Here is a 144,179-nt window from a genome sequence, read left to right as displayed (position 1 = left end):
TCATTCACAACAAATAACTGCCTTGGTCCGATTTGAGAAAAACGCCATAAATGTGCTCTTTTATTCCCTCAAAGAGCTACAAGACAGGAAACACCACTGAAAGTCATTTTCTTTGGGAATCATCTATACACAGATTCAGGGAGCTATTTGGCAGAGACAGCTAGTTAGAATACGAATGTCGCTAGGCCGTCCTCTGAAGTGAGCGGGTGGAAAGCATGACAAGACAAATGCATTCTCCTCTTGACTTTGCATCAAGCTTACGTGGTTTCTCGATTTTTCGGACAGCACTTGGATTTCTGACTGTAGACAAAATAGATATAACAAAGCTGGGCATGAAATCTCAACAAAACTATAATGTAGAACGAACTTTCTCCCCACTTTTTTCTTCTTTCCTAAATCTATTTTTAATATTCCATCTTCTAAGTGATATTGGGCAAGAAAATGACAAAATTCTAAAAACTTATGGTACATTATTAGTCTCTCATATTCACCACAATTAAGCTTTATTACTAGGCATTTTGTTCATGTTTTTTTTTAATTAGGAAAGTAAAAGTTTCCCTAGAATCACTACTCAAAGAAGGACTCTTCGTATTTTAACCATATTTTCTAAACTGAAAATTGAACAAACAAGTAAGTGATGTGGTCTCTCTCTGCCTCTGTTTCATAGAGGAGGGGGGGGCAGGAAAGTGGGTCGCTTCTAAGGACTGACGGTTGTGGGAAGGATCCAGGTCATGGATAATCCATTTGGACTTCTGAGAATGCGAATGCGATCGTGTATTACATTTCTCATTACCTGGGTAGGCTGAGCCTATAAGCCCAGCCCATTTTCTAATCCTTTCAGACGGCTAAATTGCTGGGAGCTTTGCAAGGTAGCCTCATGCACCTGATACTTCTAGCAATAGGGAATGACTTATAGTGTTGGAAAAATCAGAAACTGGCAATAATTGCATCTGTCTAGGACAAGTTTCTCTCAATGTTATAATAAACAGAAAATGTAAAATATAAGTGTCCTGGTAATCATAATAATTTAATAAGTAAAACAAATTGCATCTTTGATGGAAAATCACTAGAATAGTAATGGAGTTCAAACTGTTAGCATTTAGACATTTTATCTAATCTCTTTAAGTTACTGATGTTCACGTTTTAAGTAAAGGTAATGCAACTCCATGGCAAAAACTTCTATAAAAATATTTAGAATTAGAGAAGTGACTTCTCTCTCCCATTTCAGGTGCAACTACTCCACCTGCAACCATCATGCATTAACTTTTATCCCTTACAATGTTAAAAAAAAAAAAACTATATACATGTAATATCTACATTAGGAGCCTTCTTGTGTTTTTAATAAAAGAATTAAACTTTGAAGAAAAGTGAAAGGAAAAGTTGTTCTTTTTAAAAAAAAAAATCACGGTATAGGTAAAACCTATGGGGATTCAACAGAACTTGAAAGACTACTTTTAAGTATTCTTGATCTAAATGATCTAAGGGGATTGTGAGAATTAATGAATAGTGGGTTGCAGACTAGGTCAACACAGAACTTCTCTACCCCATTACCCTGAAAAGTTTTTATTGTAGAAGCACATTCTTATCTCACTGTCTGATATTTGCATTTCAGTTGGATATTTGCATTTCAAATGGTCATTTAAATATAAGATAGTTTATGGAAATCTAATAAAATTACAGAAATACAGGCATTCATTTTTCAAAATATGCCAGAATTATTTCTATTAGAGAAATTAATTTGAAATTTGAAATGTAAGTTATGTAATTTCAACATATATTGAGTCCCTGTTTTGTGTAAAACAGTATTAGGCACTAGAGCAGTGGTTTTTAACCTTCTGGCCCTTTAAATGCAGTTCCTCATGTTGTGACCCAACCATAAAATTATTTTTGTTACTACTTCATAACTGTAATGTTGCTACTGTTATGAGTCATAATGTAAATATCTGATATGCAGGATGGTCTTAGGCGACCCCTATGAAAGGGTCGGTCGACCGCCAAAGGGGTCGCGACCCACAGGTTTAGAACCGCTGCGCTAGAGGGAAGGTGATAAAGTTTAAGGTCATTGCTAGTTCTTCATGTACACATCACACAATCAGCACAAAAGAAGAGCAGGAGTTAGTTTCATTAAAATCACAATCCTATATAATAAATAGCTAATATGGTAATTAGACCAGATGGTAGAACGACCTTCTGGAATGACCTTCCTGAACGACCAGTGGACAGGGCGTCGGGGTCATGAGGCAGCTGTATGAGGCAGCTGGGCTCTGAAGGTTGAGGCAGCTGGGGCTGGGAAGGCGGAGCCCCTTGCATGAATTTCATGAGTCAGGCCTCTAGTGAATTATAATAAGCCTATAATACTAATTGTATCTCAATCACTAACTGTGAAATAAAAAGAACCAGTAGTATTGTGAGGCCACATATTTTGAACAAATAGGATGAAATTATGTAGTACACAAAGACGCAATATTTTAGATGAAAAAAGCAAGCCAATCTTGACCCTTCAATTAGTCAGCAAATTTTCTTTGTAAAGGACCAAATTGCACATATTTTTGGCTTTATGGGTCATTCAGTTTATGTTGTAACTACTCAACATTATACCTGGAGTGCAAAAGCCACCATAGACAATACATAAATATTAATGAATGTAATGTGTTCTAATAAAACTGTATTTACATAGATAGGCAGTGGGGCTGGATTTGGCCCATTCGCAATAGTTAGCCAGTCCTCTCTACACAATGTTTAAATTAGTTAAATCACCTCTTGAAAAGTAAATTCCTGCATGACAGTATCTGTTGGTTGTAAGATTCCTGTACCTGATAAACAAACCACCTCAAAAACTAGAACTCTGCCGTGTGTGTATTTTGTGCTGAGTTGAGCATTGAAATTACTCAGTATGTATTGAACTAGGACCATTTAATGGCTTAATATGGGAAGATAAAACACTAGAGGATATATTTCATGTGACAATTTTATATAGACTCAGGGGATAAACTAGACAAGTTGCAGCATTTTTCCCATTTCCATTTCCTATATTTTCTGTACTTTTATGATTTATTCAAGATGAATTAATGAAACAGTTTTTTACTTAGATCTCAGGTATTGAAGTTTAATGTGCTACAACCACTAGTCAGAATAAACTATTTATTTAAAATGACAAAAAAACACATTGATTTTACATTTTCTTAAAAGAGATGTATTATAAACACATACATACAAAAAAATCGAACTAAAGGTACTATAACCCATTGCAAATACCAACAGGTTCCCTAAATTAAAAGATATATTTGGCATCTCTAATTTAATTCAGAGTTTACCACATAGAGAACTTTTTTTTTTTACTTCCTAGGAAACTCTAAGATTAAAATGCTATAGCTTTTATTTGAAGATGAATAACCAGGAAGGGGGAAAGAAAACTGTATGAAATACTTTCAATAAAGAACTCCATATATATCCTATAAGTATAGTAATAAAATTATGTTTTGCATTGCAAATGATATCCTCTGTGTTTCTTCCTAGTTTTCAAATGCTGAAAAGGCAACCTTCTCCTCTGAATCTTTAACATCTGATTAGAAAAAAATGTAATTTTTAAGTTGACAACTGTAAAGGTTTAGTACACATAAATTTTACAAATAAATAATACAAGCCTGTGATATATAGAGGGTAATTTATGAACAAATGAGATATATGTCTACTTAGTTTACTTCTTTTGATGCCTTATAATTTATAGACATAAGCAAATTTATAAGAGAATTAAAACCCTTCGTTGAAAGATCCCAGAGCTTTTAAAATAACTTTAAGCAAGAAATATTTTAAACTTATTCTTCTAAATAAGATATTGAATTTAACAAGTTTAGTAATGTGCATAAAAAAACTAAGAAAATATTTAGATTCTATGCCTCTACAAATGTTCATGAGTGATCTAGCCTTTGCAATTTTATATTACAACACAGTCTTGAATATTGGTCTACCTTACATTCTTAACATTCAAGGTCATATTGACTCCCTTGAGATCATGCTAGGTTTCATATTGGCAGGCTCCTGGTGATTTTCCATGATGAAACAAAGTAATAATATCTATCTCATAGACCTATTTCATACTTGCATTTACAAAACTACCATGGCCTGAGCTGATGTAGATAAAGAATATTGGTAAAAGGCAAATAAAAACAATATCTTATTTAGAATTCTTATAAAGAACTATTTTTCTGGCCCTAGCCAGATGGCTCAGTTGGTTGGAGTATTGTCTCGTGCACCAAAAAGTTGAGGGTTCAATTCCCAGTCAGGTCACATAACTAGGTTTTGGGTTTGATCACAGGTCTGGGCACATATGGGAAGCCAACGATTGAAGTTTCTCCCATCCATGTTTCTCTCTTTCTCTCTAAAATTAATAAGCATATACTCAGGTGAAGATTAAAATAACAAAAAAGGTGGAAAAAGAATTATTTTTCCAGAAGGTGTTCTGGGATAGTCTCTAATTAGAGACAGTTTGCTACATGGCTCTTTTTTTATTGATTGAATTTTCCCTCAAGTATCAGTCAACATCTCAGGGAATGCCAATTTTGAATATGATATTAACATCTTTTTTTATTAATTTAAGCTCTATAACAGTGATTTGGTTTCAAACTAGAAATAAACTGAATAGATTATTTTGTAAATAAACCTTATAAAAATGTGTATTTATTTCAAATGTATCTTTAGTATTGACGTTAATCCTGAATAAAAAGAGTAGAATATTTTAAAGTTATAACATTTCTACATTTTTCTCATGATTTCCTTTTCCATGACATATTTGCTTCGGAGTGTCCATGTGTTATGAAACCATCCAGTGGCCAAATGAGGTGAACATACGTAGAAAAATTGAATGTGTCATGTGCTGCTGTGAACAGTTTTTAGATTGAATTCTTTCAAATGGGTCTCGCAATGTCAAAATGCTCAGTTTGTGATGGATGTGTATTTATCAGGCAGAATTTTGTGACTTTTGGGTTCTCCTCAGCACTACCACTTCATGAGGTAAAACATAAAGTAAATTATAGAAATTTTACAGTTAATTATATTCAACAATGTTTAGAGTTTAAATCCAAATTCCACAGTTATCTTTGATTCTTAGATACATTTCTAATTGAAGATCTGTTTCTTCAGCTGAATGAATGGAGAAGTGAGCTGGATAAATTTTGGCAATCTCTGCTACAGTCTTAAAATAGTGCTTTTAAAACTAAGTATTATCAATTCAGTTTCTGGTTATTTATTGCTTCACACAAGGCACATAGGCATGCTTCATTTTCAGGGTTTTATGATTTAATTTTCTTGCCAATGACCTCCAAGTAAATCACAATGCACTTTTTATTAAGTAACTCCTAATAAAACTAATTATTCCTTAAGAAACCAATTATTCCCTATTGTATGGGGCCAGGCCATTAGTGAAATATCATAAGGGAAAAAATTAATATAAGATACAGCAAGAATAGACACCGGCTTATGTAGGCATGTATTTTGAGATATGGCAAAAACCTTTGCTTATCTAGATACTTGAATATTTAGTTTCAATTTAAATATATTATAAATAGTTCCAGAGTAAAGATAATTTACTGGATAAAATAATCATTTAAATACTGACATATTATATGCAATATGGGGAAAATGATTATACATAGAATGATTTGTCCTTATTTTAAAAAATGAACTACTTCTACTCTTATCTAATAAACTTCAGCTCACATAGTATTCTTGTAGAAGTCTTGTTTTAAACTTTTTCATTTATTTGTATCTCCATTAACATTAATTGCTAACTTACAAGAACACTCTGGCAGCTTATTTTGGTTAAACTTAAGAAAACTTTCTTCCTAGTTTATATATCTATATATCTATCTATCTATATCTATATCTATATCTATATCTATATCTATATCTATATCTATATCTATATCTATATCTATATATTATTTATTTTTTAGAGAGAAAGGCAGGGAGAAGAATAGAGAGAAACATCTGCCCACAACCCAGGCATGTGCCCTAACTGGGAATTGAACCAGTGAGTTCTTGGTTTCTGGGTGGACACTCAACCTCTGCGCCACACTGAGCCACTCTTCCTAGTTTATAAGCATGCTTTACTTTTATTATTATGTCCACAGCAATGGTTGGTATGCTTCTTGAAATGAATTGTCCAGAATAGATATATCACAATTATATAAAACTCATTCAGAATGGAAAACAATCATTAAAGAAAAAAATGCATATTACAAAGCCAGAGAAAATTAGTATCCAGAGCACAAGACCAATACAAATGTTTTATTTTCAACTAGGTGCCCAGTGCACAAATTCATGCACCTTGAAAAGAACTGTGGACAGTGAGGCTGTGGTAGGCACAGGGGTGGGTCTTGGCCCATCCCCCATGCCCCTGCCCAGCCCCACTCCCGCCGCCACCCCCATGCACTGACGGTGCCAGCCCTGCTCATACCCGCTGTTGGCGTGGAGTGATTGGGGCCTGATGGCCCTGAGTGACTGGGGCCGGTGAAAGCAGTGGGTGCGAGTGGGGCTGGTGCTGGCAGTGGGTGTGAGTGGTGGCTCCAGCACCTGCAGTCGGTGCAATTGCCAGGTGGGACTGCAGCATGGGAGCAAAGAATTTTCAGTAACCACCAGAGACTCGCCCCCATGACAGCAACCTACGCCCTGCCTTGGTCTGGCATCCTCACTCACCTGCTCCACCATCCCACCACAGCCGATGCCTGCCATGTACCGCACATGCTCCCTGGTGGTCCGCACACGTCAAAGCGACCAGTTGTGCAGTTGTTCAGTTGTTCGGTTGTTCTTCTGTTCGGTCTATTTGCTTATTAGGGTTTTATATATATACTAGAGGCCTGTTGCATGAAAAGATTCGTGCAATAGGCCTGCCCTTCCCCTGGCTGCCGGCACCGGTTTTCCTCTGGCACCCGGGACCCAGGCCTTCGCTCCGGCCGGAGCTGCCTTCAAGCCTTCGCTGCTCCGGGCTGGAGCCACCTTCAGTCTTTGCTCCACTGCTTCACGCCTATGTATGCAAATTAACCACCATCTTTGTTGGTGGTTAATTTGCATATCACTCTGATTAGCCAATGGTGGGTGTAGTGATGGTATGGTCAATTTGCATCTTTGTCTATTATTGGATAGGATATAGATAGTCATTAAATTTGGTGTGTGTTTGTACACCAGCAAGAAAGTAATTTGTTTTACAGTAGCAATGAGCAGCTTTAACTACAATTTTTCCCAATTTTTTTTCAAACTGGTAAATATTTTTTAAATTGGACTAAATGTGAATATGATTTAGCCAATGGGAAATATATTTATAAGAATTAAAAGAAAGCATGTGTCATATCATTGTTTCAATAGTTACCAAGATTTCAAAATTACTCTCCATCATCTCATGAGAGTATCTGTAGCTTCATGATGTAGAGCACCTATGCTATGGGGTATATTTCATATATTTTGCCAAATATTATTTCTTCAGATGTAAATTATTATATTTTAAACCCAGTTCAAGGAATATAATTTTCTTGAAATATAACATATAAAGTGTTCATCTTTTTACAATAAAATTGGGAATCATAAAATTCATTTATGAATGAATGATTAGAGAGAGGATAATCCCAATGACACCATAATTGGAAATGACTTCCACAGTCAAGCTGGCCTGCCATCCACCTCGTGGGAGAGATGTCCTAAAGACGCATGCCAAGAGTGTGAGGGCAGCACGCTCCAAAGGAAATTGGCAAGCGTTTGATTCACTCATATTGGAACTAAAAGTGGCATCTGGAAATAACTTAGAAGTAAGTTAGCTGTGCTTTTGATATGAGAAATGCTTTAATTCAAACTGAGTTAAAGTTGAAACAATTTAAATGGACAGAGAGAATGTAGTCTTTTTGTTATTATACCACTTCCTATTGATGATGACATTGTGTTAGGATGTAAGTTCAGAGTATAGAGGAAGTATTGTTTTAATAGAGAGTTTCCAATATGTTTACCATTTGTCACATGTAGCACATCTGCTACAGTCAAACTATGGCCAATTGATGCTCCCCACTTCATTAGGGACCAGGGCATGGGGAGGTGATGTGTGCATTGTCATGAATAGCAACAGCATTGTATACCATGGCTTCTAATCACCAAACAGAAAATATTTTAAGGATAACTCCTCACTCTACCTTGTCCCCATAACATTCAGAACTTGAGCAGATTACAAATCCTGATAGACATCCATGGATTGGCTTATACCATATGCAATTTCCACTTTATAAGTCAAATACTAGCAATTTCATGTGGCTCAAATTTTGGATGAATCGTGTTAAATTCTAAATGGGATCCTCTTTTTAAGAATCACTACTCAGAGGTCATACCTGAGAACAAGCAGCGCAAGGGACAACATAGTCCAAGTTCTGAGACTGACCAGCCCTTGCTGAGAGGGTAGCCAAGCCGAGGCACTAGCACTGCCCAAGCTCACCACCCTCCTGGGCAGCACAGGAGGGTGCCTGGGGAAGAGACTGATGAGCAAAATCACATTTTCAGTCAATTCAGGGTTTTTTTTAAAGAGAATATTCTCTTTCCTCACATCCCTGCTGAGTAAGGGAACAGTGGTGCATCTCCTCCCACAACAGAGTCAGGTATAGAGCCCATTAACAAGGGATTGCTCATCAAATTAGGCGGTAATTATGGCAAATGTTATTTACCTTTTGTTACCTGACTAGATATCACTCAGGTGCCCAAGTCTTTGCTGGAAGAGTGCTATGAACTAAATTGTGCCTGCCCCCAATATATATATATTGATGCCTTTATCCACAATGTGATGAAATTTGGAGATGGGGTCTTTGGAGGTGATTAAGTTTAGATGAGGTCATGAAGGTGGGGTTCTGGTGATGGCATCAATATCCTTATAAGTAGAGATATCAAAGAGCCCACCCCCCCTTCCTTGTGAAAACACAGAGAAGGTGGCCTTCTGCAATCCAAGATGAGAGCTTCCAAGAGAACCTAAGGAAACCTACCTAGCCATGCCAGCAGCTGGATCTCAGACATCCAGCCTCCAGAACTGTGAGAAAATATGTTTTTGTTGCTTACATCTATGGTATTTGTTATGGCAGCCCAATCAGACTAATATGCAGACCTTTAAAACGGATGATGAAATGGGGGTGGGGTCAAAATAGTTCCAAAACCACCACCTCAATTTTTCAGTTCCCAAGCGTTATGGAAGATAGGTCCAATGTTTGCCCATTGTACGTGAATTTGGGAATAATGGAAAGTGAGTAAGATTGGAAGCTACAGTCTTGCCTGGAATCATAGTCCTCTCAGGCCCCGGGTACTGTGCTTCCAGGTCAGTTTCAGTCACTGCAGTGGCCAAAGGGCCACCAGTGAGAGAAAACCCCTTGTCAAAAGCATCTACTATGTGAACACCACCCTGTTCAAGAACATTTCCATTACTCCAAAATGTCGTCTGTGCCCCTTTGCAGCCAATGCCCTTCACCCCAGCACTCCCTGTCTTGGCAATCAATGATCTAGCTTCTGTCACTACAGATTAGTGTTGGTTGTTCTAGAAGTTCACATAACGGAACCACACAGTGTGTCCTCTTTTTATCACTCAGCATGATCTTGTTGTGATTCATCCGTATTGTTGGCATGCATCAGGAAATTCATAATGTACACGACAACATAAACAGAGCCACGTTAAAATGGAGCCCAAGCTGCCATGCCAGAGGAATTACCTCGCAGGTCTTATGCCACAAAACTTTGGAATGTTAAAACAGGGCAAACTAATCTTTGAACTGGGTCTAAAGCAACCACATGCCTTGCAAAAGAACCGTTTGCAAAAGTAACAAGAAAGCAGATATTATGACTCCTGGACTGATGACTACTGGGCTGAGAATGAAAAACACTGTTTAGAATTGACACCAATACATTACGCGATCTGCACCAATATAAATGCCTTCCTTCTAGTCATGTACATGTTCCCCTTTCCTTTCAAATGAATACCTATTGCCTTTGTCTCCTAATTGGAACATTATTTGGGCTTGAATCAATGATTCCCAAATAGCTATTGTTATTGATCTCAAATAAATGCTTGTTTGCCTCCCAAAAAAATACATATTGGAAACAAGTAACAGTGATTCCAGATGATGCTAACACAGGGAAGGAGATATGGCTCAGGGTAAAAAAAGCTCCACACTAAAGCTATTAAACACAAGTCTGGTAGGATTCAAATGTTAGATTGATTATCTTAAAGTAACAGGAATAAGTTTTATAAATAGAATTATTCTGTTCTAGTAAACAAACAAAAAATGAAAAGTTAGGGAGTCAGACTGATATAGTCATTATCAATGAAGTCGGCTAAATGGAGTGAGAGGAGGTAACCACAAGCAGTTGGTGGAAATTATTGGGAAAAGTAAAATTGCTAATAGACCCACAATTTGAAGCTCTTTCTAAAGCATTTTTACTAATATTCTGGAGTATAATAACACACTGATATTATGGGTATTTGTAGAAGCATTCAATGTTTGTCATTCTTTTACCGTGTAGTGCTCTGAATTACCATAAAATTGCTTCTCTGGAGATTTACGGCAAATGAAAACATCTTTGAATTTTTGCAACAAAAGGTACCACTGAGTCTGTTTCTGTAACCAAAAAGCGTTAATTGAATAATGACTCTGAGTTATTATTTCAAAGAAGAAAAACCATGTAATCCCTGACATCAGTAAAGTCAAGGTATAGTAGGAGAGGCCAGTACTCTTTCAAACAATGAATTTTTAATAATTAAAGATTTATAATATACAATTTAAATTTTTTATGATTAAATACATTTTCTTTACCATCCTATTAATATTATACAAAAGAATGCACTCTTATTAAATTGTTTATACAACCATGGCAGTGATAACACATATATTCCAGAAGAGAAATTATATTCCAGTTAATTGATTATCTTAGAAAACCATGCTTTGCACACAAATAACAAATTTTGATTTAACATCTCACTGCAAATAGTTTCTAAACGAAATTACAAGAATCATTAGGCACAGAACCCGTGATCAAGATCATACTGACTCTCACTTCTATTTGATCTATTTTCTGTTTCATTACATAGCTTGGAAATAATTGATAACAAGTAAAAATTGTCGAGTGACAATTTGTGACATTTATTTATGAAGTTTATGTGCTTAAATTAGACCTAATAATTTCCTAAATGAATTCTATTGTCTGCACATAAAACTATTTTTATAAGTATCCCCAAATTTCCAAAGACTAGGCTTTTGAAATCACAAGCATTTGGTCAATATGTTTTACCAAATTCAGTTAACTTCATTAACACCTACCCAAACAACTGAGCAAGAGGTTATAGATGTTTTTGTTTGTTTGTTTCTCAGCTCTTCTGTATTCTATAAATCTATCAAACCAGCATATTTCACCAATACTCTCAAGCCATCCTAATGCTTCCTCTCCTATCTCCCTTCACATTCCTATTTCTTGGGTTACTGCCTACTGTAGGACCTTCTTCCTGCTCCAGTCTTTACCTGCCCCATGCCATCCTATATAAAATGCAGTAGACCCATTACCTGTATTCAGTACACATAGAGTAAATCTGGTGTATTTATGTTGCTTATAAGAAAAAAGTCCATATCTTTATAATGACATCATAGGTTCTTTATTGTCATTGACAGTCTCATTCCCAGATTTTTATTAATCTCTTTATCTTATATTCTAACCACATTTACCCCTCAAATATGGCATGAATGTCTAGTCTGTATCATTCAGGATTGAATAGGATACATTGTGGTAACAAACAACACCTTGATCTCAGTGACTTAAAACAACGAAGGTTTATCCCAATCATCACAGGTTGACTGAGGACTCTGCTTTATGTCCTCATTCAGGGATGCAGGCTGACAGCACCTGCAGAAAACAGCTGGGAGAAGGGAACATAGAACATATCGTACTGGCTATTGTGTGCTTCCATTCAGAAGTGATGCATGTAAGTTTTGCTTTCATTCTACTGGCAAAGCAAGCCATATGATCACACCTACAAAGGAAAGCCAAAGTATGTGCGAAGTCACATCTTCGTGGCTCTGCTTAATCTAATCTTTCCCTCAAACGTTACAGTTTTTTATATAATAAAATCCTTTTCATTCTATATGAATGAGGCCCCTTTATACTACTAATGGTATTATAATAATAGCATTGCTACCAATAGCATCACCCAAAGCATCATTTTTTGAACACGCACTGTGCTAGGTACTTCACAAATACTGTCTTATTCAATCCAGACAAAAAACCTTGCCGTTAGGTATATGTCTTTTTTTTGCAGAGACTCAAACTTTGGAGCAATGAAGGCTAAAGGGCTTAGCTGTATTTACACATTTGGTAAATGGACAACTCAAGATCTGAATCCTAGTCTGTCGGGTTACAGACACTAATTGCTCACGACATTCTATCAATTTCTAATATGTTTGTTTGTTTCTCATCCCTTCTGTGTCCTATAAATCTAACAAAAGAAGTGGAACAGTCATCATTTAAATAAATGGTTTGGTTCATATATATAGGGAAAAGATTCTATGAAGCCTGGATTCATATTTATAGCAGCAATCTTGTTATACTTTTCTTGCCCTTAAACCCTGGCTGAATCTATTGGCAAAGAAAGTAATACCACTGCCCCTGGACTCCAGCTGGCCAGTCCTGAAAGTGCAAAGGGACAATGGTAATTCAAAAGATTCCAAAACCTCTGTGGAGTGCCATTTTAGAGTTGCATCCACAATACAACTGTTTCTCTATGAGGGCAAGTTGGCTGCGATATTTGAAATATATCTAGTTTCACTGTGTTTTAGCAGCCCATTTACATGTTATGAACTCTGACTACATTAATTATAGCTGCCACTTTCTATAAATAAATATCAGTAGCAAATAAAACTAGTATTCAATATTGTTTTGTACTTCTCCTGGCATGCCTCTCAGTAAATGGGTTAGAGTCTTTGATAGTGATTTTACACTGAGCTTGGTTAGTGCCAGCATAATTGGCATGAAAGTAATGAAATTACATCATAATTTTAAAAGCAATATAGCTACCATATGCTTGCATTATACTATAACTTGATTTTGTTTGAGATGACACATACCCTAGGCATTCTTAGAGCAATTTCAATTTATTTAGAAAAACTTTTACATGCAATCCATTGGAATGATGCTCAGTTATTTTTTTAATTGCTTAATTTAAAAAAAAATATATCCATGTTTACTTTCACAATTAATGATCATGAAAAGCAAAGTCCCTTAACTTTTTCCAGTGAAATTATAGATCAGCAAAGAGAAAATTCTTAGTGTTGAGTACAGAGAATTAACCAAAACAGAAAACATTTATACTTTTTTCTATGGTGGCCATTTGTATGATAACATAAATAAATTTTAAAGTTGTAACAATTTAAAATATCAATAGAACATTTTTTGTATTTTTTTTTTACATGACATCAAGTTTCACATGGAAAAGAGTCAGATCAAGATTGGCTATGAAGACTAAAATAAAATAAGTGGAATTAAAAGTTGACATGACAATGGCAAAAATACAATAGTCCTATGGATTAAAATTTGGACAAGTGGTTTTCCTTTTGTCCCTGAACCTTTATAAATGGTTACCAAACGTTTAAAAGCATCATAGCAAATGTTATGGCATAAAAAGAGAGTGGGATTTTTCTGGTCAATTACTTGGTATTTAATTTTTTTAAGATAGCATTCTCAAAGATTCAGGATACACAGCCATAAACTTAAAATGCACTCAGCAGAGTTTATTAAATAGTCAATAATTCAGAATATAGCTCATTGCCTTCCGCTTCACAGTTAGCTCTATAGGAGTCACTTATCGAGGGCTCGGAGTTAAACATGGGCCATCTACTAATGTGATTTCAGAGGCGTACCTCCCGGGCTCACCTGGGCTGTTCAAAAATGTTTGAAATTATTTTACCATGGGACAAAAATCTTTAAACACATTAGTAGAGATAAGCCTTAAAATGTAAACATTCATGGGTGAGGGATACATTAGGTAAGATTTGTAATAAGGTACAGATGATGATTTTAGTTTTTTACCCCAAGTCCATTTTTATAACTGAAGAGAACAATGGTAGATTACAAACAAAGCCACTCTGCTACGATATATTTTTTGCTAACCTGGGCGGAGGCTGGAGAATGTCCAAGTGAAGCACTATGTAAAATAACATCAAGGAAGCAGACAGGAAGATGGACATTGAAATCTAAAGATAAATAGGCACATGGAAAGTTATCTACCTACTTGACTTCAATTATCACTTTCATTTGGGTCACTCCCAAATGTAGGTATCTGAACCGCACACAGCACAGCCGGGGCTGAACCTGAGGAGGGGCGGTGAAGGATTAAAGAACAGGCTATGAGGTCAAGATTACAACCATAGCCTTTTGGCTATCATCGTGCTGGGAGGGCTTTGCCCCCCAAGCTGGGACTTGTATGTGGCTTTGCCACAAGTCAGTCTGAGGCTTGAACCTGTCCAAACCTTGTAGCCTCTCATTTATTATTCCTTACTAGTTTTGTAGCTCTACTAGGTATATCTACTATCATCTCAAACTCAATAGACTTTAAAGGGCATTTTAGTCCTAAAATGATGATGAACAAATAGTATTTTTCCAGCTCTTTGAAAACCATTTTGATCCCAAGAGACAAATATTCATCCTCTCATTTCAAATCTGAATTCATATAATTTGTCCCTTCTATTCCTCAGTCACTTATATGTATAAACACAAGGTCTTCCTTTATTATTCTAAAATTTAGCTTTCTATTCTTCTTCTCCATATTTATAACCATCGTGTTATCTAGTCTTCATTCTGCATGTCCAAATCAGTGTATGGACTCCCATTTGCTCTTCCTGTTTTCAGATCCTGAAATTACACGTGTTTAAACTTGCTTAGGCAAACGTCCTTAAAGCATTCTTTTTAACTCGATCAGCTCCAAGCTCATGAATGTGTGACAGCTTATCATTGTCCATTCTCTCCCATAAATATTGTTTTTACTACTCCCCAATATACAGATTACACTCTTACTATGTGCTATATATAATGTACTTTACATATAATACACTTTATGTATATAAACCTATTCCATTCATTTGCCTATAAAAATTACTTTCTCTAGCTCATTTAGTGGTTAAAATTTCATAATCCTTAAAAATCCAGCTTGTTTTTCTTCTTCCATGATATTCTCTTCCATTTAGATTTTCTTTCTGAAGTCCTGTTCCATTTGCTGCCAGTGCTTACCCACTGTAAGCCAACTCTTTCCCTAATGGCTTCAAGGACCAGTTTCCTTTTGTTTTCTTTGAGGACAAGGGTCATATCCACATTACCCTATATGATAAAGAGGTAATATGCAAATTGGCTGTCATGCCCTTGCACAAGATGGTCACCCCCATGTGGGCACAAGATGGCCACCACAAAATGGCCGGCAGGGGAGGGAAGTTGTGGGCAATCAGGCCAGCAGGGGAGGACAGTTAGGGGTGACCAGGCCAACAGGGGAGGGCAGTTGGGGGGACCAGGCCAGCAAAGGAGGGCAGTTGGAGGGACCCTGGCTTGCAGGAGAGGGCATTTGGGGGGGGGAAGACCTGCAGGGGATGGCAGTTGTGGGTAGCTGAGCCTTCAGGGGAGGGAGGATAGTTGGGGGGGACCAGGCCTGCAGGGGAGGGCAGTTAGGGGTGACCAGGCTGGCAGGGGAAGGTAGTTGGGGGTAATTGGGCCGGCAGGGGACTAGTTAGGCGTAGATCAAGCTGGCAGGGGAGTGGTTAGGGGGTAATCAGGCTGGCAGGCAGAAGCAGTCAGGGGCAATCAGGCAGACAGGCAGGTGAGCAGTTTGGAGCCAGCAGTTCTGGATTGTGAGAGGGATGTCTGACTTCCGTCGGACATCTCCCAAGGGGTCCCAGATTGGAGAGGGTGCAGGATGGGCTGAGGGACACCACCACCACCCCAGTGCACAAATTTCATGCACCGGGCCTCTAGTTTTTTATATAATGTACAATAAATAGTCAATGATGGCTACATATCAAGTGCTAGTATTTATTATCTTACATACTGATTACTACTGAGTTTAAGGCTAACTTACTAGACTAGATAGAAATAAGTTGTCAAGTAGCTTAATAACTTTCTGACTTCCATGTAAATGTTAAATCCCAACAGGTAGTTATGTTTTGTCATTTACATAGGATTTATGCCCTCTCTTCTACCCCTCTTATCCCCAAAATAGGAGACCTAGATGACCATTAACTCCCTCCCCTTCCTGAGATTTTATGATTCTAAAACTATACGACTCACCTGGAAAGCAAAACTGAGGACAAATCAGCTTGTATAGGCTAAGGTGGTCCATATAGAAAAAATTCTGAGGCAGGTTGCTGGAAAGTGCGCAAAACAAACAAAAACATTAATAAATGTATACAATATATAAATATATATCATCTGAAATAAAAATAAAATGATATGTTGACAAAATTGATAAGAATGATGGTAATGAGCTAGATTTATGATGTATGTGAGCATTGGCCTAGTTACTAAAACCTGAAAGAAAAAGTTTAGTGAAAACATTTAAACATGTGATTCAAGGTTAAAGGTAAAGCACATTTACTGTAATTCCACATTTGTGTTCTGTCAGATAGTTAAAATCCTTTAAGTAAATGGTTATTTTCCTATGCAAAATTGATTCAAACCCATTTGAGGCCCATAGGAGATGAAAGCAAACTACATCTTTGTGTGTTTGCATTCTACACATGACTCCTAATGGCAACATTGGGATAATTAACATGGAAAATCCGTGTGTGCTCTAATCAATACTATTGCTTTAGAAGTTAAGGAGAGTATATTTTAGTAGGGGTTCACTTCAGCTGTAGAATATAAAAGATAAGTCAGGTAATGTATTAAAGCCTGGGTTACTTTAATCTAAAGAAAATTGTAAGATCACTTTTCTAGGAATCTTTGAGGTGGTGGTGATAACTGGTAAGACCCTAGTTATAGCTTTTAAGGCCAGGTGCTGAAGAAGGCATGCACTTTGAAAATTTATATCTGGCAGCTGCTCTCACTCTGCAACCAGAGAGCTGGCTGAAGAACAAAACAGGGTCTTTTCTCTCAGGTCAGGGGTTTTAGGAAATCATTCCTTACCCAGCTGCCCTCATTCTATACATGTACAAGTAAACTGGCTGGTAGAGACACCTGCACAATAGAATGCCAATGAATAGAAAACCAATCTGTTCCTTTTCTTCTTAATAGACAAAATTAGATGTCTGTTTTCTCCCTTTTATACTCTAACACTGGCTGGGCCATGCCTCTCTTTTCTTCCTCTCCTACCCCAGTCTCTTCTGAGTCTTCTTTCTTGTTTCCTACAAAGGAAACGATTTATGTAAAGCTATCTATGTAAATTTTAAATATGTGGGGGAGAGTTAAAATCTTTTAAATAAATGGTTATTTTCCTATGCAAAATTGATTCAAACCCATTTGAGATGAAATCAACCACATCTTTGTGTGTTTGCATTCTACACATGACTCCTACTGGCAACATTGGGATAATTAACATGGGAAATTCATTGTAGTGGCTTTATTATATATATTGTTGATTTCTGAGAGAAAGGGAAAGAGAGAGAGATAGAAAGATCAGTGATGAGAGAGAATCATTGATCTGATGCCTCCTGCATGTTCCCCACTGGGGATCAAGCCTGCAACCCAGGCATGCGCCCTGACCAGGAATTGAACCATGACCTCCTAGTTCATAGGCGTATGCAAAACCAACAAGCCAGGCTGGAGTGGTTTTAGAGATGTACATCCAAAGTAGGAATTCCTGGTTGTTAATAAAAGTGCTTAAAAACAAAATTACTGAATAAAATAGTCTACACAACATGCTGAGGACAATGTTACAGATAAAGTGTTATTAATATTTAAAGCCTTCTGACATTTTTATGTATTTGTTTTTTATTTAATTTTATTTTTCCATCACCATGTATCCCCTTATACATTTTTATAGTAATATTTTTATATTACTTCAAGAAGGAAGAAACAGACCAAATTATGAATGGGCAAGTCTCTAGGGCAATTTGGTTAACAAGCTTCTGTTTCAGAGAAAAACAGATCCATGCATATGGACATGAGATTACTTTCTTGGTGTCTTGATTGATCTTCCCCCAGTGATAGATATTAAAGAGACCCTCTGTTAATTAGACTGTAGGCTAGGATTGAGACTCAGATTTTGACTGATATATTCATGCATATATTATTTACATAGCTGATGACAGCCCATTTATGGGGGAAATCATTGTATTCAACTGCAAATGAATTCTTAGGGAGGTAGGGGGAAGGACATAATGAACAGCCAGATTTTAAAAAATTAAATTTGAGACTAGATTTAAAATGTTTAATAAACACATAAAATATCTAGCTTTGCCCAGCCAGTGTGGCTCAGTGGTTGAGCATTGACATGTGAACCAGAGGTCACAGTTCGATTCCTGGTCAGGGCATCTGCCCTGGGTTGTGGGCTCAGTCCCAATAAGGGACAAGTGGGAGGCAGCGTCTCTCTATCTCCCTTCCTCTCTGAAATGAATACAAATATATTTTTAATTAAAAAACAAAGATCTAACTTTTTATGGTGCTCTCTCTCTCTTTTCATCTCTTTCTTTAAGGTGACAGGTCTCCTTTGGTTGAAGTATGGAAAAACCTATTAAAAGGAGAATAGAATTGATTAGAATTGGTGGAAGATAGAGAATGATATCTCAGTGGGAAATAAAGTGTTAGCCTTTCTTCCTTATGTAAATTTGAACCAAAGCACACAGTTTTATTGAGTTTTTCATTATCTTGCTGTGTCCTTTTCTTTCTGATAAGGTAGTAATCATGATAAAAATTACTATCAAAAGTGTTTATTGTATAACATGTACTTTCTAGACATTATTTCATTTAATGTACATAATAACCCTAAAAGGTGGGCATGATTATGCCCATTAATAGATGAAGAAGTTGGGGTTTAGAGAGTTTGAGTTATACCCAAATTCAAACCTTGTTGTAGTCGCAAAGCTAGAGTCAAAGTCAGGTGTCCTAATCCCATGGCTGGAATCCCTACCTACTCTGCTCTGCTACCTCACAAAGCTGGAGTTTATTATTTCCTGATGAGAAACAAAGGGAAGGAACTCTATGTTCTGACAGTAATAGAAATGCAACGATTTGAAGGTGAAGATTTTAGTCTGTCCTCAGATTAATATAATTCAGGTTTCCCAAGATTTTCCACCATAACATATTTAGGATTTGATTTTAAAATTTCCCTCAGAACTTGTAATGTCTTTTGAAAGTTGTACATCTTAACTGAAAAGATGTTTAAGTCAAGCTTTTTATTTTTTTAACCAAGTCTTCCATATTAATGAACTGGCAAGAAGAAAGCATTTGTAATTTGTAGACCAGAGGACATACCATCTATACTAATAAAAGGGTAATATGCTAATTAGACTGGACATATTCCGAACATCCTTCCAGATGTCTTTCCAGAATAAGCCACAGTGGCGGGGCCCAAGGCAGAGGAAGTCAGGGGTGACCAGGCTGGCCGGGGAGGGCAGTTAGGGGCGACAAGGCAGGCAGTGGAGGGTGGTTAGGGGCAACCAGGCCGGCAGGCAGAGTGGTTAGAGGCAATCAGACAGGCAGGCAGGTGAGCTATTAGGAGTCAGCGGTCCCGAATTGCTAGAGGGCCTAAACTGGCCATTGGACATCTCCTGAGGGGTCTTGGAATGAAGAGGGTACAGGCCTGGCTAAGGGACCACCCTCCCCACTCGTGCACAAATTTCATGCCCTGGGCCTCTAGTTATAATATAATGCCTAGTTTTATTTTATAAACACATGAAGAACACTAAAGTATGATAATAATCTTTAAAGATATATATGTTTCCTTGTCATGTGGGCACTTATTACCAGAACTTGTTTACCCAGATATTATAAAGTGTTAGGTATTATTCTCAAATTCAAAGAACCATAGGGCAGAGGTTCTCAACCTTCCTAATGCTGTGACCCTTTAATACAGTTCCTCATGTTGTGGTGACCCCCAATTTCATTGTTACAAATTGAACATAATTAAAGCATAATGATTAATCACAAAAACAATACGTAATTATATATGTGTTTTCCGATGGTCCTAGGTGACCCTTGTGAAAGGGTTGTTTGACCCCCAAAGGGGTCGCGACCCACAGGTTGAGAACCGCTGCCATAGGGGCTTCCCACAGAAGTTAGAATTTGAATGGGTTCTAAAATGAAGACAACTTGGTTGAAAGTAGATGGGAGTCAGTTGCCACAAGTGCCAAGTGTGTTGTTTACGATCATTAGCAATGTCTGCTGGTCTGTAAGGCATGTTAAGAGGCTTTGTAGAAACAGCCATGTGGTGATGAACTGGAGTAGATATTAATGCATTCTGATATTAAATTATACTTGACAGTGTATCTGTAGAGTTGCATCTAATTCAACAATATAACATTCAATAAGCAAGAGTATTTTAATGTCTTTTCTAGGCAAGTAAATGGAAGAGTAAGTATACATGCTTCTCAAAAGGGAATTCAAGTATATTTTACTGCTGCTGAGAAATACTAAATAAAGAAAATCCTATTTGATATATCAATATTCCAGCACTAACCAGTGGTGAAAACACAATTCTGAAATAAGAAATTCATCACTGTTTTCAGGAATATGAACTTGCACAATTTAAGAGTCAAAATATCATGTTCTCTTTCATTTTTTAAAAAAAGTTACTGCACTAAAATGTTTAATTAAACAATGGCACATTTACCTATGGACAAAATAAGTGGACAGAAAGACGCTCTTGCCTCTAAGGACAAGAATTTTAGCCCTGACCGGTTTGGCTCAGTGGATAGAGTGCCGGCCTGCAGACTGAAGGGTCCCAGGTTCAATTCCAGTCAAGGGCATGTACCTTGATTGCAGGCACATCCTCAGTAGGGGGTGTGCGGGGGACAGCTGATTGATGTTTCTCTCTCATCGATGTTTCTAACTCTCTATCCTTCTCCCTTCCTCTCTGTAAAAAATCAATAAAATATATTAATAAAAAAGAATTTTAGGTAGGAGCTGGGAGGAGGCAGGGAAAGGGAGGGAAATGGGATGCTATCTGTAATGCTATCAACAATAAAAAATATTTAAAAAAATAATTTCATTATTGGAGCATTTATTATATATAAGATAAAAGAATAAGTATTTAACAGACATCATCTAATTAAAACCTCTCAACAGCCTTATAGAGGATGCTGTTTTGTTAGTATTTTACTGAAGACAATCGTTAACAGCCAGAGTTCCAACAGCTAATCTAATGCTACACAGCCAGGGAATTGTGGAGCTAGGAGTCAAGGCTCTGTCCCCACAGCTTTAGGGCAAATCAGTGCCCAAATCTAGATGCTATACTTACTTGCACCATAAAATTCTGTCCACCCTGTCTAGCACTCATTATGTAATACATATTTTATGATTAATAATATTCTAAGGTAAAATTTTAAATGATTCTGTGGTGCAAAAGTAAGTGCAGTAGCCAAAATACAGTGGTCTCCTAATTTAGGAAATTCCCTTAAATATTTTACTATTACTTAACAAATGTTTTGGTAACAATAAGACAAGGATAGGAGCATGAGGAAAAAATAGAAATATAGCTTTTTTCCATTTTACCTTTTAAGGTCACTAGTAATAGTGTAATATTTTCTTATGTAAACATGTGTACATATACACATTTTACCTGATGTTAATAAATAACTAAACTATACATTTTTATAATTACTTTCTTAGTTGAAAAGCTGCATATTGGAAAGGAGCATTTTAAATCAATATTATCTTTCAATTTCTGAAAAATCAGCTTAATTTTAGTTTTTCTATTAAACATCATACAGGTTACCTTGGGAAAGAGTAGGAAATGAACTTGCTACCTCTAGCTATTGATATTGCAAAATATTTAGCTGTCCTAGATAGGTAAGGACATTTAAAACTAGATAAATAATTTATTTCCTGGCAAATGAATGAAACCCAATTTACCAAAAACAAACAAGCCAAAAAATCCAACTCATGGGAGCAATCTCTGTAATAAGATTGCTAATTTCCTTTTCTTTCTTTCTTCTTTTCTTTCTTTCTTTCTTTCTTTCTTTCTTTCTTTCTTTCTTTCTTTCTTTTTTCTTTCTTTCTTTCTTTCTCTCTGAATGAATACAAAGTATCTTTATTATCTAAATATTAATTATCAGGAGCTCTACTAAAATATTGTGATATGGAAAAGCAAAAGTCACTGTATAATGAAAATATTCTCTAATATGCAGTCAAGTATATCTTCCCACGCTAATTTGTTTCTTTAATACCTTCATATCTCTTTCCAATTTCATAGGAAATCAAATGTAATCAGTTTGTATAAGTGCTGATCAAGAGACAACAGAAATAGAACTCACATGAATGTTTTATTGCAATTTCCCTCAGAGGCTATGTAGCATTGATGTCTGTACTATTAAGGTTTCAACTTAGCTATACCTTGTGGAGAACGCCATAAATGTTTTTCTCACCAATTTCTTACATAAAGCTGGACACTCAAGCTTAAGTCAGGAGGTTGATTTCTCCTACACAAAAACAGTATGATTCTTTTCACACCCCTGCCAGAGGCAATTCTGGCTGTATTTAATTCCTGAATGTACAGTTCTTTGAACTCCTATTCACAGTCTCCGAGGGGAAAATTAATGTGCTTTATGTCAAAATACAGTATCTTTTCTTTCTTATTAAGACTTTATTTTTTAGACCTGTTTTTTTTAGAGCACAATAAACTTTACAGGAAGGCACAGATATTATCCGTAACCTTCCACCCTATACATGCATAACCTCCCCCACTGTAAACAGCCCCTGTTAGTGTGGTATATTAATTCCAATTGATAACCTATGTAGACACATCATAATCACCCAAAGACTACAGTGTACACTATTTTTTTTACTCCTGATGGGGTTGGAAAAATGCATAAGGACATGTTTTCATCATTATGGTGTGATGAAACATTTTTCACTGCCCTAAAAGCGTCTGTGCTCTGTCTATTCACCCCTCCCTGCCCACCAACCTTTAGCAACCGCTGTTCTCTTTACTGTACCTGCAGTTTTGCTTTTAATGAATGTTATGTAGTCAGAATCATACCACTGGTAGTATTTTCTAAGTAACTTCTTTCACTTAGTAATATGCATTTAACTTTTCTTCATGTCTTTTCACTGCTTGGTAGCTCATTTCTTTTCAGTACTGCATGCTATTCCATGCTATTCTGGATGTACCACAGATTAGTTATGCATTCATCTACTGAAAGGCATCTTGATTGCTTCCGAGTGGTGTCAATTATGAATAAAGCTGATATAAACATCTGTGTCCAGGTTTTCAAGTGGATATTCATTTTCAACTCCTTTGGGTAAACACCAGGGAGTGTGACTGCTCGATCATACCATAAGAGTCTGTTTAGTTTTACAAAAAACTGACCAACGGCCTTCCAAAGTGACTGGGGCATGTGGGGTTCCCACCAGCAATAAGTGAGAGTGTCTGTTACTGCACATCCTTTCCAGTGTTTGGTGTTGTCAGTGTTCCACATTTGGACCATTCTAGTAAGTCGGTACTGGTATCTCATTGTTGCTTTCATTTTCATTTCCCACATATTACATGGAAAAAGGGACTTTGAAGATGTAATTAAATTGAGGATATTCATATCAGGAAGTTTTCATGGATTATCCATGTGGATCTGATGTAATTACTCACAAGAGTCCTCATAAGAGTCCAGTAAGGGGATGTGTTGAGAGAAGAAAAGAGAGAGAGAGACTTAAATATGCTACAATTGGCTTTGAAGCTGGGGAAGTAGTCATGAGCCATGGCAAAACATAATTTTGCCTACAGCCTCCATAAGGAACACAGTCTTTCTGACACATTAATTTGAATCCTTCTGGTCTTTAGATTCTTAAAATAATAAATTTAATTTATTACAGCTGCAATAGAATAAAAAAAACTGACATACTTGGTCATACAAGAAAACTAGTTTGGATGTACATACACACACACACTGTTAGTCTAAGACTATTGTGTCACTGAATAATGCCAGTTACCAATTATTTTTTAAGAAATAGCTAAGGCAATATTAGCTGTATATTCTCTGCACAGTGTTCTAATTGTGCAGAATATAATGAAAAATTCTTTTTTATTCCATCAACAAAGTGTTCTGTTCTATTTACTTTGAGCAAATCACTAGTTTGAAAAACCAACTAACAATAGCAAAAGCTATCATGTGTGTGTAATTCCTGAACAGCCAACCACGTTTCTAGTTTTCAAGTGTGCACTGGACTCGTAGGCTCTTTCTACCCCTAAACATAGAACAGATTAAGGGAGCAAATAAGGTCTCCTTTAAGGTGTTGTGCTCAACTGAGCTAACTAAACAGTGTTTCTTGAATAATTTTGTGTTCAATCTCTCTGAGCATGATACATGTTCTCTTATGTGTGTGCCTATATAAATGTGTGTGAATGTATGTGTGTGCATTTTATCAGATGATAATGTTTGTATTTATTCTTGTTCTGTAATAGTAGAGGATTTCTTGCTTTATGACAATATTTCATGTTTACTTGATGCCTGACCAAAAATATGAGGCCTTTGTTCATGAGTTACCAGAAAGAAAAACAATTGGTGTTCACCAGAATCTTGCTCACACAGCATCCAGCACAATGTAGTGATCTCAATGTTTATTATAAATTTAATGAGATTTATGATGATGGTGGTGGTGATGATACAATAAAGTTATTCCTCTTACTTTGTACTATAGTGTCTATGAACAAAAAGTCAAAGCCTAAATGTATATTTACAAGTGAAAAAACCTCATGAATTCAAAAAAGGATTGATTAAATCTGTTAATATTCAGCTAATATATATTCTAATCCACACTAAGCCCATAAACACAAACGCCCGGGTTATTAAAGACACATGGCGCTAAACTGTGTGCATGATTACTCTCTGGTAATCTAGCTTCCCAAAGAGCTCTAAAATGAAATGTAACAAATGAGATTAGCATCCTCATCTGAGTGCTAAATATCTCATTGCAACCCACAGCAGCCAAGGAAACCTCAAGGTCTGCTACTGCTGGGAGTTGAGAGGGGGTAGGCTAATTCCAAAGCATTTACAGTTTTAGTGCATCACTTCTCCCATACTAAGCACTGTGCAACTGTCTCATTTTCTTCATTAAAATCCCAGTTCTGGTCACTCTAGTCTGTCTTCAGCAATAAGCAAGTAATTAATCAAACTCCAAGGAATAGTTAAAAGAATTCCCTTTACAAGCCTATATCTGTAGTGTAATTTTAGACCCCTAGCCTGCCATTTTTCAAAGGCCCTATGAACTCACATATGTGCAGGGACAGTCTAACTGCCATCGTGAAGAAACTGGAACAGGTTTCTGAAAGGATTCCAAGACGTGCTGTCCTCCCAGACCTCTTCTAGCTCTGCTGTTCTCCTTGAAATCCTGCTATGTCCCTCCTTATCTTCTTTCTTCCTTTCCTTTTGAATACAGCATGATAAAACATCCTCTAAATGTCACCGCCTCTTCTGGGCCACAATATTCCGGCGCAAAAATTCTAAGGAAGGAAAGAATTGAAGCTGCTGTTGCAATTTTTTTGTTTGCTTTTAAGTCACTTTTACAATAAGGTATTATCCAAATAACTTGAATACAAATCTATAAGCCATTAAAAGTAGTGAAAAAATGAGGATAAAGCTTGTTTTCAAAGGGACCAAAATAAAGCACAACACAAATAAGAGAAGGCAGAACGATAACCAAACTTAAAAAAAATCGCATCTTGCCATTGTAACCTGAATTGACAATGTTTTAAACTAGCATATATGTAGGGGAGAGGAGAGGAGGGGATGGATGAGAGAGAGAGAGAGAGAGAGAGAGAGAGAGAGAGAGAGAGAGAGGAGAGAGAGAATAGTTTTAGTCTGAACACTGAAATGTGATTTGGTTGTTGCAATTTACCTACAGATCTGCAGTCACAGGCTGTAAGAATGAATTAACCTATATGGCAGGAAGCAACCAGATGGCTCTGATCATATGAGCCCCACCTCACACTCTGCTCACATATTTATGTGGCTGCCAATAGATCTTCCATCTTCCTTTATTTCTTCATCTAGTTAACCTACCTAGTTATTTCACCAAATCTTTTATGTACAGAAGCCGAAGCACATTTTATGCATCACTCCCTGAGAGCTAAAAAAATAAGTAAAAAAACTTTTGCTACTATTTCTGTGTTAAAATGACCACCAAGCATGTTTAGAGGAAAATACATTTTAAAAAATTCAATTAAAAAATGTTTCCATCTTGGAGAAAAGTACTTATTTCCTAGCACAGGTGTATATGCATGTGTAATACATCAGTGCCCCTTGATTGGCTGGACATATGTTCCAAAATCCTCAGTGGATGCCTGAAACTACAGTTGGTACCGAACCCTGTATACTGTTTTCCCCTACATATACCTACTTATGATAAAGTAGGTAATTTTAAATTAAGCACAGCAAGAAATTAACAATAAGAACTACTAATGAACTAGCACAGTTATAACAAATCCTGTAATGACAGTGATGTGAATGTGGTCTCTCTCTCTTTTTCTCAAAATATATTATTGTATTGTACACAGCCTCCTTCCTGTGAAGGTGTGAGATAGTAAAATGATAACCTTATATGAGTGAGGGTTACTTGAATACAAGCACTGCAATACAACATAAGGGGTGAGGAGATGCTATTGTATACAATTTACATATATTTAATACTTTTTAATGTTACATAAGAAATTAAATGCTAGGCCAGTTCTCAATCCACATCCCTCCTCATTATACTCCACAAGCATATGTTCCAGTATCAGAGGGAACACGTTGCCACTTTGAAAATGCATCTAATGTTTAAATTACCTAGTTTTCATAAAGCATGACCCCTACACACCACCTGGCTGCTTCTTTCTGTGCTTCAGCTAAAAATAAAAATAAAAATCAGTGATTGACTTTCTAAGAGGACTTTCCAAAGAATTGTCAAGAGGGTCAAGGTGGCTCCCAGCATAGCTCAGGCTGGTCACCCTGTCTCCCCTGAGACTCAGTGGACCCTGCTAACGAGGGTCCTGCACAAACTCCCTTCTTAGCCGTGCCCATGTGTCTCCATGTTCCCACAGAGCCACTGAAGACAATGTCTGGCAGAACTAAGGAACCCCTGGGCCAGAGCAGGTGCCGCGCCAGGGGCAAGTCCAACGGACTGCGGGTGGGCTGCAGCCGCTCCCCGTGGCATGCTGCAGTCTAAGCTGGGGCAGTTGTTGAGAAAGCCCCTCTCACGCTGCCAACAATGGACAGCAGTGCGACAGTGGTTAAAAGAGGCTTCTCCTCGACATCTTACTAGCTTTTCTTTGGAGCTGTTCCGTTTCCCTCTTTTCCCTCTGTTTATCAGGAAAAATATTCCGTGGATATGACATAATGAAACTTGTTCTAGTCCTCCAGTATTCTTTTTTTTTAATTTAAATATATTTTTATTTATTTCAGAGAGAGGGATGGAGAGGGAGAGATAGAAACATCAATGATGAGAGAGAATCATTGATCAGCTGCCCCTGCACACCCCCCACTGGGGATGGAGCCCAAAACCAGGGCATGTGCCCTTGACCAGAATCAAACCCAGGACCCTTCAGTCCGCAGGCCAACACTCTATCCACTATCCACTGAGCCAAACAGGCTGGGGCAGTGGTCGGCAAACTCATTAATCAACAGAGCCAAATATCAACAGTACAACGATTGAAATTTCTTTTGAGAGCCAATTTTTTTAAACTTAAATTATTTAGGTAGGTACATTGTTATTAACTTAATTAGGGTACTCCTAAGCTGGCCTTTGCTAAAATCGTCCTCAATCTGATTGAGGTACGTTCGCTGAGGTCGACCCCTTCCAACTCTCCCATCCACACTCGTCTTGGATACTTGTTTCAGATAGATGAGTGTGGATGGGAGAGTTGGAAGGGGTCCATCTCAGTGAACGTACCTCCAAACAATGTACCTCCCCTGTGCTGCATATCCCGTGGCCCACCTGCGCCGCTCTCCCGACCGACCGACACCCCCCACTTCTTCTAGCGCCACTTCTTCAAAATAGACTCGCCCAGGCCGAAAACCGACTTCTGCGCATGGGCCACGAAGCTTCAATTGCACTGTACGTGCGCGCCCGCACGTGGTATTTTTTGGAAGAGCCTTAGGAGTACCCTAACTAAGTTAATAACGATGTACCTACCTATATAGTTTAAGTTTAAAAAATTTGGCTCTCAAAAGAAATTTCAGTAGTTGTACTGTTGATATTTGGCTCTGTTGACTAATGAGTTTGCCGACCACTGGCTAGGGCATAGTCCTAGAGTATTCTTAAAAGAAACAAACAAACAAAAAAACTGCTTCAAGTCCTGATAAAAAAGCTGCATGGAACTCTTTTTTGTTTGCCAGCACAATCAGCCTAAGAATAAACATCTTCTCTATGAGGGTATTTCTCCAGGACAGCTGAAAGGCCATATGTATTCTACCATAAGACAAGCAATAGAAAAGCTGTTACGAATGTAAAGCATCATTGTGCGATGGTATGGACATTCTGTCCACATCTTTTCTGGGCAGGGTATAATGGGAAAATGCAAGGCTGGAATGTAATTAAACTTGTCTGAAAAATTCAAGTATGACTTCAATGCATTAACTTACAGTTTCACCTCTTTGAAAATCAGATCTGCCTAATATTCATAATGTCAGTCTTTCCCTTCAACACACTGGCCATCTTGGGCTGGATAAATCTTTGTTGTCGGGGGCTGTCCTGTGCACTGTGGGATGTTTAGCAGCATGCCTGGTATCTAACACTTAGATGCCAGCATCACCACCATCCCTATATAGACAGCCAAAAATGTCTCCAGACACTACATGATGTCCCTTGGGGCCAAATTCACCCCAGTTAAGAACCACTGTGTTAATCAGACTACCACACCCAAGCAACTTCGATCAATATTTGCCTTAACTTTTTCCATTTAAACACATTTCTTGGACTAAAAATGAGAAATAAGGAAAGGAAGACCGACTTCAATTTAAACAGTGTTTGCTGCAAAAAACAATTATAGAGAAATTTTAAGAAAATGCTAGATCCAAACTGTTCTAAGGAATAAGACTACAGATTGCATTAAATGCTCAGCATTGAATCTCTTTGAAAGGAAGAGTATGGATTGTATGTGGTCCAGGTCTGAATGGCTAGAGCAGATCTAGGGGAGGCATTTCAGACTATTGAGTTCACTACAGACCAGCTACCTGGTTCTTCAATGGTGAGGGCATCAGATGCATATACTACAAAGCAGAGGTAAACCCATTGGACCCCATAATTATGTCAATTTTTAATTACACCCATGTAGATTATCTAATGCATTTCAATAAACATACACAGAGCATTTATTAAGTGCCGATAATTACAATACGTTCTAGGAATACCAACTTAAATACAAAATATTTCTGACCTTTAAAGACTTCGCATTCTATTAGAGTAAGAACTTAGTTGAGACTGTAAATCTCTACTGTTGTGTAGTTTTAAAAATATGGAATATTAAAGTGATCAAAAAGAAATGAGGATTTAATCAAAGTTGTGGAAACTGGATTTAGTGATGATATTTACCTGGGAGATTAGATTGGCCTCTGATGGGAGGGATAAACTTTGCTGATCACCTGTTTGCTATGATGCAAACAGCAACTCATGTTGTCATTATAATATTGTGCAGTGACATGATTACCTTTGTTTGAAAGAACAGAACATTGGGACACAGAAAAGTGAAGTAGCTTACTTAAGATCATTCAGAATTTCAATCTTCATTTTTCTGATGTCAAACTTATATGAGTGTTTTTCATTTAGAAGTAAGTGCAAACATTCAGAAAGTGTCAGAAATAAAAAAGTTCGTGGAATACTTACATAGTTATAGAATAGTCACAGGGATGTAAGGTATAGCATAAAGAATATAGTCAATAATATTTTAATAACTCTATATGGTGTCATATGGGTATGAAATTTATTGGTATAATCACTTAGTGAGTTCAGTGATGTCTAATCATTGGGTTGTACACCCAAAACTAATATTATATCGTATGTCACCTAATTGAAAAGTAACAAATTATTTAAATTTTAAAAAAGAATACCCATTCTTTTTTTAGTATTAACAGTTTTACCTAATATTAACAGTTGTTCCCATTTGCTTTGCCATGCTCTTTCTCTCTCTCCCTTTATATGTATAAAGAAAGAAATATTAATAATATACAATACATTATGTAAGAATTAATAAAATATAACACATTATATGTATTATATTAATATATTATATACTGCATATCATAAATTAATATATATTATGCACATAATAATTTTCCTGAACCATTTGAGAGTGTGGAGATGAACAACAGTATGGTGATTGTGGGGAGGGTGGTGTGGAGATGGAAAAAGGCATAGAGGAGATAAATGGTGATGGAAAAAGTAAAATGAAAATAAAAAAGAGAGTGAGTTTCATACATAACAGCCATTTAAGCTAAATTCCTCAGTATGTTATTTCTTATAATAAGGATAGTCTCATGCATAACTACAATACAAATATCTGCGACAGTAAATTTTAATATTAATACAATGCTTTTATATAATTTCATAACTATATTACAAATTTTTCAATTAACCCAATAATGTTCTCTTAGTAAAATTTCCCTCCAGTACAGAATCCAGTTTAGAATTAGACATTGTATTTTGTCATCATGCCTATTGCTTCTCCTTTGATCTGGAAAAGTTCCACAATCTTCCTTTGTCTGTGTGTGACATTGGCATTTTTGAGGAATATCGCCTCCTTCCCTCTTCTTAGAATGTTTTTCATTTGAGCCTGGCCAATGTGGCTCAGTGGTTAAGTGTCAGACCTACGAACCTGGAGGTCACAGTTCAATTTCCAGTCAGGGCATATGCCCAGGTTGGGGGCTTGATCCCCAGTAGGGGGCATGCAGGAGGCAGCTGAGCAATGATCCTCACTCATCATTGATGTTTCTATCTCTCCCCTTCCCTTCCTTTCTAAAATCAATAAAAATAAAAATTTAAAAAGAATGTTTTTTGTTGAGGTTTGTCTGAAGTCTCTTCACAATTAGACTCAGATGTATCACTGGCGGGAGTGCTGGGTTCGTGAGGGCGTCCTTCCCAGGGCATACGTGGGAGGCATATGATGCCCTTCTGCCTTTTATTGAGGATGCTCGTTTTGTACGAAATTGTTAACATGTCATCCCATTTCTCCATAGTACAGTTGCTGTTTTTCCTCTTACAACTACTAAGCAGTCTCTGGGAAGACACTTCAGGGCAATACCAACATCCTTCCCTTCAAAGGTCTCTCTAGTTAGCACACATGGATGCTTTCCTGAACCAACTCCAGCAATCCTCCACGTTTACCAGTTGGCCCTTGGCACTCTACAGTAAGTAAAGCTGGCCCTCCTCTCTCATTTATTTGTCTATTTACTTTTGATTTAAAATTGGGAATGCTTATTTTTTGGAGATTACCCATGATTTATTGCCATCATTCATTATTTTGGGGCACAAATTGTTCTATATTTGACCAGGGGGAGATTTTTCAAGCTGGGCTAGTGTTTTTGTAAAGAGCTCCATCACTTTTTAAAACACATTCTAATTTTTTGGTATAACAAGATGTCCTTGCCTCATGTTGTACCTATCTTGCCCCAGTTTTTAGAATTACTGTTTCCTTTCAGTAGGAGATGGAGAGCAAGATGTGAGGCAGTTAGTACAGTCTCATTGCTGCTGGGTGTTGTTGCTTCTAGACCTAGCTGCTATTTAGAGCTATGCATTTGTGTATATAACTACATGTATACCTATACACTATATAACCTACCTATATGTCACATAAACATATACATTAGAAATATATGCACATATTTTAGAAATCATGAGCCTACATCAATACCTTCAATTATATTCCAACCCCCCCACACACAAGATTTTTATTGTCTTCCCCAGTCCTTATTTAAATATCTCTTCTACTATAGTGAGAACTCTAACTCCCACAATATCAACATATTTACTTATTTGCTTAATCCTATAATACTGTAATAATCCTATCATATAATCCTATAATAGCTTCAGGGTTACTGTGTCCATAGCATTAAAAAAAAAAAAGAAGTTAAGGATTTATTTGTAGTTTTCCCCACCAATGATACCACTAAAGATTGAAATATATATGAGATTGAATTAGGCAATTTTTCTTCCCCTCCAGTGTGGTTAAGATTTATTTGTGTCTGCTTCAGATATTTTTTAGTTCTAATTTAGTTCTAATTTTTTTTTTCAAAAAAACATTATTTAGTATAAAATTACTTTATTACAAATAACCCTTTGCAATATAAAAAAGTACACTGTTTTATTTTAAAACCAGTGGTTCCCCATTGTTTTAACAGTAGTAAAATAAAATAACCTCTCATATTAAAATTATACTTTTGGGTTTAGAAATGAGAAGTGACTTTCATTCTTGTCATTAAATGTTTCAACTGCATGGATTAGGAGACATGCAATTGACTAAATATTCTATTAAATAGTGTCTTCTGAGGCCATTTCTCTCTGAATGGAAGTATTTTACACAAAGTACACTTTTCAACCAGTACACATGGGAGTCTGACCCAGGAATGTCAGCTGACAGGTTCAGGGTCTCATCGGCCCCACAGATTCTCCAAATTATTAATAGTGTAAAGTTAATTAAACCGATGACATTATAAATCCAGCTGTTGTGATCTCTGGGTCTACCTAGGATGTCATATAGTGTGCTATGTTATAAAAATTTGCATATTTGGCATTTGACAGCCTTGGATTAAATTTATTTTTATCTGCACATCTTTAAGAAATATACATTTCCTAATCTATATATTTAGGATTATTGTAAATAGAAAAGAAAAATGTATATCTTTCTCTTATATTCTTACTAATGTGTATATGTTTCTATTAGACACTTATTGGTGCTAACTCCTTCCTTTTCAACATCATCCTTACAATAATCTTAATTATTCTTGGCTAAATTTGTAGGCCACACACAAAATCATACACTGTTAGGCCCAAACTAGGTAAATCTTTTTTCATGCATAAGTAGTTACCTCTGCTAAATCCTGGAATTGTACATTATGGACAGACCTTGAATGATCACTGCAATATTTACTTTCTAGAAATAACATAATTAGGACTAAGGAAATCTCACCTACTTTCCTCCTTGATCCTTCCAGGTCTCGTGATGATTAATTGTGGGGACATCATTTTCCCTCAGGGCCAAATGCAAGTTCTATCAAGAAAGATGTGGTTTAGTTCCCAGATGCCGTCTAAGATTAATACAACACATCTCAAAATGGTGTTATTTTATTTTCTGGCACTCAGTTGATAACCCTGAGTGGGGCACTCACCTGATAACCCTGCTGATACTGGCACCCAAAGAACCAACGAATCCATAGTCCCCAAATCTGCCTACGACCAACAATGGGCAAGGTATAAGTGATATGCACCCTGACTTCCACCTCCTTGAGTAATTTTCTTTCTCAGATTTCATCAATGGGATTGTGCTCCAATTTCCTTCCGAGGTCCCTGGCTCCCTCATGCACCCTCTTCCATGCTTCATGTCCTACTCTTTTACTGGTGCTTTCTCAGACGTGGCTTCCCTTGCCTTCCAAACCTTATCTCATGATCTGCTTCTGGGGGAAACTAAACTAAGGCAATTAGCTGTCTTTTCACCCGCTTTTCTAACGGATGAGATAAAAAGAAGGTCAGTCCTCACTAGCATGTCTTGTTTTAGCTTCCAATCTTTTTGACAACAGCTGACAAAAGTACACTCTAAGAATAATTAATAATCTTCAGGAATTGGGAAGCCAAAAACCATTCTATATGTTCAGACTCACCCAATTTACCTTACGAGAGTGATCACTTATTTTCCAGCATCTGCATCTGGGAAGTCCTTCAGGACAAATAAGTAGGTCTGTTCTCTCCAGCTGCTTGAAGAGAACAAGTTGGTTGGTACTGGAGAAAGAGCCCTGCCCAGAGGTAAATACCTACATCCACGCCCAGGGGCAGGAAATTGCTGAAGCTTTTAAACGGCTGTCCAGCAGCACCACACTTTCCTTTGAACACTACTTTTTAGTTGTGTTTACAAACAGGGATTCAAGCTTAGCCATCCTTATTCATCTAGCATCTTGCAGAGGCTGGTATGGTTAAGAAATAGTTATCTCAAATTCAATGGAAATGGCTCCTCTAGAAAGTCTGCAGTTATAATTTGCTACACTATCCAGTGCAACTCTGAGGCCCTTAGTTAAAATAACAGCTACATTTTTAAATTAATTTTGAAGCCAGTCAACAATTAATGAATGGATTTCAGATCACATAGATTTAAAATAAAATATAAAGATTAATAATCGAATTGAACACAAATCTAGTGATTTGTGGAACAATGTAAGTAAGGATTGTATATACTTTGAAAAATCAGATTCTGGAGGTGTGCAAAGGTGGTTTTACCAGACCTGATTTTAGTTGAACTAGTTGTCTAGTAGAATTAAATATGTAATGTTAAAAGTGATTTCTATAAATGGAAATGTGCTGAAGAGTTTTTAATAACTACAATTAATGCATATTTGCAAGTAATTATTAAATGTTATTGCTTTATTTATAAAATTGAAATAAATTTGTTATAAACACATCCTATGGAATATATAGAGACATATGGATATTTACATCTGTCTAAATATCTCAAACTAGTCTATTTTGGAGAAAGATATCTTGTGATATGATAAGTGCCTGAATATATTGTAAATATTAATGATAATGAGGTTTCTGGTTTATAGGGCATTAGTATGTGACACAACCATGCTATTTTAAACCATAAATGTATTTTACCTAATTATATGTTTTGCTTTAGCTACTCTACCAGAAACACATACTTTGTTCTTTATACCAAACTTACACAACATTTATATATTTTAACTCCATTACTTTCCAAGATAGAAGAATGTTTGGTTGCATGGTTATAATTTGTTGTTTTGTTACTGTGGTTATAATCTGGAATATTTATTTCACTTGCCATTACAAATGTCATTAATGTTAATAAATACTTTGAAGGATACACAGAAATTACAGACATTATGTTCTTATGAAAGCTGAAGAGCTACCTCGGTACAAGTCTAATTCACTCTTTAAAAAGCTGAATTAGACTCATCCTCTCAAACATTTTCAATAGTGTATTCAAAGAATATACACTGTTAAGAAAATAAGTATAAAGGAGAGGATATTATTGATTGAAAAGTATAAATCAGCATCAAATTAGAGTGAATTCACAGGAAACGTGTCAACATTGTAAGACTTAAATTGAAACATACTTTAATTGGAATTCTGTAAGGAATAGAATAGGCTTTCTAATGGAAAAGAAAAATATCACGAATCAGTTATAAACTCCAGGAAGATAAGAAATATTGGTATTGAAATGAAAATATTTTTATATACACGGTTACCTATTTGGTAGGAAGTTAATAAAGGGATAGAGCACATTGTGAAGACATTCAGAGCTGTGCTGTTGATAAAGACATTAATATACAAGTGTCCCTGCTTTTCCTCTGCTCCCCAGCACTGTGAGCATAGGTCTTGTGCAGCTCTCATCTCATTACTTGCTCTGGAGAAGATCCCTGGCACCAGCCTGGGAGCCCCAGGCGGATGGCAGTACCCAGGCTGGTGCCAGCACTGAAACACTTGTCTCAGGTTGTGTTCAGGATTTCTTGAACGCTTAGAGCAGGGTTGTGATTATTTTTCCCAGAACTTAAAGTTCATACTCTCATAATGTTCAGTGTGCACTCTAATCTTAGGATATCACAAAATAGCTGCACACTGTTATTCTATTAGCATAAGGAAAAAACTCACTTGAAATTAATTTTGAAAAGAAAACAATTCTATATTTGTCATCCACAATGAACTAAAATTCACTAAAAATAGTGTCTTAAAGTCTGTTTTTTTTCTTCTTGTAATTTCAGTCTAACATACAAAACTACTTCCTGCTATGCTCTTTACTTGCCATTCCTTTGAGACCTATTCAGTGGCACAAACAGAGACGAGGTGGGAAGAAAGGAGAACATGTATTGCCATGTACAAGCCAAATCATATGATTTGTATTGACAGGCTAACACTTAGTAAGTATATGTGGTTGCACCTTTGTATTTGCCATCTAAATGGGTCAGGGCCTAAGAACAATTCTTGCTTGGTTTCTATTAGATTCCATTGCCCATTTCTTTTTCTTAATTATCACTTTCAAGAATTTCTAATTTTATTACTTATTCAAGAACATGCAAGTAAAGCACTTTTTATAATGACTATAGCCTTCTTGAAATCCAGCTCTCCTTCAAAAGGAAGAAATACATATTTATTTACATTATAAGCTTGATTTCTTGACCTCTTTTAAAGTCACAGAATATAATACATATGAATTAATAATGATTTTAATTATCATTTCATCTTCTATCTTCAAGAGAATATATGCAAAGGGCAAGTTGGGAAAGTTGATATATCCAATAGATATTTTTTGCTCTCTGATGTATTAAAGAGAAAACCAGAAGCCTAAAATGGCTGAAGTCCATGTTACTAACCCTAGACTTGATACCTGATCTAACTGATGTTTTAACCTCACCAGAAACATTATCTTAACCTGTCTGGAATTTTATGGTCAACACCAATGAGGTAATCTGTCACTTGAGCCCTCTCCATCTACCCCCCCACTCCTTAGAAAGAAGATACAATCTGCAGGGTAAAAACCTTGCCATTTCTTCCCTGAAAAAGGTGTCCTTTCTTTTCTTTTGTGAATAGCTCCCTTGCCCCACACTTCTTCCTATAATACCTTCTATTTTGAACAACCCTTCAACACTCCCTTCTACTTGCTAGATGGGATGCTGCTCCATTCATGAATTTCTTAATAAAGCCAATTAGATCTTCAGAGTTACTTGGCTGAAATTTGTTCTTTATTAGATTCTATTTGCACATCCCATTGGATCATTTAGCTCTCGTGACTTAATACAAAAAATAGTTTTATAGATTTTGACTGGATTTCCCATTCTCATTACTGAAAGCCACATCAATCATGGCATTAATAAAAGGGGTGGGGGAGGGAGAGATTATATTTTAGAACATTACATTTGTGTTGAAGACATAGTAATGAGAATTGAGTGTATTGTTAAGTATTCTTTCTCCGATGTGTTGTAAGCGTAACGTGTTGACATGTGGAGAGAAGAGATGTCACACTGCAGCTCATTCTTGTTGGATGAAGCACTACTGAAGTATCACTTTCTAACAATTAAGAAATTAGTACTAACAATTATGTGTCATTTCTTCTGTAGAGCTCACAGCATGATTAGTTTATGCCTAATTAAGGGCCTAAATCAGCAAGGCTGTTTGGCTGCAGCCTGAGGGGGAATTCCTGTAGGCTACTTTCTAAGCTTTCTTTACTTAAATTAGAAAGTAATTCAATTTTAATGGTCTAAATGCCTCTTCAACTATTTCACAACTCTGATTTCAAACAAATCTTTGATTTCCATCTCCAATCTTTCTCCCATGTGGGCCTTTTTAACTTGTTAAAATAAAACAGAGAGAGAGAAGAGAAAGACAACGCAAGGTTGAAGAAATGGTCCGGTAAGTTTGTGTAGTAGGCTATGCTGGGGAGGCAAAAGGAGGCCAGGTAGACAGGCATGGGACCATGGGGTGAGGAAGTAGAGCCACGGAACCCAGCTGTGCGGAATTACTAAGGCAACCCAGCCGGGTGGGGAAAGAAGGGCTCATTTGGGAGACTTTATAATGTATAGATGATGCTAAGACAGTTTACAGATAACTAATCACAAAGCAGTGAGGCACATAACCAATCCCAAGAATGTTGTTAAGGCAGAATTCTTTGAAAGGACCAATAAAGAGCTAGCAAGGCTGTTTCTACCCCTAGACAAAAAAGCTCTCTCTCTCTCTCTCTCTCTCTCTCTCTCTCTCTCTCTCTCTCTCTCCCCCCCCCCCCTCTCTCTCTCTCTCTCTGTTCCTGATGTTCCTGTGGTGGGGGATGCGTTCCCCTGTGCCCACGTGGCTTGTGGCCATGTGGGACTCCACACATGAACTAATGGACTTCAATTCGCTTGGATGCTGAACTGCACTCACCTAGAACATGGAACGGAAGCTCTGGACACTGGCCTGCGTTTGGAACCCCAGCTGCACCTTTTCCAGGACTGGCTTCTCTCAATAAACTGCTTCTGCTAACCGTTTTTTGTCCGTGAATCCATTCTTTGGTTTTGTGAGACAACGAACTCAGACTCAGATACCAAATTTTGGTTTCAATACCATCTGGCTTTATGTAAGTACACTCTAGGATGTTCACAAAGGACAAAATGGACGTTCTCTGAACATATTTCTCAGAATATATACCTGTTGTTAGGAGGTGCATGACTAATTTCGAATTCCTCAGAAAATCTTTTAAAACTGGAATCTGCAACTGAGAACCAAAGCCACACCCTTTCACTCAATTAAACAAAAAAGTAAATGTTTGTTTTTATATATTTAATGTGTTTTATTGATTCCTTAATTTGATAAAAGGTTTTGTTTTTTTTCAAACACCTTATTTAAAAATAGCAATAGCCCAGCTGGTGTGGCTCCATGGTTGAGCGTGGACTTATGAACCAGGAGGTCACGGTTCAATTCCCAGTCAGGGTATATGCCCAGGTTGAGGACTCCATTCCTAGTGTGGGGCAAGCAGGAGGTAGCCAATCAATGATTCCCTCTCATCATTGATGTTTCTATCTCTTTCTCCCTCTCCCTTCCTCTCTGAAACCAATAAAAATAAATTTAAAAAAACATCAATATAAGGAAATGATCAGGCACAAGATTACCAGAAAAATAAAATTGATAAATGACATATATACACACACTATATATCTGTGCATGTATGCATATATATGTATATATACACACACACATACATGTATACACTACATATGTTTATATATACATACACACTGTATACATGTATATAAGGCTTTTGCACATACACATATGGAGTTTATTATGCTTTATATTCTACCATGCATTATATTATAATATTATCTCTATTTTACAGCTTAGGGAACTGGAAACTGAAGCATAGAGTGTTTATTAACTTTCATGCAGTCATACAGCTAGTAAAATGGCTAAAGCACAAAGTAAACAGGACATACTAATATAAAATAGAGGTCAAAAGAGTACAAATAAAATTCCTAATTTAATATTGCCTTTATGATTAGTTACACCATTTCAAAACTAATTTAACCCTTAAGGAACTTCTTATTAAAAAATGTAAAACAAATGGCTCTTACAGTTTATCAAAAATAAGAAAAAGGTTTCTAATGCAATTTTAATTTTTCTTTTGACATTTCTTTGCATGACAAATTTAGAAAATATGACTGAGAAACCAAGAAACCACCTACTGGTGGACATATAAACAGAAATGCCTGTGCATTAGAAGCTACCTATAAGAAATTTTCCATGTTTAACTAAAACTAGTTTTATCTTTCTCCAATTTCCAGAGTGGAAATCAATGACTTCTAAAGAATAAAAACAAAAGAAAACTAGAAAAGCAAACAAAAAACAAACAAACAAATTATATATTTTTTAATTAGAAGGCAGACTTGGAAGAGGAAAAATGTCTTTTTTATACCACATATTAATCCAAGACTTCCCTTCACTTGAAATTTATTTATTTGTTTTGCCAGAGTATACTTGGGTTAAATGCACCCCCCACCCCTGCCCATGTGGGTAACTAAGTAAGAAAGCACTTTGTTTTTTTTTCTCTGAGAAAACAAAATGAACCAGCTTAAATTCTGAAGATTTGCTTATCTCTTCCGGCCCCACAATTTACCTTCAAACAGCTTTTCAAAAACTACTGAAAGTCAGGCTACTTTTGCTGGAGGCAGGTCACAGAAACACAGCATTATTGTGTCAGCTGATTAATTATTTTGATTCTGCTTTGATTTATTATTGGGGGAACATTGTTAGAAATAGTTTTAAAATGTTTTTTAATTGATGTGTTAAAGAATACAAATGTATCTGTACATATACATGCAGAAGTATCTATAATAATGAAAGGGTAATATGCTAATTAGATCGGACGTCCTTCCTGACGAAGCCGGGGCAGGAGGGAAGCCAGGCCGGGTCCCGGGTGCTGGAAGCTGGGGGAAGGAAGGCCTACTCTTGCACGAATTTTTGTGCATCAGGCCTGCACCCTCTCGCAGTCCAGGACCCCTCGGACATCCTTCTCGCAATCAAGGACCACTGGCTCCTAACCGCTCTCCTGCCTACCTGCCCAATTGCCCCTAACCACCTTTGCCTGCCTGATCACCCCTAACTGCTCACCTGCATGCCTGATCGCCCCTAACTGCCTCTGCCTCAGCCCCCACGGCTGAGGCTTTGTCCAAAAGGACGTCTGGAATGATGTCTGGAAGGTCATTCGGCTGCCCGGTCTAATTAGCATATTATGCTTTTATTATTATAGATTTACATACACATATAGTCAGGTTTTATCATGGACAATGTTTTGATCCTGGGACCCCTGGTGAGCCAAATAGTACACAGTACAAAACATACCCATATAAAACCATTACCAAATATTCAATTAATTAAAGTAAAAAGTCAGAATTGATTTAAGAAAATCAGGAATTTGACCTGAAACAACTTCTAGATTGTTATATTTTATTTCTACCCCCTTGCAGATAAATTTTACCTGGAGAACATAAAATCTGGATTAGTTTTTATAGACATCACCACCATACTTGCAGAAAATACTAGCAGCAAAAGCTTATTGCAACATATATTTTATCAGCTTCAAACTATTTCCTGCCAAGGAAGAAATAGGTTCTCCTTTCCAACTTTATATATGTAACAGATCAACATAATAGAATATTTGTTGATCTATTATCATTTTAAAAATTTGTTTGATAATGATACTCATAAAAATGCTGATTTCTTGGTATTTATTTTAAAGGAGTTATAGGGCAATTTCCAGTTTATATTGATAACCATAAAATAAATGGATTCTTGTATCTGAGAAACAGACAAAAATACTGTATATCAGTTTATTTCATACTTACAAGTTATACGATTTGAAAATATTTCTACAAAGTTTTGCCATTTTTATATCTTCAGAAAACATCCCATAATTTTAAACCAGTTCAACAAAGCTTATCTTTGTTCTCTTCAAGGGCTGCATTTTACACCCCTTTGTTTTCCCTTTCACAATACCTGTATTTCCATCAAGTTTCTTAATAACGGGGGTAGAGGTGGGGGAAAACAATGGCTTATTTATTTTACCCAAAGCCTTTCACCTATTAAAAAGTCCCATGGAATTGACCCTGAGGATTAGGTTATGGCAAAATTCCAGTGGACTTTTTTTTTTTTTCGAATCAAGAACTTTGCAATACAAATGATTGTTAAAACTATTATATGTGTTTTAACTGAAATATATACTTCAGGTCACCATCCAAGAAAGAAATAAGAAAGAAGAAAAGAAAGAAAGAAAGAAAGAAAGAAAGAAAGAAAGAAAGAAAGAAAGAAAGAAAGAAAGAAAGAAAGGAAAGTTTATATTGAGAATATGGGATTAAAATGCATTGTAAATAACTACCTTTATTGGCATTTTTAATGTTACTTTTGTCCTACCTTTTTGCAGTCTGATTCAGAAAGCAGTTTATAATAAGGCATTGTCCATTGCAGACATCCAAATAGAAGGTCTTTTAATGACAAGTTTCTACTATACAGTAGTATTCAATATGCATTTGATTTAAGAGCATTATCCAGTGAATACAACTACTTTATAATGGCCAAATCAATGATTTATGTTGGACCAAAATATTCATCAATTAATAATAAAGAATACTGTCTGTTCTTTCAGAAACAGAATCAACAACAAGTAAACACGCGCAGACACACACAAAAAATAAACCATCAAAATCTGGTCCTTTTAGTCTCTCTCTGACAGTGGGAAACTTCTAAGATATTAAAGAGAAATATTAATTCTTAATTAGGAGAATGCTATGTTTGTTAAATATAAAAATAAAGGAAATAGTCCTTGGCCTGAGCTACTTATTTGGTTATGCTATTGGAAAAAAATGGTTGCATCTTCCAATAGTATCCCAATTAACATTATAGTTGTCCAAATAAATGGGCAATCACTTTTCTCAACCTGCTTGTTAATAATTTATAGAAGAACAAATGTTAATAAAAACAAAATACAAAATTTTCCATAGTCACTGCCAATTGTTAGAATTTGAGAAAAATATTTGGGTGAATTTTTTTTTTTAAATTAAATCTTTATTGTTCAGATTATTACATTAGTTACTCTTTTTTCCCACCATAACTCCCCTCCACCCAGTTCCCACCCCACCCTCCACCCTCACTCCCCACCCACTGTCCTCACCCATAAGTGCATGATTATTGTCCAATCTCTTCCCTCACCCCCACACCCCTCTCCCCCCCCCCAAGAATAGTCAGTCCATTCCCTTTCTATGTCCCTGATTCTATTATAATCACCAGTTCATACTGTTCATCAGATTATTTATTCACTTGATTTTTAGATTCACTTGTTGATAGATGTGTATTTGTTGTTCATAATTTGTATCTTTACCTTTTTCTTCTTCTTCCTCTTCCTCTTCTTAAAGGATACCTTTCAGCATTTCATATAATACTGGTTTGGTGGTGATGAACTCCTTTAGCTTTTTCTTATCTGTGAAGCTGGCCTTCACTTCTGAATGATAGCTTTGCTGGATAAAGTAGTCTTGGTTGTAGGTTCTTGGTATTCATCAATTTGAATATTTCTTGCCACTCCCTTCTGGCCTGCAAAGTTTCCGTTGAGAAATCAGCTGACAGTCGTATGGGTACTCCCTTGTAGGTAACTGATTGCCTTTCTCTTGCTGCTTTTAGGATTCTCTCTTTGTCTTTAGCCCTTGGCATTTTAATTATGATGTGTCTTGGTGTGGTCCTCTTTGGATTCCTTTTGTTTGGGGTTCTCTGTGCTTCCTGGACTTGGAAGTCTATTTCTTTCACCATGTAGGGGAAGTTTTCTGTCATTATTTCTTCAAATAGGTTTTCAATATCTTGCTCTCTCTCTTCTTCTGGCACCCTTATAATTCGGATGTTGGTACGCTTGAAGCTGTACCAAAGGCTCCTTACACTATCTTTGTATTTTTGGATTCTTTTTTCATTTTGCTTTTCTGGTTGGGTGTTTTTTGCTTCTTCATATTTCAAATCTTTGACTTGATTCTTGCGACCCTCTGGTCTGCTGTTGGGAGTCTGTATAATATTATTTATTTCAGTCAGTGTATGCTTAATTTCTAGTTGGTTATTTATGACAACATCGAGGGTTTCACCAGCCTTCTTGAAGATCTCACTACATTTATCGGCGGTCTCACCAGTCTTTTCGAGGGCCTTATTAAATTTATCGGCGGCTTCTAGACAGTTCTTTAAAGACCTTAAAAGTGTAGTTTTGAACTCTATATCCAACAGTTTGCTTTCCTCCAATTCTGTCATTTGTGTCCTGTTTCTTTGTCTCGGCATTTTTTATGCTTCTCTGTGTTGATAGAGTGCCTTTCTGTGCTAAGTGTCCCAATTACCTGAGGTAGACACTCTTGGTGCACCCCCTCGTGGGCTTTGTGCACAGTCTTGTTGTAATTAAATCTTGATTGTTGTAGTTATCACTTTGAGGAATTGACCTCCAGGCCAATTGGCTGTGAGAATTAGCTGTGTCTGCAGTGGGAGAACTTCGGTGCTGGAGACACCCCTCTGGGGCTAGACTTGCTTCGATGGGGCTTTGGTGCTCACTGAGTCTGCCCCCTGAGTGTGTCTTTTATGGTTCCAAGGAGCTGCAAACTGGATGGTCCCACTCTGACCTCTGGGCTTCCTGGCTCCTGGATCTCTAGGGAGGTGCTAATCTAGCCTTTGCCTGAGGCTATCCAGCAAAAGTCTCCCTGCAGGGCTTCGACGGGGCTGGTCTCAAGGATCAACAGGGTGGGGTTAGCAATTATGGCTGCTCTTGGTCTTGCCCTCAGAGGCTCTGCTTCTCAGTGTCCCAGTAATCGCTGCAAGCCCCATGGAGAGAAAGCTGCCCTAGGGTTCTGAGCGATGCCAGACAGTACCGACTCTCCCGTATGAGTCTGGGTCCCTAGAGACTCGCCTGGAACTGGAGCTCAGAGCCTGAGACTCCCTCCCTATTGAAAACGACAACCATGGCCTCAGCCGCCAGCCCACTCCACATGCACTCCGCACCTTAGTATTTTACTTCAGCACTGCGCCTCCTCTGAGTCTCGGTATGCTTTTCTCTTTCCTCCTAGTTGTAGAATTTCCACTCAGACAGCCTTCCAGTGGTTCTGGATGATGTCTGTTCCGTCTTTTAGTTGTATTTTTGAAGTGGTTGTTCGAGGCAGCAAACTCCGGTGTTTACCTATGCCGCCATCTTGGTTTCTCCTGGGTGAATTTTTTATTTTATGAACTATGTACCTTTAAGAAAAATGACTTGGAAAACTTAGATGAATTTACATGAAATACACAATAATATAATGTAGTTAACTTCCAATAAATAACAACTTCTATAAAGTGAGTCATGACTGCTTTAAGGACCACATTCTAGGACCCAGCACTATGCCACAGGTCTGTAAGTGAGCATAAAAGTAACACAAGCATTTGCCTGTCTGACTTTGGCCCTGCTGGTAGAAGAAATTGAGTTGAATACAGGTAGAATGACCTTTACTTGAATCATAAATTGAAGCTCTGTGAGATCAGGAAACTTATTCTTTTTTTTTTTTTTGCATGTATTGTTTCCCCAGTACCTAGCACAGCGTCTAGCACATACTCAATGGACTCAAAGTTCTATATGGTCAATTATAAGGCCTTGAATTAAAAATTACACATCCCAAGACAAATTAGAATGTGTAGGGTAAGAGTTCCAACATTGACATAAAGGAGGTTTGAGCGGGGAATTTCACAGAGTCTCAGAGCTTCCCTAAATGCCTCCTAGTTCTGGAGCATAGCAATTTGCCATGTCAAAATGATAGTAAAGTTCAATAACTCCTGTTTAGACATGGCTGGATATCAGTGTGTAGATAATGAAAATAAATGTTACCTCTTAAATCATGGAGTCATACAATAATTCCCAACAAATAATTGTGTCTTTTTTTTTTTCAGCAAGTCCTGGGGTATATTGTTAATAGTGTGAGTAGTTCCATCTGAGGGAAAATATCAAACTTTGTGTATTTGGGAAGTTTAGTTAACTTATGTGAACCTCATTTCCTCATCAGTAAAATGTACAAGTACAGAGCTTATGGGTAGTATTGTGAGAATTAATGCATTAATAAACTTACAGCCACATTTGAGAACAATGACTACCATATATTAAGTGTTAGGTATTAGCTAGAGTTAGCGACATAAGACTAGAACTCTAGAGGTAGCTCAGTAGTGGGCAAACAGGCTTAAGATCCCAAGATTTAAAATCTGATGACAGTTGGTAAAGCCATGAGAATAAATGGGTTATGTAAGAAAAACAACACAGTGAGAGAAGCACACAAGCCAAATCTAAACACTCAGATATATGTACACTTATTAAGGAATAAGAAAGCTATGTGGAGAAGTAGGAGTGTGGTAATGGGTAGAATACTGGCAATGAAGTTTAATGGAATCAGAATTCAAATTTTACCTCCTATTTTCTAGCATAATGCTGGCCTGATTTTATTATCTCTGATGCTCATTTTTCTAAGCTATAAACTGGGAATAATATCAAAATGTCAGACTTGCTGAGATGATAAAGATTGCATTAATTAATTAGAGCATGTAATGCAAAAATATTATTAATATATGGTAGTTTTTATATTCAGTTAGTAGGCAAAGAATGAGACAAAATAGACAAGAAAGAAGGAAGGAGTAAAGAGAGAAAGAGGAAGAAAAAAGGAGAAAAGAGAGGGATAGAGAAGGAATAAAGAAAAGGCAGAAGGAAAGAGGAAAAAACACAAACAAAAAAGAACAAAAAGCCCTGTACGATTTGGCTCAGTGGATATAGTCAGCCAGCAGACCAAAGGGTCCCGGATTCAATCCTGGACAAGGACATGTACCTCAACTGCAGGCTTGATCCCTGAATGCATGTGGGAGGCAACTAATCAATGTGTCTCTCTCATGTCAATGTTTCTGTGTGTCTTTCCTCCTCCCTTCCACTCTCTCTAAAAATCAATGGAAAAATATCCTCAGGTGATGATTAACAAAAAAAGAAGAAGAAAGAGCCCTGGATGGGTGGCTTAGTTGGTTTGAGTGTCATCATGTACACCAAAAGGTTGCAGGTTCGATTCCAGGTCAGAGTATATACATAGGTGCTGGTTGGATCCCCAGTTGGGTTGGGGAATGTATGGAAGGCAACCAATCAATGTTTCTCTCTCTCTCTCTCTCTCTCTCTCTCTCTCTCTCTCTCTCTCTCTCTCTCTCTTTCAAATGAATAAAAGCATATCATTGGGTGAAGATAAAAAAGAAAGTAAAGAGAGAAAAATGCAAGAAGGAAATAAAAGTAAAGAAAAAAGGTATATTGCCAGGAAATTTTAATTTTGAGGAAAACATGGCAGTGTTTCAAAATGTGTTCAATATTCCAGGGGGTGGAGGGAGAGGTGAGGGGAAACAGAATCATAAAAGAAATTTTACTACAATAACTCCTGTGTCCTCTGATATTTTCATTATACTTTGAAAAATGTGTTTTGAAAGAAAGTTTGCTATATGTTTATATAAACACACACACATACATATAGACAGGAAAGTAGCAAGTTTTTGTGACATTTACTGTTGTTTTGTTGTTTGTTGTTTGTTGATCAAAATGATGTTTTTCATTACAAAAAAGTAAAAGATTGCATGGAATATAATACCCCAGACATTTAAAATTATTATTTTTTATATAGCTTTCCATATTTTCTAAGCATATAGGTGCATGTGTTTTTGTATGGCTTCATATTTTATGTGCACTTTTTTCATTTAGCAATACAATGACTGGTATGTTTCTACAAGTCATTCTAAATGATTGGATAGGATGCACTATGCTTTCTAAACTAAGTTCTTATTGTTGAATAATTAGGTTGTTTTCCTTATTTTACTACTGAAAACAAAATTGCACTGAGAAGCCCAGTACATAAATCATGTCCAGAGAATGTTTTTAGAAATAAAATATTTTTCAAAGCATTTTAAAAGTTCTTGTAAATCAAAGGCAGTCATTTAAATGGAATCAATTTAAAGAGAAAAGTAAGGAAAATTAACACTAATCAAGTAATACATGTTAATATATAACATACTACAAATTAGGAGGGGGGGACTTTGAAGAGTGCCAGTAAGTGGCACACTTTATACAGACAATGATCGAGGAGGGTTTGATCTCACATTCTTCAGTAGAATCTCAGGACAGCAAGAAAACAGGCAACAAAAAGTTGTTGGTTAATTTTGTTTCTAATTGTTTTACCGTATCCCGTCTGGGCGCAAGCGGAGAAGAAAAAATGTAATTGGCTCCAGATGGTGATGTCTGCATCCCCCTTGCTTTCCTCTGCTGTGAGGTCTGGCTTTGGAGCCAAGTGGGGAGAACTGGAATTGTGAAGGGGAGAAGGAGAAGAAATGTGACAGATGGGCAAACAAGAGGAGAATCCAGTAAGAGGGCAGGAAAGGAGGCTGTGAGAGGACTTCTGAGTGGTGTGCACCTGCTTGGAAGTGGAAGAGCAGCGTTAAGGCTGCTAAGAGCTCCATTGCTAAAGTTCTGACAGGAGTCTCTCAAAAGGTTAGGCCCGTTTCCTCCCCTACACACTTTGTTCCTTCTCGATTAGAGAGAAATATATTTACCTATTTGAGAAGTCTTTTTAGAAAATTTGGAATCCTGTTGAGATATCAGCACTCTAATTTCCAGGAGGCAAATAGCTTCTTTGCTGGCTATTAAAAATGGTGTTAAAAATAAAATAAAAAAAGATAGTTTCAATGAATTTTATAAATTTTTCTAAATGTTATTTATACAAAGTTTAATTCTAAATGTTAAATAAAAGATAAAGTTGGAGTACAATAAACACATTTAATATTTACTAGGTATTCAATAGGGAAGCTCCAGAAAGTGGCTACTCTGGCAGCTTGGTCCCAGCACAATGACTAAGACAAGAAAGAATAGAGCCCCAGTCAACCCGTCAGACATACAGAAGGAACAAAAAAAAACCACACACACAAAAAAAACAAAATAAAAACCTTTGTCATGAAAGCTACTGTAGCAAAACCAAGGTTAGCCCCAAATAATGCACACCCCAAGAGAAAAGTAAAGGGAAGAATCAAGAAATTCACATAAGATGAAGCATAAGTGAAATAGAGATGAAATATGTACAGATAAAAGAGCATACTCCTCACCAGTCATAAAAATGTTAAAACAATAATTGTGTATGTGTGTGTATTATGCATATATTATAAAATAGGAATCAACAGAAGGCGAATAAGGATGACAAGCTAATGACATAACTGTTTGATAAATAATCAGGAGCCTTAAAGAAATAATCAGAGCTGCCTTCAACTTCTTATACATGGTAGTTTTTCATAATGCTATTTATTACTATGAGGAATTTTTAAAAAACACAAAAAGTCTTTGTTTTACTATACCCAAGAATAAGACAATGGTTAAATATATTTTTGTATGTTCCTATTGTGATTATTATATAGACATTAAAAGTATATGTTTGTAGGTGAGGATGTAGAAATCTAGATTTTTATATAAATCATACACATCTGTATAATTTCCCACACTTTGTGAGCCTCTGGTATGTAGACCAAATGTGTGTGTGTGTGTGTGTGTGTGTGTGTGTATGCAAATATGTGGCGATGGTTTGTGACTTTAGGTGTTAGATGTCAAGACAAAATCGGGTAATGAGAGAGGGGAGAAGCAACTCTGAAAGAGGGCATCTACTGAGAATGTACTCAGCAAAATGCTATGCCCTGTGCCCTGGGATCCACCCCTGCAAGGCCATCAATCTTCAGTCATGTTAAAAAAATTCTTAAGGAGCGTTTTATGCACATTCCCTAAAAAAATTTATTGTAAACATATGCTCCTTAGGTTTGGGATTTGGGGTTATGTTTTAGAAAGTACTGAATTTGCGTCGGAATTAGAGATAATCTGAGCAGCCAAGAAGTTAATGGACATGATTTAGAAAGAAAAATGGCAGGAAGTGAAAATTTCAAAATATTAACAGTAATATCTCTGGGTGGTATAATTTTAGGGAATTAAGTTTCTTTCTTATTTTCTATTATAGTTTTCAGATATTATATAGGATGTATTCTGTAGGCTGTACACCTACACTAGTTTATAATAAAAATGAATGTAACTTTTTAAAGCAAGTTTTAAAAAAATCATTTCTATTGAGAACTTCTTAGCACGCTCTAAAAGTTTATATTGTATATATTAACCATTATTTTAAACAACTACAAATAAGGATTCATGCCATAAATCCTTATTTGAATTTAGTATTAGTGAAAAGCTAAACTTGTGCCTTAGCCGGTTTGGCTCATTGGATAGAGCATCAGCCTGCAGACTGAAGGGTGTCAGGTTTGATTCCTGTCAAGGGCACATGCTTGGGTTGTGGGATGGATTCCCAGTAGTCAGCCAATCAATGATTCTCATTACTGATGTTTCTATCTGTATCTCTCTCTCCCTCTCTTTCTCTCTGAAATCAATATTTTTTTAAAGCTAAACTCGCTTAATGAATTAATTGTATTATGGTAAAGAAACATCATCTTGTGTCCCTCCTTTAAAATATTTTTATTTTGTTTGCTTTTTTTTTTTTTTTTGTTAATCCACCCAAGGATATTTTTCCATTGACTTTTAGAGAGAGTGGAAGGGAGGGAGAGAGACACACAGAGAGGAACATTCAAGTAAGAGAGACACATCGATTGGCTGCCTCCCACACCTGCCAGGGATGGAGTCTGCACTGAGATATGTGCCCTTGACCATACTTGAGCCTGAGACCCTTCATTCCGTGGGCTGACACTCTATCCACTGAGTCAAACCATCTACGACAAAAATATTTTTATTTTTCTGCCAAAAACAACAATGAAAAACAAACAAAGGAACAAACAAACAACTCAGCGCTGCTTTATGCTTATTAGCAGCAAATTTCTTTTTCCTGGATTTCTGTACATCTCTTATTTAAATTACATTTTAACATTATTTATTATTATTATGGTGGTTTCATTGTGCATTTATCATGTTGTAAGCTGCCTCCACTTATTTTGAAAGGTTTACTCCTGTCATGCTCCTCTTCACATGTAACTAGAATTCATCCCTAGGAACGGAACGCACCTCCATGCCTATGCATATATTGTTTTCTCTGCCTAAAGTCTACTTTTCTTTATGGCAGAACTGGTGAAATCCTTCTGATTCTATGAGGTTCAAATTCATTATTAGTTCCTCTGAGTCCAACAACAATTTGTATATTACTTCCACAGAAGTTGTTATATTAAATTGTAATGATTTTTTTACTCTTTTACCAGGCTGAGTTTCTTGGTGACTATAGTTACCTTATTCATTTTCTCAGCATCACTGCATACTGCCACAGAGTGGATGCTCAATAAATATTTAAATAGTTAATGTTAAAATATGAGACAAATATGTAAAACTAATGAACTCAATCAGTAACTCAAACCATTGCATATAGTTCAGGAATTTCTGTGCAATTTTTTTGAAATAGTTATCAAAAGCATGCTGCCTTTTGAAAAAAATCTGGTTTCTATTTATGCGGATTCATAGCCACTTCCTGTCCCATTTATATTTGTCTATTTGCCAAATCTACACTAATAAAAGACAAACATGCAAATTGACTGTACCTTTGCTATGCTTTAAGCCATGCCCACCAGCCAATCAGAGCAATTATATGCAAAGTAACCGAACCAAGATGGCAGCCAGCAGCCACGGAGCTGGAGCAAACAGAAGGCTTGGTTGCCCCAATAATGGAGGAAGTGAAGCTTCCTGCCTGCCACTGTGGGCTCTGAGCTCCACTCAAAGCAACAAAGTTTCAATTATAGAAAATAAATAAACCCCAGATACCTGCTTTCAGCTGGCGTGGCCATGGAACTGGAGCCTTGGGTTGCCCCTAGCGATGGAGGAAGCCAAGCTTCCTTCCTGGGTGGCTCTGAGCTCCACTTCAGGCTACAAAGTTTCAATTATAGAAGGTAAATAAATCCCAGAATAATAAAAACAAAAAAAGGAGAGGCTGGGAGCTTCCATCGCCGGGGGGGCTTGGCCAGTCTGTAAACAGCCCTCAGCCCCTCACTCAGACTAGCCAGGCACCCCAGTGAGGGCCCCCCACCCTAAAGGGGGTCTGGCCAGCCTGAAAACAGCCATCATCCCCTCACCCAGACTGGCCAAACCTCCATGGGGTAAGGGTCCCCACTGGGGGGGGCTTAACCAGCCTGAAAACAGGCATCAGCCCCTCACCCAGGCTGGCCAGGCACCCCAGTAGGGACCCCCACCCTGAAGGGGGTGTGACCAGCTGCAAACAACCATCAGCCCTTCACCCAGGCTGGCCAGGCACCCCAGTGGGGACCCCCACTCTGAAGGGGGTGTGACCAGCCTGCAAACACCCATCAGCCCCTCACCCAGGCTGGCCAGGCACCCCAGAGAAACCCCCACCCTGATCTGGGATACCCTTCAGGGCAAACCAGCTGGCCCCACCCGTGCACCAGGCCTCTATCCTATATAATAAAAGGGTAATGTGCAAATTGACCCTAACAACAGAACGACTGGGAATGACTGGTCACTATGACACACACTGACTACCTGGGGGCAGACGCTCAATGCAGGAGCTTCCCCCTGGTGACCAGTGCGCTCCCACAGGGGGAGCTCTGCACAGCCAGAAGCCAGACTGATGGCTGCCAGTACAGTGGTGGTGGTGGGAGCCTCTCCTGCCTCCTCAGCAGCACTAAAGATGTCTGACTGCAGCTTAGGCCTACTCCCCGCTGGCAAGTGGACATCCCCTGAGGGCTCCCGGGCTGCAAGAGGCATGTCTGACTGCCAGCTTAGGCCCAATCCCCAGGGGAGCGGGCCTAAGCCAGCAGGTAATCATTCCCCAAGGGGTCTCAGACTGCGAGAGGGCATGGGTCTGGCTGAGGGACCCCCCAGAGTGCACAAATTTTTCTGCACCGGGCCTCTAGTCTATATAATAAAAGCCTAAGCGACCATTATGGCAGAACAACCAGAAGGACAAGTTGCTATGATGTGCACTGACCACCAGGAGGCAGACACTCAATGCAGGAGCTGCCCCCTGGTGGTCAGTGTGCTTACACAGGGGGAAAGCCACTTTGCCAGAAGCTGGGCTCACAGTTGGCGAGCCTGGCAGTGGTGGTGGGCGCCTCTCCCCTCTGTGTCACCGTTCAGAAGTAGAGAGCCGAAAGGTAAGGAGCAGTGAGCAGGTGGGTGGTAAGGAGCGAGGGGTCTCGGACTGTGAGAAGGATGTCCAACTGCCGGCTTAGGCCAGGCCCCTAAGCCAGCATCCGGACAACCCCTGAGGGGTCCAGGACCCCTTACTGCCCACCTGCTCGCTCCTTACCGCTTGGCTCGCTGCTCCAATCAGACCTAAGCTGGCAGGCTAACATCCCCTGAGGGCTCCTGGACTGCAAGAGGGAGCAGGCCAAATTTTGTGCACCAGGCCTCTACTATTTAATAGAACTTACTTTGTGCCTAGTATTGAGCTAGACCCAGGTAATCAACAGAAAATAACATATGCATGATTAATGTCCTCATGAAGTTTCAATAGAGTAACAGAGGCAAATATTAAACAATTTAGTACAATTTTTTTTTAATTCATGGTTATGAAAAATACCAGCAGAAAATGTGGCATGCTCTAGGAGTTCATAATGGAGGTTGACAATGTTGCATTCTACATAGCAAGTTGGAAATTAATTTATAAAGATAATGAAGGTTGAAGGGTGGGGAGGTAGGGGCCATGGGAAGTCAGTGTGACTCTCCATCTCTTTCAGTCTTGAAATAGAGTAGTGGCCAAGTGATAAATAATACATTTTTAATTCATCTGACTATAAAAGCAAGTAAATCTAATACCTGTGATGTATAGAAAAATTACTTTCAAATAAAATTCCTCACTAATGGACACCTGAAAATTCTCACAAGGAGAATTTTTCTTTTTATTGTATCTATAGGAGAAGATGGATGTATCTGAACCTATTGTAATTGTTTCACAATACATGTAAATCAAATCATCATGCTGCACACATTAAACTTATACAATAATGTATGTCAATTATTTCTCAATAAAAACAAAAAATGTGCAGAAACACATATATTTAAGGAATAAAAGGCAAAATCATATAATGAAACATGAGAAGAAAACTAAGTTTTGATACAGCATGCAATTCGTTTCTAATAGACAATCTATTATATTTGTATATAATTTTTAATCAAAGCTCTTTAGCATAAATGATCTTTTTGTAGAGTAATCCTTCTTCTAAATACTTTTAAGTTCTTATAAACTCCTAGTAGAATATGATTTACATTAAATCAAGTTTGTCACCACTGAGCTAGGAATACCTATATTTTATTGCATTACTGCCTGATTATTTTTAGTACTTTCTATTTTGTCTCCAGTTCTAGAAACTGTACCTAACAGTGACTAACAACACTCCTTTACACAGAAGTGTCAACCATTTGCTGATTGATTTATTATTCTTGGTTATATTTTATTTCTGCTATCATCTTGATCTTATGCAATTCTTAATATATTTCAAATCTTAAATTTGTTTTGACAATTTATTTTATTTTCAATGTCTTTCCACAAGCATATATAAGCCATTGACTAGTAGTTTTAATAAACTTATTAATATGTCCCAGGTTAACCAGAATTAAAGCATATTGCTAACTACTTAGGTCTAAGTGATTTTGCATATTATGCCCATTTTTAAATGCATTAATTATCCAGTAGACCATAACAACTTCTTCAAAGTCCCCTTGTTCTATCAATACATAAGTTCATATTAGAACTAATTTTGACAACAGATTACTTATCCATGAGCCTAAAAGAGCTCAACTGCAGCTGTTACTTTCTAATTATGGACTCCCATATTTTGGCATTTTTAAATAAAAAGGCCTTTGACCCAAAATATGGCAATGGCTTTTTTTGTAATTAAGAAAAGGAAATATTAACATAATTCTTCTATGAGTAGTGTGAAGGCTTACAATATGTTAACTAACAACAACAATAAGCAATCTGCTTTCTGTTTCAGTGGGGTGAAAACCTCTAGAGAAATAAAAGACTGATCCAATAGAAAATAATATTTCAGGAGGTAAATTTTTCCTGTAACTCTATCAGATTTAGTTGCAAAAAATTATAAAAATGGTAAGTTTTGTGTATATATATACACAATTCTTACTTAGAAGTTTATAAATGAACAAACAAATTTGAAGACTGTTATGCATAACTTCATTAAAAATTATTTGGTGTTATGGAAAATTGAATTTGCACTATCAGTCAATCTATTTATTCTAAAATTTATGTTGCAATTAACACTAATTAAATATTTTGCATCTCAATCAAGGCATTTGTGATCCAATGCCTTCTGCATGATATGAGAATTTTTTAGTTGATTGTTCACATCATCTCACAGCATTTATTATTAATAATATAATGATAAAAATGTTAACAGTCACTTAGTAGAGGAGAAGAGCATAAACCAGACTGTGTACTAATCTCAGTTTCAGTGAGCCATGGCATCACATGGAAATTATTCAGTCATTCATCAACTATCTCCATTACCACTCAGATAGCCTCACACTTGTTAAACCCCTCCAGGCTGCATTGTAGGTGGTTTTTCCAAGATACAAACACTATTCTGTCCGTTCCCTATTAAACTCCATCATCTTCTAATATCCTCAGGACAAATTACAAAATGTTTACCTCTTGCCTTTTGCTTGCCTAATTTTTCTTTCTAAAATGTTCTCACTCCTCCCAATCTTTTTACCTATTAATATGTCAGTTCAAACATCCCTTCCTGTGTATCCTGCAACTGGCACCTTTGGGTCCTGTTAGTTGCCTATATCACAAGGCATCTTTTCTTCATTACACCTATCACCTTTATTCTTTATTTTGATTTTACTCTCTACCTCCCTTACTGGATTCATGAAGGTAAAAATAGAGTCTGGCTTTGCTTAGGATTATACCCTGTTTCCTAGCAAAGTTCATAGCATGTAGTTATTGCTCATCAACCCATTTGAATGAGGATTGAATCAGGAATTGAAATCCCTGTTCTCAATTTTTATCTGACTACTTAAGAGCAGCGTGAATTTGGATTAGTGTATGTGTGTCTTATCCTGAGATCACAGAAGGGACATTTCTATAGATTCTCAGCCTCATGGATAATTGTGCCTCATTATCCCTTGTACATTCCCCACATTCATTGGCCAATCTAAAGGTCACAGGTTTTCTTACCGTAATTAGAAAAAAGGGCTTTACTCAAATAATAGTAGGCTATAGTCATATGAAGTCCATCAAACCTAGTTTGGAACCATGGCAAGGCAAATATACCAGGAAGCCAAAGTCATTGAGTAATGCAACCAAAATAAAGCAGAGAGTTGTTCACCCTAACTGGTTTGGCTCAGTGGATAGAGCATCAGCCTGTGGACTCAAGGGCCCCAGGTTCAATTCCGGTCAAGGGCATGTACCCTGGTTGTGGGCACATCCCCAGTGTGGGGGGGTGTGCAAGAGGCAGCTGATCAATGTTTCCCTCTCATTGATGTTTCTAACTCTCTATCCCTCTCCCTTCCTCTCGGTAAAAAAACAAAAAAAAAATCAATAAAATATATTTAAAAAAATAAAAATAAAGCAAAGAGTTGTTCTAGAAGAAATAAAGAAATAGAATAAGAGAACTAGTGATAAGGGAGCATGTAGCTGGGGAGAGGAAGAGAAGGGAAGAGGAAGGGACATCCAGATGAACAGAGTGTGCAATAGTTACCTTGTGACTTTCCAATTACCTGTGTCCTGCTCTATGCACATTTTTTCGCTGATATTTTCTTGTGTCCTTGGAAAAACTCCCATTTTTGTCTGAATTAGACTGAATTTCTGTTCATTTTAACCAACTATTCCTGAATAAGATATTGAGTTTCTTAAACTGACTCTATACATTGTCTCATTGCTAAAAGGGATTAACAACAGGTCTGGTACCTATCTCATAATGTTATTGTTAGAATAAAATACAATAATGTATGTGAAAGCACATGCCTTTATACAATTTTAATTGATTTCTTCAGATAGCCATTCAATAAAAATTAATTATATGCCAACAATGGGTCAGATATTGAGCTTTTTTCAGAGATTCAATGCTGAGTACGTCTGTACAATATCTGGGAAATTCATCATCTAATAAAAAGCACTACACACAATTATTTATTATTGTGATATGAAACTATAAAAATATTTTTATTTCTACTTTTTCTTCAGCTCCTAAAACTTCTTGTGTCATGTACTATCTAGTCAGTCAAGGACAAGATATGAATTACTTCATTAAAATCTCTTTTTCCACACTGCAAAGCTTATTGTCATTGTTATGTAGAATTTTGTATGTAACTTAATATAAATAAGTAGTTAATTATTCAGAAAGATCTAATAATTACTAATGCAAGGAGCTGGTTATTTTTTTTAACATAAAGCACATATGTTAAATATTATCTTTACACAGAAACAATATAGACTTCACCCTTCAGAAAGGACTATAGTTACACTCACTGTCTGAGTATTTTAATATAGCACAAACTTTGAGATTCAATTCAGTGTTGCTAAAATTCTGCTACAAAGACCCTAGTATTCTGCAAGGTTCTTGTAAGTATTACGTAAACAATTTTTGAGGTAAACAAACAACTAGACTTCATTCTCTTCTCTTCTCTTTCATATATATATATATATATATATATATATATATATATATATATATATTTATATTCTCAGAATATTATATCCCTGGGGGAAAAAGAATTTGGAAAATGTTAGTCTAGAAGTCATCTTGTGTTTTTTTTTATTTGTTCTTACCATTATGGGGTGCCAGCAATTAGGAATGTTAGGGTAATCATTCTCCCAATCTTTTAAACCTTGCACAAGGCACTAGGACAAATATGCTTTCAAACAAAACAGACATTGCTCTTGCCCTGTTCCTCAAAAGACAAGTAAATAGAGAGTAAGTGAGAAATATAAATATACTAGAGGCCCAATGAATGAAATTTGTGCAAGGGGTTCAGTCCTCGCAGACCCAGCTGCCTTGGCCCTCGCAGCCCAGGCTTTGTCCTGAAAGGTCGTCTGGATGGTCATCCAGAAGATCGTCCGGATGGTCCTTCTGCTGTTCGGTCTAATTAGCATATTAGTTCTTTACTTTCTACCTCCCTTACTGGATAATAACAAAGTGTGATAAGAACTATAAATAGCAAAAATAGAGAGTACCATGTGAGAACTTTTCTGTGGGCAGGGGCAGGAGTTGGCATGAGAAGGGACAAATAGGGAAGGGCTACATAGGAAGTAACACTTCAGCTGAGATCTGAAAAATAAGGTTAAGCCAGTATCACAGATTGCATTCGCTGGAAAGCAGACTTTGAGATAGAGATTAGCCTCTAAAAAGTGAACATCTGTACAGGGGAAGGAGAGGTGCTGGATTAGCAGAGTGAGAAATTGGGTTTATATTGTCTCAGTGAATGCCTTCATTGTCCTGACAGAAACCTCTGAAGCTGGAGTGGCCCTATGGAGATTTCCACTATGGGAGGGAAAGGGAAGATCAGTTAGGTGGTTAGGGAAAATGTTTATTGGATTTAGTGACATGAAGGTCATGAAGATGTTCAGAAGAGAAATGAAAAGTAGGACTGCCAACTAGAGTGTTGAGGTCCTTTTGAGGTTAGAGAGATTAGAGTTCATGAAATGATATGTGTTATTTTCTCTAGTAGTGTTAACTGTACTCATAGAAGATAGATGTCGAAAAGGTACAACGCTAGAATACTTTGCCAAGTTAACAGAAGAAAATGGGGATAAGGATGTATTTTACATGGGTTAATTATAAAGATAAACTATGGAATTTTAGAGTAATGAGGAGAGAATTAAAGACAGGAGGAGCCTGAATAACAGAAAGGAAATAGTGTGGTTAATTGATTAAAAGACTAAAAAAATGAGGTCTAAGAATTTAATAATCAGCATTTGAACTGAAGAGATAGGAACTTATGGTCAGAGAGCCAAATATTTAGAAAGATGATATTACCTCTTGCTGAATATAAACCTGGTTTGTGCCTGCTGTTCTAACATATGATTGGTGAAATGATTAATAGCATATCCTTTCATTCTCAAAATTTTCCCAGTTTGAATAAGCTATATGACTACTCTGAGAATACTTAAATACATGAATTCTAAGGTAGAGTATATTATGGTGTAGACAATCTGCTGTACAGGTAGTTAGGCAGACGTGAGCAGAGCAAGGACGATGGGCCAGGTACAGAAACTCACCAGGACAGAAAGCCCTGAAGGACTAGCAAAGGGCAAAACTGAGAAAACAAGAACCTTGCCCTCAAGGTAACCTTTCCTCCCCTCACATATCCTTGGTCATGCGGTTTGGGCACCCTGACTTTTCCTGTTTAAAGATAATGTCTAGGCCTCCATTGTATTTCAGCTACAGGCCCAGAAAAGCAGCAAAACCAGGCAAGTGATGCCATGGCTGCCTCAGAACCAGCTTCATTGACTAATGCCCACTGACTTGACACCAACCAATCAGTGGAGACCATGACCCTGAAAGAGAACACCTGGAAAGCTGATGAATATTCTCTTGAGGCCCTCCCCTGAGACCTCCCCTAAGTTCCCACCTGCAAGAAACAGAAAAGTACCCAGGATGAGCTCTCCCCCAGGGGAGCAGCCCTTGCCATTCCCTTCCCCTTCTTCCCTCTAAGGCAGCAGTTCTCAACCTGTGGGTTGTGACCCCTTTGGGAGTTGAACAACCCTTTCACAGGGGTCGCCTAAGACCATCAGAAAACACATATATAATTACATATTGTTTTTGTGATTAATCACTATGCTTTAATTATGTTCAATTTGTAACAATGAAATTGGGGGTCACCACATGAAGAACTGTATTAAAGGGTCACGGCATTAGGAAGGTTGAGAACCACTGCTCTAAGGGATCCCACAAGACTTGCAACCAGGGGAGTTGCAACCAGGGGAGCAAGGGACAGCAATAACTTGTCCTGGGCTAACTTCAAGGCCCCTTTTCAATGACTTCTCAGTGAGCCAAAGCAGCCCAGCCTAGGCTCCCCTATTGCTTCTTGTATGACCTTCCTTGTTTCACTGGCCTAAGTGTATTTTTGCTACAGCCAATAAATTCTTTCTTCCTTTGCTACACTTTGTCTCTTGATTGAGACCTTGCCTTCAAAAACAGAAGAACTGAGGTCTCTTCATCTCCCTGGTAACATTTGGTGCCACAACCTGGATTTTTTGCCGGGGTCCAACCCCAGCGGGTCCAGGGGTCCCCAAAGGTGTGGACGGAGTCGGCGAAGACTATCCACCTTCTTCCTACGGTGGAGTCTGATCCGTCCCGAGTGTGGAGGTTCTCAATGGGGCGGCTTACCTAAGGGAATCCTGTTCCAGGGGTTCCCAAAGGTGTGGACGGAGTCGGCGAAGACTATCCACCCTCTTCCTACGGTGGAGTCCGATCCGTCCCGAGTGTGGGGCGCTTACCTAGGGGTCCCTGTTCGGGCGCCAGATGCTGGGGTCCAGCCCCAGCGGGTCCAGGGGTCCCCAAAGGTGTGGACGGAGTCGGCGAAGACTATCCACCTTCTTCCTACGGTGGAGTCTGATCCGTCCCGAGTGTGGAGGTTCTCAATGGGGCGGCTTACCTAAGGGAATCCTGTTCCAGGGGTCCCCAAAGGTGTGGACGGAGTCGGCGAAGAAGGAATGACACGGAGACAGAGTTCAGTTGATCAGCAGCCTAGCCAGGATCTCTAGCCAAGTTCTGGTCTTGATCTCCAGAGAGGCTCTGCTTCGGATCTCCAGCGAGGTTCTGTAGCCATGTTCCCTCGCTAGGTTCTCCAGCCAGGTTCTGTCCAGGCTCTCCAGTCAGGTTCAGTGTCCAGGTTCCAGTCAGGTTCTCCTGCCAATCTCTGTAGTCAGGTTCAGTCCAGGATCCCTTGCCATGTTCTCCTGCTAGGCTCTGTCTCTAGGCTCCGAGGCCAGTCCCTCTCCAGGATCCTCCGGCATGCTCTCTCCAGCGAAGTTCTTCTGTCTCTAGGCTCCGTGTAGGCTCTGTCTTCTTGATTCTGTTCTAAGTTCTGAGTTCTGAATTCTGTCTCATGATTTCTGTGTTCTGAGTTCTGAGTGTTTCTGTCTTGTTACAACTGTATTTATACCAGTTGATTCAATCCTATCAATCTCTATTACAAAGGTTAGGGCGTTTCTTATCTCCATTCCAGGGAGAAAAGATTATGTAGTTTAAGCATGATTGCTCGTAGTTAAAGGGATTAATTACCCGCCTGGCACTTAGTTGAGGGGTTTTATTCCCTCCCTAACTTCAGGGGAAAATCCCTACCTGGGGATTCAACCTTTCTCGGAGAGGTGACTTTGGTTAAAACACAGCGCCAAGAAGGTGAGCAAACATATTAAGAAAAGTATGCCATATATGCCAGGTCCCTTGAAACAGCAAGGATGGACCGGCTCCCGGCAATTTTTCTTACTGCGACTCAGATTGTTTCATCACCACCTTGGCTGGAAGGACATGACTAACTATGTTCTCTCTCTCTCTCTCTCTCTCTCTCTCTCTCTCTCTCTCTCTCTCAATTGCCTCATGGTGAGGGCATGGGACAGACTTTAAAAGGTGTTAGGGCACTCCCTGCTAGAAGACTCCTGTGACAGGTTGAGTGAGCAGGTCATGGACGAGGGAAGTTTGCGCTAGGCACCTCGCCGGCTGCCAGACAACATCCATGAACCCAGAAACACTGTAAATCGCAAGAGGTCCTTCCGTCCCTGAGATCTCTCAGGTCAGGTTCCAATGGAGAAAGAGAGCCTTGCCCTTTGGCTGGAAGGATGTTCTTTTCTTCCCTTTTTCTTCCTTCCTTTGTGTCTGGAGTTCAATGAATTGTTGAGAAGAACCTAGGTTCTAGAGAAGGGCCAAGATAACTAAGGACAGGAAAGACATGGATGGCTGCTTTTTAACTTTAGTTTCTCAACTGGAATTGCTTTTGGAGGACCATAAATGAAAGCTGCTTAAAATCACCTCAAACCTTTAGTCCACCCATTTACCACTACTACCTTACTTACATTAAGAACCTTTTAGCAAAATTCCATCCATAAAACCCCTTTACTCTGTTATCATCTCTGGATGCTCCAGCTCTATTTTCCTTTTCTGCTCCTTTGTCCTGGTCGAACAGACTTGCCTGCTCCCGGGTTCCGAGGCATATCCCACCCCAACCAGGTCTGCAGAGACACCCAGCACCCAGTAAGGTTTCACTTCCCCTCCTCTGAGATGATGGAGAGATTATGTGGCACCCTCTGTCTCTCATCCCTGCTAGATGGCGGAGACATCAAACGCTAGCTGGTCCTTGAGCAATGGGGTGCCAGGCTCCAGAATTGACTCCAGGACACTGGGATCTCTTAGTTCCTAACCTTGTCTTCCTTCCAGAGGGGAATCAACAATCTATACTGGAAGAGATTCCCCTGGCTTGTATCCTGGCTACCCGGGCATACTTACCCAGACCTTTAAAAAAGAAAAGACTGATTTTCCATTGTAATTCAGTATACAAGCTCCCTGATGGGGAGTATGGCCTCAAAACAGGAGCATAAATTATAACACCATTCTCCACTAGATCTTTTCTGCCACCAGCAGGGCAAATGATCTGAAGTCATGTATGTCCAAGCCTTTATGGCCTTAAGGGAAGACCCAGGCCTTTGTAAGACGTGCAGTTTTGTAGACCTGTTTTGCTGGTCCCAGGGAAATGGACAGAGGCTCCATATACCCAAGTCTTTATGGCTCTCAGGGATGACCCTAAGCTATGTGCTACCTGTAAACTACATCTCTTTGTAATTGCTACAGGGCCGGAAAGAAAAATATACCCCCGAAGCATTCCAAAAAATGGGTGAATGAATTTGTCCTTTGTTTGCCAACACTTAGGTGGCAACCCAATTCTTGAAATATTAAGAACTTCCGTCCTTATTTATAAATGAAGTCTTTACAGGGCCAGAGTTATGGCTCCACAAACAATTCAAAGTCCACCAAATCTTATCTTGACCATCTTTTAAAATGCAAGTTTCTAAAAGGTAATCCTAATTAAAAGAGAAAAACCTTAGCCATCTAAGCAAATCAAACTGACTTATTTTGACTGGTAAGCATTAATTGCTAAACAAGTCTTAAGTTCACCTTTTGGCCTTTTATTACAAAAAAGCTAGAAAATATATTTGGAACTGTTAATACTTGCCTTATACTTTGCTAGGTATGTCTCTTAACGGTAGAGTGTATTTGCAAGTAAAAGAACCTATATTTCCAGAAGCCATAAAATGTATTTGCCAATCTAAACAATGCTAGTCACTTCTCCAGCCTTCTTAAAAGTTGTCAAAAGTAAATGAAAAAGATCGTGTGCCCTCTGTACAAAAATTAGTATTATTTATCAAGAATTGTCATCTCTGATGCATTTGCAAATATGTTACGTCTTTGGAAAGGTTCATAAAAAGTACTGAGCTTACTCTAAATTACAGGTTTCTAAGCAGGTCATCATAATGTTGCTAATTTTAAAACCTTTTGCTTTCTAGATATAAGGAAACTTGTTTTGTTCCCTAGAGCAATTTGGCAAATTATACCCTCATAAGCAATATTGAAACATTTATATTTTCCTTCAGAATTTGGCAACTCTTAATGAGTATTATTTTCATGGCTATACATTTCTTTGCATGAATTCAATAAGACCAATTTCAATTGTGGTTTTACTAACCAAAACTTTGACTGGAACATCATGTCTGAGAGAGAAGTGCCTGGACTTTGGGTGTAACCAGCAAACCTTAAGTAATTAAGATTGACTCCCAAAACTAATTGAAGCTAATCAAAAGCCACTTGCAAGAAATGTCCTGGAGCCTTGCTTGGTCAGTGGTCCATGGAAGTCTTTTCAGGTGAGGCTGCTTTCCTGAAAGATGCCAAGCTGATGAATATTCTATTGAGACCCTCCCCCTGAGACCTTGCCTAAGATTTCCACCTTCAAGAGAAAGAAAGATATGCTCAGGATGAAAGACACGGTGCATTCTCTCTCTCCCAGCGGGACATGCCATGTCATTCCTTATCCTCCCCACCCCCACCCCAACGCTTCTTCCCTCTAGTGGACCCCACCAGACTTTCAACCAGAAGGGCAATGGGCAGCAGTAGCTCATCCCAGGAGAACCCCCTGAACCTGTCTCTAAGGCCCCCTTTACTCAGACTTCTCAGTGAGCCAAAGCAGCCCAGCCTAGGCTCTTGTGTCACTTCTTCTATGCCCTTCCTTGTTTCACTGTCCTGACTATATTTTTGCTGGAGCCAATAAATTCTTACTTACTTCACTACACTTTGTCTCTTGATTAAAGTTTTTCTTTCAAGAAGACAAAAAACAAGGTCTCATTATCTCCTTGGTAACAAGTATCATATGAGGTATATTGGAAATGCCTGCTTTCCTAAAATATCCCATATTATATGTAGATATCCACTAAATAGTATTTACATTTTATAAAGAACTAGTGGCCTGGTTGCATGAGTTCGTGCACATTAAAAGGAAATCAGGAGCCCGTGCCCGCGTGCCCAGGAAGTTTCCACATTCCCGTGAACCACGGGGAAGTTGAGTGGCGAGTCTGTCCTCCTCCCCACAGCTTCCTGAAAAAATATTTCCATATGTCCCCTCTGCAGTTAGGTTGTGCCTTGCCAGCCTGGAGGTCCCCATTGGACACCTGGGGCCATGCTGGAGGCTTTCCACCACTCGGAGCCAGATAAGAGATGCTCCGAAGTGAACAATATAAAGTTGGGGATCTTGGAGGGCAGAGGTGCTCTCTCGCCCACGCCTCCACCCTTCATATCCATCTCTCTGACTTTTACCCTGATTGTCAGTTGCCACCTTATGGCCACTTTTGTATTGCTGCCTTCCTCTGTAGCTCTGGGGCAATCAGTAAGGGAGGAGAATTGATCTTGATGCCTGAGGCAGACTTCCAGGAGCCTGGCTATGATATCAGGCTCATCCTGGTTACTCCCAGTATTCATGCTTCATCCATTCCTCAGAGATTGTACCTGTAGGCTTATGGGGTATGTGTCTTGTGGAAAGTTCTGGCTGAGCAGTGGCATCCTGGGGGCCAGGGACCAGCACTCCTGGGGGAGCCCTGTCCTTAGGCCCACCCACCTGCAGGAGCTCCCCAGGATCCAGGGGGAATGTAGGATCCTGGATGACGGCCAGGCCCAGGAAGGCCAGGCCTGGGAAGGGTGCGATGGGCTCTGTCTTGGACATGCTTGGGAGACCTGCTCCTTGGATTGGGATTTTCTTACTTTTTCCGGGGCTCTCTTCAGAGGTGGGGACCAGTTCAGCTTGGAAGTGGCAGCTGGGGGTGGTAGGAAGGAAGGAGGGAGAAGCTGATCGTGGTCCCCGGGTAAGGCGGGTAAGGCGCGTTCTTAGTATTTCAGTTCCGCATCAGAAGGAGCACGGTAATAGCTAAGGGGTGGAATGTGGCCCGAATGCCCAAGGGGGAGTCCCAGGGGGCCGGCGTCAGTATCAAGGTCATCCCGTCACCCATGAATGTTCCATGCAGCATTTGTTCACAGTAAATTGTGCCTGCAGGGTATAGGGGGTGATTTTTCCCCGCAATTCCCTGCCCAAGTGTGGAGCTGCCAGAACTGAACAGGTCAGGCCACACCTGCTGGTGCCCCTCTGCCCACCAGAGCTGACCAGTGCTCTGCAGGGATCCAGGAGCACATATTTGGTGCCAGAATGCCTCGCTCTCAAGATGGGGGCTGGCTCAGGCAGTATGTGTGTGAAGTGCCTCTGTGGGTTTCTCCCAGGTCCACATCTGAAGACCCAGAGGATAATAGGTAAGGTGGGCAGTGTAGCCACAGGGTCCGAAGAAAGCGTTCCGGTGGCTGATCTATGGTCATTCTGGCGACACCCCCACCACCTGGGTGTCAGGACTGCAGTCTGTTCGCTGGTGATTGTGCCTGCCAGAGGCGGGAGAGGCTCATGCACCACAGCTTCACTTGCCAGACGTGAGCCCGGCTTTTGGCTGAGCAGTGCTCCCACTGTGGGAGCACACTGACCAACAGGGGGCAGCTCCTGTGTTGAGCGTCTGCCCCTGGTGGTCAGTGTGTGTCATAGTGACCAATCATTCTGGTCTTTCTGCCATAACGGTTGCTGGGCTTTTATACATATAGACTAGAGGCCTGATGCACAAAATTCATTCAAGAGTAGGCCTTCCTTCCCCTGGCTGCCAGAACGGCTTCCCTCTGGCACCTGGGACACGGGCTTCCCTCCCAGCCCCAACTTCATCCGGGAGGTCATCTGGAAGGAGGTTTGGTCTAATTAGCATATTACACTTTTATTAATACAGATAGTTAAGCTCATACTATTGTATTAAGTCTAAGTCTTCCCAATGCACACTCATAGCATTTTTTATAAAATGTAAACATTTAGTGAAATTCTGAGGCATTCAGTAAATCACAGGTTAATGCTAATTGATTTGCCATTTAACTATCTTTCTCTATGTCAATAGAGACCTAGGGAAGTTGGAAGGCACTGAAATTAAAAAAAAAAAAAAAAGAGTTGAAAATTTGTAATGAAATGAACCAAGGAGATATAACATGGACCCATGATGTAAGACTGTATTGAATACAGACTTTAGTGAATTCATACTGCCCTTTTGAGTCCTTTTGGACGCTGAGTCCATATAGGGCCAATTTATGAGCCTCATTCCAAACATGGCCCTAATTTCCTTGTTCTTGTCTGACCTCTGAGGGGTTAAGAAGTCCCATCCTGATATCTGACCTTTTATCCCCTTCCAAAGCATGTGGATTTGTTTACCTCTTTAGAGTTTGCCAAAAGAAACTGCCCCCATTCCTTGCCCTAAAATAAGAGATTTATTAGATTTATTAGAAAGGATACCTTGTAGCAGAGATAAAATATCTGATTAACTGCAGGCTAAGAGATACCAGAAGCTGTCCTATTGGCCATTTGGCCTCCATAAAGGGTCAGTCATCGTTTTCTGTCACAGCTGGCCTGGCCCTGCCACTACTCCATGACATTTCTGGGAAGGGCAGTCAGTGGGCTCAGCAGACAGGTCATGTGCCGATTTAGTTCCTGATTTTGGTTAAGTCCCACGAGGGCCTCTGTGGGGCCTACAGATCAGAATTATTTTGCCTTTCCTCTTCTATTCTTACCACTGTCATTTGCTTTTCTAGGTATGAACCACAATCATTCTTCAAATAAGTAGTATGTGAGAATTGGAGCAAAAAGACCATTATTTTCTGGATTTTAGTAATACAAGGTGTCTATGCTCAGTTTCTCCCAGCCAAGCAGTGGCTTCTCAAGTAAGCATGAATATAAGGGGTTGCTAGGAAGCTCTACCTGCACAAGTTATCTGAGGAACTCAAGGTCCAGGAGAACAATAAATCATTGTTCCCATAATCTCTTCAGAGTAAAACTAGGGCATTCCTCTGTTGACAAAGGCAGAGTTATTTGGTAAAGGTCAGGAGGGTGTAGCTTAATGAGTGATTTGAAAAAAAAGAAGTTAGAGTGTATGTTTGATAAAATATTTTTAAAAAGCCTCTTGGACTGCTTCAGTGTGTGCTCCACCAACTCTCCTTACCCAGAAGAAAGGGTGTATCAAGGACTTCCCTTGTTAAAAAGGAGTGGTGTTAAGGACACAGGGGTAGACATCTGTTAGCCCAACGTACTTAAAGACACTTCTTTCACATAGGTTATAGTTTTGGTTTGAAAGTTCTAAAATATGCCATATGTCATATTAATTACTTCTCTTTACTGGGATTTACATTTACACAAACTGAAGATTTGTGGCAACCCTGTGCTCAACAAATCTGTTGGAACATTTTGCTAGCATAGTTTGCTCCCTCCATGTCTCTGCCATTTTTTTTTGTAAATCTCCCAATATTTGAAGCTTTCTAAATTGTTATTGTATTTGTTTTGGTGATCTGTGATCAGTGATATTTGATGTTATTATTGTAATTGTTTCCCACCCCATGAATCACACCATGTAAGATGGCAAACTTTTTAAAAATAAATTGTTAGACCACTTTATTTTATTTTTTATTGATTTCAGAGAGGAAGGGAGAGGTAGAGAGAGATAGAAACATCAATGATGAAAGAGAATCATTGATCAGCTGCCTCCTGCATGTCCCACACTGGGGATCGAGTCCACAACCCAGGCATGTGCCCTTGACTGGAATTGAACCCGGGCTAATGCTCTATCCACTGAGCCAAACCAGCTAGGGCAAGATGGAAAACTTAAGTAACAACTGTATGTGTTCTGACTGCTCCACTGACTGGTTATTCCCTAGTCTTTCTCCTTCTTTTCTGTCTCCCTCCCTCTCCTTGGGCCTCCCTATTCCCTGAGACACGACAGTTTTGGAATTGGGCCCATTAATAACCCTACAATGATCTCTACATGTTCAAGTGAAAGCGAGAGCCACCAATGTGGCAAACTTTCTTTTTGTCTTATTTGAAGATATTACTACAACCACCCCAAACTTCAGCAACTGCCACTAGCATCAAGGCAAAACCCTCCACCAGCAAAAAGATTATGACTCACAAAGGCTCAGATGATGCTAATGTTTTTCACAGTAAAGTATTTTTTTAATTAAGCAATATACAGTGTTTGTGTTTCTTCTGTTTTATTTATTTAGACACAATGCTATTGCACACTTAAATTACAGTCTAGTGTAAATATATCTTTATATGTACTGAAAAACCAAAAAATTTGTGTGATTCATTTTATTGTGATATTTGGAAACCAAAAAATTCATGATATTCACTTTATTGTGACAGTCTGGAACTAAACCCACCATATCTCTGAGGTATTCCTGCATTTAAAGTAACTACTTATGGGAATCATGGTGACTCACTTTTCTTGTTTGCTATATTTATTTTTTTTCACGTAAAAATATTGTTCACTTGTTATATGAGTCACAGTAGACTACATTATGCTGCATAACTGAAATCAGAATAAATTAACACACAAGAGCTCATGTATACTGCTATATACCCAAAGGCGCCCAGGATAGCTCCCAAGTGATGACTCAGGGATCCATTACCTCCACTTATGGCTCTATGATTTCAGCATGTGGCTTTCAGGTCACCATCACAGGAGGAAAGACTGAGTATGGTACTCATGTGTTCTTCTTAAATGCCTTGACTCATAAATGATACATTATTTATGTACATGGAAAAGATCACAGAAACTCCACCTAACTAAAAGGGGCAGGGAAATGTTGGGCAGTATATATATATGACATTTGGTAAGTAGTAAATGCCTCTATTTTACTTGGGCAAGATATTTCTCTCTCCTTTGCTCCTCAATATTAACTGTATTTTTAAAATTATTATTCCATGTTAGGCTTCTTATTATTTAAATAGGAAAGGATAATCAGTAGTAAACTTACTCATTCTATTTAAAGAATCATTACAACTGATAATTAGTAATGGAAAATTTTAGAAAAATCTTTTCTATGTGATTATGTTATATAAGATTTAATATATGCTTTCAAATAATAGGGATAAAGGATGACCACAAAGAGCATGTAGAATTTTTTTTTTGAAGATTGAGGTTTAGAAGGATAGCCCCCAGAGAATACATCTCCATTGTTCTCTTAAAAAAAAAAATCCAAACCAAATTTGTCCAGCTATAAAATTATGAAATCTGAACAACTTCCTTTTACCCATCATTCTTGATGTTTCAGCACTCACATAAATGATAGCTTGGCTCCCCAGTTCCTTGCCATCTCATTGACAATCACTCTTTGCTCTAAACCACATTATTAACACACCTCCATGGTCTCATTCAATGGATTTGTTGTATAGGTTAGTTAGGTAAACATGAGCAGAGCAAGGACAATGGGCCAAGTACAAAAATCACCAGGGCAGAAAGCCCTGGGTGCCTAGCAAGGGGAAAAACTGAGAAAACAAGAACCTAATCTCCAGGGTGACCCTTCCTCCCCTAGCATATTGTCAGTCATGCAGTTTGGACACCCTGATTCTTCCTCCCTCAAGATAACATCTAGGCCTCAGTTGTATTTCAGCTTAAGGCCCAGAAAAGCAATAAAACCAGACAAGTGACACCTTGGCTGCCTCAGGACCAACTATATTGATTAATGATCCCCTGCTTTGGCACTGACCAATCAGTGGAGACCACACCCTGGAAAGCTGATGAATATTCTCTTGAGACCCTCCCCTGAGATCCCACCTACAGGAGAGAGATAAATAGGCTCAGGATAAAGGACACAGTGCACACTCTGTGAGAGTGCACTCAGGAGAGCATGACCATGCCATTCCCTTCTCCCTTCTTCCCCTTAAGGGACCCATGAGACTTAAAACCAGGGAAGCAACGGGCAGCAGCAGCTCATCTCAGGCTAGCCCCCTGAACCTGTCTCTAAAGCCCCTTTCTCTCTGTCTTCTCGGTGATCTAAAGCAGCCCAGTCTAGGCTCTTGTGTTACTTCTTCTATGCCCTACCTTGTTTCACTGTCTTACCGAAGTATATTTTTGCTGTGGTCAATAAATTCTTACTTACTTTGCTACACTTTGTCTCTTGATTGAAATCTTGCCTTCAAAAGGAGGAGAAGGGAGGTTTCATGATTTCCCTGGTAACAATACTAGATAGCTGATCACATACTATCATAGGAATAATGGCAGAGATCTAGGTTGTAACTGCTGACTTTATAACTGAGCTAGAGGCCCAGTGCAAGAAATTTGTGAAGGGGGTGTGTCCCTCAGCCCAGCCTGTACCATCTCCAATCTGGGACCCCTCAGGGGATGTCCAACTGCCAGTTTAGGCCTGATCCATCAGTTGGACATCCCTCTCACAATCTGGACTGCTGGCTCCTAACCACTCACCTGCCTGTCTGCCTGATCAGCCCTAACCGCTTCTGCCTGCCAGTCTGATTGATACCTAACTGCTCCCCTGTTGGCCTAATTGACACCTAACTGCTCCCCTGCCAGCCTGATCACCCCCAACTGCCCTCCCCTGCCAGCCATCTTGTGACAATGTGGGGGTGGCCATCTTGTGATGGGAGGGTGTGAGGGTCAATTTGCATATCACCTCTTTATTATATAGGCTTTGTTATAAAGGGCAATTAAAGAAATTAAAAGAAAACTCATTGATAATGATGAAAGAAATGTTTTTATCCTATATAATAAAAGGCTAATATGCAAATAGATTGGATGATGGAACAACCGGAATAACCAAACACAGTCCCTATGATGTGTTCTGACCCCCAGGGGGCATGTGTGGAACCTGGCGGGCATTGGTCATGGTGGGATGGTGGAGCAATTGAGCAAGGGCGCCAGACCAAGGCAAGGTGCCAACCGCTGCCATTGGGGGGAGCCTCTGGTGGTTACTGAAAATTCTTTGCTCCCCTATGCCGTGATCCCGCCCAGTGCTCACACCTGCTGCCAGTGCTAGAGCCACCACTTGCACCCACTGCCAGCACGAGCCCTGCTTGCACCTGCTGCCAGTGCCTAGTGCTGGTCCCAATCACTCGGCACCATCAGCGGGTACGAGTGGTGGCTGTCAGCCCTGATCACACCTGAAGGCTTCGCCACCTCTCCCTGCTCCTGAGGGGTGATCAGGGCAGCAGCCACTGCTCGCACCCACTGCTGGTGCCGGCCCCACTCGCACCCACTACTGGTGCTGGCCCCAACTGCTCTGCACCGTCAGCAGGTGTGAGTGGGGCCGGCACCATCAGCGTGTGGGAGCAGCAACAGTGGAAGCGAGGCTGCCAGCAGACAGGGGACCTGGGGCCGTGGTGGGAGGGGCCAGGTGGGGGCTCGGAGGATGGGCCAAGACCCGCCTCTGTGCCTACTGCAGCCTCATGGCTCACAGTTCCTTTCAAGGTGCACAAATTCGTGCACTAGGCCCCTAGTATCTACATAACAACACTACAGTATTAAGACAACTGAAAATCATTTCTAAGAAGCCATAATTCCTTTATCTTGAAGTGATTCTTTTTGCTGACCCTAGGGGTGTGAGAAATCTATAGAATTCTAAGAGATTGAAATGCAGTCTAGGAAAATAGCTTAACTGTTATGATAATGAAGTAGCACTATACTCATAAAAGGCCGAAGCAGTTGCTATATTGTTGTCCATCTCTCTGCATGCTTAAGCTTTACATATTTTTACCTGAAGGCAAAACTTATTAAATGTTTAGTTTGTTATCCTCAAGCTTCTTAATCTTTAATCTCATCTAGATCGTCTTTAGCCCAGTTTTGTAATTGTAAGGATTCTGGAGATAGAACTAAAGATTATAAGGTGGAAAAAGAAATTATATCTAAAAGAAAAACCTCATAAGAATTGAAACTCTGCAATTAAAAAATAAAGAAGGTAGCAACTGTAGACCACCAAGAAAAGGTAATGAGATTAAATTGTTAGCATATTTAGAGGTAAAATAGCCTTGTGAATAAAGGCATGGACTGTGGTAGCAGATCTATATTTCTTGGCTTCTCTTACATGCCAACTAGTTGTGCGACATTGCTCATTTTATGTAACCTCCCGGAGACAAAGTTTTTATTTTCTATAGAGAAGGATAAATAAGACTCACCTCAAATGTTTCTGGGAATTTTTAATGACACCTGGTTTCTACTGATGATAAGTAATGTAGGCAATGAATATAAGGACTCCCCCGCCCCATACACTGCACACAGTGAAATATGTGTCACAATGGATCAGAACAGATAAAATTTTTAAAACTTATCTTTGATTCAAAACCAAAATGTTTTGTGTCTTTGTGAGATGACAAACCTAAATCAAAATTAACTGTATACACTTAGCATAGACATTTAGCTTAAATTATGTATGTTGAATTGTATTATTAAAAAGAATCATTTTTAAGAGTATAAAGCATTTAGTGGTATCCATAATACATTATAAGCTGAATTTTTCATGCAAACTATTAGTGTGCATATGACGAGCAAATGCATTTTTAAGAAAGAATGAAACATGTGAAGTTTAATTTTTAATCCAAGCCCCAGTCTCCCAACAAATTTGGTTACGGAACAAATAAGACGGATCTCAGCTTGCCTGTGTCATGCTGGTTTTGCCTGATTTTGTTCTATTTCCTTTATGATAATCTTAGAAAACTTTGTTTTGTATAAGCATTTCTTTTCCAGGAGATGTTCTTGTATAATCATTTTACATAGTTATGTCTTTGTGAACAGATCTTTTGCAGACTAGTCAAGACAATTGTCTTTGATTTATTCTAGAAAAGAGACTGTGAATGTATAAACTGTCTCAGACTGCACTCTAAGCTTTTCTCTGACTTAAAAAAAAAAAATCACATCCATGAGATAGAATTCATGGAATCTTAACCTTCATGGAGCAAGAAGAAATAGCACTGAGATTTTTATTTATTGGGGGGGAGGGACACTGAATATTTATGCTTTTATCAAAAGAGGCTATACACTCTCTGCAGTAACATAGGCAAATAAAAACTTTATTTTAATCGAGAAAATAACATCACAGGTAGTGCAAGAAGTCTCAGCTGTGACCATAGCACATTAATTTTATTGGTAATAATATTCAAAAGCCAGCATGGTTTAGGGATTCAATATCCCCTGCTTTGGATTCAGACAAACCTGGGTTTGAATCCCGGTTCTTCAATCATCACATTTGTGACTACAGGCTATTTAACCTTTTGAAGCCTCAGACATCTCATTTGGGAGGAAGAACTGCAATAATTTGTGATATGATGAAAGCTGAAGATGCTGTCCGGAACGTGATCAGAACTCCATAAACATGAGCTAATAGTCATACAATGTGTGTGGTGGGAAAGGAATATGGGGGGAGGGGGCCGGGGAGCAGCAGGGGGGGATCCAAAAAATCCCATTAAAGTCTTTGCTTTTAGTCTTATTTTGAAAAGCTAAACTAGGGAATCAACTTCTTTAAAATATCTCTTTTTCATATATTGGAAAGAAAGCTATTAAATGAAACATAATCAGAGGAATCCACCCAACTTTTCTTGTAGCTAATAATTTTTCCATTTTTGAAAAACCAATTGCTAAGTAGTATTCTTCTCTTTTTCTTAGATATATTTCTAAACTTGGCATTGATCCACTTCATAGATTTGACAGGAAAAAAAAGCACTTATTAATGTCAAACCTAAGAAACAGGTTTTCTGCCTCAGCTCTGTTACTGAATGTACCTGCAAGATTGGTGACATCGTCAATCTGACATACATAGTGTTGAAGGTGCCCCAATAGTAATCCTCCCGTTCTTCACCTGGGCTCAGAAAATAAGGAAGATGAGTAAAAAGCCTCTGTTGCTACTAAAGCTGAGATTAGAGAATGTGACATCCATGCGGCATCACTGAGCCTGCTAATGCCGAACAGCTGTTAGGCTAGCTTCCCCAGTCCTCCCTGGCCCCGGACCCTCCCCACCCCCTTCACTGCCTGCTCTGTGGGCAGCTCACTCCCAAAGAAAGGGAAGAGAGGAAGAACCTGGCCACTTTTTCCCTTTGGCAGTTACATCTAGATTTCTCCTCCTCCCCAGGGAAGGGTGGAGGCAGACCAGGAGTGCTATGCAAATACAGGTTTCTAATAAGGATCTGTTAGAAAGGGGAAATTAATGAATCCCTCACTAGGATTCTGCAATATAACCCACTGTTTAGGCTATAGTCTCATTTATCCTACTATCTCCCAGGGAGGGCTTATTGCACTGGGGGATCTAGTGGAGACCAACAGGCTGTCAGACAGGCTTACTGGTACCTTCCTAGGTCTATGCCAACCACTACTGCCAACCACTACTTTTCTGGGTGTTCTCTTAAGGAACATTTAGTAGAAAACAAAGAGTTTTGCCACCAAAGAGCTCCAAATAGTTTTAAACACTACATTAAAATCAATGGCAAGTTCTGATCCTAAGACTAAAATACATTCTTCTATTTCTTATCCTAAAGTATGCCTTTTCACATTTTCCATTATATTTCTTCAGAGAGTCTGCAATATGAATAGATATATTCCAATAATTATATGAATAAGCACATTCTAATAATATAATGTCAGAAACAGAAACTCCACATTTGAATAAAATATTTCTCTTTCTCACTTTCTAAGAGCAACCAAGTTTAAAATTTACTTGTAAGACTTACGTTTAAAGACCAAAGGGAACTAAAATACAGAATCAAATTTTTTTTTTTTTTTTTACTTATGAGCTGAAAGTACAAGGTATTATACATCTTTATGGTTTAAAATTAATAAATTCTCTCTCTGGCCGGGTAGCTCAGTTAGAGCATCATCCAGATACACCATGATTGCAAGTTCGATCTCCAGGCAGGACACATACAAGAAGCAACCAATGAATGCATAAATGGAACAACAAATTGATGTATTCCTCTCCTTCTCCCCCTTCCTCTCTCTCTTTAAAAATCAATGAATAAAAAGTACTTTTAATTAATAAATCTGTACCACCTATCAATGCATAAAGATCTATAGAGAAAGGGGCCCTTTCTATGCTAGATCTTTTCCTCTCGATTTATTGGGGTTGCTGAAGCATATTTGGTCTGCAAAGGTTCCTGAAGAGCTTGAGCACATGATAAAGTGCTCATCATGGAACTATCTATCTTGCTGTGACTAGTGTTGCTCACACTTCCTGAGTCCCACAGTACTCTGCCAACCTCTTGTAGGTAAGTGAGGGAAAGGAGCAGGGAGGTAAGACACCATGTGTGTCTACTAATGGATGTCCCTCTTTGTGGAAGAAATGATCAGAACCAGGAAAGAATCATTTCCTTACCTTTCCTGATAATGCATACTAGTACATTTTTTAAAATAGACTTATAGAATTACTTTAGTTGCAAATTGCCCAATAAAGTGTACTTACATACTCAAACACTTCATTTAGAAGTAAAATTAGTTAATAGCATTATTATCATTAAAAATAAATTTATATTAAAATTCAGTACCAGAATTGTGAGTTTAAAAACTCAGTTAAGTTTACTGAAATAAACAACCATTTTTAAAAATTTAAGTCATTAATTTAAGAGTTTTATTGACTTACTTTTATTTTAACTTGCATATTTGAACTTAATTATAATAGATTTTTCTTTTAATACATGCAATTAATGTTTAAATCCTGTAACAGTCTTACAATGGACATAATCTTACCAGTGATAAATTAGTAATAATCATAAAGGCTAATCCTACAGTGGAAGCTTTTATGGATGGCTAAAATTAATAAATGATTGGAAACATCATTTTAAATTATTTTATTGTATTTATAAATTTATGATTTAATTGCAGTTTATATTCAATACTATTTTGCATTAGTTACAGTTGTATACCATAGTAGTTAAACAATCATGCTTTATAAAGCATTTCCCTGGACATTACCAGTACTCACCTTACCGGTACCATACATAGTTATTACAAAATTTTAACTATATTCACTATGCTGTACTTTATAACCCCACGACTGGGTTGTAACTACCAATTTGTATAAATTATTTTAAATTATAAATCACATGCGAGTCATAAAGAAATCCACGTTCTGCCATAACAATCATAAAATATTCCTATAGGCAAAATATGGCAAATGTTTCCCTCATTCTTTGAAATTTCGGTGACTTGGGTAGAACTTTGGCTGCTGTGTTTACCTTTGACTCAGTGCTGGCCTTGCTTATCTTGCTTCTTTGAAGCTGAACATTAAGGGTCCTTGAGACTTTGGCTTGGGTACCTATGAATGATTTAAGCACATCTAAATTTTCTTCTTCAGCCAATGTGCCACTTAAAAAAAAAAAATCAAAACCCCTTTATCCCACAACCCAAAAATGTGGAGGAGGTGCTTACCATGTTAAAGAGCGTGTTATTGTGGTTATCATCGTCATTACCAACACTCACTAGGGCTTTTCATCTTCAAAGTGCTCTGTATGCACCAGAAAGTCCCTCCTTCTCACCTCCTGTCCACCTTTCCTCTCAAAGGACTGTGATGGATCTCTAACTTCACATGACCTTTGAATTTTTATAAAGTGCCGTCATTGATGATGACTACCCTTTCGAGGTCAGTCTTATCTGGTGGCAAGAAGGAACATGTGCTTTCGGGGTCAAAATTAATAAGAAATAAAATGCCTTCCAAGTGGAATTCAAGAACTCCTTTGAAACACATCTTGCTTTGCTCACCCCTCTCGCCATCCGCCCCCACTTCATGTCTTTAAAGGGATGCAAACATGCCGCACGGCTCCAGCACGTGGGCCTGTACACAGAGATAAGGGCGCTGCCAAGCCTGGGCCCAAACTTGCACTGCCAGGCGCTAACTGAAAAGCCAATGAATGTTTTGAAGACTAAAAAGAGAAGAATTCCACCAAACATTCAACAGGGTGTAGAATAGGTTAATACCCAAAAATATAATTTGTGAAGATGAGGTGTTTAAAAGAAATGAGGCATAAACTCAATCTGCTGAAGGACTGTCTGCTGTTCTTCATCAATGTCTTCCTCTGGCGGATGATTCATGAAGGAGAATTAATGACCAGTGGCCCCGAAGGAAAGATCAGCCTTGGGCCTATAAACTCTCATCAACTAACTAGCTGATCATGTAGAAGCCAAAAACAGGCGTGGATATTAAAAAATGTGCTGAGGAGGCATTCCTGAAATACAAGCCAATTTCGTTTTTGTCACAATTACAGATTCTCACCTGTTAGGCGCTAACGCAGGGATTACAGCCTTGTCAGCAACGTACAGCCTCCTTCCAGAGGACAACGGAGAGGACAAGGAGAAAGGGAAGGGACGACGGTGTTTGTAGTTGGGATGCTTTCACATAAATGCCAGCTCCGGAGTGAGCCTGGGAAGGTTCTGCTACTCACAGGGGTGCCTGGGCTTTTTCAATCTTTGGAGCCATAACTCTGATTGCAAGGGGCTAAAGGAAAGGCAATTCCCAAGGGGCCATATGAAGTCACCCGTGTTTGCATCTTCTCTGCCTTCTCCCCTTCACTCTGAGAGGATCACTCTGTAGCAGTGAAAGAATGTGTTTCTCCTTTTTGAAAAAGAGGGATGGGCCTGTGTTGTTGTTGTTTTTAACTGTTTTAATCTGGGGTAGGTTGGTAAGGGTTGTAAAGTGTTTGCCTTGGGCAAAAATGCACACACACACACAGAACCCCACATTGTTTGTAAAACTCTTCAGCAATGCATTAATGTTTAGCAAATGTCAGTCCTAACAAAAGTTAACCTTTGATAAAGTATTACAGTGCTTCAAAGAACACTCACAATTATAGATTTTGTATGCTTTGTTTGGTTTCCAGTGTCCTTAAGAAATTTTTTTTTCCATCCCAGAGAAAGTATTCAGCCTTTGTTAAAGTCACTTTGATAAAAACCAATTGTGAGTTAATCAGTTCCACATTTCTAATTGTTTTCTCAAAGAAGCTAAGGATTATTAATTTGGTGAAAGTTGTAAATGTTTGGCACTGGAGTTTCTGGGGAATACTTCAGTAAGATTTGTTGGAACCATGTCTTATAAACTATGCTCTACACTCTGCATTGATAGAATAATAGGACCCCATGTTTTTAAGCCTAATTGCTCTGTAGGGATCAAAGACATGGTACTTACTCATCTTACCCTAGGTTTTGGGATCAGAAGGAAAAGTAGCTTGATTCCCCAAAAAGTTGTTATGAGGCACAATGGAGTGTAATAACCCATTTTTGCGCCAGGAAAAATGGGGAACATAGATTCCTAGTCATTTTTATACAATGGCTGATATAGAAAAGATGTGATCAGTAGGGGAATAAATGATTGTAACACATAGTTAACTTGGCAATTATGATCAGTGGGTTTACAAGGACACATTGGAAAGTATTTTTTAAAAGATACTTTTCAAATGACATGTATTAGCTGAGTTTTAGATTAACCTTCCCAAAATTAATCCTTAAAGGGAAAAAAAAGGAAGGGGGGTCATCTGGATTAGAGTTTTGCACAGATCTAGACTTCTAAAATCCCTCACTTATTCATTTGCTTGTATTAAAAAAAGAGTTAAAAAAAACAGCACCTAATTAAAAATAAATGATGTGTAAACCATTTTTGAGCTACTAAGAGAAGTGGAATCATTTGTTTCCTAAAACTTAACAAATTAACAGAGTTTCTTAATAGCTAAGAAATATATAGATAATAGCTACTATCTCCATATCCTATATAATAAAAGCCTAATATGCAAATCGACCCACCAGCGGACGACCTGTGGAATGAATGGTCGCTATGATGCACACTGACCACCAGGGGGCAGACACTCAACTCTGGAGCATCCCCCTGGTCAGTGTGCTCCCACAGGGGGAGTGCCACTCAGCCAGAAGCCTGGCTTATGGCTGGGTGAGTGCAGAGGCAGTGGCAGGAGCCTCTCCCACCTCCTCAGCAGCACTAAGGAGCAGCCAGCCAAGTGGTAAGGAGCAGCGAGCAGGCAGGTGGTAAGGAGAAAGGAGTCCCAGACATCCCCCAAGGGGTTCCGGACTGTGAGAGGGCGCAGGTCAGGCTGAGAGACGCCCCCCATCCAGTGCACGAATTTCATGCATGGGCCTCTAGTAGTTAATAAAGACTCCCAGAACTTTCCACTGAATCCTCTCAAATAACTCCTCCCACTCTTTCAATACATGTTCTGTGGAGTCATAATTTTCAACCTTAAAATGAGAAAAATCACATGGAGTATTTAAGAAAATCTACATTAAAATAACAGCTGACATTTATCGAGCTTTACTGATAACTTGTGACACTGACTTAAGAACTTCATGTTCATAATTTCCTTCTAAACTCAGAACAGGTCTAAGAAGTAGAGTTATAATTACCCTCACATTACAGATGAGGAAACCAAGTCACAAAGGGTTTTAATGACTTGCTCAGTATGTGGCAAGATGGCTGACTTCAGAATCCTTGCTCTGTAACCCATGACTGTAATCGCCAGTTTTATAAAATCAGAGGCACCATTTCTTTTATTTGTGCTAATTATGAATCACATGTGGGTCTCATTTCACCTAAATTGTTTTTCCTTTCACTTCGACCTTCCTCCTTGGCTCTACCTTTACAGTTATGCGGCATCATTTAATATCTTGATATCCTCATGGAATACAAAATATTTTCTTGCTCAAATCATACAGTGTATGTATGTGAAAATTATACTGATAATCACTGTAAAAATTACTCCTTTCTAAAGAGTCACCAAGTAATATAATATACAGATGATGTATTGTAGAATTATATACCTGAAACCTATGTAATTTTATTAACCAATGTCACCCACCCCAATAATTCAATTTAAAAACCAAATCTCTGATATTACAGATAACAGATTTTTTTAAAAGCCTTTTTTAACAAGTAAGAGCTTGTTCTTATATTTCCATTCAAAAATGCAACTTTCATGATTCTTTCTTTCTCTGTCCACTGAATTTATTTGCTAGCTCCCCATTATCAAAAGCAGTCATTGTCCACTTTATTATAATATAGAAATGAACTGAGCTGACCTATACACCACTTAACTGAAATAATCACTTAGGAAATCATTAATATTAACAGAATTTCTGTAAAAAAAAAAAAGCTTAACATACTAAAACAAATGTCTGTCTACTACACACAACTACACATAAACGTATTGGCAATCATAGCCTAATTTAAAAGTAAAGCAGGTTCCAACAGACTATTGCCATAGCTTTAGCAGGGTTTTAAGGTTTTTATTTATATTTGAAATAAGACCCATTTCTGTGAAAAATTTAAAATCTTAATTAATTCCAACTGGCAATGTGACCCCTTTTCATTAGACCGCATTGGTTGTGTTCCACTATCCTGTGAGTAATTCTCTGTAGTAATTTTCCATTTCTGTTCATGCCCCTGATATATTTAGTGAATCAACTTAACATCTGTTAAACTGTAAATATTCAAAATGGGCTTTCCTTTTTACTCGTTAGACTAGGTTCAGGTAGGCTCGAAAGCTTAATAAAATGCTTGATATGATGATTAGGAGAATGATAAAAATGACAAAGATCATCTAAGTTTGAGGTTATAAATCTCTGAGCTTCTTTTACGAAACTAAAGCAGTAAATGCAGAACAGAATGTAAAAAGCACAAAACAAAGCAAAAAAGCCCAAACATGCTCAACCCTGTCACTTTTGCCTTTCCAATTGAGTAATTACTCATTTTTGGAGTAATCTGATTATAGATGTAGTTCTTTATCTCCTCTCCCCTAGATGTGTTTTTGTTTGTTTGTTTGTTTGTTTTTTAACTTAAAATCACTGACTTTCCATGGCTTACCATGGAGGACATATTTTGCAAGCCTCCTTCAGAAGGGATGCACTCCAGCACCGGGGTATGACCACTGGAACTGCCCCTATCCAAGCCTCAAGATCTCTAAAACAATACCTACCCAGCATCCCTAGCGTTTCCAATAGGCAGCACGTATTTGGAAAGCACTATTGATTTTAAATGGCTCTGGCGCTTAGAATTTTTCTTCTTAAGATCCTTGGCATTTTTCTTTTCAAAGGGCTTCAATGTGGGGACCTGGTAAAGAAGGATTAATGTAGTTTAACAAAGTGAAAAACTAATTGAATCATTAACTCACTATTCAGATTCAAATATCTTCATTCCAAACTGCATTCACTATTTACACTTCTGCTTTGCTCCTCTGCCTGACTCTTTTCTCCCCTCTTATTGGTAAAACTTCTTAGTCTTAGTTCTAACCCTGGAGAGGTCATGTGAAAACGCACATCAAGCCTGTCAGGGGAAGTCAGGGCTGCCCAAGTGAAGGCTCAGGAGGATTTTGCTCTAGAAGTTTGAAAGCTAACATTTCAGTTTCTTTGAATATTTTAGAAACCTGTTAATTCACTTCAGTTGACACAAAAACATAACTGGGCATCACTTCTTTTAAAAATTAGTATTTGGGAAGTTTTGAGTTGCTTTGTATGCCGTATTGAACCTATTCTTACTTAAAACAGAATTTGAATTCAAAGCTACAATTCAATTTCTCTGAAATTTTGCATTTGACAGTAGCTTCTTCTCATAATAACACTTCCGCACATTTACTATCACTTTTTTTATTTATTTAAACTGAGGAGAATAGTTTAATATGTGTATACAGTGTGGACAGGCGATCAGCTCATACCTAGAGAAACCTGGGGTGGGGGAGCGGCGGTACATTTGCAGAAGGCTATTTAACAAGTGACCACTAATGAGACCTTCCCAGTAGTCACTTTCTGTATTTCCCCTCTCAAATTTTATCAGACCATTGGCAAATTTTAATCTTAGATACTAAGCCAGTGATAATAACATCTTAGGTGGTGTGTTCAAAATGTTATACAAAATCATTACATTCCTGTTAGTTTGATCTATTGCAGGCTCAATGATTTCTTCTAGACATGCACATGCTAGCTTATACTGATAACACAATATAACATTTAGTTGACTAGAAATAATTTATTAACTAAGAGAACAACCCATGGACTTTTACAAATAAGCAGTTTTCTCCTGGAGCACACTGGTAGATTCAAGTCCATTTTAGTTCATTCATCTTCACAATAATAGTCATAAAACAAACATTATGAGCAATTACTCAGATTTGTTTTAATCCCCTAAATGGAAATAGTTGGTTCTGAACCTAGATTTAAAGCAAAACTCACTCTCAGTAATGTTTAATCATTTGAAGAAAAAGAAAAATCACTGCTTTCTTCAATAAGCTCATGGCAGGTAAAAATTAAGTCCTAATTAAATGCAATTCCATTTGTGGAAGCACCGAATGCAGGGCCTTGCATATGGCAGGTGCTCATTTGGTGATAATTATAGTCATTAGCGGCATTGGAACTAGACCAAAGGCTCCAGGACTCCTAGTGCCTTCTCACCACATCCTATTTCCCCCTGAAACCTCCCGCACCTCATCCTATGAAATGTATCATCCTCGCACTAATCCCACTCAAACTGCAGTTTCCAAGAGCAGGAGAGAGAGAAACAAATCAGGAAGGCTTGTGTGCAGTATTACCATCGTCTAGACTCTAGACTCTCCTGAAAAGGCCCTGCTTTCAAATTATTTAGCATTTCAACCACAAATAGTCATTATTTTTCTATTTTATTGACATTGCCAGAGGCCAAATTTATACCCAAATATCAGCACCAAAATAACAATTTAAAAAGTTAAAATATTTTGTATTTAATGAAGAAAAACTCCAAAGGAGCCTACTCAGATTTTGATAATGATTCACAATCAAAGATAATGAAATATATTTTTGCATAATGGAGCAAAAGAGCAAAAGTCTAGACCTTCAGTTCCCTTCTAGACACACCTGGAATTCAGTGAGGAGAGAGAATAGAGACAAGGATCAAATGAAAAAACAAGGATCAAATGGGAGTTTTCTTTGATGTTTTTAAAATAACACAGAGCCCTAACCGGTTTGGCTCAGTGGATAGAGCGTCAGCCTGAGGACTGAAGGGTCCCAGGTTTGATTCCAGTCAAGGGCATGTACCTTGGTTGTGGGCACATCCCCAATAGGGAGTGTGCAGGAGGCAGCTGATCAATGTTTCTCTCTCATCAATGTTTCTAACTCTCTATCCCTCTCCTTTCCTCTCTGTAAAAAATCAATAAATTTTTAAAAAAATAACACAACTGGGGGATAGGGGAGGCTAGGGGACTGTCTAGGGCGGGAGGAAAAAATGGACACATATGTAATACCCTTTGTAATACTTTAAGCAATAAAAAAATAAAAATTAAAAAAAGAACACAAATTTGGAGGACACATCTGTACTTAGTAATGCTATATAAAAAACTGGAAAATACATATTTTTTTCCAAATTTTAAATAAAAAATAAATAAATAAAAAATAACACAGAATCTTTTTTTTCTTTTTTTAATACCCCCCTTTTGTAATTTGGTAGCCTTCACTAAGCTAAAACAAACCAAAGAAACCTCACACAGGAGCAAGCCCTCTGGGCAGGCTCTGCTGCTTTCCCACACTGCCTTGGGCTGCTCCCTGGTGCTGAATTCAAGGCCAGGAGGCCAGGAGAGTTGAGATGATTCCTTCCAAGGGTGGGCATCTGAGGCCTATGCTTCGTACTGATGCTACATGAAGAAAATGAAATCAATGGCTCCCTGCACTTCCTTAGGTTTGGTTGCCTCGTTTAAACAAAAGAAGAACATAATTTGGATTTACCTCATTCTCTCCCTCCTTGCCCAGGCAGATGTCTTAAGCACTCTATTTTAAGGATTCAAAGACCATAATATTACTAATAACTCCACATACTTGTTTGCATTTCCCATGTTACCTATAAATGTCAAAAGCAATGACTTGCAGTCCCCTTTAATCTCGTGACAGCTTTATTATCATTGGTTGGCAGAACTTCAAGAAAAGTTATGACAGTGGCAAAGTTCTGCAAACTGCAGCACATATTTCGGTAATTAGGTAAAGGAGGGAGAGCTGCATTTCGAATGCACAACTGAAATTATTTGCTAAACATTTAAGATGCTGAGGTATATCACATTCCTCCCAGGACAGCTTTTGAAGGATGATTTACAAAGCATTTCTTTTACCGACCCCCTCTCCCCCAAGTTAGGCTGCTCAAGCAAGAGCTCTTATTTGAAAAGGGATATTCTTGTTGTAACAGGCTGCGGGAATGGCACCAGGTGTTAGACCCATGGGGTCACACAGGACCCTGGGTTGAGCAACCTCAGTACTTGAGTTCTGGCTAGGAAAGAATTCAGAGCTAAGACTCAAACTATACGAGAACATCTATCTATCTATACTAATAAAAGAGAAAAATGGTAATTGGCATACGACGATACCCTTTTCATTGGCTAATCAGGGCTATATGCAAATTAACTGCCAACTAAGATTGGCAGTTAACTGACAACAAGATAGCGGTTAATTTGCATATGTAGGCACAATGCAGGGAGGTGAAAGGGAAAGCAGGAAGAAGCCCCCTGCCACTGACAGTGATCGGAAACCCAGGGGGGAGCTAAGAGCTGGGGGGCAGGGCAAAGGCTGCCCAGGTGCCTTTTCCGCCCTGGCCAGTGATAGCAGGAAGTAGGGGTGGAGCTAGCGATGGGAGCTGGGCACGGTGGAAGCTGGCAGTCCCAGGAGCTAGGGGTCCCTTGCCTGGGCCTAAAGCGAAGCCCATGATCGCGGGGCCGCTGCCACGGCAGGTCCCCGCTGCCCGGGCGGATGCCTAGGCCAGAGGCATCAGGCCTGGGCAAGGGGCCGATCCTGCGATTGGAGGGTGATGGGGGTCAACACCTGAGGGCTTCCCAGTATGTGAGAGGGGGCAGGCTGGGCTGAGGGACACTCCCCCCTGCCCCCCCCCCCCCACACCCAGTGCACGAATTTCGTGCACCGGGCCCCTAGTATATATATAAAAGCCTAAGCGACCATCGCAACCGAATGGATGACCATATAGGCTGCGTGGGGGCGACCAGGCAGGCAGGGGGGTTAGTGAGGGGCAACCAAACGACTGAGCAGCAGGCTGCGTGGAGTGACCAGGCCAGCAGGGGGGAGGGGGCAGTGAGGGGAAACCAGGCTGGCAGAAGGGGGCAGTGAGGGGCGACTGGGCTGGCAAGGGGGCAGTTAGGGATGACCAGGTTGGTGGGGGGGGAAGTTGGGGGCAACCAGGCCGGTGGGGGCAGGGCAGTAAGGGGTGACCAGGCCTGCGAGGGGGCAGTTAGAGGTGACCAGGGCAGTGGGGGGGGGCAGTTAGGGGCGATCAGGCAGGCAGGCAGGTGAGCAGTTAGGAGCCAGTGGTCCCAGATTGTGATAGGGTATAGGCTGGGCTGAGGGGACCCCCCCGCCAGGCACAAATTTCATGCACCAGGCCTCTAGTATATCTATAAAAGCCTAAGCAACTGTTACAACCAGACGACCAGATGACCAGACAACTGGCTGGTAGCTATGACATGCACTGACCTCCAGGGGGCAGACAGTCAACATAGGAGCTTCCCCTGGTAGTCAGTGCTCTCCCACAGCCAACCTCCCATGGCCGGCCAACCTCTCTTGGTCCCTCCCCCCAGCCAGCCTGCCCCAATTGGGACTGTGTGAGATGGCCCCAATCAGCCCCAATCACCAGCCAGGCCAAGGGACCCCACCCATGCACAAATTCGTGCACTGGGCCTCTAGTTTATTTATAAAATCATATAATGGTAATGTGTCTGAGGAAAAGGGGAGGGGAAAGGCAAAGAGAAAGGGAAAGGTGTGGGCATGGTCCCAGGGGGAGAGCACCCTGGGTCTTCTGTCCTAAGGGTTTTAAGGGTGGAGATTTTAGGGGAGGTCTGAGGGGAAGATCTTAGTAAAATATTCAGCAGCTTTCCAGGTGTGTCCTTACAGGGTCAGGGTCGCCACTGATTGATTGGTCGGTGACAGTGAAACCAAAATGTGGTGTTTGAGTCTGAGTTTGTTGTCTCACAAAAACCTAAGAATGGATTAGTGGGCAAAATAAGGGTTAGCAGAAGCAAAGTTTATTGAGAGAAGCCAGTCCTAGAAAAGGTGCACCTGGGGTTCCGAGCGCAGGCCAGTGTCCAGAGCTTCCATTCCATGTTCTAGGTGGGTGTAGTTCAGTATCCAAGCTAATTAAAGTCCATTCGTCCATGTGTGGAGTCCTACATGGCCATAAGCCACGTGAGCACAAGGCAATGCATCCCCCCACAGGAGCCAGTGCCAGAGAGAAAGAGAGAGAGAGACAGCACCCACTTTTTTGTCTAGGGGTAGACACAAGCCTTGCTAGCTTCTGATTGGTCCTTTCAAAGAATTCTGCCTTAACATTTTTGGGAGTGGCTATTCAATTCACTGTCTTGTGATTGGTTATCTGCAAGCTGCCTGTTTTAGCAACATCAATACATTTTATAGGTCATGTCTCCCACCATGCTCCTCATTCCCGGCTTAGCTGGGTTGCCTTAGCAATTCCACCTAGTTGGGCTTAATTCTAGATCCTCTAGTTTGTTTCAGTGATGCAGTCAGCAAGTTGTATTCTGCCCACATCTGCAAGGCTCCACTTCCCCATCCTTCCCCCTCTCCCATGCCCCTGACTGCCTAGCTTCCTTCTATCTCCTCACCAGGGCAGAGAGGCATTATCCAATGCAGCTGGTCCTGAGGTCTGCCATGGGGTCACTTGTCTGGTTTTGCTGCTTTAATGGTCCTGGAACTAAAATACAATTGAGGCCTAGATGTTATCTCTAGGGAGGAAAGGTCAAGGGGTCTAAACCAAAGGATCAGTGAGATGCCAGGGGAGGAAAGGTCACCATGGGGGCAAGTTCCCAGCCTACAATTGCCCATTGCTAGGCACCCAGGGCTTTCTAATATGGCCCATTGCCCTTGCTTTGCTCATGTCTGTTTAACTGCCTACCTCAGAATTACCCTGATTTTCAACTGGTGTTCTGCAAGAATTGTTAAAACATACCTGATTTTCACTCAGAGGCACTGACCTCTTTTCCCTTACATTGTCAAATAAAAAATGAGAACAGCCAACACAACTATAGCTGTCAGGTAGAAATACCTTGTTTTGAACCATAAGTATATAGGTCTTATAATAAAGTTATATTTTGCTGGTCATATTGTATAAGAACGTTGTGTCTGATTATTTAATTCTTGTACCAGAAATCCTTATATACAAGTATAGGCACCTGATTTTTTAAAAGTCACTTTGGAGCAAAGGGTAGGTATTTTCTATTACTATTATTTTTTGTAAATTAATCAAATTATTCCTATTTTTTGTCTGATTAGCAAAAATATAATATTTTTTGCTGTGCTGCAGAATTTCAGTAATTAGTTTATGTGTGCCATGGGATGAAAAAGGTTGAAAATGGCTGGCTTAGGCTAATTAACATTCCACTTTTGAAATTGGGGAAGGGGCTATGAAACAGACAGCTGCCCAATATCTGTACAAAATCGGAGTGCTTAGTAAGAAACAACGCAGTGATAAGTCTGGAGTGTTTTCCAACAACACCAAACAATTCTCCAGTTCTCAGCAGACACCAACTGGGTGTCTTACAAATTTAACTCAATTCTGACACAATGGACCTTGAAGATAGCATCAGATACCACAAGTCCCACAAGCTGGCCCCCACTTCAGTCACCAAACACAAATGCAGACTGTCGCTTGTACTTTTGACTGACTTCCTAATCCGGTTCCATGCTTTGCTAGAATGGCACACAAAGCTTATGAACCATTTACTGTGTTTACCAGTTTATTATAAAAAATATTGTAAAGGATACAAAAAAAAAAAAAAGCCAGGTGAAGAGGAAGGTAAGGCAAGGTCTGGAATGGTCACCCAAGCACAAGAGCTTCTGTCCCTGTGGAACTGAGGTGCAGTAGGTATAAGCATGTGGTTGCATTTACTAGCCAGGAAGCTCATCAAATCTCATTGTTCAAGAGTTTTCTAGAGCTTAATCTCCACCCTACCCTCACCCCCCAAGCCCCTTCCCTTTCTCAGAGGTTGATGAGTGGGGCTGAAAGTTCCAACCCTCTAATCACTTGGTCTTTTTGACAAATGGGCACATTCAGTGGCTACTTAGGTGCTCCACCCTAAGTCACCTTATTAGCATAAACTCAAGGTGCTCAAAAGAGGCCTCTTATGAATAATAAAAGACATACCTGTCACTAAGGAAATGCCAAGAGTTTCTGGAGCTGTGTGACAGAAACTGGGGACAAAGACCAATAATACTGCTTATTATACCACAGTAAGACACAATGACTAGAGAACACACAACCAACAATTTTTATTTTATTTACTTCACTAAAGCTGCTTTGTTTGAATGAGTGTCCTCCTACTAAGTTGAAATCCCTGGGTTTCAATCTAGTGTTGGGTTTGTGCTTTTTCGCATCCCTTGCATTTAGCATATCGAAACAGGAAAATTGGACTGGAACGCATGGTGTTCCTCGGGGCAGGATGGTTCCCGGGCTCTTGTCCGTGGAGTCCAAGAATGAAACCACGGACGGAAGGTGGTAGAGCAAGGGTGGAAATTTATTGAGAAACAAGCACAGACTCCCATCTGGGGAGGGGGAAAGAGTCCCACTGAGTCCTTTTTCCCCGATGGTTTATAAAGGCTGCAATTTTTTTGTGCCTCAATATCCCCCATGATTGGTCACTATTCCCCTTTGATTTGGTCACTATAGCAACTCCTGAGCTCAAATCTCCTGTGAAGTACTGAAGTTCCCTCCTTCTCCCTTATTGTTCTCCCTCTGGGCTTTTCCTCCTCTCTCTATTTTGTAAATGTGTACCTTTTGCTGCTCCCAACTTCCCTTATCTTATGGAAATGTACCTTCTGCTACTCCCAGCTCCTGTATCTGATGGAAATGCTCCCTTGTCTTATGGAAATGTAACATTTGTAGCTCTGTAGCCCTATGCTTTTTCCATGGACCCCTTAATTCCTCAAATTTCCTAGTCCTGCCTATTTCACCCTAAAAACTCCTATTTATTCCCTAATAACTCCTTTCAATTTAAAGTGTGGTCGGCAGAGCAAGGACAATGGGCCAGGTACAGAAGGTCACCAGGGCATAAAGCTATTGTTGTGTTGGCTGGCCTCATTTTTTATTTGACAATGTAAGGGAAAAGAGGTCAGTGCCACTGACTAGTAATCAGGTATTGTGTGTTTTAACATTTCTTGTAGCATACCCGTTGAAAATCGCTGGCCTAAGGCAATCAAGATATTCTCTGGCAGGCAATTAGATGTGAGCAGAGCAAGGACAATGGGCCAGGTACAGAAGGTCACCAGGGTGGAAAGCCCCAGGTGCCTAGCAGTGGGCAATTATAGGGTGGAAACTTGCCCCCTTGGTGACCTTCCCTCCCCTGGCATATCACTGGGTCCTTCAGTTTAGACCCCCTGACCTTTCCTCCCTGGAGATAACATCTAGCCTCAGTTGTATTTCAGCTCTAGGCCCAGAAAAGCAGCAAAAACAGACTCCTTGACTGACCTCAAGACCAGTTGCATTAGATAGTGACCCCCTGCCCTGTCACTGACCAAACAGTCAGTGAAGACCCCCGATCCTGAAAGGACATACCTGGAAAGCTGCTGCATATTCTATTAAGATCTTCCCCTGAAACCTCCCCTAAAATCTCCCACTTAAAACACTTAAGATGGAGGACCCAGTGCCCTCTCCCTCCCAGAGGCATGTCCACACCTGTCCCTTTCCCTTCCCTTCCCCTTTCCCTACCCGCCAAGCACATTACATTACCTTCCTCATTCCAGAGCTCCAAGCCTCCTTCCTTGACCTCTATAACTTATTTCCTAAGCCCATTTTCCTAAGCACATTTCTTTCTCTTTTTTTAAAAAAAAAAAATTTATTTTAATTGATTTCAGAGAGGAAGGGAGAAGGAGAGAGAGAGAGAGATAGAAACATCAATGATGAGAGAGAAACATTGATCGGCTGCCTCCTGTATGCCCCCACTGGGGATTGAGCCCACAACCTAGGCATGTGCTCTAACTGCGAATCAAACCCTGACCTCCTGGTTCATAGGTTGATGCTCAACCACTGAGCCACATGGGCCAGGCAGCACATTTCTTCCACAAATTACTTCTACCTATGTGATTATATAAATAAATGTTCTCTTATAGATTGAGTCTTGGTTTTGAATTCTTTCATAGCCAGAACTCAAGTACCAAAGTTGCTGAACCCAAGTCTTGTCCAAACCCACCAGTCTAACACCTGTGCTTGCCAGTGTCTAGCAAAGCTCAACTTAAAGAAATATTAGTGTGAGATCATTTAAAAGATATATAGTGCATTTATTTTATTTTATTTAATCCTCCCCTAAGGATATTTTTTCCATTGATTTTTAGAGAGTGTGGGAAGGAGTGAGGAGGAGGAGAGAGAGACACATGGATTTGTTGCCTCTAGTTCACATCCCTACTGGGGCTGGGGAACCTGCAACAGAGGTATATGCCTTTGAGTAGGTATCAAACCTGAGTTTCTTTGGTCCAAGGGCCAATGCTCTAACCACTAGGCAAGCAGCCCAGGACATTTATTGGTTTAAATAGTAAATAACATACTCCTGAAGTAAGCCAGGCCATTAGAAAGCATTCTAGCCTACACATAAGAAAGGATTTACTGAATTGAGTCTCAGTAGAAAGGCACGGGACTAAAGTATGATAAAAATCTATGAAGTTCTTAGTGTTGCTTACTTTGTGCTAAATGACCCTGTTTGTTGCATAATTGTATAAAGTGTCATTATAAGTATTGAAGGGGTTCAAAACAGACCTGGACCTGTGCTTCTTTGACATGTGGATTATTTTGCACTGAAAGCAATCAAGACCCCTGCAGGTTCACAAGAAACTTTTACCTCTCTAATAAAGAATTTAAATTTGGATCTTGCCCCTAATAAGAGTTATCACCTATCAATAAGGAAGAGCAAACTTATAATTACTGAATATCTGCTCTTCTTATCTTTCTGGGAAATTACCCTCTTCTTCTCCAAGCCTAAGGGCACCTCGCCTCATTCCTTGGCTCAGGATGTATATATGCAATTAAATCTGGTTATATTCTCTTATTAATTTGTCTCATGTCAATTAATTATTAGACCAGACAAAGGAACCTAGAAGTGTTATAGGCAGTTAGACAGATGTGAGCAGAGCAAGGATGATAGACCAGATACAGAAGGTCACCAATGCAGAAAGCCCTGGATACCTGGCCAGGGACAAAACTGGAAAACAAGAACCTCTGTCCCAGGGTAACATTTCCTCCCCCAGCATATTGCTCCTCATGGGATTTGGTTTTCATACCCTTAGTAATTTGGTTTAGACACCCCTGACCTTAAGATAACATCTCCCTAAAGATAACACCTAGGTCTCAGTTGTATTTTAGCTCCAGGCCCAAGAAGCCCCCAAACCAGACAAGTGACCCCTTGGCTGCCTCAGGACCAGTGCATTGACTAAAGACCCCCTACTCGGGCTCCAATCAATCAGTGGAGACCACGACCCTGAAAGAGCACACCTGGAAAGCTGATGGATATTCTATTGAGACCCTCCCCTGAGACCTCTCCGAAGATTTCCACCTGCAAGAGAGAGATAAATATGCTCAGGATGAAGGACCCAGGGCAGGCTCCCCCCAGGGGAGCACACGCGTGTCATTCCCTTTCCACTTCTTCCCTCTAAGGGACCCCACAAGCCTTGCAACCAGGGGAGCAATAGGCAGCAGCAGCTTGTCCCAGGCTAACTCCCTGAACCTGTCTCCAAGGCCCCCTTTTCTCTGACTTCTCGGTGAGTCAAAGTAGCCCAGCCTAGGCTCTTGTGTTACTTTGTCTATGCCCTCCTTGTTTCACTGTCCTAACTATATTTTTGCTTCAGCTAATAAATTCTTACTTACTTTGCTACACTTTGTTTCTTGAATGAGATTTTTTCTTCAAGAAGACTAGAACCTAGATCTTGTCATCTCACTGGTAGCAGAAGGGTAGAGTAAAATGTCTTCCTCCCCCACAGGATCCTTGAAAGAAATGTTTTGTTCATTTTATGATTAGAGTTGCTTATGTTTTCCCAGTGTTGGATTTGCTCTTTCTTAAAAACATTGAGGACCCAATCACATAACCAGTGAAACTCTTCATCCTGCTTAAGGTCAGCTTGCAGCCAACTTTTAACAATTGCATTGGATAATGGCGTACATTTTATGAGATTCTTGTTTCTACCTTTGGTTCTTTTCCTTGGCTTCATCTCTTTATGTATTTGTAAATCTTTTTAAATTTTGCTTTATCTTGTATATATTTAGTTTCTTGAAATCTATTTTGACTCGAGATTCAAAATATATAGTTTGGAAGAGAAAAGGAGAGGAGTGAAGAAAAGAGGAGGATGAGAATGAGAGAATTTTGCTCTGTGAAGCAGAGTACTATGTAACAGAGAGAATATTAGAAATAGAATAGGTAGCTACTCCTTCATTCACAATAAGTACATACCTTCCAGTGGAAATTTAAAGAATTTCTAACCATTTATTAAGTGATACCCAGGTTAACTTTTGAGAAATCTATGAAATTAATGAAGATAGTTTGAATATCAGATCAAAACAAAAATTAAAGGCTTTAGCAGTTGACAAATATATTTTCTTAGCGATGAGTGGAGGCAACTTTAGGAATTAAACTTGGGTATTAACTAGACTAAATTTATGCACTTAAGCAAAATCTACATTATTTTCAGTCACAGATTTTACACTCTCTTTCTGTCCACAAATTCAGTTATAAAGGAAACTGAATGAAGGGGTTTTTCATTGAATCCCATTACTATGCTATGGGGATAAAAAAAAAAAATCCCTTAAAAAAACTGTTGAAATATATGATCTTTAACAAATTATAAAAACTAGCAACTTTAATAGGTAATTGTTAGCATGGACTTTACTGATAAATAATTTTGAAAAAAGACAAATGGTTTGATTTGTGTGGGATTGAAATGTATCTTAAGCAATTTATATTACTTTTTCCCAAGATTGGAAAAGCTTGGCCTGACTCCAGAACCAGGAAAAAAATTAGGTTCCATGTTCAAAGCTAAAGCATTCATAAGAGAGATGCAGTCATTTGAGAAAGCCAAGTTCAAAAAAAAAAACAAGAAAAAAAAAACATCACAGCCTCTCAGACCACACCTTCCTTCCACCTTCTCACATTGCAAATGTGTCCTCTCCATTACCAAGGAGCTGAACCCAGGTTTGGTCTCACCCCACCAGTCTAACAGCTGGTGCTGTTCCCGCCGCCTACAATTTCTTTTTACTTGATAATTGTAGTTCAGCGTTAGTTATGATACAAACCAGGCCAATGAGATGTTAGGAATACTAGTATGTGCTGGAATTTATGCTGATTGAATGGCCCTTTATTCTGAATGTTTCCATGTGAGTGAGATGCCTGGATGCGCTCCAGACATTGTGCTTTCAACACTGACCTCCCAGGAACACCTCATGTCTGAGATATTCCAAGTGTCACTTACCTCACATGACAAATTAATTAGATAAAAATAAGTTGGTCTTAATGACATTATTCAAAGATAGATTTGCATCTATAAACTCACAACATCATTTTTCTTATAGTAGAAAACTAAGAAATTATGAAGGAGGAGATATTTAAGTGATTCTATAATACCAGCATACATATGGCTTTCTCATAGAGTTGACCCTAAGTATCTTTTGTTTGTTTTTATTTTTTAATATTTTTTTTCTTAAGTTCACTTAATTTCCTTCCTTGAAGGACCTTTTTCTATACCTTGGATTGTATCCTTCCATATCTTTCTCCATGCTTATACACTAACATTATTTGCACATAGAACGATATTATAAATGTAAGGATTTTTAAAAAAATCATTGTAATTATCCGGGATCATATATTTAATATGTGCACCTTTCCTTTCTAAATTAACAACTTGTACATACCTATATGCTGTTATATTTATAACTAGTGGCCCAGTGCATGAAATTCATGCATGGGGTGTGGGGGGGGTCCCTCAGCCCGGCCTACACCCTCTTCAATCTGGGACCCCTCAGGGGATGTCTGACTGCCAGTAGTCGGACATCCTTCTCGCAATCTGGGACTGCTGGCTCCTAACCGCTCACCTGCCTGCCTGCCTGATCACCCCTAACCACTCTGCCTGTAGGCCTGCTAGCCCCCAATTGCCCTCCCCCACTGGCCTTCTCGCCCCCAACTGTCCCCCCTTGCTGGCCTGATCTCCCCCAACTGCCCGCCCCCCGCCGGCCTGCTCATCCCCAGCTGCCCCCCTTGTCAACCTGATTTCCCCCAACTGCCTCCCCTCCTTGCCTGATCGCCCCTAACCGACTCTGTCTCAGCCCTGCCACCATGGCTTTGTCCGGAAGGACATTCGGAAGGTCTCCCGGTCTAAGTAGCATATTACCCTTTTATTAGTATAGATAATAAAAGTGTAGTATGCTAATTAGACCAGACAGCTGAACGACCTTATGGATGTCATTCTCGAAGTACTTCCAGGTGACCTTCTGGATGAAGCTGCGGTGCCGGGGGCAGAGGCAGTTAGGGGCGATGAGGCAGGCAAGCAGAGTGGTTAGGGCGATGAGGCAGGCAAGCAGAGTGGTTAGGGCAATCAGGCAGGCAAGCAGAGTGGTTAGGGCAATCAGGCAGGCAAGCAGAGTGGTTAGGGCGATTAGGCAGGCAAGCAGAGAGGTTAGGGGCGATTAGGCAGGCTGGTGAGTGGTTAGGACCCAGCGGTCCCGGATTGTGAGAGGGATGTCTGACTGCCATTTTAGGCCCAATTCTGCAGTTAGACATCCCCTGAGGGGTCCTGATTGCCAGAGGGTGCAGGCCGGGCTGAGGGACCTCCTCACCCCCATGCATGAATTTCCTGCACCGGGCCTCTAGTATCTATATAAAGAGCTGTAAAGTAGGCTCTAGAGCAGCGGTTCTCAACCTGTGGGTCGCCACATTAGTGCTGGAGGCAGGGACTAGCAGGCACATAATTGCAGTTGGCATTTGCCAAGATACCCCTGGCAAAGGGGCTGCGATGGAGCATCTTCCCTTTCCTTCCAGAAGCAGCCATGTTGGCAGGTACCACCCAGAATGTTGCCTGCCTCTTCTATCCATGCCTGTGGCAAAGAGATCAGTCATCTGTCAGTCTGGCACCTTTCACAAGCACAAAATCCACCTGAGAAGCAGAGTGGAGGAGGATCTTCAGTAGAAAGTGATGGTGTGTAGCAGACATCTGGGGAGACGAGACTTCTAGAAGTACAGGACGTAGCACAATGTGGAAAATGGAAGTGGCATGGCTGTTGAAAATGCTCATTATAAATGCTGAAGTGACTTATGATACATTAAAATGAAATACAAGACCAAGGGTTGTATAGGAACCAAGTTGCAAAAAATAAAATGAACACTTTATCCTAACACCGTGCCATCCAGCCTGTGGTTGTCTTTACAGCTGATACATCTTAATGAAATGATGGCCGAAAGGGAGTCTGCCTGAGAACAGCATATTTTGGAGTATGAAAGTAGCATCATTTACTACATATTGCCCAGTTGAGGATCACAGGCAAAGAAATATTAAGCTTAATATTTTTAATATTGACATAACTGTCAGAGAGCCCTGAATTACAGGAGAAACTTCACATATATCTGCTCAAAACCCAGGGAACTGACACCTTTTATCCTTTTTTTTTTTTAATCTGTGAAATTCAAATACTACCTCAAATGACAAAGATAAAAAAAATGACTATTCAAATAATCTCTAATAGGTATTTATAGGTGATCTGAATTCATTCTGATATTTCTGTGCAATGCATTACATGTTTTTAGCAGGCAATCAAGGTCAAGGGAAAATAGTATGTCTTACATAGGGAAAAGTACAGGGTAAGAGTTTCATATCAGATCTGAGAGTGAGTCAATCTCAGTTAAAATCTCACTTTCATTATTTACTTTCTCTGGAGCTTTAAGTGAGTAAAATTTCTGTGCCCTGGTTTCCTCATCTGCAGAATGTGGTCGAAAATAATTATAACACCTACAATAGAGATTGTCATAAAGCTAAAGATTTAACTAGTGTTAAAACTTAGAACAAGGTTTGGGACATATCAGGTGTTTAATAAATATTAGCAAATGTTGTTTGACCATTTATCTTCACCAGGCTCAGTCTCTCTCTCTCATCTTCCATTCCCAATTGCTTAAATACTTAGTCATCCTGTATCACCATCAACATCTATAAGAAAGAAAGGTTGAGAAAGATTCTATTCTCCTAAAATTTAAATCAATGTATTACCTCTCTCGGTGATATTTAACTCTTAAAAAATTTTCCCCCTCTAATTGTGCAATTAAAAGTTTGCTGTCTGTCATAGGTCACAGCAACAGCTCTGAATGAGTATGAAGGTATTTCAGTTCCAAAGGTGTTATTTCATATTGAATAATAGTCCTACTTTCCTAATTCTACCTGCATCCAGGGCCTGTCTTTTCTAAACACTCACAGGAATGTAAAGCAGATGTCAAAGTATTAAAATCAGAATTTTTATGTGTTTCTCAAAGAGAAACTTTTAAAATGTTTCACAATAGATTTTTAGTTAGTGCTTTATTTAAATTTTCAAATCATTTTTATTCCATATAAAGGTTTCATATAAATTCTATCTCCCTTTTTTCTCCAACTTTCTAAGAGACTTGGAGAAAATAGAACCCAAAAAGTTAGTTTCCTGAAATATCACAAAAAGTAACAACTTTCTTCCAAAATACAATTAACCTACTTAAAACCCCAGTAAATAAAATAACAGGAGATAGGATTAGTGAACTCTAAAATAAGTCAGTGAAAAATAAGTCAAGCTTACTTAAGAGAGCAGAAATGAAGGAAAATATGCATTAAAAAAGATGAAGAGACATATGGGTCTCAATGAAATGTTCCAATAAGAAGTATGATTGGAGTCCTGGAAGAGGAAGAGAAAGACAACAGGCAGTAATCATATTTGAATAGTCACTGGCTGAGAATTTTCCAAAACTGTCAAAAGATATCAGACCTCAGAGTCAAGAAGCCGTACAGCCCCGACTAGGCTAAATATAGTGAAAATCACATTAGGTACATCATAGTGAGATTTTGGAAAAACAAAGACCAAAGGATAATCTTAAAAGCATGGGGGTTCAGGGTTGCAGGGCAAGAGCTAATAGACTACTCACTTGCTACAAGAAGAAAAGGATATAACTTGGCAAATTGTGAGGCTGGATGAAATTAGGCATCAAAAGACTTCTGTGAAGCTCATAACTCAACATCCTTGGAAAGTCTGATGCAGATTAACTTGCCACACGTGCAACCCTCAAACTAACCCAAATAGCAAAATGGTCAGTTAGTTGTAATGAATTATAACAATTGCATGGTGCGCATGATGGTTCTCTGTTAACTATGGGGATAATATCTATCAGAATAAAAGAGCAATAATAAATGGAATTAAAGAAACAATTTTCAAAACCTTTCTTTAGGCTTTAAAATGGCCATAATTTTGGCATATGTTACCAATGAATAATGTTGGGAACTTATTTTTGAGAGTTGTAGGTGTAGAAGAACTTTTGAAATGATATGACCTTCCTTCCTGTTTAAAGAAGGACCAGAGACTGGTTAGATCAGCCTGAAACAAACAAACAAACAAACTAAAAAACCAAAAAAACATTATAACCTAAGTCCTTTACAAACTGCAAAATTGTTACCAAATTTATTTCTCCCAATCATAATTGTTCACATCCTCTTCCAACAATAAATATGTGTGCCTATTTGCTGTGGTAAAGCTATAAGTGGAAACAAAACAGACCAAAGCAGAAAATTTCTCCAAATATGGAGAAACACCAATGGGCATGCTATATGTGTATATGCCTATCACTGTACACTGTAAGTATATAACTTCCATCACTGTCTCATGTGCTCCTCCTGAGGCGAATTTACTGTTCTAGTGGTCTGGACTCTTCTGATTTAATGATATTCAATACCTCTCCTTCAGCCATTTATTAATTTCCCCCCATTTATTTTGTAGATATTTATTGAACACCCACTGTGCGGTAGGCACTGCTTTAGATAGGGTGCCTAAATGGAGGAAACAAGGTAATTAAGTAAAACACATGGATTGTTAGATATTGATTAATGCTATGGAGAGAAATTAGGTAAGAAAGAGGTCAGAAATTGATGGAATGATGCAACTGTAGATAGGATAGCCAAGGAAGATATAGTTAGGAAGGTAAAGTTAAAGACTTGATAGAGGGGCCAGGAGTGGGAGCCGGGAGACCAGTGAAGAGACTATTGCAGCGATTCTCAACCTGTGGGTCACGACCCCTTTGGGGGTCGAACGACCCTTTCACTGGGGTTGCCTAAGACCATAGGAAAACACATATTGAATATATAATTACATATTGTTTTTGTGATTAATCACTATGCTTTAATTATGTTCAATTTGTAACAATAAAAATACATCCTGCATATCAGATATTTACATTACGATTCATAATAGTAGCAACATTACAGTTATGAAGTAGCAACAAAAATAATTTTATGGTTGGGGGTCACCACAACATGAGGAACTGTATTAAAGGGTTGCAGCATTAGGAAGGTTGAGAACCACTGGACTATTGCAATAACCCAGGTATAGGACAATGGCACCATAGCTTGGAGGGATACTGGTGCAAATGGTGAGAGATTATTTGATTCTGGCTATAGTTCACCCATAGAGCAAAAAAATTTTTTTATTTATATTTTGGTTGTCAAATGATCTTTAGTTAAAATATTTTTCTTTGTAGTTCTTTTTTGTAAAGATATGTTTTTATTGATTTTTAGAGAGATGAAGTGGAAGGGCTAGAGAGATAGAAACATCAATGAGAGAGAACTTAATTGGCTGCCTCTTGCACCCCCCCTTACTGGGGATCAAGCCTGCAACCAAGACATGTGCTCCAACTGGGAATCGAACTGGTGATGTCTTGGTTCATGGGTTGAAGCTCAACCACTGAATCACACTGGCTAGGCTCCTTTGTAGTTCTTAATAGCTGGGCATTCCATTGCACTATCATTGATGTCATGAGGGTGGCGTCATCACTATTGCAGCTCACAGACTGGGGAGTCCCTAGGATCTCTTTAATGATTCCAGAGAGTTCTCTAGCTAAAGTTCTGTGCCACAGCTGTTGGGCAATGCTGACAATCTCATCAAAAGTGATATTTCCATTGTGCTTAATGTTTTGGTTTTTTTTTTTTTTTTTTTGGTCAGGTTTTCTTTTCTTTTCTCTTTTCCCTCCTCCTCCTCCACTTCCTCCTCCTCCTCCTCCTCCTCCTCCTCATCCTCCTCCTCCTCCTCCTTCTTTCTTTTTAAATATTTTTTTTTGATTTTTTTACAGAGAAGAAGGGAGAGGGATAGAGAATTAGAAACATTGATGAGAGAGATTGGTCAGCTGCCTCCTGCACGCCCCCTACTGGGGATGTGCCAGCAACCAAGGTATGTGCCCTTGACCGGAATCAAACCTGGGACCCCTCAGTCCGCAGGCCAACGCTCTATCCACTGAGCCAAACTGGTTTGGCTTCTTCTGCTTCTTTCTATCTCTTGGTGGTTATTTGAGTGCTTTGATGATCAGGGCAGACGCAGAAGTACTACCTCAATCTGTACCTGTCTGTTTGAATTGTCAGTTTCACTGTAATCCTCAGACCCTTCCCATCACTGGTTGCTTTAGAAATATCATCACCAACATTTCTTTTGGAGATAGACCCAGGGGGTTGACCTTGGGGTCTAACTTTCCCACCCATGCACCTCAGGTATACGACTTTGATTTCATTGGAATCAAACTTCAGCAGTGTGGTGGAGGCAGCCAGGGTCAGATTAACCCAGATTTGGGCAACCAAAGAAAGTTGCACCTAAGCCTCCTCCAAACTGAAAGCTAAAAAAGCCAGAATGTTACAATTTTTTTCTTTATTGATTAAGGTATTACATATGTGTCCATATTGCCCCATTGACCCCCTCCCCCCCGATAATGCCCTCACCCCCCTGTTGTCTGTGTCCATTGGTTAGGCTTATATTTTGCTGATGGATCAGCTATGAGGAAAGAAAGAAGCTAAGGATGACCATAAACTCTTTGGTCTAAATCAGCAATTTTCAATCAGTGTGCTGTGGAACACTGGTGTGCCACAAGAATTTTCAAAACATGCAGTATCTGATTATTTAGTCAGGGCACTGACATCTTTTCCCTTAGGTTGTCTAATTAAAAAATGATAACAGCCAACACAATGGCCTTCCGGTGTGAAAGAAACGAAATTATACCTATTTTTTTATGTGTGTGTGAGATACGCAAAATTCTAATATTTAGTTTATGTGTGTCATGAGATGAAAAAGTTTGCAAATTGTTGGAGAAAATGTAGGAGTATCCAATAAAATGGTGCTCATGGGATGGGAGATTTGGAAGATCTACATTGGACATCCTGGGTTTAGATGCTAAATATCTAAATGGCACATCTTATTCTGCATGTACTAGGGCAAAAACTAGTTCAGGAGGAAAAGTGATTTGTAAGTAAATACTCTTTGTAATTCTTCACAACTAATTATTTAGACTTATAATGTGTTGTTGGGAGATAACTTCTTGGGTTTGGCAGCTCAACACTATTTTCTCCACTTTCTCATGATGTGAAACTTGTGTTGTTGTTTTTCTTGCACCACAAACAAGGTCCATGTGATCCAGCCTTGATTAGTTATGAATCTTATTCTCTTTGACAGTATGATATGCTCCAATCACACTGCTTCCTGCTGCTGATCTATTGGAACTGATACATTGAGGTAAGAGAAACACTCACTCTCTAAGGTTCCGAATTTGGGATTATGTAAATGTGTGGTTGCCATTGCTATGTTTTCTAACTGTAGGCCATTCTATGGAAGAAGACCATGCGGACAGCACCCAGCCAGAAGGACGACTGAGAGAGGGCATCTTTGATGTCCTGTACCAGCCTCCACTGAAACAAGCTTCACCTAGGCCTTCACAATCACCGGTGCTTTAGCCAGTAAGTGCTACCTTTTCTCTGTCCCTTCCCCTCCACTTCCCTCTTCACTTCCTCCTTCTCCTTCTTTGATTAGAACTAATTTGAATTGGATTCTCTCATATAGAACCAATACACGTAGAATTTTTTCCAGAACAAAAGAGTCTTTAGAGATTCATCATACATGTTAAAGCAGAGGCATATCAGGTTAATGGCATTTCTTTTGCTGCTTTTTTGCATTACAAAAATGGGCATTGTTTTTGAAATTAAAATTTGATAATAATTCAGATTCTTTCTTCTTAGAGCCAATTTTCACCCATCCATATCAGTGGAAAACAAAACTACTAAATAGAAAGTGATGTCCTCTCAAAAATTCCTAATCTACATTTAAGTCAACTACTTTCATTCACTATCCTAATTTTTTTATAGAAATTCCAAGCCATGTGTGAGTTAGATGTTCATAATTTTACCAAACTTCTAGGGTCATTCTTTTTTTTTTTTTTTGGAAAAGACCAAATATAAAATTAAAGTTACTATAGAAGCCAGATATGCACAGGGTTTGCTGAACCCGTCGATTCTATAATTTGCCTTGAATGATTAAGAATTTATTGTAGTAACATTCAAGAGCCCAGAAAACATTCCAAGACAAACTGAGTTAAAATTAAATCAGCAATAGATTCTTGGCTGAACTCTGATTGCTATTATTATTTTAAATCTCCAGTGAGTTATTTTAAATCTTTCAGTTTATAATTATGTATTATTTACTGTATCAGCTGGTTTACAGCTTACCTTCTAAATTCAACCATTAAGCACATAGCTGAAATTCTTTTTATATCCGTGTTGGTTATTTTATAAATGTAACAATGGCTTTGAGGTTGGTCCAAAGAGCTGCACATTTTTGTTTTATGCTCTTCATAAACTACCAAAAGAAACGCATTTATTTCTATCAGTAAATTCAGTATTCAAAATTTTAAAAAGTCAAACATAATAGTGAGAGATTTCTTTTAAAATGTCATCTATCTTTGTTGGCGGAAATAAAAACACCACATTTTTTAGCTCTAAAAATAAACTTGCCTCACCTCCAGAAAGAACTGTCCCCAGATGATGGTACATTAAAAGTAAAAAGTTTTAGATAATATCTGGCAGAGAAAATATGACTCTAACGGAGGGTGATTGCTTCCCAGGGTTCCTCCCAACAATCAGAATGTAGATCAGCCACAGTGTTTCTATTGAAGATGCTTAACACATATATGAAAAAACAAGACACCTTTTTATTTTAGGATTTCATGACTCAGAGGCATCAGCATTTTCTTCTAATTTAGTTTATTTAATTCTTGAGTGGATCTGTAAGTCTAAGGATTAAAATGCCAAAAAGAAAATGAGAGGAGGCCTCAGAGAGTGTGAGCTGTAATCTAAACAAGAAGCGCGGCCTGTGCATTATCCTCCTGTGAATGGCGATTCCTTGGGTAATGCCTATAGATCGGAGAGGAAAAAGGCTTTGCACACAGCCACCATTGTTCAGTCTCTGTCAGAACCCAAATAAGTAGAGACTAGCTTTTCAGGGCCACTCTGTGAAGACTGAAGAGAGGAATGCCATTGGATCCCAACAGCGTTTGATGTCTTCATTTTCCAGGACTCCTCGGGGAGAGACCTGGTAGTCTCCACAGAGAAAAGGCAACTCCTGAACCAAGTCACTTCCCTGGTAATGAGCCCTGGGACACTTCTGTTATGATAATGTGTTTTCATTGTTAGGGTAGAGCAAATAGAGCTGTGATGACATCACAGGTTCTCTGGTGGGAAAAAAAAAAGGAAGGAGAAGAGAAAAAAAGACCCTAGAGGTCATAAAATTCCCCAGAGGGTCAGGGCTAGTATTGGCAAAAGTGCAGCAGACAGATAGGTGACATATTGCATTAGGGCAAGCATGAAGAAATCACTAAAACTTTTAAGCCATTGTCTTCAGCTTCAATCCTCCTGGCCCATCCTCCAGAAAAGTAGGAAGCAAGAAATAAACAGATGACCATAAATAAACAGTACAAGTTTACTGAGTTGGCTACTTGTCAGGGCTTAGCAGTTTCCTTAGAGGTAGGATTTTGGCATGCTTTATCCTTCATATGACTGTTTGTGTATATTCAAATATTTTTAGTTTTGGAAATATGATCATATTGTAATTTAAAATATATTCTAAGGATGCACTTCTAAAAGCCCCAAGACTGCCAAACAGCTCCCTAGATTTTACAGCTCTGTAGATTTCCACTACTCAGCAAAAATGACTGGTCTTAGAAAAAGCCAAGTTCATTGTCTTGTAAAATACTGCTGGTATTTATATCACAGCGTGATAAATCTCAGAGAGAAAAGGAAGCGGGTATGAGATTTTTAGATCTATTACACCATTTAACTCAAAGAATGTTTATATGACCCACTGCACAAAGTTTAAATACATGAGGCAGTTTTGATTGTTAACTCCTTGAACTTGCTGGCGGAGCAAAGTGAGACAGGACATTTCTAAACAGTGTGTGTGCTCTGGTGTTGTTATCAGCTACAAGGCCCTTTCTGTCTTGTCAGCTGCTTCAGACATCTGCTCAGCTCCAGAAAACCTGCACACAAGCGTGTTTTCTTTTTATTTGTTTGGAGTTGAGGAGTATTAGTTGATTATAAGTTAGGTCTATTACTCAAAGTTACACAAGACAGGAGAATTTTAGTGATAAAGTCAGTTCTGCAGAAAAAAAAAATGTTTGTTTAACCCACTGAGTCTGTTTCCTAGCTATATTTTCATCTAAGAGTATATGTTGCATTGTATACTTATAGTAATTTGAACAATAGAGAAAAGAAAATGTTCCATCCTAATTTACCACATAATATAACTACTATGTTATTTCAGATTATTTTTCCAGATTGTTATATAAAACCTTGTACATAGTAAATGAAATGTTGCACTATCATTTTCCTTTAATATGTTATTTTTAAAAATTTTATCTTTACTGTTGAAAGTATTACAAATGTCTTCTTTTGTTTACCCATTGACTCTCTCCACCCTGTACCCCCCACCCTAGGCCTTCAAAATATACATTGCTTTCTTCCATTAACAGTTTTAAATTGCTGCATCATAGGAAGATAAGAACATTCACTTAATTGTTATCCTATTGATTATTTAAATTGCAAAGTATTTCTGTAGGGCCCACTTGTGAAGTTAATCTTATGTTTGCGTCTGTTTTTAGATGTTTTTTTCCCCCCAATTTACACAACCCAAGAAAGTTTCTCTTTATTTTATTGAAAAACAAAAAAGCTTAACTTATACTAGTATTTGGACAAATTGCTGTGTGTATTTTTGATTAACCTTTAAAAATGTGAACATGATAAAATAAACCCAAGATACATGTTAGTATCCCAATGCAATGATTGTGGTACAATGTTGTCCTGGGGCCCACAAATACACCCGGAGTACGTTCATTCTAACAGCTTGATTCCCGCCAGGCACAGGACTCAACTCTGTGTGAGAGGAAGGGAGCAGGATTATGATAACCAGGGTCTTCCTCCCAGGCTTAGAAAGAGGAAAACGAATCAAGCTATATTCCAGGGAAAACTTGCAAATATAAAGTCTTTAAATTTAGATTGTATACATAGGTAGACTTTTAAGAATATAAGGACAAGCCAACATTTATCTTTTGGCCTCTCTCAAACCATCTCCTTTCAGTCTTCCTCCTTCATTCTCTTCACTGGCCACTTTCCATTTGTTAAGACCTTGGCCCATCTATTAATATTTTGGGGGAAGTGAAGGCTTGGCAGAGGTGAGTTCTGACTCTGAGTCTTGATCCTATTGCTGCCAAGCCGGCCTCAAACTCCCTCTCCACTGAGAGGGTTCTAAATTGAGTCTCCTTTTGCTCCTGCTATTTGTTCAGAAGTGGGTAGCCACTAGGGACCTTGACAGTAGGGCCAGGATAGAGCTGGGGTGCTATCCTGGGGACTGACAGCAAAGTCACATCTTCATCTATCAGAATCCAGTCATGGAAACATAATAGACCCCAGACTTCATACAAATTTATTTATTTAAATATTATATTATATTAATATATATATTCACACCAAATATATATATTAATATTATAAATATCTATTTTATATATATATATATAATATATATAAGGTAAGAAAATTCACTTGTTATCCTATTGATTATTTAAATTGCAAAATATTTCTGTAGGGCCCAGTTGTGAAGTTAATCTTATGCTTGCGTCTTTTTTTAGATGTTTTTTCCTCAATTTACACAACTCAAGAAAGTTTCTCTTTATTTTATTGAAAAACAAAAAAGCTTAACTTATATACTAGTATTTGGACAAATTGCTGTGTGTATTTTTGATTAACCTTTAAAAATGTGTACATGATAAAATAAACCCAAGATACATGTTAGTATTCCAATACAATGGTTGTGGCACAATGTTGTTCTAAATATATATATATTTAGTATAAATATATACCATAGACTGCTTGGACATGTATGTGTGTGTTTCTGTGTTTATTTTTTATTTCAAAATAAATCAAACTGAGAGTCTTTTATTTTATTTTGTTTGTTTATTTATTGCTAGAGATGACAACCCTAATCTGGAGTACTGAAAATTCTCTGAAATAACAAACGTTATATCGAGTTTTCTTTGAGGAACATGCTAGCTTTCTGTTGGTAAGAATAAACCAAGTTGAGTCACATTTTTTGTTGTGTTTTTTTTTTTTCCCCTTAAACTGCTTTCTATTTCATTTGCAGTGACAGGAGTTATGAAAGATCAGAAGCACCCTTCAACTCTTTAATTTCACTAATTATTCTTTTATCACTAAAGAATAATTTTCAGCCAATACAATATCAAAACAGGAAAATAAAACACCTCTATAATCTAGTTAATTATTGTTTTGTACATGGTAAAATTAAATTTATTTTATAATTTCTTTTGTCATCTGACTAAATACCTGCAATGGGGAGTAACCAATAAAAATGTTTGTCTAGCCGTAACCGGTTTGGATCAGTGGAAAGAGCGTCGGCCTGCGGACTGAAAGGTCCTGGGTGGTCCCGGGTTCGATTCCGGTCAAGGGTATGTACCTTGGTTGTGGGCACATCTCCAGTAGGGAGTGTGCAGGAGGCAGCTGATCGATGTTTCTCTCTCATCGATGTTTCTAACTCTCTATCTCTCTCTCCCTTCCTCTCTGTAAAAAATCAATAAATATATTTAAAAAAAATGTTTGTCTAACAGGCTCCCCTAATTCAGCCTAGACTTTCCAGTAAATGGTGGCCAGGCATAAGCTCTGTCTACCCCCTGCTCTTAAGTTGGTGTTTCAAGAGTGTGTGCTCACACTCAACACGAACATGAGTGGGGCTAAAAGAATGTCCCCACTGGATAGACTCCTCTGTTTTTCTGGTGGATCTGGGGAAGAGGAGGTGGGGAAGCTGCTGTTATACTTGTTTTCCCACATCACCTCAACTTTTTTTGTTTGTTTGTTTGTTTGTTTTTCCTTACTCAATGCAGGACCAGAGCTGCAACTACAAGGGCTAGAAACAGATGATTCCTAAGCAATAAATTACAACTGTGTTTTAATCCTTATGTTAGAATTGCTACAGGCCTGATGGGGCAAGATGCGCCTTTACCCCTTCTGGAGAAATTAGGGCTAACAGTAATGCAGCTATATTGCCCGGTGGTAATGAGAACCCACTAGTGCTATACCTGTGCGACGTTATCCGATGCTAATGGGCATGCACTGAGGGGGAAGCATTTCCTAGACTAGCCCTGCTGCTAGCAATCTAGACAGCACAGTGGCTGAAGGGATTGTCCCCTTCAAAGCTGGAAGAGATTGAATATAAATGGGGAAAAGGAGGAAATAGTAGGTAAGAGTAAAGTAATGAATAAATGAGTTATATGATAAGAACATTCAATATTATATTAGCACCTCAAAAGAAGCTCAGAGCAAGAGAGATGATATTGTCTCTTAGCTTAATTATATTTCATGCCTGAAAGGATGAACCCATCTGCTTGCCTAGGTCTATGTCGGCAAACTGCGGCTCGGCAAACCGCAGCTCGCAAGCCACACACGGCTCTTTGGCTCCTTGAGTGTGGCTCTTCCACAAAATACCGACTTCTGTGCATGGGCCATGAAGTTTCAATCGCACTGTACCTGCGCGCCAGCATGTGGTACTTTGTGGAAGAGCCACACTCAAGGGGCCAAAGAGCCGCAAAGAGCTGTGGCTCATGAGCCGTGATGTGCCGACCATGGGAGACCACTTCTGTTTTTGGATCCTGAGAAGATCTAATGGAAGCCTACAAACCTAGGTTGACTCACTCAGGGAGCACTTTTCATGTGGTATGATGATGACTGATCATGCCACATATCATAATAATCATGAATGATTATTAATGATTGCATGGATTCTAGTAATGTGCCTGTATCTTTGAGTTATGGATCATTTTGTTATGAAGGGTCCATGGCCAGAAACCAGGGGGTGGGCTATGAGATAATAGAAAAATATATGTTTTGGTCTCTGCCTCTGGTTCCTGCCACAGAGCTCTTAAAACCCTAGTAATTTCCTAGGTGATAAGAAAACTAGGAAAATCTATCTCTTGTTCTTATATTGGTCTTTGATCTCTGTTCTTGGCATGGAGCTCCTGAAACCCTAGATAGTATCAGAATTGAGTTTGTACTGTAGGGCACCTAGCTGGCATCACAGGAAATTGCTTGGTGTGGGGAAAAAAACCTCCAAATATTTGGCAAGCAAAGTGAAGTGTTTTGTGTGAATACTAAAGAGACTCACAGGGAAGAAACACACAGTGGGGAAATACTGCAGAAAGCGGAGTTTTTATTTTATTTTCAGATGCCATGTCCAGAATAGGAGATAAACACATATTTGTTGAAGTAACAGAATGTACTTAGGACCAGATAGATGGTGCTTGCATCATTACCTCTCCTGCTCAAACAAAGACTGGGGGCACAAAGCACACAACCTCCTCTCCAGCTTTTCAGTCATTTTTCTTCATAAGAACAAAATAATCTCTAATTAAAGTGAAGTTTATTTATATTCATGAAGAAATAATATGCAATCCCTCCTCCCTCCAAAAAGACTAGTTCTGTATGATGTAGTAGCATCTAATCAGATACAACTTGTATTGTTTCCTTTTTCCCCCCCAGAAAGCTCACTACATGTTACATTATCAGCACCGTACATATAAGAATATGTGTTAATTCGAATTCACTGAGTAATACCAAGTGTTATAAGTTTTATGGAGCAGGTTCACCAGGTGGGAATGTTTGATTTTTTTCCTTGCAAAGTTAAAAAAAAAAACATTTTGGAAACTTAAGAGCTAGTGATAAGCTTAATTAAAGTGAAACAGGAAAAATGTATTTCAAAGAGTTATTTTAAGACACCTAAATTTCAGTAAGTCATTATACCAAATAATTATGGCACTGCAGGAATTTTCAAACTCTGTAATGTTCACTTAGTATCTTCATTGTTTTCTCCCCACTTTGTCTATTCCAGGAATTAAGTTCTTTTTGCTGGATTTACTTTCTCTCCCACTTTGAGTTTTTGGATCAAACACTTCCAATCAAGATTCTACCTCCTACAAGAATAGGCGAGGCAGACATCACTATTGTCCCCAGTATTCACTTATCTTTCCTCTCTTTTGGCAGCAGCATCTCCTGGGCACATGTCTATGCCAATTGAAACTACATTTCTGGGTCACCTTTACAATGAGATGTGGCTATGTGACTAAGTTCTTCACAGTGAGGTGTGTGTGGAAGTGATGGGTGCAATGAATTACCTGGACTTTATCTTCTTCTATTCTTATGTGGTTGCAACAAAGCTTGGGTCATGTTAAAAAAGTGACACCTTAGAGAAGTTGAATCAGTGAAATAAGAAACCCGGATCCTTGATTGACCACAGGAAACATGGTATCCTACTGAGTGGAACCAATCATCTTTCGATGATTGAAGTGAGGGAAGTTACTTTAAATGAAGTGAGGGAAGTTACTTCAAATGAAGTGAGGGAAGTTACTTTAAATCATATTTGAGACACTGAATTTTTAGATCTCTTAGTTAAAGCATCTTAGCCTCTGATCTGTCTGATGCAATTTATCAGAATTCATAGTCCTAATATTAGCAATATAAACTGATGATTTTTGATTTTCTGTTAACTGACTCTTCTGGTCTAAGTCCTGGTCCCAAGATTTTGTTTGCATTATGCAAGCCTCAGTCATCTACTCAAGCTGTAGGCTTTACAAATGCATCCAAGGCAATTCTTGAAGCATTAGATAGATTGATGATAGATGATAGATATATAGATGATAGATAGATAGATAGATAGATAGATAGATAGATAGATGATAGATATGATTAGATCATTCATTTGAAATGAAGTTAATGTGTCCCTTTCTGTTACTAATTAAATATCTACCAGGTATATCTAACATCTCTCTAGGTAGCCTTGGTTTCTTGTGGTGGAGAATGGTTTAGAAACCAAGATATGAGTGGTAACTATGTTCATTGTTACTGCAGAGACATGCTGCCAGGGTCTTTCAGCAGACAGAGCTAACAATTCTCTCTCTCTCTCTCTCTCTCTCTCTCTCTCTCTCTCTCTCTCTCTATATCTAGTATTTCTACTTCATCTTTCTACTTATGCCAGGAATACATGCTGACACCTCCAATTCCAAGCCAACATCAGAGTGTATTCTAGCTTCCCGCTTTCCATGTGCATATCTCTCACCTGGACAGTGAGGAACCCGGCTCCCATTATTCTCAGCATACTTACTTGTTTGCTTAATATTAAACACACCGAAAACGGTATCAAAACTGCTAGCCCTTCTCACTGAAAAACCAAACCTACTGACTAGAGTTCAATATTTGTTTGTAATTATTTCTATCTTTAACCTTAGCATACAGAGTTAAAATATCTATTAACATTACTTGGATTAATTGTGAAACTTTTTCCACTCCTTCAATGTGGCTGTATTAGTAATTTTAAATGAAGTTAATTTATTCCTTTCTGTTACTACTTAATATTAGTCTTTCCCATTTTTGTTGTTTTATTATTGTTGGTGGCGGTAGTTAGTATGTAAAACATTAACATAGTCTAGGAGCCAGCATACTAAAAGGTGTACTTAGAGAAGTATTACTCCATCCCTCACTCCCACTCAATTTTACACCAGATTCCCTTCCACTGTGTTTTTACCCCTTGTCCCTTCTACCAAATTTTAAACCATCCTTTATATGTAGCCAGTATCAAGCTTTTTTGTTTTATTATTCCTGCGTCTTTAAAAAAATCATATATATATATATATGTATATATGTATATATATATGTGTGTGTGTATATATGTATATATACATATATACATATATATACATATATATATATATATATATTTCACCCTATCCTTTGTTATGTAAAATTTTCTTATTGTATATACTTTTAAAAAGTTTTGCTATTTTTACTTAATATATACGGGTAACTATAATATATATGTTCATAGATATTTTTCTCATTTGTCTTACAGTTACATAGTAACTATGATAGCTTATTCAATCACTCTATACATGGATATTTAGGTTTTCCTTCAAATTTTGCAATTCTAAATAATGCTACAATAAATTGCATATATTTTTGAATTGTTGGATACGAAGCTTCAGGACAAAGTTTTAGAACTTGGTTTGCTGGGTAAAATGCACACGTTATATGATACACATTGCCCGATTTTTCCCCATGAAGGTGTCCCAGTTCCCTTTCCACCCGCAGCCTAGGAGAGCGCCCATGTCCCCATAGCCCAGCTACAAGAATGTGCCGTCAGGTTCTTCATATTTTGTCAATCTGATCAGGGATCAATGTATCAGAGGGTGGTTGTATTTTTATAAACTTAAAGACTATTTTATATATATTTTACTATTTTTTATATTTCTATCTATTTTATATTGTTTTTACTTTGTTCTCAAGTTTAAAAAATTTTATATAATATTCATAATATCCCAATATTTGCATATGTGATATAAATATTTTCTGTCTGTTATTTGTCTTTCAGTTTGCTTTTGCTTATTTATTTTGGGTCTTGTTTTGATTTGTTTTTACAATGCAGAAGTGGGTATTTTGTAGTTATATGTCAATCTTTTATTGTTTTTTGAATTTTTAGTTATACTTAGAAATGTTTTCTTTGTACTTGTGTTATAGAAACCTTCAACCTTTTCATTAATGCTTAAATGGTTTAATTTTTTTCATGTTTAAATATCTGAACCATTTCCAGCTTATTTATTTTTATTTATTTATGTTTGGTATGTTGAAAGTTTTGCATCTAATTTAATATTTTTTTCCCCCCAAAAGCTATTCAGTTGTCCCAGTACCATTTATCCAACAACCTGTTTTTCCCTTCACTGATTTTTAGAGGGCACCTTAATCATTGCAAACTTTCAATCACCTCAAAATTTCTCTATGTACTTGGCTGTATTTTTGTATTTTTTTTCTATTCCACTAAACTGTCTCTCCATTCACCTATACTAGGGACATCATTTCAACTGTGGAGACTTCTAAGTACGTTCTCTACTAGAACCAGTCTGCTCTCATAGTTTTCCTTTTTTACTCTTTTTCTAGCCATCCTTGAATATTTATTTTTCATATTAACTGTAGTATCAACTAGGCCAGTTCCATAAGAATCTAGTTTTCTTTTTTTTTTTTTAATTAAAGTAGTGTTAAATTTATAAATTAACTTAAGGGGATGTGACATCATTATGATGCTGAGTAATCCAGTGCAAAACAAGGGTTGTCTTTCAAGTTAGCTTTTAAAATTTATTTATTTATTTATCAAATTTGTAGAGAGAGAGGGAAGGAGAGAGAGAAAAAGAGAGAAACATCATTTTTGTTGTTCCACTTATTTATGCATTCATTAGTTGATTCTTGTGTGTGCCCTAATCAGGGATTGAATCTGCAACCTTGGTGTATTAGGATGACACTCTAACAAACTGAGCAACCCGGCCAGGGCCTCAAGTTAGCTTTTGAATCTCCTGGTGCGGTCAGGACGGCCCTGGTGAGGTTGGGACGGCCCCGCTGAGGTTGGGACGGCCCCTGTGAGGTTGAAACGGCCCCAGTGAGGTTGAAACGGCCCTGGTGAGGCCAAAACGGCCCCGGTGAGGTCGGGACGGCCCCGGTGAGGTTGAAACAGCCCCAGCGATGCCGAGAGGGCCCCGGTGAGGTTGGGACAGGCCTGGTGAGGTTGGGATGGCCCCGGTGAGGCCAAAATGACCCTGGCGATGTACGGCACCGGCAAGGTCGAGACAGCCCCGGTGAGGTCAGGACGGCCTCGGTGAGGTTGAAACAGCCCCTGTGAGGTAGGGATAGCCCCGGTGAGGTAGGGATGGCCCCAGTGAGGTTGAAACAGCCCCGGTGAGGTAGGGACAGATAATGGGGACCAGTATAGACTGATGAACAGGGGTAGATACAGAGGCAGAGCAGCATTGAACAGACTGTTAAACTACAGTGGGAAGCCTGGGGAGGGTTTGGGGGCGGGAGGGTTAAGAGATCAACTGAAGGACTTATATGCATGCATATAAGAATAACCAATGGACACAAGACACTAGGGGGTAGGGGCTGGGGGAATGTCAAGGGGGTGAAAAAAGGAGACATATGTAATACGCTTTGTAATACTTCAAGAAATAAAAATTATTAAAAAATAAAAAAAAGAGTGTACTAATTTTTCTCTCATAATGTCTCCAAAAATTGCCTGTTCCTTTAATTTCGCCTTCATCAGAAATGTCTGATCAAAACTAATTTTTTTGAGTCCCAAGGAATTAAGTCTGTTCCATATACTCAGAGCTCTGGTTTGCTAGGACTCTTTTTTAGTATTTCCACACTTGAGGTTGACTTTTTTTGTTAATCCTCACCTGAGGATATTTTTCCCTTGATTTTTAGAGAGTGTGGAAGGGAGGGGGAGAGACAGAGAGAGAGGAACATCAATGTGAGAGAGACACACTGATTAGTTGCCTTCCACACACGGGATCAGGGATCGAGCCTGCATCTAAGGTACGTATGTGCCCTTGACTGGAATCGAACCTGAGACCCTTCAGTCTGCAGGCTGACATCCACTGAGTCAAACTGGCTAGGGCGGTTGACTTTCTTTTGGAAGCGATTTTATTCAATGTCTCCTCTCTCCCACACAGCTTTTACATATCACTTTAGCAATCTGTAAAGATTTACAACAGGAGCTCAAGAATTACTTCTACTGAATTTTTTTTTAACTTAAGAAATTTAAAGCTTTTAATGTTTTTATTTCTGTGATTGTATTTGTTCTTCTATTGTTCTTTATAGTTTATCAGTAAGATATATGGAAGATTTAGATTTTGGCTACTGACATACCTTATCTACTCACAAGAAAAATCACTTTTAAATTCCAAGTTAAGCAGGACTAATATGCAGCATTCTCAAAAGGATGTATGTTACAAAATCCTCCCATCATTAAATAATTCAATCCAGCTTAAATTTGTTTCTCCAGACCAATTTAGAATCTTCTTTTCATCAGTCAATGGTTTGTAACATAATGTGTTTCCTCTCTCTCAGAAGGGAAGGCGATTCTGGTAACCAACATTTGTTCAATTTTGAGTTTAAATGAGTTAACCCCAAGTTTCCAGTGTAAATATTTATGTCTATTCTCCAAATCCATGTTTTTAATTTGCATTCTATGGAGTCTTAGTGGTTCTGTGGAGAGAAAAGACTGGGTATAGGGGCAGGATACAACATCGCTTCATCAAAACAGGTCAACTTTTAATGCATGTTTATTTTGAGTTTGTTATGAGTAATCTTAAGACTATATGGTCCAAAGCCAAAAAATACAAATAAAAAGAGAAATGAAAAAATACATACTTCTAAATAAATTTATTTCTTTTTTGAGGGTCCTTCTAAACATGCATTGCTTTATGTTTATATGCATTTTCTTAGTAAACTAACTCCAATACCACTTGGAAGTAGTTCAGTAAAAATAGAACACATGGGCAAAGATTATATCTAATTAGTATGTCATCTTTCTGCCTCTACTTATTACAATTAAATGCTATTAATAGAGTTATATATTGCCAAAAAGATGCAACTCTAAAACTTAGTAACTTAAACCAACAAAGGCAAACAAACATGAGCAGGGCAAGAGTTAAAAATCACATTGGTAATTAGGCCCTGGTCGGGGCACATATGGGAAGCAACCAATTAATGTATCTCTGTGTCTCTCTCACATTGATGTTTCTCTCTCTCTCTCTGTCTCTCCCTCGCTCTTCTACTCTCTCTCTAAAAAAAATCAGTGGAAAAATATCCTTGGGTGAGGATTAACAACAACAAAAAATCACATTGGTAAGTGGATATGTATGACATATTTCACCATTTAGAATATATTCATTTGTAACTTTGAGGTTTCATTTATGTAGCTGTGTAAACTAGTCAGCGATAATTAGTTTAGATCCTTTAACTAAGTATCAACGACTACAACGCAGAACCTTGTGGATGGTACATACCATTATCTGAACATTTTTCTTAGGAGGAAAATTTCAAACCAAGTCTGAAGACCTTAGTTTAGTTAGATTTGGTAATCTGTACGCACACACACACACACACACACACACACACACTTTCTCTATCATTTTAACTTTATTCATCTTAAACCTTGTTCCTCTTAAGTTTGGTGAGAGTTTTTCTTCTTCCTTTCTAAACTAATTTGATCTTCAAAGCTTCCCTGAGAGCTTTCTCCCGTGCTTTTATTCTGACTAGGCTCCCTGACCACCTCAATTGATCATAAAAGAGGTAATTTTCCTTTTGTGTCAGCAAGATCGTGCTTCCCTCCAACATTTCTCTATGTGCCTTTTTCCCTGTTAGCTCAACTCTATTTCTTTGTAGCAGTCATTTAAAAAGGAAGAAGAAGAAAAAGAAAACACACAAAGAAGGAATGAAAATTATTACTACTCCATATTAATTTTCCTCTTAGAATGCTTCAGATGCATCCACCAAACTAATTTTTTCTGTATTACTTTATATTGTGTTACACCACTGCAGGCTAGTAATGGTAAAAAACAAACACACAAACAAAAAATATACACAAGAAATTGCATAACTACAATGAAAAGGGCAAATAGGTTAGTTCCATACTATTATAAGAAGGTAGGCAATTCTTACATAATACTTTATGCTAAGTACAGACCTATCAGGTTACTTTTACTAGTTTAATTTTCAAAACACCTCTCTGAGGCAAGTTCATGTACTATCCACCATTACAGATGAGGAAACTGAAGTGCAGAAAGGTTAAGTAACTTGGCCAAAGTCATAGAGAGCTGAGAGATAAATCTGTGTCTAGGGAGAGATTATTAGTAGGAAAGAAAGTTAAGTGAGAACTAGCATTTGCTTAATGATCTCATATCAAAGTGCTGGGTACTTTACACATATTATCCCATTTACAACTCACAACTATATTCTAGAAGTAATAATTGACTAATTTTTTGATATGAAGAAACAAATTCATAAACTTTTTAAAAATTTGACTAAATACAACTATTGCCCTGACCAGTTTGGCTCAGTGGCTAGAGCATCAGCCTGTGGACTGAGGAGACCCAGGTTCGATTCCGGTCAAGGGCATGTATCTTGGTTGCGGGCACATCCCCAGTGAGGGGGATTGATGTTTCTTTCTCATCGATGTTTCTAACTCTCTATCCCTCTCCCTTCCTCTCTGTAAAAAATCAATAAAATATATTTTAAAAAATACAACAACTATTAAAATGCAGACCCATGTTTAAAATTTGGGTCTATTTTATTCACAAATTTCTTTCTATTGAACCTTGAAATATTGATGTTTTTTGACTGGGCATTAAAATGAGCTGTACTCAGCATACCAAATATGGATGCGTGTATTGGGTGGAGGAACCTTAAAGACACAGAGACTATTATGCTGCAGACCAGCATATAATACACCATAAACAGTATACTTTGTGTGCTTTTCCTTGTAGGTGGTGTACTTACTAGACAGTTTTGAGTAAGGAGTAGCCTGAAGAAACATGGTGTTTTTTAGGAAGACAAGTGTAGAGGACTGATGAAAAAGATGTGGTACTGAGTATGCTAAAGATGGCATGGCTTCCAGGGTTGAAGGCTAATTGGATGTAGAGTGTAAACGAAAATAAATCTAGTTTGAGGCTCAGTTTTCTGAGTGGGTTACTGGGCAGAGGATCAGGTTTGGGGCAAAAGATGACAAGTTAAGTCCTATGTATGAATTATTATGAAGCACACATGGAATGTAGAGATATCTACAAATAGTTCGACGTATAGATATGGCTCTGGAGACTAAAATTTTGGAATTATTAGCAGAGACAAGATAGTTGAAGTTATGGAACTAGATGAGTATGCTCAGAAAAGATATGCAAAATAGAATGATCCTCTGGGTTAAATGCAGCAGAGTAATCTTAATAAAGTCAAAGAGACAGAAGGCAGATTTTAGTAGGTTTATGTTGCCCAGACAATTAGAAAATGGACATTTGGAGGATATTGATTAGACCATGGATGGAGGGTCAGATTAAAAGCCAGGATAAGGATCAGAATTTTATTGTCATTGTTGGTTTCTTTCTTTTCTTTCCTTTTTTTTTTTTTTTTTTTTTTGGTGGTCATGGTTCTTGTTTTGCTTAATGCTGCCATTTGAGGCTATGAGGCTAAGAAAAACTGAAATTATTTATGATGCAGCAAGTAGTAAATACAGAGTGAAATGTTGAAAATTGGAACAATAGGAGATAACTAATGAAACAGAGAAAACTATTGGGAGACTGAGTCAAATGCAGATTGAGGTATTAGCTTTTAAAGGGAAATTCAAGATTTCTTCATCTGAAACTGGAAGAGAATGAAGGAACAAAATGGATTTTAAAGGAATTATTATGTAATAGAACATTAACTATCCAATATAATAAAAGCCTAATATGCTAAGTGTCCAGTTGTCCGGTAGTCCATTCATCCAATCAAAGCATAACATGCTAATAATATGCTAAGGCTGCTCAACTGCTTGCTATGACATGCACTGACCACCAGGAGTCAGACAGTCAACCGGTTGACCAGTCACTATGACATGCACTCACCAGGGGCAGATGCTTCTCCTGGTAAGTTAGCTTGCTGCTAGGGTCCAGCCAATTGGGACTGAGCAAGATGGACTGGACACGGCCTGGATCCCTCCTGCAGTCCTTCCCTGGCTGGCCAACCTCCTGCGCCCCTCCCCAGCCCTGATCATGCACCAGTGGGGTCCCTTGACCTGGCCTGTGCCTTCTTGCAATCCAGGTCCCCTTGGCCGATGTTGGAGAGCCGGTTTTAGCCCAATCCTGCAGGCCAGGCCAAGAGACCCCAATGGTGTATGAATTCGTGCACTAAGCCTCTAGTATTCAAGATAAGCAGCAAGAATAAGGAAGCCACAGCCCCATGGCACAGGTACTCTATCTAAAGGTACTGCAACTTCCACCTATGTGTCCCTTTCATTAAAGGATTAGAAGACCTCTTGAAGTCAGAGGTCCTCCAAATTTTCCTTATCACCTGACAACTAGTTTTATTTTGTAGTACAGAGAATTTAGAATACTTTAATACAGAAACTGAAAATAATTTTTGGTCAATGAATTATGTGTTGTAAAGCTCCCTGTATATGATTTGGGCCATCTCTCTAAGGAGTAACTTCATATTAGAATTCTAGCTAATTTTAAGAAATTAGACATGACTGTCTCATGCACAATTCACATTTCTCTCAGAACTTTTACTCTTTTTTGACAAATTCTAGTACCTACTATTACAATTCGAGGTCTATGGCAGTTTACTATATATATATGTGTGTGTGTATATATATATATACACACACACATATATAGTAGAGGCCTGATGCACGAAATTTGTGCAAGAGTAGGCCTTCCTTCCCCCCGCTGCTGGCACTAGCTTCCCTCTGGCACCTGGGACCCAGGCTTCCCTTGCAGCCCCAGCTTCTTTCAGAAGGTCGTCTGGAAGGATGTCCAGTCTAATTAGCATATTATGCTTTTATTATTATAGATATTTTTTCCTGTAAAATGTATTCTAGAATGAGATTCACTTGAAAACTGAGATAGAAATTTGAAATGGTTCTGAGTTATTAACAACTAATGAGCAGCACCTATGATTCATTAAATGGAATTTTCTACCAAGCATAATTGTGACATCTGTGTACGTCTTTCTTTGACTTTGTAATTAATAAAATAGTCACATCACCTTTGGTGCTTAAAAATCCCCGAGTGGCTCTCTATAATATCCTCAGATGCTTGAGAGATGGCTATATGACACAGTTATTACTGGGCAGACTTGACTCAGCCAGTGTGGGAGCAGGTTAGATAAATTATTTCTTGAAAGATTAGATTTTAAACTTAAATTTCTAGGACCTTTCTGATTTGCATCATAGCAGCAAATGTGTAGGCTTATATTAGTTAGTGAGAGTGGTGATCTCTACATCATCAATACGTAATGAAATTGTATTTAGCTATGTTTTATTTAATTTGCTAGACAATTTGAGACAAACATTAAACTTGATTGTCATTTCTACTAAATTGACCATTGTTTTATTTATATGACTAGTTACTTTGACATTGCATATATGCAAAATCTCCCTAGTGAGTCCAAGATAATTTATGATGACATTATACTTTTTATGTATCAAACCAAATTTTCTTCAGCTATTTCACATCTAGTGAAAACAATAGACATTATTTACTCAAATTCAATATTGTATCACATAAAATCTCCACATCCCTTAACTTTAAAATAACCATAGCTATTACATACAAACAAATAAGCATACGTATATGTATACTACTATTAGACATGGTTTTGTAATGCCTTTTCTTAGTAACTAAACCACATAGAGGCCAAGAAGAATTTTTTTCTGGTATTATTTGGACATTGTACACAAAGATGGCATCTACAAGAGTGGAGACAAATTGGTTTATTCCTCTTTTAGAGTATATTCTGGAATAAAAAGTAATGGGGTCAAACTTGGTCACTGATGGTATATATTCTAAAGCCTGATTATTTTATTATATGGCTATGAAAGAAGCATTTTTTAGCATTTGGATATATTTATTTATATATGTGACATATTTTATATTCTTTGTTCCCATCTGCTACAGATTTCATTACACCATTTTTACAAATATTACCCATTACTTTAGTCATAAAGGCTCAATCTCTCCAAAACATATACTGAGAAAGACAGACAATTTAACAATGGGCATCTTGTTTCCATTGTTTAGGATTACTTTAAAGCAAATCATTTCCTTGTCAGCCCTTTTCCTCAGCACCTAAATCATATCTGCAAATAGCTTCCATGGTAATCATTTGTTTTCATGTCCACTTGAAGAAAAATGTGGAACATTTCCACTTGCATATAGGGAGACCCCCAAAGTAGAAAGCAGAAGTTTTTCTGTTATCAGGCTGTCTGACTCCTATCTCCCTCCTTATGAAAGACCTTTTAAGTAAGCCTATTTTTGTCTGTAATCAAACACTCAAGAAGTGGCCCTCAGTAATGTACATGTACTTCCTTCCTGTGTTAGAATTCTCTTCCTAAAGCCAAGAGTCCTCTCTCTGTTGACTAAAACTCAACAACCTTCTGTAAACTGTAACTCCCATTCTGCTGTTTTGGATTGATAGTAATCTCTCTGCATATGTATTCAAGTACGCGGTGACATGGTTGCCAATGTTTTAAATGCCAGCGGAAATGCAATCCACTGCTACAAGGAAGCACTTATGAACCCACAAAGAATAAATGGCTGCCACCGGGAATAAGTGCTTATTATATCAAAGGTTTGGCAAACATGCCTGCTTAGAGGACTTAGTCTAATGAATTTCATCAGCACTTACCAGATGTGATATCTAGAAATTTGCCAGGTGTTTGAGCAAACATATATTGCCTGAAAAACCTTAGGAATGAATGAGATCTAATTTTCAAATTAACTAAAATTGTATTTTGGTAAATAAGACTGGTTTTTTAAAAAATCTAAAAACATTGATTCATGCTCACCAGTGTGCATTTTTGCCAAAGTATTGATTTTTAACAAAGATCACAATTCGTTTGTAAGATATTTTATACTGGAAGTTTTCAGTATGCTTATAGCACAACAGTATTAAATATAAAATAAAGAAAAAGATATTTGAAGGATCATACCCATGAACTATTTGCTAACAGACATTGTGTGTTTGGTTATTTTATCCTAGAAGTTTTGGGTTAACTTTTTGATTGTCTTTTGAGCTTCTCTTTTTAAGAAAGGTCAGGAGCTGCTTAGACGAATATGCTCTTTCTGAGTTCAAATACTAAACTGGTTTCTTGGATGCAGTCTAACATTATATCCAATAATTAGAAGAGGAAAGGGAAAGTAGACAGTCTTTTTAGGTGTTAACACCAGAGAAATTTCATCATCCAACAAAGAAAAGGCTGTCTAGAAAAGACTTAAGTTGAATTACCTGTTGCCAACAGTTCAAAGAAATCAAAGTAGGATTAGTATTAATGACAAAACAAACATGTTGCATTGTCTTAAGCATAAATGAGGTACAGAATATCTGTACTCACTGAAGATCAAAGGATAATTTTCAATGAAAGTAGAGCATACTTTCCAAAAACACATGAGAAACCTAAAAGGAGACAGAGTCCAAATTTCATTTTTTTTTTCTCATATGATTCTTTAATAAAGACAGATTGAAATACTTTTTTCAAGGTGTCATATTTATGTGTTGAAATGTATAATCTTATTATTATAGACTTTGCAACAGTAAAGTATCCTTTTTAGTGTACGTTCTGACTTGTTAGTATTTGAATAGAGACATTGTAGGGAGAAATATTTAAACTATCAGAGTAGAGTTATAGGAAAATAATTAGGCCTTCAGACACTGTTGTAGCTTGAATTTTACCCCCTCTCCAAAGTGGGTGGCTAGAGATAAAGGTATTTCTCAGAATACCCTCATTCTAAGAAAGCCAAGACAGAAATAACTTTAAGAAGATGCCTTTCCAAATGGAGAAGGCCTGTACCAAATGGAGGAGGTTTGGATATGGAGTAGGTTGCTTGATCTTGAGACCTTATATTTTAGAACCTCTTTTCATCTTATATTATCACCACATTCTCACCTGTCAGTGAAAATGCACTTTCCAAGATGTGCCATGGCCTCTCAACCCAAGGGACATTAAACCAGTTTGTTTTCACTATTTGACAAACACTATTTCTTCTTCCCCACTTCTCTTTTGCTCTTCTTCACACTTATTTCATTATTTATTATCTTATTACAGAGACTTTCTTGACCTTAAGATACCTTCCTTAGATTGGGTTAGATGCTTCTCTATCTTTTAACCTACTTACTAAACAATATTGTCATTATACACTAGTACTTGCCTAAATTCTCAAATTTGTTTGGTTTCATAGGTAGGGTAAAATTTTGCTGAATGTCATAAGATAAAACTTTCCTAGGAATTTTCAATCCTGGTTCAAAAGTGGATTGTTTTCACCTAATCACCCCAATTTACTAATGGGTCCTTTAGAATCACCAAGAAGCAGAGGCTGGGCATATTCACATATTGAATATGTTGGTTCCTTTTAAGACCCCTATTGATGTGAAAATTCCACAAACTACACTCGCCCTCCCATAAGGTGATAACAGGTATGGTGAGAAACAATCTAATGTGTGACTTTAATTTTACTTTGTCTTGCTGTCCTATGATTCCTTCCAATGTTTTCATGTATATATTAATAGAGATAGAGGTAAAGACTGAAGCTCAGAAGGAAGTTGTGTTCTTTTGTGAGAAAAACTAAGATGAAACTTACCCGAGTTTTACTTCAAAAACCCCCCTTCAGTATCCTTATGTATCTAATAACTCAAATGGAAAGAGAATTTTGCAAAACAAATTAAAAATGATTTTCCTAAATACAATAGTCTGTTATTGAATATACTAGAGGCCCGGTGCATAGATTTGTGCACTGGTGGGGTCCCTTGACCTGGTCTGTTGGGATTGGGCTCAAACCAGCTCTCCAACATCCCCTGAGGGGTCTCAGATTGTGAGAGGGTGGTCTTGGGTGATGCACCCTGAATCGGGCTCCCTCCTCTCTGGTTCCGGGTGCATCACCCGAGAACCTCAGCTGCTAAGTCACTGCAGCTCGGCAGCTCCTGTGTTGAGCATCTGTCCCCGGAGGTCAGTGTGCGTCATAGCTACCAGTCAGTTGGCCTGTCAGCTTGTTGCTTAGGTTTTTATATATATAGAGTAGAGGCCGATACACTTAGGTTTTTATATACATAGGCTAGAAATTCGTGCACTGGGGTGGGTTCCTCAGCCCAGCCTGCCCCCTTTCAGGGGATGTCCTACTAATGTCCTACTGATGGCTCCCCTGTGGGGAGTGGGCCTAAACTGCAGTCCGGCCTCCCTCTGCGGGAGGTGACCGGGATGATCAGGGGAAGGTGCCAGCCCCATCACCCCACTGCTGTTGCCACTGTCAGCCACTGAAGCCGCCAAGGTGTTTTCATCAACACGGATTCCAGTCCCTTCACCACAAAAAAATGACAGCTTTCTTTAGGCATTTTCAAGATGTGTCTTTCATAGGCTATGACCTTTTTTTTTTTTATCCTCACCTGAGGACATGTTTCCATTGATTTTTAGAGAGCTTGGAAGAGAGAGGGAAAGACAGAGAGAAACATCAATGTGAGAGGCACACTTCGATTGGTTGTCCTGTATGAGCCCTGACCTGGGCCCCAGCCAGGGAGGAGCCTGCAACCTAGGTACATGTCCTTGACCAGAATCGAACCTGGTCCCTGCTGTCAGCAGGCCGAGGCTCTATCCATTGAGCCAAACTGGCTAGGGCAGGATGTGACATTTCTTAGCCCCTTGAGCAGTGGACCTTAGTTTCTTTCTCCAGGAGTGAGGTGGAAAAACCCTAGATAACCTTCTTGGATTCTTATTACCCAAGTTACCAAGAACACTGCAGTAGTGGCGTACAGGGAGCTTAGCCAATGAGCGGTCAGAAAAGGTGTTTTCTCTGCAGCTCACGTGCAGAGGCCCCTCTGTGTTGTGTCCACTGGGGTGGGGACATGCTCCGAACCACATAGTGGCAGCTCGGAGCACGCCCCCAGCCCTGCATTGTGTCCCTGCCTGCACAGACACCTTCCCTCCCTCCGCGGCCGGGGCACAGGACACTGGCCACTATGGGCACCATTGTTGTGACTGAGTGACGGTTAATTTGCATATTACCCTTTTATTAGCTTAGATAGCCAACCTGAAAATGTTTTGTACATTATTTTCTCTAGTTCTTCATTCAAAAGAGCACCATGGATGTTGGAGAGTGAGTGAGTTAATGTAGATGAGCATGAGATAAAACAGAACCTGTGGAACATGGCAAGCAGTTTTAATTATACTCAAGATGCAGTGGAAAACTATTTAAGGTCTCTAAGTTGAGAAAGATGCAATCTTATTTGAATCATAAATTGAATACATTAGCTCCTACAAACGGCATGAGATGAAATGGAGGGAATAGTTATGAAGTTATTGCAGTACAGGAGAAACCTGTGGCTAAGATAAGTGAAATAGCAGTAAAGATAGATGTAATAGGAGATGCATTTAAGATCTCTATTTGACTAATTAGAATAATTAATTTGGGTGATTAAGGAAGAAAAAGAATCAAGGTTTCTAGCTTGAAAAACTAAATAAATATGGATGCCATTTTCTGGTAAGGAGAAGACTGAGTAGAAACAAATTTGGGAGAAATAAATTATTGATCACGTTATCTACTGGACATGTTACATGTGAAATGTCTATGAGAAATCTAAATGAAGGTGTCTGGCAGGACTTAACATGTCTGGCTTGCACTGGAGATATACAGGAGAAACACCAACTCTTTTTATATAACATCTAAGGCCATGAGAATGGGGTAATATCACAAAAAGATAGAGAATAAAAATCCTAGAACCAAATATTAAGGTTCTTAAAAACATTTTCCATACAGGTTTCCCCACTTAATCTATGCTAGCACAGTAATCTCACACCTACCTTATTTCAAGTCACTATCATCTCCCATCTATTTTCACTCTTGCCTCCTATAATTTATTTTGTAATATAGGAGCAAGATGATCCTGGGGAAAATTAAATCAGATGTACTCTAAATTCTCCTCAAATCAAAAAACAAGATATTTATATCGGCCAGTGAGAACCTCCCTGATCTGGCCCAAAATTAGATCTTGGACTTAATCTCCTTCCACTGTCCCCTTCATCCAGATAGCCTTAGTGCTCACCTTAGCATTGTTAATATCCACCAGATGTCCTCCTGCCTTAGTGCCTTTGAGTTTACTGTCCTGCCTGGAACATTGCTCTCCTGTACATGTGTGTGCCTAAATTTTTTAGTTTCCACTCAAATATTGCCTCTGTGATTTCTACAAAACCCAAGGCTCATCTTTATAGGCATGTGACATATTTAGCAAGGAGACTATGATGGAGTAGTTAGAAGTGGGAGACACAGCAAGAGTGTTTCCAATGGAAATGTAGAGAATAGTGTTTCAAAAGTAAGTATAGTCAAATGCGGTGAAAGCTACTGAGGGGCTAACTTGCCAATGAGGCCAGCATGGTGTTACTGATCTCGAAAAGAGTGATTTACAGAAGCATAGTGGTGGGGATCAAAGACAAATGGGAATCAACGGGAAAGAACAAATAGAAGAAAAGAATTGTTTTTTAACAAATTAGAAAAATCTCTACAATGTTGACTTATTTATCATGTACATTCCATGGATCTACCCTTCCAAATAGAGAATATAATTGTAGTCATGACCTCCACAAAATCCATTTGTACCCTACACCTACAAAACTCCAATTAATACAGTACTCTTCCTGGACTTTACTTCAATCTCCATTAATTTTAAACATCTCTGGGGGAAGAGATTAAAAAGTATAAACATTTTCTCTCTACTTAGGAGCTTTCAACATATGAAAATATGACAGACATCAAGTCAAAAACCTGAATTCAAATAACATATCGAGGCAACATAGAAGAAATATCACAAATATTATACACAATAAATGATTTGTAACCAACCATAATTACAGTTAAGATTGCAGAGGATAAAAAGACTGTGGTGGTTTATCAAAATTTTCAAGTAAGGGTAGATTTTAAAAGTAATCCAAAATAATAAATACTATATTTGTAGACAGAAAATGTTAAAAAAATATTCCATAATTTTGGAGGAATTAGGACTAGGAAAAATTAGGAGATCCAGAAAGCATAAAATTTATTGAGGGAGCCAGATCTTGAATTAAATTAGTTTGGAATGCAGAGTTTCAGAAGATGAGAATTTTAATAGATGGGCAACTTACATGTGACTGTTGGAACAATATGGTGTAATTAAAATAGTATTTGCTTTGAAGTCAGAGAGATGTATGTTTTTATCCTGTTGCTGCTCCGTTAACTGAGTAATTTCAGACTGTATGGAAACTCAGTATCTTCAAACTAGAACACATAAAATATGGCATAATGTTATTTAACTTATAGGGGTTTTTTTTGTTTGTTGTTAAAATATATTTTATTGGTTTTTTACAGAGAGGGAGGGAGAGGGACAGAGAGTCAGAAACATCGATGAGAGAGAAACATCGATCAGCCGCCTCCTGCACACCTCCCACTGGGGATGTGCCCACAAGCAAGGTACATGCCCTTCACCGGAATCAAACCTGGGACCTTTCGGTCTGCAGGCTGAAGCTCTATCCACTGAGCCAAACCAGTTAGGGCTAACTTATAGGTTTTATGTAAGGATTAAATTCACTAAAGCAACTTAATGCACTTGATATATAATTGGTTTTCAATACATATTGGTTAATTCTCACACACATCCAGTATCATGTCACATATAGTTTAAATGTTGAAGATTTGCTGTTTATATTCTTGGTAGAGAGGAATAATTAATAATTTCTAAATAGACAGGCAATCAGTTCAAAAGTGGGCATTTTTAAAGATTAATCTGCTTTTATTGTGCAGAAAATGAGAAAAGAGACTGGCTAGAAGCCTGATGGGAAGCTAGACATAGATTAATAAAGATTATTTTACTCTGAACTTATATCTTAGTTCTATTCCATATATTAATGATACTCTAATCTTTACATATGCCTAAAATATTAGTTCCAGAAAGTATTTTTCTTCTTTAATACTTAATAATGATTGAAAGGGCAGCTCTTACATGTACAAAGTGATGAATTTTTACCAAATGTACAGTCCTGATAATTTTTACCAAATGTACAGTATGAACTACCTAGACCTAGACAGAACATTTATCAGCCACACAGATATCTTCTTAGTGCTTTCCCTCAGCATTAACCTTCACTTCTCCACTATTTAGTAATTACTGTCCTAAATGTTTTGCTTAGCTTTAAGTTTTATATAGATAAAATCATATGGCATTCATTCTTTTGTGCACAGTTATTTTTTACTTTATAGCTGTACGATTCACCCAATTAATGCATGTAGTAGGAGTGATACCATTGTAATTAGCTAGTTACTAATAATAGGAAAGGAGGAGAAGAGAGGCCAGACATTGGGCAGCTTTCACCAGGAAGCTGCAACTTTACACTCCCCAGTGAACCAATGGCCCATTCCCTACAGATTACTGGGGGAAGAGACTGGACAAAGGAGAAGATGGACACATGTGCACTGAGTCAGGGTGCCTATATAGGGAAGGTACCTCTCAATCAAGCCTGGAAACAAGATGTCATTGGCTAGAAGGTGCAGGGCCAATGCAAGCCAGAAAAAAATGGAGAACACATGATACCTTAGACAAAGGAATTCTCACTCTCTTGATTTTCTCTGGTTCCTTTGGCTTTGCTACTGTCCGTGTTTTCTCTATAGCCATGTGGACATGCAGATTCCCACAAGCAATGGGCGGGTGGACTGCAGCTGGAAACACAATTAACCAGCCTGATGCTGGACTGGACACTGCTCCAACATGGAGTGAAAACTCTGGTCAATGGCTTTAATCCTACCTCTACCAAAGTCACAGCTACACTTACTCCATGACAGGCCAGAGGGAAATGGGGCCTGGGAAACTCAAAAATTTAATTCCATAGAAACGAAGCTTTCTATAGTAGCTCATCCTCCTGTACGAGGCTCAGAAAATTCTTTTTCTCATGACATTATAAGAAGTCCACTCTCACCAGCAACCAGTGGGGACGAAGAGAGGTCCCCACCAATAACAGAAGTTCATTCTTTTTCCTTGCTGCATACTATCGCATCGTATGAATATACCACAACTTATTTTGTAACTGAGGAATAGGTGCTTCCAATTTTTTGCCTTTATAAATAATGTTACTATAAACATTCTTGAACATCTTATTTGGTGTAAAAATGTATACTTCTATTGGATATATATATATATATATATATATATATATATATATATATATATATATAAATTGAATTACCTGAATCATACATAGTATGTGTTAAGGAGTATCTGCTAAATCAGTGAAGATAGTTTACAAATAAAGCTCCTAGAAGATAAGAAAGGAACATACTTTTATAGTCTTATGGGAAGCAAATATTTTCTTAAATTTTTAAAAATAAACCACTAACTACAAAGGAAAAGATCGAAAAAATTGATCTCCACTAAAATTAAGAATTTCAATTTATCAAAAGTCACCTTTAGGGAGTTTTCAAAAAGCAAGACATAATGGGTGAACTTGCTTTGAATTAACTTATCTAACAAAAGACTCATATCCAGAATATCTAAAGAACTCATTAACACATTAAAAAAAAAAGCCCAGACAATCCAATTAAAAAATATGCCAAAAGAGAAATAAATCAAACATCTCCTCACAATGGGAGCCATCTAATGGCTGAGAAACATACGAAAAGACTTTTCACTTGATTAGTCATCAGAAAAATTAAAGTTACATCCATAATAAAAAATGACTACTGACACACCAAAATATCTAGAAAACGGTTGACAGCGTCCTGCATGGGTAAGGCTATAGAGTAACTGTGACTCACTCACATGCACTGCTGATAGAAGCGTAAGTTGATACAACTTTTTCATTCATTTTTTTTTAAATATGTGGGTCATGCAAAACATATCTTGGTGTTGAATCTAGCTGAGAGTGCTGTTTCTGAATCTCTGAGAATGCCTTCTTGTAACAGATACGGACCCTAGGCACAAAGAAATTAGCAAGTTTAATTCAAGGTCAAATAGCTAGAACACATGTCTCCTGCCTGCTCAATCGGTATTTTTCCTGCCACACAGTGTGGCTTTCTCTAATGACCAGGCAGGAAATGAAGAGTGAAGTATAATGCTTTGAAATTTAACATATTTCTCATTGTGCAAGTAAAATCCATTTCATGCAATCTTAAATGAATAAAAGGAATTTAAATAAAATGTATTTCAATTCTGCTAAGGAAGTTTTAGGATTAAAATAATAACAATAGTAAGCCTAGAACCACCTATTAAAGATTAGAATTTAGGAGGTTCAAACACAAAAGCCTTTCATAAAAATATATCTGAGTATTAGTCACCATTGTTTTCATACATTTGAAAGAACTTAATAACCCACTTAATTATTTTTTTTTCTGGAGTACAAATGAACTGTTCCAAAAAGATCAATTAAATAATAGGAGTGAGTGGCATCTTTTTATTATAGGGGGTTTCTGGAGAATTTGCTGCATTAAAGTTAATTCCCTTGCCATTATTGAGGAAATAGTATGGTTGTGTTTGAGTTTTAAAATTTCTACTGATGTAAGAACAGAATTTCTTGGCAGGTTAAACAATAGATTCTTTGGAAACACTGAAGTAGTCTTAAAAAAAAGAAGTTGATCTTTAAAATTGGTCCATCTTTAGCTAGAAAGAGAATTTTTTCCTCTCACTGCAAGAAAGCTTCTAATTTCACATTTAGTGAGATGAATTGTTATTTTCTCTTACATAGGAATTTTATCTATAAAAACTTGAATAAAGTGGTTATATTTTTAAATAGCCAAATGTCTCTTGCATCTATTATGTTGAATTTCTATCTGCTTTTAATTAAATAATCTAAAGCTAGTAAATCAGAGAGACCATGTAAAAGCCTTTAAAATGTCCAATGAGCTTCTCTAAATTTCTCAGAGAATGTTTAAGTATTTCAATGATGCTGACAATTTTCAGCTCACTGATGAAATTCTACCAATCACTTAACAAATACAAACCATGAACAGTTTGCTGGAGCATCATTTTGAAAAAAGAAAAAAACAAGTGACCATAGAGCACTCTTCCTGTGGGACAATAAAAGAGCATACACGTTCCCACAAAGATTAGCTCACATATAAAATGATCTACTGTGCTTTTCCCAATTTGACAAAACTAAATGTGTTAGCTGTATAAAGGGCAAGCAGCCAAAACATCAGAGAGAGCTAAAAGAAGAAGGAAATGAATTTTCGTAGCACATTGTGTAAAACTTTGTAGAAAACTTTTATTCACTGCTATTAATCCTTCACTTTGATGAGAAATGTGTTCAATCATTATTCCTTTTTAAGAAAATGTTCCCAGCTTTTAAATACACTAATTGTAAGACTTTTTTTAGACTTTAAATATCTGCTTTAAAGTGCTTAGAACAACTAGTTACATTCATTTGAATCTATCTATTTGCCAAAGAGTTGAAGAAAAGAGAAACTGACCTGACAGAGTTAGATTAAATAATTTATTTCCTCAGCATATCTAACAGACAAACACAGGCTAGATATTTAGGTGTTTTTGTTTTGTTTTGTTTTTGCCAGTGATTTCAACATGCTCATGTTCTATAATATCATTTTCCTGGTTTCAGATATCTATAATTGATCAACTGAAAGAAGCATTGCAATTTCACTATGACCTAAGAATCTGATCCTCTTATTTTCCTCCTTTTCTATCGCTCCCTTCACCCTCAAGAACTACACAAATATACAGCCAGAAACAGATAAAGTCACATATTCAAGACAGGACTCAGCATATTTATCAGTTCATTTTCTAAATGAACAGATATGTGTCCTTTCATCAGTGTTTTTTTATAAACTCACCCAGACTTATAAACTGGTTTTCAGACAAAGCTTGGTGAGAAAAACTAAGCAGGCTGAAAATAATCTTGGTATTCTCTTTGCTTGTTTTATTTTTAAACTGTAAAAGTATTTTAAGTCTTAATTCATATCCATAACAATAGAAATATAAAGTTTTAACCGAGAATGACTTATTTAGGAAAGCCATACCAAAGAATGGAGAGGAGAAAAAAATAAGTTGACTCACACATAAAACTTGCCCTAATTTTTTTGAGTTAACCTTTAGAGTTGGGGTTAAAGCCAAGCCAATTTATTGTGGATTTCACTTGAAAATTTCCCCTCGAATTTATAGACTATAAGAGTCAAAAGATCCTTAAACATATAGTTTAGGTCTTAAAGTAGTAATCTGGGATTCTCTTAGCCTGTTTCAAAGGGAAAAAGTTTAAGGGGATGTTGATACAATGATCTCACTCAGCCCTTTGGAAGTTCTGCAGTAAGCTTGATCAGACTCTCAGAAGAAACCTGGATTACTGCTCGCCTCCTGACCTACTAGGCTTCTATTGTAAAAGCAGGGGAGATTCCTCACCACCAACCTTTTCCCACTGACTCACTCCCCATTCTGGTCTTTTACCTCAACTACTGATAAGCTGTCTCTTCCCCTTAAGGTGATAAAGAGCAGCCCTGTGTTTTATTTATCCTTATGTTCTTTACAAAGCTTCTGGCACTTGGGGAGAGAGGGACACACAGGACCTCATAGGTATTTGGGGTAAAATGACTGGGTGATATACTTTTACTAACATAATAATTAATTTAATAATATAACATATAATAATGCTAGGTGATTGCTACATTAAAATATATCTCAGTTACTCTCACCTTATACTAATAACAGTAGTAAACCTGACCCTCCCAGCATCCTCTCACTGCTTTTTCAAGCCATGAGTGTGAGAGGAAACATGAGGCAGTAAAAATAGCTGAAGCTATTCTAGTGCCTGTTCTGCTGGGATCCAATTCTGGACCCTTAAGCCCATCTACTGACATTTCAAAAGGTGTTTGCTCATAAAGGGCAGATAATATTTCATAGGACGATACGAATCCCACAAGACTATGTAGTTTTTAATGAGTAGTAAGGCATAAAACTATACAAAATTGTTGAATACTAAATTGCAGCTGGGTGGTCTTGGGCAAATCATTTGAACCTCTGTATTCTCATTTTCTTATTCATAAAATATGAACTGGTTGATCTCTAAGATACTTGTAAATACAAGCTCTAAATTTTTACTTACATACGTTTCCTAATGTAATTAAAAATGAAATTTAAGACCTGGCCAGTATGGCTTAGTGGTTGAGTGCTGACCTATGAACCAGGAGGAGGTGGTTCAGTTCCCGGTCAGGGCACATGCCCAGGTTGCGGGCTCAATCCCTAGTGTGGGGCATGTGAGAGGCAGTCAATCGATGAATCTCTCTCATCATTGATGTTTCTATCTCTCTCTTCCTCTCCATTCCTCTCTGAAATCAATAAAAATATATTTTTAAAAAATGAAATTGAAGTACTGAGGAAAGAGCATATGGTTGGTCATCATCAGGGGTGACATGACTCAGGTCCCATGAATGAAAGTGGAGGTTTAGGCAGATTGGAAAAATAAGAGAGATTTCTGAGCACCTGCCCAGACACCAGTCTGGGCTGACAGTAAGCAAGGATTAAGAGACATTTTACCTTTGGATCTAGCTACTCACTTCATCCCATTCTTTCAATATGCAATGCATTTGCCTTGATCCCTTTGGCAAAATGTTTTTGTCTTTGTCTACTCAAGAATAATGTTTTCCACACCAGCTGGAAAACTATGGTTCTTTACATGAAATCCAAATTGATTTTCAAGATATATTCTTCTACCTCTCCAAGACTACAGAGCCGCTCATAGTTTCCTTCTCAAGTCATTTTCTCACATCTTCAGACAGTTCTTTTTCATAAACATTCCTAATTCATATTCATTTATCCCATGAATCCTTTCTCATATATCCCCAAAGAACAGGACAATGTATGTTATTATAGAATAGCCAGCAATTCCACATTTAATGTTTTATTAGTTGAAAGTCAATGCGTTATCCATTGATAAGTAAAAGTTGATAGAAGAGGATACAACAAACACGGAGAGAAGATGCTCTTGTCCTTCATTCTTTCAACACAAAGTCAGACCCAAACAGATAACCAAAGTATAAATCACCGAGTATAGGAAAGAAGACAAAAAACAATAGGGAAAATGGAGTAGAAAATTACTTTAAAAATGAGGTTAATTAAAATAAACATGCGGGTCCATACTGTAGTATGCTACATATTATTGCTGATCTACTAACTAGTTGTTTGTGATGTCTGGGAATGATCTAAGTGTCTTTAGACTAGAAAAAGAGAAATATGAAGTACTGAAATTTATAAAAGAAAATTAGAAACCTAAAAGACCAGTTCTGTTGTACAAAGTATTGCTCCTCCTCTCAGTCACTAACTTTGTTTGATGAGAAATTCAGATCTTACAACGAAATCATTTGTAATCATGTCTTTCACAATATTTTGCTGCTTCATGTAGCATCAAACAAATTTTGAGAGAATGGGAGCATCCATTGACTATTTGTACAAGCATCTTGTAAGGTGTTGTCATTGCCAGTAGCATGCAGGACTCACCAACAATGACATTGGCAGGGAGGGAATTTCCTTCACAATGAGCTCAATCCCAAAGAGCGAGAGAAAACACATAGAATCTTATCTATTAAACTGGGCCAGGACTTCAGAAGTTCGTGCAGAAGGAAGAATAACCACAGCCACTCTCAGCTTCCTCTGTGCTTTGAAAACCTTGATTTTCAATAGTCAACATAGAACATTCAAACTGATACTGCCTGCTTGGCCCCACAAATTTCTTGTTAAAAGATATCAAGTGAACCAGCGTGGCTATAAGTTTAAGAGCAGGTAGTGCTGGTCAGCATACTCTTATGTGCAGCCAGTTTGATGATTTCCTGGCACTTTTCCAATGACTCAATTAGTAGAACGTGCGTAAGGTGTAGTGGAGAATTTGAATCTTTCTGCTTCCATCATGGTTCTTCAACATGGAGTGTTGTAGGAGTTTTAATTTGAAATTGTCTACCATTATTTCTACTAAGTTAGTCATAGTTTTTATTGTTCGTTAGGGACCATAAGCATACAAAACAAGGCATTCATTATTCATGAAAGATAATGTTTTGAAAGGTAATAATGGGTCAAGAAAATGTACGTGTATTAAATGCATTTTTAAAAATAAAATTTTACATTTATCTCCATTTGAAATATCTCCACCCTTCTCCAAAGGTTAGCATGTTAGTCAGGTAAGATGAAAGAACCTGAAGGTCATGACAAAATGAAGTAACTTTTCTAAGCAGTTGAATAAAGTCACCTAAAACAGGATTTATCTGGGGGGGGCGGGAAATTCTCAACAACTTCACTCTTGCATTTATGTTTACTACATACATATGTAAATTGTAATGAAAGCATGCATATTCATTATTCATTTACTTCCCCAGGATGGTGTCATTAATATTAAAGCTAGCTAAATGGTATTATGCAATCTTCAAGTCATTTAGATATATTTCTGTAAACTTAAAGCAGAGCTGTCTTGCACATTAGACATCATATAAAGAATCAAAGGATTTGCTGCATAGTCCCAAAGGATTTTTCTGGATGTCGCCTAAATGTTCCTTACAGAACAAAATTACAGGCCTACATTTAAAATTAATAGTTGATATAAGTAGCATTTCTTTTTTTAAAACATATTTTTAATGACTTTCAGAGAGAGAGAGGAAAGGAGAGAGAAAAAGGAGAGAGAGAGAGAGAGAGAGAGAGAGAGAGAGAGAGAGAGAGAGAGACATTAATTGGCTGGCTCCTGCATGCACCTGGACCAGGGATTGAAACCGAAACCTGGTTATGTGCCCTGACCAGGAGTTGAACCTGTGACCTTTTGGTGCATGGGATGACACTGAACCAACTGAACCACACCAGCACACCAGCCAGGGCAAAATAGTATTTCTTTTTGTTAAGATTCATTCACTTCTCAATTTCCTCCATGTTAGTGATTGCATTCTTGTTTGCACAGTATGAACATAGTCCTACAAGTTATTGAATAAACAGTAAACAGTAGCTAATCAGCAATTTTCTTTTTTGAACTGAAGGGCTAAATACAGTTTTTTCAAGGTGTACAATATGTTTCCTCGATACATTTATATATTACAAAATGTTTACCACTTGAATATAATTCTTTTATCATATAACCATATGTTTTAAGAATAGGCAAAAAAATTAATCCCATAAAAGAGAAAAAGATCAAAGTAGGTGAAGAGTATGCCAATAGTTTTAAAATATTCTAATTTAAGATAAAAAATTGAAGAAATATACAAAATTAAAATTTAGGTTAGTGGGTAACAGTCTCTATATTCACATACAAATGCAAGGATTTAAATCACATTACATTAGACAAGGTCTATGATCAGTGATTTCAACTAAGAATAAAAATTAAAAGTTATGCATTTCTTTGAAATGTAAAGGCACTCAGATTCTGCATCCTTTAATTGGTGTTGGTGATTTTTTTAAGGTCGAGTTTTCTGTTTAAATGCCTGTGTCCTCTAAAATCCAAGACCTGTGCACAATAATAGATGCCATGCTAGATAAAGGAAATCAATGGCTGTGGTCTGCTTTCGGAAATGTAATGATTACTGACTGGCCTCATCCTCATGCCAGACAGTAGTGTGAGTCAAACATAAGATAACCAGACATACGTCTTTTCAACACTTGTTTCTTTTCTCCTAATTAAATATCTTTTTTTGAAAAGGATGCAGAAACTCCACTCCCTCTGAAATGACTGTTCTATTTCAAAATGAACAAATTTTGAGAGAAAAATATAACTCCAAAGAAGAACAATGCAAGTAATAATAAAAAATTAAAATTTATAAAGACATAAGGAGAAATTCTCTCCAAAATTTATTTGTCACATGTACTGCTTGCTAACACGTTATTTAAATTAAACCTAAGAGATATATGGTTTGGTAAAATCCAAAAGTCTATCCTAATAATGAAGACTATAATCTCCAAACTTTATTACCTAGCATTATGAAAGGTATTTAATAATGAAAAGTTCTTTACAATTGTCAATGAACTCCCATCAGATTTTTTTAAAATCTGAATATTACAGAGCCATATGTTTACACAGACATCATTATATATAATGATGGCTGGTGTGGCTTCATGTCTATATAAATAAGAACAATAATTTTAAAATAAATAATGTATTTCTCTATTTAAAAAACCTTGTTTTTTAAATGTGACATTGAGCAAGTATCTCGTCTTAACAAACAAAAAAATATTTTACATCTTTACTTTGTAACATTCAAGCATCTTCCAAATTTTACATGAATCTCCTTACTGCCAAACTATGTTTTCCAATTTTTCAGTTAAGAGGCCAAATGAAAATAAACTACAAATAAACAGCAATTCAATCCAATTGACGTACTCAAGTGGATCTCTGAGATCATATTGTCTGTAATATTTACATTAGTCAGCTGTTCGAAAGGTCTTAATTTTCTTATCTTAATTTTTAATTTTATAATTTTACAGTTTGAGAGAAATTTAAACTAAATTAAATTGAGAATAACCTTTTTCTTTTCTCTGTGCAGTGACTTGGCATTTACTATCTTCTCTGCAGGCTCTGACTAGGTGAATGCTTTTGCTCTGGCCTTTGGGATCCTTTCTACTTGTAGACAGTTCAGGGCTCAGACTCCTTCAGGCATCACTTTGATGACCAAGACAACCTAAACATGTAGAACAGATAGTAACAGAACTTGTTGACCAAAATGGGAGATGAAAACACTGAGATGTTTCAGAGAGACATTATAAAGCAGGGGTCCTCAAACTTTTTAAACAGGGGGCTAGTTCACTGTCCCTCAGACCGTTGGAGGGCCGGACTATAGTTTAAAAAAAACACTATGAACAAACTCATATGCACACTGCACATATCTTATTTTGAAGTAAAAAACAAAACGGGAACAAATACAATATTTGTATTTGCATGTGGCCCGCGGGCCATAGTTTGAGGACCCCTGTTATAAAGGATAAAAAATTAGGCTTGCCGGGTGAGGGCATGTGCTGGGGGTTGGGGGCTGCCGGGGAGAGGTCAATGGGGGAAAAAGGAGACTTATGTAATACATTAAACAATAAAGAACTTAAATTTAAGAAAAAAATTAGGTTTTCTTGAAAGTCTTAAAATTAGAAACAGTGTAAAATTTAATAGATCTGAATACTGAAGAAATGTTCTTCCACATATATTTAGTGGTTGATATATGTTGATCTAAATACATAAATACCAAAGTTAAAGTCCTCAAAATCAGGTTCCTTTTGTTCACCAATGTACCTCACAAATGCTTTACATGCAATTATAGAGGGCAAAGATATCTTCTACAGGAGAAGATATAATGACTACACTATCTATGTTGCAAAGAGATAATAGAAATTCTATTGATAGCTAATAAAGAATAAGTGTAATATATAAAATTGTACTAGTTAGCTAGCTCTCCAACATCTTCCTGGTCTGTAACCTTCTCCCCCATTAGCCACACTCAATAAACTTGTTTCTACATTTCTATTAAAGGAACTCTACACATACATGTGAAAGCGTTTAGTTACTTTCTTCTTTTTGAGGGGATAGTAAAGAGAGTAAGTTTGTTCAAATAATGTTAGCTAGCTCTAAACAGTAATAGGTAACTTCCACAAACAGAGAATTATTATTAATACATACTGTCATTCTTCCGTGTCTATTGTCTATATTAAATATAGACAAAGCTTAAGTAAAGTTTTGTAATAAAGCTGATTACAACGTCAACTTGTTGTCTATTTTTTAACATAATTTAGAGACTTTCACACCTTGTTATCTTAATAGTTAAGGTTTTTCAATCGATTACATTATTAGCTTTCCCATTAGATGGCCAAGCTTTACTAATTTACATCAAACTCTAGCTAGCTATCTACCACTCACAAATATCACATATTCTAGTTCTTAACTTTATGCACAGCCCCTTTGCTATTAGGTAGCCAGAAGCTGAAATAGAACATTCATACTTTGGGGATAAACAGCTTATCCCTCAACATGGAATTTCTGAGATTTCCTGTGAGATGATTCCACACAAATTAATCTCCCAGATTTTGTCTCTTAGAATTATATTTCACTAATCGTGAATCTAAGTTGGCACTTTATTAGCACAAATAATACAAGCACTTAAAGAAACAAATGGTTAAAGGAGGAATTTGTTCTGTGTCTAAAGCATCAAATAATTTTTTTTAAAAAAATCACATTATCTTCCAATCATTGCCATTCATTTGTCTCAACACAATTATCACACTACATGTATGCAGTCAGGTAGTTAAATAGCCAAAAATCAAAGCTGAAGATAAGGTATATTTTATAGATTATTTGTTCATAATTAAAATACTCTAGCAGCTTTTAGCTATATTATGACTCAAGAAAATATTGAGCACCATTATTAAAAGTGTTTCCAAGCTAGATATTTAATATTGCCCATAACCACATAGCTGATTTTATTTCTATTATAAATGAACACTCAACATGTTTTCAATAAGTTAGCATTTGGGATTTTCTGGGCACATAGCATTGTACTTACCACACTACCTCTGCAGCCAACCTCATATTTGAAATATTAATCTCTCAGAAGAGTGGTTTATTCCTGCTGTTGAGGTCATTTTTTATTTATTCTTTTTAATAACCTCATGAATAGTTCCACTTGGCCTTTGCTTAATATCTTTCTAACCTGGCTATGGACTTTTTTCTCTAATGTACTAATGGAATAACCATCTTGTTTCTTTATTCTCTGTGTCCAAACAATGAAAACCACAGGAAATGTTGCAAGTTAGAAGATAAAAATTTTGAGAGGCCTAAGAAGAGGTATACATTTGCAAACATGCAAATTACACATTTGGAAACATGCAAGGCTTCAGTCAGCACACATATGTTTGAACTATTTGATCAGATGAGAATTTTGCTTTAAGAATTTGAAAATCAATGGAAAAGAAAACTTTGATTACACAGATTTTCTTTGCTGGTACTTTAGTCAGCATCCCTCTTGCCCTAGAATTGCTGAAGTCTTGAACACAAGATGCTGTGTCATATTTTCATTGTCTTTTCTGATCTCTGTTGAAATTACATATGGATTAATAACTGTACATCTGTTCATTTAACAGTCAGTGAGTTTGTGATCAATGGACCTATACATATAGCTGAAATGATCAGTAAGTCTGAGTGAAGTTAACCATGTACCAAATTACAGAAAATGTCTTTTTTACAAATCATCTATTTCTTTGTGTTTCAACAATGCTTACCTACTACAAAATTGAGATTGTTTGACAATATATGTAATAGGAAAATCAAAACTGCCAATTCACAAGATCACATTTAACCTTTAAATTATCAAGATGGAAAATGCAGGCTTGTTAACAAAACTGTTTTGTAAATGGAACATTCTACTATATTCTATATCAAGGGACTATATCTTTAGGAAATAGTCCAAATCTTCTTCAGCCACTATATATTATCTTCAAATATTCTTCATAATAAGTTAAAGCTTACAAAATATCAAGAGGAAGAATATCAGTGGGGTCATCTGGAAAAATTTGGGCACAATTACTCTACAAAAATTAAAAAGCTATCAATTATTCTTTCCCAGCTTAGTTTAAATTCCAAGTTTAAAACACAGGAAGTTTTTTGTTATTAGTTCTTGTTTTGTTTTGTTTGTTTTAATTAGTACTTATTCTAATATGAACTTCAATAAACTCATCTATAGACATTCTCCTATTACAGTGGCCGGCAAACTGCGGCCCCTTGAGTGTGGCTCTTCCACAAAATATCACGTGCTGGCGCGCACGTACAGTGCGATTGAAACTTCATGGCCACATTCAAGGGCCAAAGAGCCGCAGTTTGCCAACCACTGTCCTATTACGTTTACTCTCATTTAGTAAACCCCTTTAATTTGTTAATTTTGAGCCAAAGATTTCGTTAACTTTCTTTACCTATAGATTCCTTTACCACATTTTTTGCAAGCAAAGTATAAAATATTTCTAATTAATTCACAAAAAAATGAATAAAATTACATGTATATGGTTTGGAATGTAGGTGTGTTTTGGTCAAAATGAACATAACTCAATGCCATGTTCTTTCTATATTACTGGGTGTTTTCATATATTCTAAGATTTTTATTGCTATCTTTAAACTAATGTTAGTCACAGTTTATCTCTAATTTTGACCACATCTCTGGACTAAAAGCTCATATATAGCCAACTACCTCCGGGATATCCTAACTGCCAATGCTGTATGCATCAGCTTTGCAGACCTAAAGTGGTTCCTGCCCTATCAGATCTAAAAACCACAAATTAGTCCTGGCTTGTGGGTTCAGTGGTTAGAGCATCAGCCTGCACATAGAATAGTTTGATTCTTGGTCAAGGGCATGTACCTGGGTTGCAGGTTTGATCCCCACCCTGCTCAGGCACATGTGGGAGGCAACCAATCAATATGTCTCTCTCACATCAATGTTTCTCTCTCTTTCCCTCCCCTGCCTCCCTTTCACGCTCTCTGGAAATAATGGGAAAAATATCCTCAGGTGAGAATTAACAAAAAAATAAAAATAAACAAAATAAAATCCACAAATTAGACACTTAGAAATTGACTCTGACTACTTGCTCTTTTTCTCTTTTTAAAAGCCAATCAACCCTACCCTGTTTGGCTTGGCGGATAGAGCGTAGGCCTGCGGACCAAAGGGTCCTGGGTTTGATTCCAGTCAAGGGCACATACCTTAGTTGTAAGCTCCTCCCAGGCCCTGGCCCTGGTCAGGGCTCATGTAGGAGGCAACTAATCAATCTGTTTCCTCACATTGATGTTTCTCTCTCTGTCTTTCCCTCTCCCTTCCACTCTCCCTAAAAATCAATGAAAAAATGTCCTCGGGTGAAGATTAACAACAACAAAAAATAAAATAAAAGTCAATTGATTCTTATATTGTGCCATATTATCTTTTAATTATATTTATAATTTATTATTTGTGTTTGTAATAATTGTTATTATTATTATTCTGTATAGTTCTCCTTATACAAGTCATTTCATGTCTCCATGCACTTGTCGGAGGCACTTCCTCTGACTAAAATGCCAGCCCCAACTTTCTCCAACTTATAGTTAAAGAACATGCGCTTGAAGTCAAAGCTAATTACAATTCTGTCACTGATTTAAGATGTCAATGAACAAAATGTCACTTGAAATTTTGTTCATTCTGTTTTAGCCTAGTAGGCACATTTGTTAAATGGTCATTTTAAAATGAAATAGCTACTATATACTTTATGAAGTTTGTGTAAGGATCAAATTAGATAGTATGAATAGTGCATGCAAAATAATCAACATATAGTAAGCAATCAGAAAGTTTATTTTATTAATATTATAGGCACAACTTAAGTATTATCTCCTCCATGAATGCTCAGTATCTGTTGCTGCTTCTCTATGGGCTGCCATATGAATTTATGTCAATTATTTAAATCACTTATTACAATTTATTGAAATATTTTCTTCACATGCTACTACTGTACTACAAGTTCCTCTGGAGCAGATATTCCTTTTTAATCACCTATGCATGCATTTCACTTAACTTCTGGTACAAAGTGAGTATTAACAAATATTTGTTGAACATGATTGCATAGCCACAAAGTAATCAAGATTCTGAGTAATCTTATTAATATGTCAAAGATGAGTAAATGAATGATTGAATGAATGAATGAACATTTATTAAGTATCTTTGTGATAGGTACTATGCTAGATACATACCAAAGAAAATACAGTACTCTAGTGAGATGATTATTATCATCTTTAATTTACAAGTGAGATAATTAAGGTTCAGAGTTTATATGCCCAGATCATATTGCCTATAAGAGTTATAAATCAAATTGCAATTTCAGCTCCAAATTGAAATATCATTTAAGAAAAATATAGCTATATATTAAAATCAAATTATTGGTAAAATTGGTAACTTCTGCTTTTCTCTGAATCAGTATTTTTTAACCTAAAGTCTGAGGATAGCCCCTGAAGGGTCCATCAATCTTCTATAAGACCACATATAATTGTGTGTATGTGTAATTTGCTGGTAATAGCATCCGTGGCTTTTAGTATAGTCTCAAAATAGATAATGCTCTGAAAAAGGTTATGAAGCAATGCTCTAGATGATAGTTTTCCATTACTCAAAATATTTTATTAAACCAGTACACTTTCTTATTATTAATTGCTTGTATGTAAAACTAATGTCCAATTCTAAAAGTATAGGAGTAATACATCTTAAATTTGTATTTCATAAGTACAATGAAACTAATTATTTTGACAACAATTTTCAAAGTTATATTAAGTCATAAATGTTACTTGGCCCACTAAGTAATCTTAATGTCTTTTATCTTTTTTCAATATTTCCTTGCCTTGGATTGGTCACTGGGATAGGCAGTGTGTTTCATGACCCTACCCATTTCCAGTCTCCTGCTAACTTGTCATGTTATAGGTACTAAAGAGCTTAAAAACTAAACTTTTCAGATTCCCTTGCAGATTAGGGCCTGGGAACTCATCCAGTTCTCCCAAAGGAAACTCACACAGGAGACCTAGAAGCAGAAAGAAGCCTGGGAGCTCACAAATAGATGGCATCTTCTGGCAAGTCAGGTGACAAAATCATTTGGTTCTTCTGGGGTTGTTGGGGTGGAGTGTTTTTGGTCTCCACTTTGCAGTATCACAGGTGTCCTGTGGCAGGAGGTGAAGGCAGTGGCACACCCTCAAAACACCGCCACTTAATGTACCCATCTCAGGCAACAAGAGCTCGCACCTGAATGCAAAGTAACACACTACTTCCTTATTGAGAAAACCTCACTATGAAACAAATTGTCAACGAAACTTAATAGTGTGCCTAGCAACACAATTCATTTGCCATATGATACAGGGCCTTTTTCTCATCCTAGACTAGTAACAGAATGGGATCAGCAGCTGGTCCACAGACCACACCTTGAATAGCACGGCCCTAGGTTGCAGGGAATTTTTCCTAGTTGTGTTTCTTCTGAGCTGTAGTAGTGTCTAAACCTGATTATTTGATTTTTCAAAAGATTCTCTTTATTGTAGAGCCCGTTTTTTATTATATTAGCTACAAAGAAGTCTGTTTTCTGTAACTAATAGATGGGAATTTGTCCCTGATAATATTAGGCAGTGGTCAGGGAAACATTAGTCTATTATTTTTAATGCAGGCTTTAGCTTGAATTTTGTTTGCACTATTAGGCCTTCACTTGCTTTTCAACAAATCCTACACTTCCTCCATGGGTACCACAACTTAATATTTCTTTTGTTCATATAACTAATCCTTTAAAGGATATTGAGTTCTCAAATTCCCTCCATGATTTTTTACCTTCAGTGTATCCTTTTTTGCCTGACTTTATACACATTTTTTAAAGCTTGGGAGTGGCAATTGTTTAATAATTATATTATACCTAAAGTAACTATGGTTACATAACACTTGTTAAAATTACATTCATACGCCCAGCCAATGTGGCTCAGTGGTTGAACGTTAACCCCTGAATCAAGAAGTCAACGGTTCATTTCCCAGTTGGGGCCCATGCCTGCTTTGTGCGCTCTATCCTCAGTAAGGGGAGTGCAGGAGGCCGTTGATCTATGTTTTTCTCTTACTGATATTTTTAACTCCCTGCCCCTATCCCTCTCTCTCTAAAAATCAATAAAAACATATTTTTAAAAGATTACATTTATATGACACTATTCACATATAAAGAATTCATATGTGTCTAAAAGAGTAACAAGCTATATACATTTAAAAGTGATCTAGGGGGACATAAAAGCCCAGATAAGGTGACACACTTCTAAATTAGCTAGCCAAATACAAGTTGGGATTTTTCTGAAACCATTTCCCAAGCAAACACATTAGCTTTCTCTTTCCTACTGTGACTTCCTATGACTTTATTCAATGTACACAATTTTAGGTTTTGACTTTCTCAATCACATTAAAAAGAAACTATATCTGAAGTTTTATCATTGGAAACACTCCTGTGGTTACAGATCACTCTCTCGGATGGAACTCCCCTGGGATCCATGGAGGACTTACTAGACAAGCCCACCTTCTGGTTATTTAATTAAGAATTTAGGAGAAAATTGGATATTGAAAATCATTGACCTATGAAAACAAAGCTCAGAACATTTTAGTTAGAAAATGAGAATTGATAGCATTACAAAATGTGAAGTAGGAAGGAAAACTAAAAGGACAATTAAGAGTGAAGAGGAGTTTAAATGTCATACAAGATGCTGAACTAGTCATAGCCTTTCTACAAATTAAGCTAAAGAGAATTCCTTTGCCTGTCAGGAGTGACCATAAGAATGCATAAGATTTAAAGAATTAACATAGATTTGAATAAAATAAAAAGTGGCCATCCCTTGCAACTTTTTTCTACTCTCCAAAATTACCTATTATTAACAATTAGGCATGTCTTTTTTTAACCCTTTTTATTATGGAGATAAAGGACACCCAACATCCCATGTGCTCCGCCATGTCTCAGCCTCCTTACAGTTAGGCAAGTCTCCATGATTAAGTATGTCTATAAATGAGCAGAAATGATTTGTGTCCCTTTCAAGCAAAGACAGTGTTCAGAGTCCTCTAAAGTCCCCCAGTTTCTCTTTTTTTCTCCTACTGGATCAACCAATGAACCTTTTGTTCAGGTAACAGAGCAGAGGATTGAAGGGTCAGGATCACTAGATCGTTAGGGAGGACCGCTACCCTGTAGATCTCAATGAACTCACAACAGTAAGTCATAAATTCTTGTTTTAAATCAGTGTGATTTAAAGATTGTATCTTACCACAGAAAAACCTTTCCTATCCTGAAAACTATACCTATGCATATAACATACATAATAGAGACAGACAAACAAGAGTATATGAAATACATTCATTTTTGTTCCTTCAAAATTGAGATGGTAGTATAAATACTAATTTACAATTTGCTTTCACAAGCAACAGTATCTTTTGGTTATCTATGCCAAAGACAATTTAATATCTTTAGTATTAATAAAGCATGTAATGAGCAACTGATGCTCAGAACAAATATTTACTTTAATAATGGATGAATATTTATAACTATCCTATAAAATCCATTCAATAAAATGATGATCTGTGATAATATTAATAATCAAGGACTATTTTATAGTTTCTATAATTAATTATATTAAAATAAACATTATAGTTCACAATACATTTGAAGTTAATTTTAAAGGATTTGTTTTCATTATTTAAGATCACCATTAAAAATGTTATTCTTCCTAGGATACTTGTTTTAGACGAAAAAGCAAAACTTTCAAAAAATTTTTTCTGTTTATGGCAGGTGCTGGTTAGGGTGAGTTTCCCCCCAGACCATCTAATAGATACAGGCATCTGAGAATACCAGGGTGAGAAA

This window comes from Myotis daubentonii, chromosome 6, assembly GCF_963259705.1.
Source record: "Myotis daubentonii chromosome 6, mMyoDau2.1, whole genome shotgun sequence".
NCBI classification, from domain to species: Eukaryota; Metazoa; Chordata; class Mammalia; order Chiroptera; family Vespertilionidae; genus Myotis; species Myotis daubentonii.
Note: the sequence above shows the minus strand (reverse complement) of the source record.